A 103789-nucleotide genomic window follows, 5' to 3' on the forward strand; every position below is an offset into this window, starting at 1 on the left:
TCCTGCTGACAAACCTGCTTCCTGCTGACAAAGGTAATAGTGCCCACCTGCATAGGGCTTGGAAGTCTCTCTCTGCCTGATCTAAGGGAGACAAGGGAATAGGATCTAGGGCTGGAACAGAGAGGCCATGTCTGATTCTTCTAAAGTATGGATGAGATAGAATCCTCAAAGAGTCATAATCTTGACATGGAATTGCTGTATCCTAGAGGCAACAAATTTTACAAGAAATTTAAAAAGGAGTGACTAAAAGTGACATTCCCAAGCAACATTACAGAGGTTGAGTAAAATGGTATCATTGAGAATGCCCATTTACCCCAAGTATCAAACAGGTTTTGGAAGAAAGAGGCCCCGGTGTGTATATCAGAACAGAGGAAGCAGTGCCATATCTAACAAAAATGTAATGAGCTTACCTGCCACTTCAAGGGTCACCTAAGGCGTCTCTGGAGTGATGATCAGATGGCCAGTGGGGACAGTAGGAGGCCTAAGGCACTGTCAATTCTCAATGACCAGGACAGTGGCTACTCACTGCCCAAGGGATGAACTTACCCCACTCAGACAGGAGACTAAATTCCATGCTGGTCAAACAAGGGGGAGTGAAGGGGTCCCTTTGGATGTCAGAGATGATTAGGTTCTGACTCACTGGATTCCATCATCAAGTTTAGATCTCTTTGGTAAAGTACTAATTTTGTTCATTGATTTTATTTCTCTTCATTAAAGTGCCTATTTGTGTTTTCTTGCATGTCATTTATAGTTTTTTTTTAGAACTGCAATCTTGAATTCTCTGTCACTTAAATCACATATTTCCATTTCTTTGTTTATTTTCCAGAGATTTTTCATTTTCTTTTTGAGCTGACTCTTTACCTTGATAATTCATGGTATTTCATGGATTCCTTCTTTGTCTAGGCACCTGTGTATAAGTGGCACTTCTTTAGTAGATTTATAAGATCTTTCTATTGTTTTCCAGTAGATGACACTGAATCACAAATTTTTTAGCTCTCTTCCACTCCTCTGGATTTTCAGATCTCCACAGCATCATGGAAAAAAGGCCTGTATTCCCAGGGAAGGTGGGTGCCTCAGCTGTGATTTGGTCATTCCAAACCCCAAAAAACAACCTTTCAGAGGAATATGGTAGGTGATGGAGTCCTAAATCCTTGACATTTTGGTGCTGTCCCACCACAGTCAGATGCTGCTGGCAGCTTTAATGTGTGGGCATGGGGTAAGCTGGGGAACCTGGCTGCCTCCTTTGTTGCTTTGCCCTCCAAGCAACATTGCCCACTGGGCAATCACAGCATCCTCCCTATGGCTCCACTCAACCCTGAGATTAGTTGCAGAGTGTGCCCTTTGCTCAGGTAAAGTGTTTATGTAGTACCAGTTCTCAGGATTGCAGACAATGTGCCCTGCAACTTGTCATGTAAGGGAAGACAAGCTTTGGGATGTTAAGGGAAAGTGGCCAGGCTCCATGGCTTTGTTTGCCTGAAATGCCAGTTGCCAGACAACTGTGGCTGCACCTCTGTGCTTTGCTTCTGCCCAGGTCACTAGGCTAAGCCTCATCTCACATTATCCACACCTGCAGAAATACTTATTAAATCGCTTTGTTCCTCCCAGCTGAAGGGAATGCCATACACAATGATTCCTCCCTTATCTAGACTGCACCCTGCGGTTAGTTCCAGGCTATCGTATTACATTCATGTGTATTTTGAACTTTTCTCCCCAGTTTGCTCCCACTTGCTCACCTTTAGACTTTTAAATGTACAGATCTCTTAGACATCTTTGTGTGTTTAGCAGGGAACGCTTTGTTAAATTGTAGCTGTTCACATTGTTGAAACTTTAAGGGGATAGACCCAGGGGTTCTCTCACGCCACCATTCCTCTCATTGGGCATTGTCTAAGCCCACTATTTCTTCTACATTAATAAGTTGGCATTCTATACAGCATGGTTTATGAATTTTCATTTTTGTCATTATGTTGTTCAGTGGCTTTATGCAATCTGTTATGCTCATAACATTTTGATGCTCAGATTGTTCCATATTTGGCCCGTGGGACCTCCTTTTTACTAACACCTGACCCTTTTAACACTTCAATTATTTTTGAGCACTTCCCTACTTCCTGTGCCCACAAAATGTCCCAATGCCATTTGTGGTTTCTGTGCTCAACACTGCTATATTGAGCCCTGTTTCTTTGGATATGAGTGCTGGGAAGTCTCATTGCTAGTGGGATGTTATTTCTTCTATATCTTCTCAACTATGAAATACATATACGTGTGTGTGTGTGTGTGTGTGTGTATCACATTCTCACATATATTCTTTTTAAAATATTTTTTCTTTTTTTTAACATTTGTCTCCATTTTCCGTCCCCCCATCCCCTGTGTGTGTGTGTGTGTGTGTGTGTATTCATTTTTAAAAACCATGATTTTATGCAATCCAACATCACAGGGTTTATTGTAGCTTCCTTATTTCATATTGCAACTTTCTTCAACAATGTTAAACTTGGCTCCCATTATGTTTACTTATTCCTTTATATTTAATTCTTTGTTTCTAGAAGAGAAGTACTTTAAGAATTGCTAATCTATCTCACTGTGTAACTCAATTTTACTCATTGGAATTAATTATTTATTTATAGGGGTTTTTTTCCTCTCTTTTCTGCCCGAGGGAATGTGGTCGCATTCTCTTCAGAAGTTACTTATTTTCTACTGTTGTTTAAGTACAATTGTCTTCCTTTTTGCCCCAACCATTCCTCCCCCAACCCATACCACCCATCCCTGCCTACCTCCCTCGATCCTACCCTTCTTTGGCTTTGTCAATGGGTCCTTTATACATGTTTCTTGACTACCCTTCCCCTATTTTCTCCTTTCAGTGTGTTCTTTATTTCAATGTCTCTGGTTATATTTTGCTTCCTTGGTTTATTGATTAGGTTCCACTTATAGGTGATATGATATGGTATTTCTCTTTCACTGCCTGGCTTATCTTACGTAGCACAATGCTCTCCAGATCCATCCACATTGTCCTGAATGATAGGAGCTCCTTTTTTCTTTCTGCTGGGTTGTATTTCACTGTATAAATGTACCATAGTTTTTGATCCACTCATTTACTGACGGGCACTTTAGCTTCCAACATTTGGCCACTGTAAATTGTGCTACTATGAACATTGCAGTGCATAGGTTCTTCTGAGTTGGTGTCTCTGGATTCTAAGGGTATAATACCAGAAGTGGAATTACCAGGTCAAAAGTCAGTTCCACTTTTAGTTTACTGTGGAAATTCCATACTGTTTTCCACAGTGGCTGCAGTACTCTGCATTCCCACAAACAGTGTACTGGGGGTCCCTATTCTCCACAACCTCACCAGTACTTACTGTTTGTTGATTTGTTTATGATGGCCATACTGACTGCTTTGAAGTGGCATCTCAGTGTGATTTTACTTTGCATCTCTCTGATGGCTAATGATGCTGAGCACTCTTTCATATGTCTTTGGGCCCTCTGTATGTCCCTCTTGGAGAAATACCTGTTCAGGTCTTTTGCCCATTTTTTAATTTGGTTTTTTGTGTCCCTAGAATGGAGTTGTGTGAGATATCTATGTATTTTGGAGATCAAACCCTTGTGAGGTATCATTGGGAAATATATTTTCCCATACAGGTGTTTCTCCTTTAATTTTGCTGTTGTTTTCTTTAGCCATGCAGATTTTCATTTTGATGAGGTCCCAATTGTTTATTCTTTCCTTTATATGCCTTACCCTTAGGAACATATTGGTGAAAATACTGGTATGTGGAATATCTGAAATTTTCTGGCCTATGTTCTCCTCTAGGACTTTTATGGTGTCATGCCTTATATTTAAGCCTTTTATCCACCTTGAGTTTAGTTTTGTGTATGGTATAAGTTGGTGGTTGAGTTTCACTTTTTTTGCATGTAGCTGTCCAGATCTCCCAACATCATTTGTTGAAGAGGCTATTTTTACTCCATATTATGCTTCTTCTCGCTTTGTCAAATAGTAATTGACAATAGAGACTTGGGTTTATTTCTGGGCTCTCTATTCTATTCCATTGAGCTATGTGTCTGTTCTTATGCCATTACCAGACTGTTTTGATTATAATGGCCTTCTAATATAATTAGATGTCAGGTATTGTGATCCGTCTTACTTTGCTCTTCTTTCACAATTTGACGAGGCTATTCAGGAACATTTATGGTTCCATATACATTTTTGAAATGTTTTATATCTGTGTAAATATGTCATTGGTATATTAATAGGGAACACATTGAATTTATAAATTGCTTTGGGTAGTATGGACATTTTGATGATATTCATTCTTCCAATCAATGAACACGGTATATGCTTCCATTTATTGAAGCATATATGCTTCAGTGTTGTGTAGTTTCCTAAGAACAGGCTCTTACCTCTTAGGTTAGGTTTATTGCAAGGTAGTTGATTTTTATTGTTGTTATAGCAAATGGGATTTTCACCCTGATTTCTGCTTCTGGTATTTCTTTCTTGGTGTCCAAAAATGCCTTTGATATCTGAATATTGACTTTGTATCCCTCTATTTTGCCAAATTCACTTATTAGGTCAAGTAATTTTTTGAGGAGACTACAGGGTTTTCTATGTACACTATCATGTAATCTGCAAACAGTGACAGCTTTACTCCCTCCTTTCCAATTTGGATGCCTTTTATTTCTTTATTTTTTCCTGATTGCTGTGGCTAAAACTTCCACTACAATGTTGAATAGAAGTAGTGAATGCAGACTTCCTTTTCTTGTTCCTTAGTGGGGAAGCTTGTAGATTTTACATATTGAGTATGATGTTGGCTATAGGTTTCTTGTATATGGCCTTTATTATATTAAGGTATGCTCCCTCTACTCCCGCTTTGCTGTGTTTTTTGATAAATGGGTGCTGTAACTTACCCAGTGCTTTTTCCACATTTACCGATATGGTTGTGTGATTTTTGCCTTTTCTTTTTATGTGATGTGCTATGCTAATTGATTTACAAATATTTGCCATCCTTGCATCCCTGGGATGAATCCCACTTGATCATGGTGTAGGATTTTTAATGAATTGCTGAATGCAGTTTGCCTATATTTTGTTGAAGATTTTAGTGTCTATGTTCATCAGTGATATTGGCCTGTAGTTTTCTTTGTTGTGTCTTTATCTGCTTTTGGGATTAGGCAGCTGCTGGCTTCATTAAAAAGAGTTTGGGAGTCGTTCCTCTTCTTGGATTTTTTTGAATAGTTTGAGAAGGAGAGGCATTAGCCCTTCCTTAAATGTTTTGTAGAATTCTCCAGTGAAACTCTCTGGTCCAGGGCTTTTGCGTGCCTGGAGTCTTTTGATTACTACTTCAATTTCACCAGCTGTTATTGGAATCTTCAGGCTTTCTGCTTCTTCTTCATTCAGTGTTGGAAGGTTATGTTTTTCTAGAAATTTGTCCATTTCACCCAGGTTTTCAAACTTCATACCATGTAGTTGTTTGTAGTAATTACTTACAATCCTTTGTATTTAGGTGGTTATCAGTTGTAATCTCTCCGCTTTAGTTTCTGATTTTATGTGGGTCCCCCTTTTTTATCTTGATGAGTCTCCTTGAAGGCATATTGATTTTGTTTATCTTTTCAGAATCAGCTCCTGGATTTATTGATCCTTTGAATTGTGGTTTAGTCTCTATGTTGCTTAATTCTGCTCTGATCTTGATTTTCTTCCTTCTACTTGCTTTGGGCTTAGTTTGTTATTGTTTCTCCAGTTCTTGTAGGTGTAGGGTTAGGTTGTTCATTTGAAATGTTTCTTTTTCAGGTAGGCCTGTATAGCTATGAACTTGCCTCTCAGCACTGCCTTTGCTATATCCCATAAGTTTTGGACTGTTGTGTGTTCATTTTCATGTTTCCAGAAGCTTTTTGATTTCTTCTTTGATTTCATTATTAACCCATTCATTGTTTAGTAGCATGCTATTCAACTCCATGACTTTGACCATTTTTGATGTTTTTCCTTTAAGCTGGTTTCTAGTTTCAAGCCCTGGTGGTCTGAGAAAACACGATAAAATTTCAATTTTTTTGAATTTGGTGAGGCTTGTTTTGTGTCCTTTCATGTGGTCTATCTTTGAAAATATCCCATATGCATTGAAAAGAATGTGTATTTTGCCTCTTTGGGATGAAACATTATAGATATATATTAGTTAAGTCCATTTGATCAGGGCATTGTGCAATGAATGCCTCAATATCCTTGTTGATAAATTTTGTTTGGAACATTTATCCATTTTTGACAGTGGGGTATTAAAATCCCTTACTACAAATGTGTTGCTGTCTATATCTTTCTTGAAGTCCTCCAAGATTTTCCTTATATATTTGGGTGCTCCTGTGTTGTGCACATATATGTTTATAATGTTTATGTCTTCTTGATGGATTCTTCCTTTGAGTATTATTGTGTCCTTCTGTGTCTCTTTTTATGACTTTTGTTTTGAAGTCTATTTTGTCTTATATGACTATTGCTACCCCAATCTTTTTTCCTATCTATTTGTTTGGAATATTTTTTTTCCCCAACCCTCCACTTTCAGTCTGTGTAAGTCTTTTGTTCTGAGGTAGGTCTCTTGTAGGCAGCATATGTGTGGGTCATGTTTTCTAATGCATTCAACTACCCTATGTCTTTTGATTGGAGCATTTAATTCATTAACATTTGAGGTTATTATTGATAGGTACTTATTCATTTTTCTCCCTTTGTACCTATGTTCCTTTCTTTCTCACTCTTTTTCTTTCTGTTCTTAAAGCAGTCCCTTTAGCATATCTTGCAGTGTTGGTTTAGTGGAGGTGTATTCTTTCAGTGGTCTTTTGTCTGGGAAACTCCCTATTTTGTCTTCCATTTTAACTGAGAGCCTTGCTGGGTAGAACAGTGTTGGTTGCAGGTCTTTGCTTCATTACTCAGAATATTTCTTGCCATTTCTTCAGGCTTGTAGGGTTTCCACTGAGAAATCAGAGGAGCTCCCTTGTATGTTACTTCTTGTTTCTCCCTTGCTTCTTTTATATTCTGTCTTTAAGAGTTGGTATTTTAACTGTGATTTGTCTTGGAGTGGGCCTCTTTTGGTTGATCTTTTTTGTGATCCTCTGTGCTTCCTGAATGTGCGTAGTTTTTCCCCTCCAGGTTCGGGAAGTTTTCTATCATTATCAAACAGGGTTTATACCCTTCATCCTTTTCTTCTCCATCTGGTGTTCCTGTTTATGTTTCATGTTGTCTTGCAGCTCCCTTAAGCTATTTTAATTTTTTTTAGTCGTTTCTTGTCCAGCTGCTCTACCTGGGTATTTCTTTCTACCTTGTCTTCCAGCTCACTAATTCGGTCCTCTGCTCTATCCAGCCTGCTTGTAATTCCTCCTAGTGTTTTATTTTTTAAATTTCAGATATTGTATTCTTCATTTCTTCATGGTTCTTGTTTATAGCTTCTATTTCCTTTTTCATACTGTTGTAGTTCCCACTCAGTTCTTTGTAGTTCATTGAGTTCCTTGAGCATCCTTATAACAATTCTTTTGAATTCTATATCTGAGAGTTTGCTTGCCTCAATTTCATTTAGTTCTTTTACTGGGGATTCTTCCATTCCTTTCGATTGCGGGTTTTCTTTGTCTCTCCATATTAGGTGACTTTTTGTTTATTTCTGTGATTCCTAATGCTCCTCTGTGTCAGTTGTCTTTGTAGGGTGAAATTCTCTGGTAGGAGTTTGTGGGACTCAGTGGTGTGGTCTCGTTGAACTTGTCTGGATGCTCCAGGGTTGCCCTTTCTTCTGTTTGTGTGGGGTCTCTTGGGCTTTACCTGTTGGTGTCTCCTTTGTCAGTGGGTTCTCCCCTCCAGCAGGTTTACCAGTAGTCACAACTCCCACCCTGTCTTGTATATGATTGGGGCAGAGAAAAGGTGAAATTGAGTAGACAGTGGGGGAGTATTCTATGGTATTTAAAGTACTAACAAGTAGGGAACTGATAGATCTTTTGGAGAAGCAATAACCATGATATTTCACCCAACTAGCCACTTTTTGTAAAAGGTGAAAAAGAGATGACTTTTATTAGAAGTGAAAAAGAATGTGAGCTGACTTTAGGAAGCGGAGCATTTATGTGAGTTTAGATGGTGAGATATAGTGAGAGTAGGGATAGAATTTTGGCATAGTGTGTGAGAAAATAAAGTTAACCACAACAGTGATAAAGCTCATTGTTGTAAGATGGCGAAATGGATTAAGACTAGGGGAGGGTGCTGTGTTGGATCTGGAATAACAATAATGCAATAAGAAATATATACTCTGAATAAAAAGAATAAAAATAGTGTGTTATTGAAATACAAGTAAAAGAAAAATTAAAATGCAATATGAAAAAGAATAAAGAAAACAGTGAAAACAAACAAAAATAAATGGAAAGAAGAGAAATACAAAAATAACAAAAATAATAAAATCCAAGTTCTAAAGAATACTATAGTGAAATTTTTCTCAGCTGTTGGTGTTAGCCTTCTGACATCTTTCTAGATCTGTCTTTGGTATTCTCACAGTTCCAGGATTTATCGTCTTATACTTGCCGAAAAAATAAAAAATAAAACCCTGGTCCTGTGTTTAAACCTGTCAGGTGGATTCTGCTGATCATTCTGGGTGCTGCAGGCAGAGGGAGCTGGGCTGTTTTTTTGTTTGTTTGTTTGATTTTTTTCTTTTCCTGGGGTTCTGCAAGGATAGGGGCTCAGTCTGGGGCTCAGTATTCACAGGTGCCCAGTTTCCAGCCCACGCCCTCAGGGCACTGTGTGGCCCACACTGTCTACTGCGCATATGTGCCGGGCCAGTGTCTATAGTCCACCTCATTGTGGAACCCTTTGATTAATCTGTGAAAGGCGCTGAGTGGGAGCAAATTGCTCCCTTTGTCCTCCCTCTTTGTTGGTCTGGGAGCTACCCACATACAAAGTCCTTTCATGGCAGTTTAGTTCTCCTATTAAATCGTCACTGGGCTCTGCTACCTCTCTGAGTCCCTGTTGCACTGCTCCATTGATCAATCTGTGAGGCACCCCAATTTGGAGCAAATTGCCTCCCTACCACGCTTCGCTGTCCTGGCTGCTGTGCACAAGAGGTCCTTGCAAAACGGCTGAGAGCCTTTTTTTTCTGGTGAATTCCCCTCAATTGTGGCTGGCTGTTCCTAAAAAGCACCCAGCTTTTCACACAGCCCAACTCTCTGACCAGTCCAGAGACTATCTGGGTCACGGCCAGTCATGGCTCATCTCTTCTATCTCCTGATGTCACCTTGCTCCCCAATTTCTGTTACTGTTCCAGCTGAGGACCACAGTCCCAGCCAAGGTATGCTGCTAGCTGTGTCTCCTACTGCATCTTTATCCCCTCAGCAACTCCAAGCATCCAGGTCTCTCCTGGAATGGGTTTGTGACTTCTCTGCTCTGGGGCTTGGTGGAGCCACCAGGCTATAATCACTGACCCAGCTCTCCTCCAAAGCCCCCCTGCGCAGGGCCCAGGGACCTTCCCATCTCCTAAAAAATCTCCTTCCATCCACTTCAAAATGTCCCTTATAATCTTTGGCTTCCAAATCCTATCAGCTGGGATTCTGTTGGCTATTCACTCTGTTCTTCAGAAGATTGGCTAGGTGTCCCAGTTTAGTGCATGAGCAAGTGGGTTCAGCTCCCACCTACCTCATCACCATCTTCTCAGAAAATCAGGACTGTTATCCAAAAATTGCTTGGGTTAGTTTTTCCCTTTTACTGTGGGCAAAATATTTGTTTTTGCTTATATACCAATTAAGGGTCTCTCCCTTCTTTGTTATTTTTAACATATGAACCCTAGTGAGAAGTATACAAAAAGAATGAGAGATAAAGAGAGGGAGAGAAACATCAATGCATGAGAGAACATCCCTAACCTGGGACCTGAATTGAACTGGTGACCTTCCAGTTTGTGGGATGATGCTCAACCCATTGCATCACACCAGTTAGGGCTTAAATAGTGTCTTTTGATGAAAACATATTTTAAACTTAATATAGTAAAACACGATTTTTTCCCCATATGGTTAATGCTTTTTGTGTTCTGTTTAAGAAAATGTTGTTACTTTCAGGCTAGAAAGATAGTCTGTTTTCTACTAAAGCCTGTATCTTTATAATTAGATCACTAACTTATCTGGACTTTGAGTGTAAAGTGAGATAAGAGCCAAGATTCATTTATCAGTATGGATATGCAACTGACTCAGTGCTAAGTATTAAAAAGACCACCATTTCCCAAGAACACTGAAGAGGAACCTTTGTCATGAGTGTAATGACCACATATATATATAGGTCTATTGCAGGGCTCTTTATTTTGTTCCATTGGTCTGTCTGTTCATTCTTGCACCAATAACATACTTCCTTAATGACCAAAGTATAACTTACCACATTAACAAACTCAAGAAAAACATTATGTATCAATGTGCCAAATGGCACCTGACAATATTAAGCAGTCAATTCTGATTAAAAAATAAAAAAGGACAATGTAAACAACTGAGCCACACAAAGTCTATTTACTTCAAATCTAGAGCAAACATTACACTAAGTGATTTCCATTAAATTGGGGAAAACAATTAGATGCCTGTTATTATCTCTAACTCTAAATCTTGTTCTGGAAATTTTCTTAATTGTAATAAGATTATTAATAACTGCAAATATTCAGAAAAGAACAAAATTGTATTTATTTGCAATGGACATAACAGATTGCCTATAAAACCAAGTCTAATAAAAAATAAATTAAAAATATTATTGGGTAATAATGAACACTATGATTGTAACCATATTTTAAATGTTAATGACAATATCACCATAAATACAGATATAAGCCAGATCTGGGATAAGGTAAGCTTATCATTTATAATACTAGGTAAAGGATTACTATCTAAAATGTTTTTAAGAATTCCACAATTCTTATATGAATGTTCTTTTTAAAAAATGGGCAAAAGAAAACATGAAATAGCATATTACAGTGTTTACCAATAAACAGATTTAAAAAGATAATCAACTCACTATTAACCAGGAATATATTAAGGCACATGCCAGAAGTGAAGTTATAAGGAAATAATTTCGCCATATTTAAGGGGTTGTAAATTAGCACCACAGTGATATTCTCCACTTCTCTAGTAATAACTAATGAGGTTGCAAGTAAATAGAACCTGTGACTGAGCAATCCCACTTTTTGATAGAGAAACTTTGCTTATGTATAGCAACAAACATAAATATTTAGTAAGATATTTTTCAGTGAGAAATTGTCTATAACTAAAAATTACCAATAAAGGTCCTAAATACTTATGGTATACTTATCTAAATAATAGGTAGGGCTATAGTTTTTTATTCTATTGAAAGCACCATTAAAAAAAAAAAACTTATTCAAAGAATTAGCTGGTTGGACAGCATGTTGAGTTGCTTTCCACACCATAAAAAAAAAACAAAAACATACTCCTGTCATCAACCTGGTATCTCCATCTTTGAAGCCACCATTTTTGGTTGCAATAACATCTACCAAAGTAGAATCACATCTGCAATGGGTATTGCAAATGGGAGTTCTATACTGAAGTCTGAGATACATTGGGTTAGATAAAATGAAACATTTTTTATAGTCTTTTGATAAACATTTAATGTGAATTTTTTCCCCAAGAAATTAAGTATACAGAGATTCCATGCTTATTTGACCACAAAATCATTTTCAAGTACCATTAAATACTATTATTTTGTAGAACATTCAGAAATTTTGGGTTAATGTACTGTCTTCAGAAGACCTCTAACATAAAAATGTAACCATGGAGAAACACAATGACCTATTAGTAGAAGTTAATTTTATTATAGCGCTTATAATATTTTTTGGCATTACATTTTTGTGTAAACATTGTATATACTGTTTACAAATTTAAAAATTTGAAATCATGAATGGAAAATATGTATTATTCTAGATGGTGAATGATTCATTCAACTACATCTGTCCAACTTGCCCATTCCGAGCAAAATGGACTTGTAGGTGCAAGTCTTAATGTATGTTTGACAATAGGAACATTACAGAGGTTTCATTCAAAATGAAGTGTGTGGCAATACTCAAGTTTTATTTATGGAAAGTTTTTGAAGATTGAATGACCTTTTTATATCTATTGTGCATTCCTTTTTTAATGCTGATGAAGATAAGACAATAAGAAGAGAATCTATAAGATACTGGGGCTGGATTATGTTGCTTTTTCCAATATTGTTACATTGCTTATTAGAAAGCCTAAAATCTGGATTCCTAATTAAATTACAATAGATCAAGCCTTTGGATATTACTGGTAGATCATTTATGTTTTATAATCATTTTAATAGACTACTGAGTTTAATTTACTAAACTCTATTTGGAATGTTTACATGTATCTTAATTGACACTGGTCCAAATTTTGTTTTTTAGGGATTATTCTCATTGATTCAGATACTGCATTATAGAATGATCTGGCACAATTTTGTTAGTGGCTATCTTTCTTTGAAACATTTTACTCCTGCAAAACAATTGATTCTGGATTCAACAACCAAGATAACAACTACATTTAATTTTTTTTTCCCTTTGTTTATAGACCTGTTCAGGGTTTTTATAGTATCTTGAGTGATTTTTGATCATTTAGGTTTAAAACAATGATTATATTGTTTCTCATGATTTTGTGTGTCAGGGATTTGGGCAGGGGCTCACTTGGACAATCCTTCTGTTCTATATAGCATTAACTAAGGTCACTCAATGGCATTCTGCTGGTGATTGATCTGGAGGACCCAAAACTGTTTCACTCAACTATCTGGTGTCTAGATGGGCATGTCTGGAAGACTGCATACGTCTTCCTTTCTATGTAATCTCAGAACTTCTCTATGTGGTCTCTTCAGCAGACTTTTTTAACATAACATTTCAGGATTTGAACTTGAAAGAGTATCCCAAGAGAAGTAAAATATACCAGTAAAGTGTGGGTCCACAACTAGCACAGGAGTATTTCTACTATATCCTACTGATCAAAGTCAAAGTCTGCCCAGATTAAAGAGGAAAAAAATGTAAGTTCTATCTCTTCATGGGATGAATATTATTGAATTTGCAGCAATTTTACTCTGCCACAGAATTATATTACAATTTTATAAATGAATAAATTATAACACAGAGCAGTTAAGCATCTTGTTCAATATAACACAAGTAGAAGAGCAATGGGATAGAGATAAATGACTTTCCCACATTTGTTATATTAATAAGATTAGTTTTTGGAATGAATGTGAAATTTATCAGGTTTGAGTGATGGTAGAAGACAATAAATTGCCCCATTCCTTTAATTATATAAAACCTCTTATACTAAGTCAGTTGCATTTAGGAAGCATTAATTACTATTGCACATTCATAGAGTGCTCTACAAGACAGGACTGAAAAAGACTTTCTTATGGTTTTACATTATGAATTTTCAGATGATGGGTAAGGTGTGAATGTTGTCTAAAGGCCTTTTTACATTCCTTGCACTCATAGGGTTTCTCACCAGAATGAATTCTCAGATGTTGAATAAGGGATGAATTAAGTCTAAAGGCCTTCCTACATTCCTTACATTCAAAGGGTTTTTCACCAGTATGAATGCTCTGATGTAAAGTAAGTTTTTGGCGCAATCTAAAGGACTTCCCACATTCCTTGCATGTATAGGGTTTCTCACCAATATGAATACTCTGATGTTGTGTAAGTTGTGAGAGTAGCCTAAAGGCTTTCCCACATTCCTTACAATCATACGGTTTAACACCAATATGAATGCTCTGATGTGAAATAAGTTGTGAATAACGACTAAATGCCTTCCAACATTCTTTACATTCATAGGGTTTCTCACCAGTATGAATTCTGTGATGAAGAATAAGATGATAACCACGACTAAAGGTCTTTCCACATTCCTTACATTCATAGGGTTTCTCACCAGTATGAATTCTCTGGTGGAGTGTTAGTTGTTGTCGTACTCTGAAGGCTTTCCCACATTCCTTACATTCATAAGGTTTCTCACCAGTATGAAGTTTGTGATGTACTCTAAGGCCAGAGCCACACAAAAAAGCCTTCCCACATTCTTTACATTCATAGAGTTTGTCAGCAATATTAAGCTTCTGATGTCTAGTAAGATGTGCATACTGTCTAAAGGCCTTTCCACATTCTGTACACAAATAGGGTTTTTCACCTGTATGAATCCTCTGATGGAGAGTAAGTTGTCCACGTACTCTGAAGGCTTTCCCACATTCCTTACACTCATAAGGCTTCTCACCAATATGAATTTTCTGATGTACTCTAAGGTCTGGGCCACATATGAAAGATTCTCCACATTCCTTACATTCATAAAGTTTCTCAACAGAATGAAGTCTCTGATGTCGAGTAAGGTGGGCAGTCTGTCTAAAGGCCATCCCACATTCCTTACATTCATAGGGTTTTTCACCAGTATGAATTCTGTGATGAAAAGTAAGTTGTTGGCGTACTTTAAAAGCCTTCCCACATTCTTTACATTCATAGGGTTTCTCAACAAAATGAATTCTCTGATGTGGAGTAAGAGATGTGTGTTTTTGGTAAGAGGATATTTTTTGAGACGTAATTTTCACTTGACCAAGATATTCTACTTGTCCTTCAAATTTTCTTCTGGACTCCCAATTATTTCTTAAAATAAGGTTGTTAAGGCCATGGTTGTTAATTTTTTCCATTATCTTCCACTGGAATAAGTTTATTTCATTAATGTCATTTTCTAATGATAACCTCTTAGTCTTACACCTGGTCTCTGAATCTGAAAGAAAACAAGAGAGCAAATATGTAGTTCCTTTTTCTAAAAGTAGTAAAATTTCTAAAATAGAAATGAAAGATAAACAAAATAATGCCCAATGAATTTCTTGAATTATAAAATTTGAAGTAAAAAAGAAGCATAAGAAAAGAGCACAAAAAATAAGAGTTCATGTAAGAAACTAAGACTGAAGACTAAGTATAGGCATACCTCATTTTATTGTGCTTCATAGATATTTTGTTTTTTTCAAATTGAAGGTTTGTGGCAACCCTGCATTGAGCTAGTCTATCTGCACCATTTTTCCAAAAGTATTTGCTCATTTCATGTCTCTCTGTCAGATTATGGTAGTTCTTGCAGTATTTCAAGCTTTTCCATTAGTATTATATTTGTTTTGTTGACCTGTGATCAGTGATCTTTTGATGTTATCCTCCACCAGCAAAAAGATTATGGCATGCTAAATGCTCAGATGATGGTTTGCATAATTTTAGCAATAAAACAATTTTTAATTAAGGTATGAACACTGCTTTTTTATATATAATGTTATTGCACACTTAATAGACTATAGTATAGTGTACATATAACATAATATACTCTGAAACAGAAACAAGTGTGAATTTCTTTATTGTGATATTCACTTTATTGCAGTGGTCTGAAACCAAATCACCATATCTCTAAGATATACCTGTAAACATTTTAAATCAGTGGTTCTCAAATTGAGATGTGGATCTGAATCATCAGGGAACTTATTACAAATATTGAGGTTTAGATACCACCTAAATCTCTTGGATTGGATTCTACAGTCATGGGCAGTCCTATTTCAATATTAATACAGAAGTCTGATAATGAAAGAAAAATTCATACTTAACTGCTTTTCAATAATTTATCTGTATTTTTATAATAAAATCACTCACTGTGGTTAAAATGCCTCTGCTTATAACACATTATCTCAACATTGTCCTCTTTATTGCTACAAGAAGAGGCCTATTCAGATCACAGAACATGTCCCAGTTTACTTCCATCTCTTAGGACTTTTCAGTTTGCTCTATCTCTCACAAATCTCTGAATTGGGATTTTGCAGGGTTGGTTCTTTCTCATCTTGAATTTAGATTGACAGTCACTTTCTTTAAGGCTAGCTCTACTGACAGTAGTATCTAAATTTATGTTGTTTTTATATATTGTGTTGTTATATATGTGTATATAGCATACAAGGTCTGTCCAGAAATTATCCAGCCATGTAATATAAAAAATTTAGACATTTAGAGAAGATACAAGAAACACTGTACAGAGGACAGTGAGACTTCAGTCCCTTCAAAATAGGCACCTTGGAACCTCACACAGTTCTCCCAGTGCCTCTTCCACTGTTCGAAACACTGCAAAATCCTGCGTTGGAATCACCATCAGCTGCCTCATAGTATTTTCCTGAACCTCACTGACGTTCTGAAATCTCTCCCCTTTCAAAGGGAATTTTAGTTTTGGGAAGAGCCAGAAGTCAAGGGTGCCAAATCAGGACTGTAGTGAGGCTGAGTCACCTTGGGTGATTTGATGTTTCATAGAAAAACTCTGCATAAGATGTGATGCATGAGCAGGCATGCTGTTGTGATGAAGCTGCCAGTCACCAATTGCCCATAGCAGCAGCTGTTTTCATTGTATTGCATCTCTGAACTGACAAAGAACATTGAGGTAGTATTCCTTATTGTTTGGCCTAGAGGGGCATACTTGTGATGGGCACCACTTTCCCAATCAAAAAGCACAGTTAACATGGTCTTAATCTTGCAGCAGTGTTGCTGCACCTTCTTCAGGAATGGAGAACCAGGAAGGAGAACTTCCATTGGGATGACTGGGCCTTCATTTCAGGATCTTACCCATAGACCCACCATTCATCTCTGGTTATAACCTTCTTGAGGAAATTTGGTTCACTGGTAGCAGTTTGAATTAAGTTATTAGTAGCTGCAGCACAATGTCCCTTCTGCTCTGGTAGTAGAAGCTGCAGAACAAATTTTGCCAGGACATGTTTTGTGCCAAGATCGTGCATCAATCTCTCTGGCACAGTAGATTTTGGAATTGCCAGATCAGCTTCTATTTCTTGCACCATCAGTCATCGTTCTTTGTTGATTGCAGCACATACACAGTCAACATTCTCAGATGTTCCGCTTTCTGCAGGCCTTCCAGAATGTGGATCACTTTCAACAGATCCTCAACCATCTTTGAAGTGTTTCTGCCACACTTTTATTTGTGCAGCACTCATTACATTGTCCTGAAAGCTTTCTGAATCATCTAAATAGTTTCTGCAGAACAATGTTGAAGCTTAACACAAAATTTGATGCAGATTCATTCCTCTACTCAGTCATTTTGAATGCAATGGTTACATAGTACACATGCTCACTCAACAGTGACTACTGCCCCCACTGACTAGCAGAGTGAGGTCATCACTGTTCATGTATCTGCATTCCAGTCCACTCTCTTTGTCTGCCAGGTTACAATGATGTTGCAAAAACCATTCTCATTATGTTAACAATGGCTGGACTTTTTCCAGAAAGACTTCAAATACTGTGTTCATGGACACGAAGATCTAACATCATTGAAGTGTCCATACGACACAAAGCAATCTATAAAGTCAATGCATTTCCTAAGAGATACCAAAGATTGGTGTATTTCAAAAACTAGAACAAGTATTCCAAAGATTTATATGGAACCACCAAAATCCCAAATAGCCACAGCAATCTTCAGAAAGAAGAACAAAGTTGGAGGAATCACACTGCATGATAGCAAACGATACTACAAGACCATAGTAATCAAAACAACATGGTACCGACATAAATAGAGACATATAGATAATTGTAAAAGAATAGAAAGCCCAAAAATAAACTTACACCTTTATAATTAATTAATATTTTTAAAAGGAGGCAAGAACATACAGTGAGGTAAAGAAAGTAATAATCAGTTTTAAAAAAATTGTACAGATGTATGCCCAAAAAAATAAATAAATAAGACTACTTTCTTACACCATACACAAGAATAAACTCGAAATGGAATAAATACTTAAATGTAAGACCCTAAACCATAAAGATTATATCATTAAACATAGTCAGTAAAATCTCAAACATTACTCATAGCAATATTTTTTCTGATATATCTCCTTGGGCTATGGAAACAAAAGTAAAAATAAACAAATGGGACTATAAAAAACTAAAAGCTTTTGCACAGCAAAGAAAACCATCAACAAAATAAACAGACAGCCTACTGAGAGAATATATTCACCAATGATACATCTGATAAGGGGTTAATATCCAAAATTTTTGAAGAACTTATACAAGTCAACACCAAAGAAACAAACAATCCAATTTAAAAATGGGTAACAGAGCTGAATTCACACTTCTTCAAAAAAAAGACATACAGATCGCCAATAGACGTATGAGAAAATGTTCAATGTCACTAATCATCAGAGAAGTGCAAATTAAAACCAAAATGAGATATCATCTCACACCTGTCAGAATGGCTATCCTCAACAAATCAACAAAGAACATGTGCTGGGGGACCCAAGATGGAGGAGTAAGTGGAAGCTATGTCAAACTCCTCCCAGGGCCAAACTGGAATTACAACTAAATTAAACACAAATCATCCTGAATAATCAACTGAACACTAGCTAGATAGAAGCATTATAACCAAGGACATACAGAAGAAACCACTTCACCACAACAAGACTGGTAGAGAGTACAGAGGCATGAGGGGGCTGGGTTTGCTCCCACAGGAGACAGATGACATGCTGGAGGGATATTTCAGCAGCCAGGGTTGTTCCCTCTGAAAGTATGGGGTTGGAACCCCAAGCTGGCAGCATAGAGCACCAAAACCAGGAAAGGAATCTAAATAATATCTGGCTGTTAAAAGCAGCAAGGTTTAGGATGGCCAGGGAGAGACAGGGACACTAAGAATCTCTTAAAGGGCGAATGCACAAAATTTCATTTGCAGTCACTTATCCTGGGCTCTGGCAGAGGGAAGGCAGAGTGAACTAGACCTGTGTGGGGAGAGTCTGGGGTTGAGGGCCATGGGGATGGAGCTGAAGGATCAACAGCTAGGATCCTTGTGTTGAATCATTCCCCATACTGCAGAAGCCATCTTTCTCAGGCAGAGCACTCCCCTCCAAGCGGCATCAGCCTAAGGGGAAGCAATAACCCCAACTGTAGGACTACCTCTCACCCCACCCAGTGGAGCTTAACGCAGGCTACTGAGCACAGCTGCAAGTTATATCAGTGATTAAGATGAACAGCAAAGGCAGATCTCTGGGAGTTCTGAGACTTGAGCTAACCCTCCCATGGGTCAGGTACTGATAAAAGCTGGCCTTAGTGTGCAGCCTGGTTCTTTCTGTACACAGGCCCAGCACAGGGAACCACAACCTGTAGATCACTGATAGCTCCAAACAGGTTTCCCAGTGTCAGTCATAGGCAGGGACAACATTGGCTGGCACTAGAGTCTTCACAGATTTATCTAATACATAGAAACAAATACAAAGAATCAGCTAAAGTGGGAAGACAACCAAACAGGCCCCAAATGAAAGAACCAGCGAATTCACCAGAAGAACTAAATAAAATGAAGGCAAGCAATTTATCAGATAGAGAGTTTAGAGTAATGATTATAATGATACTCAACAGCATGAAAAGACAGAGAGAAATGATAAAAAGAACCAGTGAAAAATAAAGAATGTGTATCTGAAATAAATTAATATACTGGAAGAAATAAACAGTAGGTTAGATGAAGCAGAGGATCAAATGAGCAATTTTGAAGACAAGGTAGAAAAGAAAACCAAGCAGAGCAGCAAAAAGAAAAAAAAGTTTTAAAAGAATGAGGAGAGCTTAAGAAACCCTGGGACACCATGAAGCATAACAACATTCACATCATGGGAAGGCCAGAAGAGAAGAGAGTGAGCAAGGGATCGAGGACCTACTTGTACAAATAATGACCAAAAACTTCCCTAATCTGGTGAAGAAAAAAGACACACAAGTCCAGGAAGCACAGAGAAACCCAAACAAGATGGACCCAAAGAGGCCTGCACCAAGATACATAATCAAAATGGGAAAGCTTAGAGACAAGGAGAGAATCCTAAACACCACAAGAGAAATGCAGTTAGTTACCTAACAAGGGAGCTCCTATTAGACTGTCATCTGATTTCTCAAAGAAACATTTTAAGCCAGAAGGGACTGGCATGAAATATTCAAAGTGATGAAAAGCAAGGACCTACAACCAAGGTTACTTTGTCTAGCAAGGCTACCATTTAAAATTGAAGGGGAAATAGCGAGTTTCCCAGACAAGAAGAAGCTGAAGGAGTTTGTTAATATCAAACCAGTACTGCAACAAATGTTAAAGGGAGAAGAAAGAAGAGGAAGGAGGAGAAGGAGGAGAAGGAGGAGAAGGGAGAGGAGGGGGAGGAGGGGAAGGAGGGGGAGGAGGAGGAAGAATAAGAAGGAGGGGGAGGAGGAGGAAAAAGAAAGAGGGAGGGGGAGGGGAAGAAACAACAGAGGGAAATAGTTAAAAAATAAAATGGTGATAAATATATAACTATCAATAATTACCTTAAATGTAAATGACTTAAATTCTCCAGGCAAAGGACATAGGGTAGCTGAGTAGATAAGAAAATAAGACTGTCTCCAAGAGACCCTCCTCAGATCAAAAGGTACATGTTTATGTAAACATTTATGTACCTAACATAGGAGCACTTAAATATGTAAAGCAAATCTTGATGGACATACAGAAATACAGTCACAGTAGGGGATTTTAATGCCCTATTGACTCCAATGATAGATCTTTCAGACAAAAGCAACAAGGAGACAGCATTCTTAAACAACACACTAGATCAAATGGATTTAATTGATAGCGTCAGAGCATTTCACCCCAAAGTAGCAGAATATACATACTTTTCAAGTGCATGTGAAATGTTTTCTAGGATAGAACACATGTTAGGTCACAAAACAAGTCTTAATAAATTAAAGAAGACTGAAATCATATCAAGCATCTTCTCTGCCCACAATGTTATGAATCTAGAAATCAATTGGAAGAAGAAAACTGAAATATACATAAAGACATGGAAGTGTAATAATGTTATTCAACAATGAATAGGTCAACAACTGGAGCAAGTAAGAAATAAAAAAAATACCTGAAAACAAAAGAAATTGAAAACACAACCACCGAAAAGCTGTGGTATATAGGCATAAGACATTGAAAAATAATCTGAAGAAGACACAAATCAGTGAAGCATATACCGTGTTCATGCTTAGGAGGAATTAACGTGACTAAAATGTCCATGCTACCCAAAGCAATATATAGATTCAACACAATTCCTTTCAAGATTCCAATGACTTATTTCACAGAACTAGAACAAATATTCCAAAAATTTATATGGAACCACAAAAGTCCTCCATAACAACAGCATCCTCAAAAAGAAAAATAAAGTGGAAGGAATCACACTACCTAATATCAAACTGTACTATAAGGCCATAATAATTAAAACAGCATGGTACTGGCATAAAAATAGACACATAAATCATAGAACACAATAGCCAAGAAATACACTCACTTTTTTAGAGTCAATTAATATTTGACAAAGGAAACAAGCATGTACAATGGGCTAAAGAGAGTCCATTTACTCAATAATAGTGTTGGGGAAATTGTTGACAAAGACGTGCATAAAAATGAAACTAGACCACCTTCTAGCACAACACACAAGAAGAAAATTAAAATGGATCAAAGACTTAAATACTAGACCCCAAACCATAAATATCCTAGAAAAACACATAGGCAGTAAAATTTTGGACATTTGCTCACAGCAATATTTTATCTGATATTTTATCTCCTCAGGCAAGGGAAACAAAAGAAAAAATAAACAAATGGGTCTACATCAAATTAAGATGTTTTTGGGCAGGAAAGAAAACCATAAACAAAATAAAAAGACAATTCATGGAATGAGAAAATATATCACATATACATCTGATAAGAAGTTAATACCCAAAATTTATTAAAAAACTTACAAAACTCAAAACCAAAAAATATCCAATTAACAAATGGGCAAAGTACCTGAATAGACACTTCTCCAAAGAGGGCATCCAGGTGGCCAATAGACATATAAAAAGATGCTCAATGTCACTAATTACTAGAGCAATGCAAATAAAAATCACAATGAAATATCTCTCTCATCTATCAGAATGGCTATCATCAATAAATCAACAAAAAACAAGTGCTGTTGAGGATATGGAGAAAGGGGAACCCTTTTGCATTGTTGGTAGGAATGCAGACTGGTGCAGCCACTGTGGAAAGAAGCATGGAAATAACTTAAAAAATTAAAAATGGATCTGCTTTTGACCAGTGGTCTTGCTTCTGGGAGTATGTCCAAAAAACCCCAAAACACTAATTCAAAAGAACATAAGCGCCCTTAAGTACATTACAGCATTAATTATAATTGTCAAAGTATGGAAGCACCAAAAATGTCCATCAGTAGATGAGTAGATAAAACAATTATAGGACATTTACACAATAGAATAGTGCTCAGACATAAAAAAAGGAGAAAATTTTACCCTTTGCAACAGCATGGATGGACCTGGAGAACATTATGCTAAGTGAAATAAGCCAGTCAGAGAAAGACAAATATCATATGATTCACTAAACTAACAGGCAAAACAGAGATGGACTCATAGATAGAGAGCAGGAAGACAGCTGTAGGGGGTGGGGTAGGCAGTGGAGGATCAAGCAAAGTGGTAAAAGGACTCTAGGACATGGACAAGAGTGTGGCAATCATGTTGGGTGGGGGTTAAGGGGGGTAAATGGTAATGGAAAAATAATAAAACTTTATTTATATATATATATATTTTATTGATTGCGCTATTACAGTTGTCCAATTTCCTTTCTTCCCTTTATTCCCCTCCACCCTGCACCTGCATCCAACCAGCATTCCCCCTACTTAGTTCTTGTCCATGGGTCGTACATATAAGTTCTTTGACTTCTCCATTTCCTATACTATTCTCAACCTCCCCACCTATTTTATACCTATTATTTATGCTTCTAATTCCCTGTACCTCTTCCCCATTCTTACCCCTCCCTCACCACTCTGATCTCCATTTCTGTGATTCTGTTCCTATACTAGTTGTTTGCTTGGGTTGTTTTTGTTTTTCTTTAAGGTTCAATTGTTGATAGTTGTGAGTTTGTAGTCATTTTACTGTTCATAGTTTTTTATCTTCTTTTTCTTAGATAAGCCCCTTTAACGTTTCATATAATAAGGGTTTGGTAATGATAAACTCCTTTAACTTGACCTTACCTGTGAAGCACTTAATCTGCCCTTCCATTCTAAATGATAGTTTTGCTGGATAGAGTAATCTTGGATGTAGGTCCTTGCCTTTCATGATTTTGAATATTTCTTTCCAGCCCCTTCTTGCCTGGAAGGTTTCTTTTGAAATATCAGCTGATAGTCTTATGGGAACTCTTTTGTAGGTAACTGTCTTCTTTTCTCTTGCTGCTTTTAAGATTCTCTCATCTTTAATTTTGGGTAATGTAATTATGATGTGCCTTGGTGTGTGCTTCCTTGGGTCCAGCTTCTTTGGGACTCTCTGAGCTTCCAGGATATCCTGGAAGTCTACTTCCTTTGCCAGACTGTGGAAGTTCTCCTGCATTATTTTTTCAATAAGTTTTCAGTTTCTCGCTATTCCTCCTCTTCTGGCATCCCTATGATTTGGATGTTGGAATGTTTAAAGTTCTTCCAGAGTTTCCTAAGCCTCTTTTCATTTTTTTTTTTTTTTTGAATTCTTGTTTCTTCATTCAGTTCTGGTTGAACATTTATCTCTTCCATCGGCTCCAAGTCATTGATCTGAGTCCCAGTTTCCTTCCCTTTACTGTTGGTTCCCTATATATTTTGCATTATTTCACTTTGTATAGCCTTCTCTTCTTCCTCTATTTTGCTACTCAACCATTTCTGTAAGCATCCTGATGATCAGTGTTCTCAATTCTGCATCTGATAGGTTGGCTATCTCCTCGTTGCTTAGTTCTATTTTTGGAGCTTTCATCTGTTCTTTCATTTGGGTCATATTTATTTGTCTCAGTGCACCTGTTATCTTGGAAGGGGCAGAGCCTTAGGTATTCACCAGGGCATGGCACCCCAGATTGCTGTTTTGTGACACTGTATGTGGGGGAGGGGTCTGAGAGGGAACAATGCCACTTGCCTGGCTCTCAGAAGGCTTTCAGTCACTTCCCTCAACACCCACAAGCAAACTGGGCCCTTCTAGTGCTGATTCCCAGGTGGGTGGGTTTGTATAAGTTCTACTACTGTGTGGGTTTCCAAGAAACTCTCCTGTGAGCCTGGAAGTTTCTCCCACTGCTGCATCCTTCACAGGCTTTTACAGCCAGAGGTTTTGAGGCTTTCTTTTCTGGCATTGGAATCCTGAATTTTGTGGTCTGTCTTGCTCCCCAGTTATTCCTCCCAGTTTATCCACATGCAAATATGGGACTGCCCGGTCTGCCAGCCACCACCTTGCCCACCTGGTCCTCTAGCTGCTGCCTTGCCATACATCTCCTCTGCCCCAGCTGCCTGTCTCCGACCCTCTGACCAGCCTGGATGAATGTTTCTTCTTTAACTACTTGGCTGTCCAACTTCCATACAGTTTGATTTCCTGGTAGTTGTGGTTATTTTTTTTTTATATTTGTTGTCCTCTTAGTTGTGCAATGAGGCAAAGTGTAACTACCTATGCCTCCATCTTGGCCAGAAGTCAACAAATTTTTAAGTTAAAAAAAAAAAAGAACAAGAGCTTATGAGATGTGGAAAAAAGAGAATCATTGTGCACTGTTGGTAGGGATGTAGATTGGTGCAGCCACTGTGGAAAACAGTATGGAATTTCCTCAAAAATTTAAAAATAGAACTTACTTATGACACAACAATTCCACCTTTGGGAACATAACTGAAGAAGCCCAAAATACTAATTTAAAAGAACATATGCACTTCTATGTTCATTGCGGCACTGCTTACTATAGTCAAGATTTGGAATTAGCCCAAGTGCCCATCAGGAGATGAGTGGATAAGACAGATGTGGTAGGTATGTTTATGTGATAGAATACTACTCTGCCGGGAAAAAGAAAATCATACTTTTTGTGACAGCAGGGATGGGCCTGGAGAGTATTATGCTAAGAGAAATAAACCAGAGAAAGACAAATACCATATGATTTTACTTATATGTGGAATATAAATAACAAAATAAATAAAATAGGAACAGACTAATAGAGAAAACACACTGACAGCTGTCAGTGAGGTGGCAGGTTGGAGTTGGATAATAAAAGTAAAAATATTAGAGAATCAAGATGGTGGAGGAATGAGTGGAAGTCACATTGACCTCCTCCCGGAACCAACCTGGAATTACAACTAAATTGAGGAGACATCATCTGGAACAAACAACTGAACAATACCGAGAGAGGAGCCTTGTAACCTCAGAGACAGAAGAATCAGCTTTAGCGCAATCTAACTGGTAAGGAGTGCCGTACAGCCCTGAGAAGGCAGGAGGGGCACCCAATGGCGGCAGCACCACAAAGATATTGAAACGACCAGTAGGATCCCCCAGAGAAAAGCAGGGTCTAAACCAAAAGCAGCGACCTCTAGCCCACAACACAGAGCCCAATGGGTACACAGAAAACAGGCAGCTGCGAAAAGTGGCAGGGTTGCTCTGTGCCAGAGACAGGTGGCTGGAGACACAAAGACCTGTTGAAAGGGCCAAACACAAAAATATTTATTTGCAGCCACTTACCCTGGTCTCCGGGAAAGGTGGAGGCAGAGTGGGCTAGAGATGCCTGAGGAGAGAATGGGGAAGGAAGCTTTGGGGAGAGAACTGAGAGAGTAGCCAATGGGATCTCTGTGCTGACTCATCCCCATGCAGCAGCAGCCATCTTGCTCAGGCAGAGACCACTCTCCCTCTGTGGCACCAGCATCAAAGGACCCTATAGACCTGCCCCCAGGTGACGTTCGACCCCACCCTATGCTGTCTACGCTGCCTGATGAGGGCAGAGTAGCAACCACAGACAGTAGATCCCTGGCTAAAGGGGACGCAGAGAGGTCTGGAGACACTTGAGGAGTGACTGGGGATGGAGGAGGCTTTGGGGAGAGAATGGAGAGAGTAGTCGGAGGGATCCCAGTGCGGACTCTTCCTCTTTAAGGCAGCAACGTGAGAGGACCCCATAACCCTGCCCCCAGGAGGAACCCTGCCCCGCCCTGAGCTGTCTAAGGTGGCCTGCTGAGTGCAGAGTGAATAGATTAACAGCTGAAGGACAGAGCCACAGACAGTAGATTCCTGGAAGTCTCGAACACACTGCCTAAGGTCAGACAAGGTCAACATCTGACATCATCAGAGGCAGATCCAGAAAGCATAAACAGCGGTCTCCAACCATAGAAGTTCACGTCACAAAGTCAGGAAGTCAAGACAGATCAACTTAAGAATCAGAAGCAAAACAGAAGAGTCTCACAAATACTTGGAAGACAAAGAAATATGCCCCCCTCGAACGGTAAGGAAGAATCCCCACAAAGAGAACTAAATTAAATAGAGGCAAATAAACTATCAGATATTGAGTTCCAAACAACGGTTAAGGAAGCTCAATGAGCTCAGTGAGCTCAGAGAAAATTACCAAAAACTACAGGGAAACTATGAGGAACTTACTGCAAACTGTATCAGCATGAAAAAGGACATACAGACTATCAATAAGAGACAAGAGGAAATGGAGAATACAATTTCTGAATTGAAGAACACAGTAAAGGAATCAAAAGCAGGTTGGATGAAGCTGAGGACTGAATCAGCGAGGTGGATGACAAGGTAGAAAAAAGCTCCCAGGAAAAGCAAAAGAATGAAAAAAGACTCAAAAAGAATGAAGAGGCATTGAGGGAAATGCAAGACAACCTGAAACGTAATAATATCCGTGTAATAGGGATACCAGAAGAAGAAGAGGAGGAGGAGGAAGGGATAGAGAACCCGTTTGAAAAAGTAATGATGGAAAACTTCCCTAATTGGAGGAGAGAAAAAGTCACACAAGTCCAGGAAGCCCAGAAGGTCCCAATCAAGAGGAACCCAGTGAGGCCCACTCCAAGACACATCATCATTAAAATGGCAAATATCAAACAGAGAATCCTAAAGCAAGCAAGGGAGAAAGAGGTAGTAACATATAAGGGAACCCCAATATGGCTAGCATCTGACTTCTTCACAGAAACACTGCAAGCCAGAAGGGAATGGCAAGAAAGATTTCAAGTCATGAAAAGGAAAGGTCTGCAACCAAGACTGCTCTACGCAGCAAGGCTCTCAATGAAAATGGAAGGCGAAGTAAGGAGTTTCCCAGACAAAAGAAGGCTAAAAGAACACATCTCCACCAAACGAGCACTGCAAAATATGCTAGAGGGACTGCTTTAAGATGAAGAAAAAGTTTCTATGAACACTTAGTTCCTTACCCAGTTGCCAATACTTGATATTACCAATTTTTTTAATACTCATTAATCTGATTGTGACAATGATGTTATTTTAATTGTTCCTTTACTATTTGTTGAAACAAAACCTGTTTTAGTATATTCCTTGCCTATTTCTATTATTTTTTTAAAAAAAGCTCTAAATGACTTTTTGGTATTCTTTAGGCATTTATTGATTAAAGGTTTGTAGAACATTTTTCCTTAAGAACAAAAATTTTTTTAAAAACCTATTAACTATATTTTAGATGTGTTGCAAATACTTTTCTATTCTATTCCTTGTTCTTTAACTTTTTTTATATGTATGTTACTCTACTGTTAAATGTTTAATGTAGTCATAGTGTCAGTGTTTACTTTATAGCTTCTGGGTTTGATTATCTTACTGCAGGTCCTGAAAAATATTAGTTCTATTTTCTTCTAAAACGCCTTAGATTCTACATATTGATTTTTAACTCACCTGAATATTTCTTGTATAATGTGTGACATAGGGCTCTATGTTTGTTTTATTTCAAGGAATAGTGGTCCATGCACTTTATTTGTTGAGTAAGCCTCGTTTTACCCATTGATTTGAAATATCAACTTAATATGTTATATTGTTAGATATATACGTTTGTCTCTAGAATGCTCATTATATTTCATTGACCAACTTGATTATTTCTGTGATGGTGTCATGTTGGTTTAATTGCTGAGACTTTATAATGGATTTAAATTTTTTAAATATTTTATAATTTTGACATTTAAATAAATAAAATGAATCTGCATTTAAGAAAGAAAGAGAGAGAGAGAGATGGAACTCCTACCTTTTGCGACAACATGGATGGAAGTGGAGAATATTAAGGTAAGTGAAAGAAGCCAGTTGATGAAAGACAAATACCATATGATCTCACCTATAAGTGGACTCTATTCAACAAAATAAACTAACAAACAAAATAAACCACATGCACGGAAACATGGAGCAGACTGAAAGTGACCAGTGGGGATGGGGAAAGAGGACAATGGTGGAAAGAAGGGGAAGGGACTAGACAAAGAACATGTATGAATGACCCATGGACATGGACAACAGAGTGGGAATTGACTGTGGGAGCAGGGGTTCAGGGTAGGATGGGTGGAGGGGGGTAAAGGGGTAAAAATTGAGACAACTGTAATAGAATAAACATTATTTATAAATTAAAAAAATAAATTTTTTTTAAAAAGTAAAAATATTAAGCAAAAACAAAACACAACAAAACTCATATACAGAAACCAGTAAGGTGATTATAAGAGGAAAAGGGGTTGGGGGCAGGTAGAAGAGGGTAAAGTGGGGGATAAATGAGGACAGAATGAGTTATGACTTTGGATGGTGAACACACAATACAATATACAGATGAGTTATTATAGAACTGTACCCTTTAAATCTGGATACTTCATTAGCCATTGTCATCCCAATTAATTCAATAAAAATTAAAAAAATAGGAACAAAAAAGTGAATTTTAAAGGAAGTATAACTATTTCAGAGGACATAATTGCATAATTGGAAAACTTGAGGTTTAAATAATATAACTAGTAACAGAATTTAGGAAAGTAGTAAGATATAAAATGAAGATACAAAAATTAATAACCTCTATATATACATTGAACAATAAAATACAATGGAGAGAAAAAGATCCCTGATACAATAGTAATGAAAATAGTACACTTAAAATTTATACGTAACATTTGATAAAAATCCTGAAGGATTTGGCAACAGATTTTCCAAATTACACACCAGTTCATGAAAGAGAGACTACTCTGCACAAGGTAAGAATGGCCTACCAAGGGTGTTCATTTTGTGAAACTGAGCGAGTGTGGACTGAATGGCTAACAATAAAGCAATACTGTACTTAAAATGGTTGAGTATATTGAATCTCCAGATTATTTTCCTTAGGCCATTTAGCAACTACTATTGTCTGCCTCCAAACTAGGCAATAGACATGGGCATGAAACACAGGCCAGTGTCTGGGGACATAGCCACAGAAACAGGCCCGCTTGACAAAGCACTTCTGCCTCACAAGAGTTAGTCCAGTTTAACTTTTTTTCCTGAAAGCATCTAATTTAATTAAATAATGTGTAAACTCATGCGTAACTATGAGAAGAGAATGGTTCTATGAAAATGATTGAATACCGGAAAAACTGGTCATAAATAAACATTGTTAAAAATCAAGTGTGGGTGCCCATTTAGCTGCCATCACAACCTTGCTTGCTGTTCCTGTGCTCTTTCTCCTCACCTCCATTGCCTTCGGGACCCTGTGTCACTGCTTTCCCAGCACGATTCCCCACAAAAAGGGAGGTGATATGTAAAACACCCTTACTCATCAGAAGATTTGGAATCTCCGTGAAAATTGATATGGTTGGATTGACAAATGTTGGGAAATCTACCTTCTTTAATGTGTTAACCAATAGTCAGGCGTCAGAAGAAAACTTCCCATTCTGCGCTTTTGATCTTCATAACAGCAGAGTACCTGTCCCAGATAATAGGTTTGATTTTCTTTGCCAGTACCACAAATCAGCAAGCAAAATTTCTGCCTTTCTAAATGTGGTGGGTATTGCTGAGCTTGTTTCATATAAGTGGCTGTAATGGAATCTTTCATTTAACATGTGCTTTTGAAGGTGATATCACAGAATGTGTTGAAGGAAGTATAGATTCTATTTGAGATACAGAAACAAACAGGAAGAGTTTCAGCTTAAAGATGAGGAAATATTTGGACCAATTATAGATAAACTAGAAAAAGTGGCTCTGAGAGAAGGTGATAAAAAACTAAAATCTGAATATGACATAAGATGCAAAGTCAAATCCTGGGTTTAGAGCAAAAGAAACCTGTTCATTTCAATCATGATTGGAATGACAAAAAGACTGAAGTGCTGAATAAACACTTATTTCTGACTTCAAAGCCAACGGTCTACTTGGTTAATCTTTCTGAAAAACATTACATTAGAAAGAAAAACAAATGGCTGATAAGCAGTAAAGAGTAGGTAGACAAGTATATAACCCAGGTATATAAAAAGTTATTCCTTTTAGTGGGACCTCAAGTTGCAAGAATTGAGCACAGAGAAGAGACAGAGGTATCTGAAAGCAAACATGACAAAAAGTGCTTTGCAAAGATCATTAAAATTGGGTTTCAGCACTTCAACTAGAATACTTTTTCACTGCAGGCTTGAATGAAATGTGTGCATGGATCATCAGGAAAGGGACAAAGACTCCTCAAGCTGCAGTAAAGATTTATGCAGATTTTGAAAAAGGATTCATTATGGCTGAAGTAATAAAATACAAATATTTTAAAGAGGAAGGTTCTGAAAATGCAGTCCAGGCTGCTGAAAAGTACAGACATCAAGGCACAAATTATATTTGAAGACGGAGATATATACTTCAAATTTAATAAACCTCAGCAACCAAAGAATAGATAAATTTTAGTTATTACTCAGCTAAATGTACAATTTCCAAAGAGCATATGATATTTTAAAAATTAAATTTTCTGAAAACTGAAGGGATAAACAAAGTTGGGGAAGATGGGAATCTTCTACAAATATAAGAATTAATTATATTTGTTTTAAAATTAAAATACTATGCACCTCCAATGAAAAAAAGCTTTGCCTTTCACATGATTAAGACCCCACTCCAAATTGTAGAAGCTTTACAGGAAACATACTACTCTCATGATACTGCATTAATCTCCACAAGTATGCCAAGCCTGACACAACTGACAATGAATACAGTGTGGCTTCGTCCTTTTGAATCTACAAATAACTATGTTTTACAGTACTCCAGATGTCTACACTCAATAAAATATTTGACAAAAAAAAAGTGTGTGAGTGGCAATAGTAAAAGAGGGAGGAAAACAACAATCAAGTATTCTGCGCTCATATGGTTCTACTTCTAAAAAAATTAAAACTAGATATAAACTATGGATAATGTATGTGGTATAGATAAAAAAATACAAGTCAAATAGGCACACATTTTAATATTGAGTATAAATAATACTTTTATAGTAACTCATTTTTATGCATTAATAAGACCAAATACCAGTCCTAATTCTGTTGGATAAAAGAATTCCCATTCTATTAAAGACTGCTGATGAGAATACAGAAAAATAGAATCCCTTTCTTTAAAAAAAAAATTATTTTTATTTACTGATTTTTAGAGGAAGAGAAAGAAACAATGACCAGTTGCTCCACCCATCTATGCATTCAGTGGCTGATTCTTGTGTAAGCCCTGACCAGGGATAGAACCTACTACCTTGGCACATTGGGTTGATGCTCTAACCAACTGAACTACTCAGCCAAGGCTATATCCTTTCTTTAATCAGGTAAAAATACATAAATATGAAAAATCATAAATACAATTCCCCCTTTGCAATTAAATAAAAAATGTCATGTAAATCAGCTAGAGTTACTATTATTTAGCTTGACTGGGCTTTTTAAAAATTTTTATTTTTAAAGATTTTATTTATTTTTAGAGAAGGAAAGGGGGAGAGAGGGAGGGAGAGAAACATCAATGTGTGGTTGCCTCTCAAGCACCCCTTACTGGGGATCTGGCCTGCAGCCCAGGCATGTGCCCTGACTGGGAATCAAACAGGTAACCCTTTGGTTTGCAGTTTGGTGCTCAATCCGCTGAGCCATACCAGCCAGGGCTGACTGGGCATTTTTTTAAAACAGTCTTGTGGACAAAAAAATCTAACCAAAAGTAACCTCACAGGGCAATCTGATCATAAACTCCTAACTGGGCAGGTCATGTTGCATAGTCACACCTCATGCCTATAACTTTTAGTAAAAAGTTTTAAAGCAAGCCCTGTCCATTGCTCATCTTGTGCATCTAGGTTAACACACTATGGTAACTGAGAGACCAGATAGAAATTGCAGCTGCAGAGCTCCCTCCCCTTAGGAGTGACGGACCTTAACCACTGACAGCAGGAATCCCCAAACCACAGAAATAGAGGCAGAAAGAGGAGACTGCGTGGTGTCTGGCAGTGGGAACCAGTAGGAATCCAAGGTGCCTATGAGACTCAAGAGTGTGCATTTTCAGCATGGAGTGCTCCAGTTCTGGCAGCACCAGCCTGGAGAGTTCATGACATGAGCTCAGGCTGCAGGAGAGACCACACTGTCGCTTTCAGTTCCTGTGCAGATGCCTGCAATCTACACCCAGCAGTGTCTTTAAGGGGTCTTCTATTTGCTGCAGGGGACTTAACTAAGTGGATTAGGAAAGAGGACCGGTCTCCCCCTTCAAGAGCATACAAGCAGCGCCCTGCCCTCCAAAAGTCACTCCTGTGGCTGAGTTCAGAGGTACAGAGAAGCCAAGCAGACCTGGGAATTTTTGGCCCTTCCTGCAGTTTTTGCAGTGCTGCTTCACCATTCAGGTCCTCCATTACTGCAACCAGCTGCTTGAAGAGACTGGGAAACTGCACGAGGAGGGACACTGGGTTCCACCTAACTCGGTTTGGCAGTGAGCCAGGTGCCACACAGAGCTGAGAGCTTTGGATTGTGTTTCATGGGGAGACTACTGTCTGAGAGTTAGATGGACGAGGGCTGAACTGCTTGGATACTCCACAGGGAAGGCAAGCCCTGTGCCAGACCACACTACTCCTGGAAGGGGAAGGAGTGCTTTCCCCTCTCCTACAGCTTTGCAGACACTGCCCACAATGAGAAACTGTAGGTCAGCCCTGGCCAAGCACCAGATTCCTCTGGTGGGTACATTTCTGTGGGGGGAATGGAAGAGCAGCTCAGTATGGGGACTTTCAAAGTGTGAGATGCTCAGAAACTATTGCCTAGAACTGGGACAGAGAGTTTAACTTCCTCCTAATGTCTTAGAATGAAACACAAGGTTAGCCTCCTCCTGTAAGTTGGACCAGCATCAGTCCCAGTAGCAAACCCAGGAATTCAGGGCTGCTTGGCTTGCTCCTGTCAAGGGGTCAGTTGACTGTACCCATCCTGCAACAGGAGAAAGCCCCACTGAGGAAACAAGAACTGGAGTCTGGCAGAGAACAAATGGTTTGGCTTTGAGCAGGGGCAATTTTCTCCTCATTGAGAGCCCTATAGACTGCAAGACCCACAAGAAGGGAACCCACTAGCTCTATCTCAACTGGCCTGGGCTCATCCTAAAGTCTCTCCTAAAAAGGCTTGGGAGGAAGATTGGAAACCTCAGGAGGAGACAGGGTAGCTGAAAGGTGGTGGAGGACCTGAGGCTCATGTACAAAGCTGTCCTCAGGTCTAAGTAGGAATAAGCTGACTCTTACACAGACCTGACCCTCACATCCACACAGACATCCAATAGACATAGACACAAACAGTGAACAGTGTAGTAGCCATAGACAGGCAGCCCAAGGCCAGTTTCACATAACTTCTGGCAGCAACCTGTATCTGAACCCCATCCAAGTGGACCCAAAACTAACAAAACCAATTACAACTAGATTACAACTGGAATTTACAACTAAATTGTGGAGAAATCACCTGGAAAAAACAACTGAACCCATGGGAGACAGAAGCCTTATAACCTCAGACTGACAGAAGAATCACCTTTAGCACAACCTGACTGGTAAGGAATGGAGTGGAGACTTGAAAAGGTTGGCTGGGTGCCCACAGGCAGCAGCGCCAGAGGGATAGTTAAATGGCCATTTGGATCCCCCTGCGAAAAGCAGAGTCTAAACGATAAGCGGGGATCTCCAGCCTACAGCACCAGAGCCCAAAAAGTACACAGATAACAGTCAGATGCGAAAAGCAGCCAGGGTGCTCTCTGACAGAGATGGGCAGCTGAAGATGCAAAGAGTCACTTAAAGGGTCAACACATAAATTTTTATTTGCAGACACTTAACCTGGGCTCTGGCAAAGGCGGAGGCAGAATGGGCTAGAGACGCTTGAGGAAAGACTGAGGACAGAGGCTTAGGGGAGAGAACTGAGAGAGCAGCCACTGGGATCCCAGTGCTGAGTCATCCCCCATACAGTAGCAGCTGTCTTGCTCAGGCAGAGACCACTCACCTGAGCATAAGCATCCTGAGAGGAAATAGCCCTGCCCCTAAGAGGGACTCTGCTGTGGCCCTGTGGTGCTTAAGCCTGACTGCTGAGTACAGAGTGGCAAGCACAGATAGTAGATTCCTGACTAAGTGGGGGTGCACAGTAGGCTAGAGGCACTTGAGAGACTGGAGACAGAATCTTTCGAGAGAGAACTGAGAGAGCAGCCAGCCAGATCCCACTGCTGAGTCATCCCCCATATGGCAACAGCCATTTTGCTCAGGCAGATCTCTCCTCTGAGTGTCAGCAACCTGAGAGGAAACAAAAGCCCTGCCACAGGAGGGATTCTGCTTTGCCCTGTGGTGATTAAGCCTGGCTGAAAAGTGAAGAGTGACTAAATTAACAACGGAAGGAAACAGCCACAGACAGTAGATTCCTGGAAGTCTCCAACAGACTGTGTAAGGTCAGATGGGGCTATCATCTGACATCACCAGAGGTGGGTCCAGAAAGCAAAAATAGTAGTAACTTGTAGAGGCTACCAACATAAAGTCCACTGTGGTCTTCTCCATCATTTGCGATATTTTCCTTACTATATAGTTTTGTAACATTCATTTTGGGTCTATCAAGTTTGTGCATACTAAGTTATAAGATTTTATACTAATACTTTATTTCTTTTCTTTCTTATCATAGTATTAATCTCTTTAAAACCTTATTAATACTGGTTCATTTGCTATGATCAGTGGGATTGCAGGGGAAAGCTATTTTGTGGATGTGGGTTTCTTTCCTGAGCTGTGTGGTTTTCTTCTGGCAGCACTTACATGACAACAGACAAGACGTAGTGGGAAGAGTGACTCTCAGTCAACCAGCTGGAGGGAAGGACCCACCAAAGAATGACCAAACAATCAAAACCCAATTACTTCCAGAGAGCTAATACAAACAGCATAAAAGGCATCCAAAGAGCAGCAAGGTCAGGTGATCAAGGAGACTGTACCACTGAATCTCAGAGGTCTCCTACCATGGATGTTTACAACACAAAGTCAGAAAGTCAACACAGATCAAATTAAGAAGCAGAAGCAGAAAAGAGAGTCTCTCAAATAATGAGAGACAAAGAAACCCCCCCCCCCAATCAAAAGGAAAGGAGGAATTCCCAGAAAGAGAACTAAATGAAATAGAGGCAAGTAAACTATCAGATATTGAGTTCAAAACAATGGTTCTAAGGAAGCTCAATGAGCTCAGAGAGCCCAGACAGAATTACCAAAAATACAGGGCAACTATGAGGAACTTACTGTAAACTATATCACCACGAAAAAGGACATAGAAACTATCAATAAGACCCAAGAGGAAATAAAGAATACAATTTTTGAATAGGAGAATACATGAGAAGGAATCAAAAGCAGACTAGATCAAGCAGAGGATTGAATCAGTGAGCTGAAAGACAAGACAGAATAAAGCTCCCAGAAAGAGCAAGAAAATGAAAAAAAAAAAAAAGACTTAAAAAGAATGAAGAGTCATTAAGAGAAAATCAGGACAACCTGAACATAATAATAACCATATAATAGGGATACCAGAAGAAGAAAAGAAAGGTATAGAAAACCTGTTCCCAAAACTAATGATCGAAAACTTGCCTAATTTGAGGGCAGGAAAAGTCACACAAGTCCAGGAAGCACAGAGGTTCCATTCAAGTGGAACCCAAAGAGGACCACTCCCAGACACATCATAATTAAAATGGCAAATATCAAAGACAAATAGACAATTTTAAAGGAAGCAAGGGAGAAACATGTAGTAACATACAAGGCAGCCCCGATAGGCATAGCACCTGACTTCTTAAAAGAAACACTACAACCCAGAAGACAATGGCAAGAAATATTCCAAATGATGAAAAGAAAAGGCATGCAACCAAGACTACTTGACCCAGCAAGGCTCTCAATTAAAATGGAAGGAGAATTAAGAAGTTTCCCAGACAAAAGAAGGATGAAAGAATACATCTCCACCAAATCAGCATTGCAAGACATGCTAAAGGGACTGCTTTAAGAAGATGAAGAAAAGAAGTGAGGAAGAGAGAGTCAGAGGTAAAAAGGGGAAAAATGAATAACTACCTATAAATAATAACCTTTAATGTAAATGAATTAAATGCTCCCATTCAAAACACATATGGTAGCTGAATGGATAAGAAAACATGACCCACACATATGCTGTCTACAAGACACCTACCTCAGAAAAAAGGACCTACACAGATTGAAAGTAAAAGGATAGAAAAAATATTCCAAGCAAATGGACAGTAAAAAAAGATGGGGGTAGCAATACTTATATCAGACGAAATAGATTTCAAAACAAAGGCCATAAAAAGAGACCCAGAAGGACATTTCATAATACTCAAAGGTAGAATCCATCGAAAAGACATAAACATTGTAAACCTATATGCACCCAACACAGGAGCACACAAATATATATGGAAAATCTTGGAGGACTTCAAGAAAGATATAGACAGCAACACACTGATAGTAGGGGATTTTAACACCACACTGTCAAAATGGATAGATCTTCCAAATGAAACATCAACAAAGATATTGTGGAACTGAACAACAAATTAGATTAAATGGATTTAACTGATATATAAAGAACCTTTCATCCCAAAGAGGCAAAATACACATTCTTCTGAAATGCACATGGGTCATTTTCAAAGACAGATCCCATGATAGGACACAAAACAACTCTCAACAAATTCAAGAAAAGTAAAATCATAACAAGCATTTTCTCAGACCACGAAGGCTTGAAACTAGAAACCAACCTCAGAAAAAAACTAAAAAACATATAAACTCATAGAGGTAGAACAGTATGGTATTAAACAATGAATGGGTCAATAATGAGATCAAAGAAAACATCAAAAAGTTCCTGGAAACAAATGAATATGAACATACAACCATCCAAAACCTATGGGACACCGAGAAGGCAGTCCTGAGAGGTAAGTTCATAGAAATACAGGCCTACCTAAAAAAGATAGAAACATTTAAAACAAACCACCTAATCTTACATCTTCAAGAACTGGAGAAACAACAACAAACAAAGCCCAGAGTGAGTAGAAGGAAGGAAATAATCAAGATCAGAGCAAAATTGACTGACACAAAGACTAAAAGAACAATTAAAAGGATCAATAAATCCAGGAGCTGGTTCTTTGAAAAGATAAACAAAATCAACAAGTCTTTAAGCAAATTCATCAAGGAAAAAAGTGAGAGGACCCAATAAATAATATCAGAAATGAAAGAGGAGAAATTACAACTGATACCACAGCAATACTAAAGATTCTAAGAAATTACTATGAATAATTATATGCCAAGAAATTTGAAAATCTGGGTAAAATGGACAAATTTCTAGGAAAATATAACCTTCCAACACTGAATGAAGGATCAGAAAGCCTGAACAGACTGATAACAGCTGGGAAATTGAAACAGTAATCAAAAAACTCCGGGCACACAAAAGCCCTGGACCAGATAGTTTCACAGGAGAATTTTACAAAACATTTAAGGAGGAGCTAATTCCTGTCCCTCTGAGACTATTCCAAAAAATCCAAAAAGAGGGAAGAACTTCAAACTATTTTTCCAAAGCCAGACCCATCCTAGTCCCAAATCCAGATAAAAACACAACAAAGAAAGAAAACTACAGGTCAGTATTGCGATGAACATAGATGCCATATGTCAACAAAATATTGGCAAACTGCATCCGGCAATACATTAAAAAGATCATCCACCATGATCAAGTGGAATTCATCCTAGGGATGGAAGGATGGTTCAATATTCACAAATCAATAAACGTAATACATCACATAAATAAAAGGAAAGACAGAAATCACACAATCATATAAAAAGATGTGGAAAAAGCATTTGATAAGGTAAGTACCCATTTATGATTAAAAAAAAAAAACTTGGCCAACTAGAAGTAAAGGGAGCATACCTCAATATATTAAGACCATATATAAAAAACCTACAGCCAACATCTACTCAACAGGGAAAAACTAAAAAGCTTTCCCGCTAAAATCAGGAACAAGACAAGGATGTTGACTTTTACCACTTCTATTCAACATAGGACTGGAAGTCTTAGCCACAGTGATTAGACAAGAAAAAGAAATAAAAGGCATCTAAATGGAGAGGTATTAAAACTGTCACTGCTTGCGATGACATGATAGTGTACATAGAAAACTCTACAGACGCCACCAAAAAAACTACTCAACCTAATAAGTGAATTTGGCAAAACAGATACAAAGTAAATATTCAGATATTGAAGCCATATTTGTATACCAACAATGAAATATCAGAATCAGAAAACAGTAAAAAAATCTCATTTGCTAGAGCAACAAGAAAAATAAAGTATGTAGGAATAAACTTAACCAAGGAGGTAAAAGACCTGTACTCAGAAAATTACACAACATTGAAGAAAAAAATTAAGGAAGACACAAATAAATGGAAGCATATACTGTGTTCATGGATTGGAAGAATTAACATCATCAAAATGTCCATACCACACAAAGCAATTTATGGATTCAATGCAATCCCTATTAAAATACCAATGACACATTTCATAGATATAGAACAAACATTTTAAAAACTTATATGGAATCATAAACGATCCCGAATAGCTGTAGCAACTTTGAGGAAAAAAGAACAAAGTAGCAGGGATCACTATACCTGATATCAAACTATATTACGAAAACAGCATAAGAACCTACACATAGATCAGTAGAACAGAAGAGAGAGCCCAGAAATAAACCCATGTTTTCATGGTCAATTAATACTGGACAAAAGGGGCAGAAGCATAAAATTGAGTAAAAATAGCCTTTTCAACAAAAGGTATTGGGACATCTGGACAGCTTCATGCCAGAAAATGAGATTCGACCACCAACTTACACCATACACAAAAATAAACTCAAGATGGATAAAAGACTTAAGTATAAGTCATGACACCATAAAAGTCCTAGAAGAGAACATAGGCAGGAAACTCTCAGATATACCACACAGTAATATTTTCACCAGCATGTCCCCTAGAGCAAGGGATATAAAGAAAAGGATAAACAAATGGGACTTTATCAAAATAAGAGGCTTTTGCATGGCTAAAGAAAATATCAGGAAAATAAAAGGGAATCCAACCATATGGGATAATTATTTGCCAATGATACCTCAGACAAGGGTTTGATCTCCAAAATATATAAAGAACTAACATGACTCTACTCAGGAAGACAAACAATCCAATAGAAAAATGGACAAAGGACCTGAACAGACACAGCTCCAAGAGGACATACATAGGACCCAGAGACATATGAAAAGATGCTCAGCATCACTAGCCATCAGAGAAATGCAAATTAAAACACAATGAGATACCACTTCACAGTGGTCAGAATGGCCTTCATAAAATAAATCAGCAAACAAGTGTGGGTGAGGTTGTGGAGAAAAAGGAACCCTAGTATGCTATGGTGGGAATATAGACTGGTGCAGCCACTGTGGAAAGCAGTTTGGAATTTCCTCAAAAAGCTAAATACAAACTGCCTTTTGACCCAGTGATTCCACTGCTGGGATTAGATCCTAAGAATTAAAACACCAATTCAAAACAACCTATGCACCCCAATGTACAGAGCAGCACAATTTACAATAGCCAAGCATTGGAAGCAACCTAAGTGCCCATCAATAAATGAGTGGATCAAAATACTGTGGTACATTTACACAATGGAATACTATGGAGCAGAAAGAAAGAAGGAGCTCTTACCTTTAGCAACAGCATGAGTGGAAATGGAGAGCATTATGCTAAGCAAAATAAGCCAGCGGATGAAAGACAAATAAATACCATATGCTCTCACCTATAAGTGGAATCTAATCAACAAAAGAAACAAGCAGGATAAATATGACCAGCAACACTGAAAAAGAGAACAAACTAACAGTAACCAGAGGGGAGAGGGGAAGGGGTTAACAGGGAAAAGAAGGGGAAGTGTCAAGTCAAGAAACATGTATAAAGGACCAATGGGCAAAGCCAGAGTGGGGATGGACTGAGGGTAGGAGGTGTGCATGGGTGGGACAGGGGAAAGTGGTGACGGGAAAATGGACACAAATGTATTTGAACACTAAAAAAAATTTTTAAAAAGAAAAGAAATAAAGATTACAATATCTGAAATAAATAATTCACTTGAAGGAATCAACAGCAGGATAAGTAAGACAGAGGATCACATCAGCAAATTAGATAACAAGATAAAAAAATCCACCAATGAGAAAATTAAAAAGAAAAGAGACTTTAGACAAATGAGAAAAGTCTAAGGGACATTTGGGTTAACATCAAGGTTAACAACATCCACAGGAAATTAGAGTGAGGAAGGGATAGAGAACCTGTTTAAAGAATTAATGGCAGAAAACTTTATGAACCTGGAGAAGGAAAATGTCACAAGTTCAGGAAGCACAGAGAGTCCCAGGCAAGATGAACCCAAAGAGATCCAAACCAAGACACATCACTATTAAGATGTCAGAGTCAAGACAAAGAGAATCTTAAAGGCAGCAATAGAGACAGTTACCTACATGAGAGTCCCCATAAGGTTGTCAGCTGATTTTTCAACAGAAACACTTCAGCCAGAAGGGAATGGTAAGAAGTATTCAAAGTGCTGATAGCTAAGAACATGCACCCTAGCTACTGTGGCTCAATGGATTGAGTGCCGGCCTGTGAACCAAAGGGTCACCAGTTTGATTCCCAGTCAGGACAAATGCCTAGGTTGCAGGTCAGATCCATAGTAAGGGGCACATGACAGGCAACCACACATTGATGTTTCTTTCCCTCTCTTTCTCCCTCCCTTCCCCTCTCTCTAAAAATAAATGAATAAAATCTTTAAAAAAAAAAAAGAAAGAAAGCAAGCAAGCAAAGGACATTCAACTAAGAATACTATACCCAGCAAGGCTATCATTTATATTCAAAGGCCAAATAAAGAGCATTCCAGACCAAAAAAAAAAAAGAAGCTAAAATAAAGGAGTTCATTACCACCAAACCAGCATTGCGAGAAATATTACAGGGCCTTCTTTAAAAAGAAGACATATAGAGAAAAACAAAAGTACAATTAAAAAAATGGTAATAAATAAGTATCTATCTATTACAAACTTAAGTGTAGATAAAATGTCCCATCAAAATATATACAGGCCAAATGGATTAAAAAACAAACAAACAATATATATGCTCTTTAAAAAGACCCACCTCAGAACAAAAGACTTCAACAAGCTGAGAGTAAAGGTATGGAGGAAAATATTCCACACAAGGCCACTGTAATCAAAACAGCCTATTACTGGTATATGAACAGGCTATATATAAACTGGTATATAAGTGAATGCTACAGAGCAGAAAGACCAGAAATAAACCCATCCCTTTATGGCCAGTTGATATTTGACAAAGGAAGTAAGAGCATACAATGGAGCAAAGACAGTCTCTTCAATAAATGGTGTTGAAAAAGGAATCAAGCTGGCGGAGGAGTGAGTGGAAGTCACCCTGACCTTCTCCAAGAACAACCTGGAATTACAAGTAAATTGTAGAGAAATCACCTAGAACAAATAACTGAACAATAGTGAGAGAGGAACCTTTAACCTCGGACAGACAGAAGAATCATCTGCAACACAGTTTACCTGGTAAGGAGTGTGGTAGAGACTCGAGAAGGTGGAAATGGTGCACACGGGCGCATCACCAGACGGATATTGAAATGACCAGTTGGATCCCCTGAGAAGAGCGGGGTCTAAACCATAAGCAGGGATCTCCAGCCTACAGCACCAGAGCCCAAAAAGTAGACAGATAACAGACAGCGGCGAAAGCGGCAGGGTTGCTCTCTGACAGAAATGGGCAGCTGGAGATGCAAACCATCATTTAAAGGGCCAACGCTTTAAATTTTGTTTGCAGCCATCTACCCTGGGCTCTGGCAAAGGTGGAAGCAGAGTGGGCTAGAGACACCTGAGCAGAGACTGGGGAAGGAGGCTCTAGGGAGAGAACTGAGTAGCCAACAGGATCCCGGTGCTGACTCATGCCTCAGACAGCAGCAGCCATATTGCTCAGGCAGACCACTCCCCTGAGCAGCACCCGTAATGAGAGGACCCAAGAGCCCCGCCCTCAGGAGGCTCTGCCTAGGCCCCGTAGTGCTAAAACCTAATGGCTGAGTACAGGGTGACAGCCACAGAGAGTAAATCCCTGAATAAAGGGGCACAGAGTGGCCTAGAAACACTTGAGAGACTGGATATGGAGGCTCTGGGGAGAGAACAGAGAGAGCAGCCTGCAGGATCCTGGCGCTGACTCCTCCCCCACATGGCAGCAGCCATCTGTCTCAGGCGACTACTCCCCTGAGCAGCAGCAGCTTGAAAGGATCCCAAAACTCTGCTGCCAGGAGGGACTCTGACCCACCCTGGGGTGTCTCTAAGCCAGGCTGCTGGGTGCAGAGAAACTAGATTAACAGCTGAAGGAGCCAGCCACGAAGAGTAAATTCCTGGAAGTCTCAAACACACTGCCTAAGGTCAGACAGGGACAACATCTGACATCATCAGAGGCAGATCCAGAAAGAAAAAACACCGGTCTCCTACCATAAAAGTTCACATCACAAAGTGAGGAAATCAAGACAGATCAACTTAAGAATCAGAAGCAAAAAAGAAGTCTCACAAATAATGGGAAAACAAAGAAACAACCCCCTACTTGAAGGGAAAGAAGGAATTCCCACAAAGAGAACTAAATGAAATAGAGGTAAGTAAACTATCAGATACTGAGTTCCAAACAAGGGTTCTAAGGAAGCTCAATGAGCTCAGTAAGCGCAGAGAAAATTATCAAAAACTACAGGGAAACTGAGGAACTTACTGCAAACTGTATCAGCATGAAAAAGGACATAGAAACTCTCAATAAGAGACAACAGGAAATGAAGAATACAATTTCTGAATTGAAGAACACAGTAGAAGGAGTCAAAAGCAGGCTAGGTGAAGCTGAGGACCGAATCAGTGAGCTGGAGGAAAAGGTAGAAAAAAGCTCCCAGAAAGAGCAAGAAAATGAAAGACTCAAAAAGAATGAAGACGCATTGAGGGAAATGCAGGGCAACCTGAAAGGTTTAATAATATCCGTATAATAGGGATAACAGAAGGAGAAGAGGATGAGGAAGGGATAGAGAACCTGTTTGAAAAACTAATGATGGACAACTTCCCTAATTTGAGGGGAGAAAAAGTCACACAAGTCCAGGAATCACAGAGGGACCCATTCAAGAGGAACCCAATGAGGCCTGCTCTGAGACACATCATTATTAAAATGGCAAATATCAAAGACAAACAGAGAATCCTAAAGGAAGCAAGGGAGAAAGAGGTAGTAACATGTCAGGGAGCCCCGGTACAGCTAGCAGCTGACTTCTCATCAGAAACACTACAAGCCAGGAGCTAACGGCAAGAAATAATCCAAGTAATGAAAAACAAAGGCCTGCTCTACTCAGCAAGGCTCTGAATTCAAATGGAAGGCAAAATAAGGAGCTTTTCAGACAAAAGAAGAATAAAAGAATTTACCGCCACCAAACCAGCATTGCAAAATATGCTAAAGGGACTGCTTTAAGATGAAGAAAAAGAGTCTATGAATGCATTTACTTCCTTTCACAATTGCCAGTACCTGATATTACCAATATTTTTAATACTAATTAATCTGATTGTGACAATGATGTGTTATTTTAATTGTTCCTTTATTATTTGTTGAAACTAAACCTGTTTTTGTATATTTCTTGCCTATTTCTTTTTTTAGAAATAAAAAAAGCTCTAAATGACTTTTTGGTATTCTTTATTGATTTTTTTGACTACAAGTTTGTAGAATTTTTTCCCTTAAAAAAAAAAGACAACTTTTAACCCTTTTATAGATGTGATGTAAATACTTTCCTATTCTACTACTTGTCCTTTAACTTTTTTTCATATGTATTTTACTGTACAGTCTTAAATGTTTAATATAGTCATATTGTCAATATTTTACCTTATAACTTCTGGGTTTGAATATTTTACTTCAGGGTAAGAAAAATATTATTTTGTGTTTGCTCCAAAAACTGCTTAGATTGTACATATTGATTTTTAACTCACCTGAGTATTTCTTGTATAATGTGTGAAATAGGGCTCTATTTTTGCTTTCTTTTAAGTACTAGTGGTCCATGCACCTTATTTGTTGAATAAGCCTTACTTTCCCCATTGATTTGAAATACCAATTTAGTCATATATTACATTGTTAGACAGATATATATGTTTGTTTCTAGAATGCTCATTTTATTTCATTGATCTCCTTGATTATTTCTGTGTAGGTGTCATGATTGCTGAGACTTTATAATAGATTTAAATTTTATAATATTTTATAATGGATATTGACATTTAAAAAAAGAAAAGAAAAAAGGAACTCCTACCTTTTGTGACAACATGGATGGAAGTGGAGAATATTATGCTAAGTGAAATAAGCCAGTTGGTGAAAGACAAATACCATATGATCTCACCTATAAGAGGACTCTATTCAACAAAATAAACAAACAAACAAAATAAACCACAGGCATGGAAACATGGAGCAAACTGAAAGTGACCAGAGGGGATGGGGAAGGAGGATAATGGTTGAAAGAAGGAGAAGGAACAAAACAAAGAACATGTATGAATGACCCATGGATATGGACAACAGAGTAGGAATTGACTCTGGGAGAAGAGGGCAGGTTGGGATGGGTGGAGGAGGGCAAAGGGGGGAAAATTGAGACAACTGTAAACATGATTTAAAAATAAAAAATAAATAAAATAATAAAAAATTTTAAAAAATGAGGTTGCAAGAACTGGACTGGTACATGCTAAAATGAAACTAGACCACCAACTTACTCCATACACAACAATAATGCAAAATGGATAAAGACTTAAATGTAAATTACAAAACCATAAAATCCTAGAAGAAAACATAAGCAGTAAAATCTCAGATATGTCACATAGAAGTATTTTTGCTGAATTTTCTATTAGGGCAAGGAGAAAATAAACAAATGGGACTACAAAAAGTAAAAAAAGCTCCTGCACAGCTAAAGAAACCATCAGCAAGATGAAAAAAGAAACCAGCATGGGAGAACACATTCACCCATGATACATTTCATAAGAGTGTAATCTCCAAAAAATACAAAGAACTAACACAGGTCAACAGCAGTAAGACAAATAAGCCAATCACGATAAAAAATGGGCAAAGGACCTAAACAGACTCTTCTCCACAGAGTACATACAGATGACCAACAGACATATGAAAAAATGCTCAACATCACTAATTATCAGAGAGATGCAAATTAAAAACACAATGAAATATTACCTCACACCTCTCAGAATGGCTACCATCAATAAGTCAACAAACAAGTGTTGAAACAAGTGGCGAGGATGTGGAGAAAAGGGAACTCTAGTGCATTGTTGGTGGGAATGCAAACTGGCAGCCACTGTGAGAAACAGTATGGAATATCCTCAAAAAATTAAAAATGGAACTTCCTTTTGACCCAGCAGTCCCACTTCTGGGACTATATCCTAAGAATCCCAAAACACCAATACAAAAAATACATGCACCCCTACAATCAGTGGAGCATTATTTACAATAGCCATGACCTGGAAACAGCCTAAGTACCCATCAGGAGACAAGTGGATAAAAAAGCTGTGGCACATTTACACAATGGAATACTATGCAGCAGTAAACAAGAAGGAACTCTTACCTTTTGTGACAGCATGGATAGACCTGGAGAATAGTATGCTAAGTGAAATAAGCAAGTGAAAGACAAATACCACATGATCTCACTTATATGTGGAATCTAATGAACAAAACAAACTAATGAGTAAAATAGAAACAGAAGCATAGATACATGGAACATAGAGAGAGGTGTTAGAGGGGAGAGGGAGTACTGGATGAAAGATGCTGAAGGGATTAGCCAAAAAATAGATATGCATGACCCATGGACATGGACAACAATATGGGGATTAACTGAGGGCGGGGAGGGCAGGGAGGGCATGGGGCTGGGTGGAGGTGGGCAAAGGGAGAAAAAGGGGGAACAACTGTAATAGCATAAACCAATGAAAAAAGGTATGGGATACAGATTTGGTTTGAAGGTCTGCTATATGCATTCCAATTCTGGGGACAGTGTACAAAGATCTGAAAACAACAAAACCTGACATCCAAGCACGGTACTTCTGAGAACAAATTTTAATCAATCCTGTATAATACTACACCAAACAATCCTCACATTATAGTCATGATCATTTTTCTTATTTTGCTCAAAAAATAGCAACAATAGAATATGCTGTCCTCTTTCTACCACACTAATCTATCTATAGTCATAAGTACATTTATCCTCTCTTGTTTCCTGGATCCTCCATCTTTCATCCATCCCTTCCTCAAGGACACTGCTCTTACAATTATGCTATCCCTATTGTATCAATTTTTCCCACATACAGAGTCATTCCCATGAACACACAAACATGCTCTAAAATTTCCTATCATAAAATATATTACTTATGATCCATATTTCCTAGCTTCCCTTCATACATAATTCCTCCAAAGAGTTGTCTTACACTCATTCTTATCACGGCCTCATCTATACCTTTCTCTCATTAAGTTATTTCAGTCATGTTTTCACCCTGACTCCACTAAAATGACTCTTGACAAGGTCACCAACATTTTCCATCTTTTCAGAACCTGGGGTCAATACTTAGTCCTCATTCCATATTTCTCCCATTTTGAATCATTTTCTTTTGTTTGTATTTTATGTCAGTGGCTGTTCTTTCTCCATCTCCTTTGTTTCCCCCTCTTTCAAAAATCTAAATATTGGAGTGCCCCATAAATCAATCATCAAGACCGCTACTTAAGGTTATCTGCTTTCTTCCATTTGCATGCCTTCCTTAAACCTATGAATTTAAATTCCAGTTATAAAGACATCATTTGTACATCAGGCCATAAGCTCTCCTGAGCTCCAGGTGTACATATTCAACTGCCTATTCAACATCTCAAACTGGAAGAATAAGAGACATTTCAAACTTAAAATGTCCAAAACAGAAGCTCTTAATGTCTATCTTCCAACCTGTCCTTCCTTTCATCCTCACCCCGTAAACTGTGCTTCCATTCACCCAGCTGTTCAAGCTAATATCCTTATCTCTTCCTTTGATATCACTCTTTTCTAACTCTACTTATACTCCCATGAGGATGTTCTTTTTTTCTAAGTACCTTTATATGTATCTTGAATCTAACAATTCCTTTTTTTAATCATCTGTATATTGTGTTGTGTATTTACCACCCCAAGTCAAGTCTCCTTTCATTACCATCTCTAACAGCTCCTTTTAAAAAAATTTTTAATTTATTGATTTTAGAGAGCGAGAGGGAGAGAGAGAGAAACATCAATTTTTGTTATTCCACTTATTTATGCATCCATTGGTTCATTCTTGTGTGTGCCCTAACCAGGGAATGAACCCACATCCTTGGCATATCTGGACAACACTCCAACCAACTGAGCTACCTGGCCAGGATTTTTTATTTTTAATTTTTTCAAATTTATTAACAGCTTCTTACTACCTCCTATCATTGCCTTTCTTATCTGAGCTACCATTACTTCTAGTCTGAACAGTTGAAATTGCTTCTAAAATGATCCTTCCTGCTTTGTATTCAACCAAAGGGATCATTTTAGAACATAAACCAGACTATAGCTTCCAATTTCTCTTAATAATTATATTATCTGGCCCTCGCCTAACTCTGATCTCATCTCTTGATACTTTCCCTTCCCCTCCCCACTTCCCTTTGTACCCATAAAAGTTTTCTTGTTAGTCCTCAAACATGTAAAGCTAACTTCCTCCTTTGGCCTTTTCTATCTGCTTGGAATGTTTTTCCTTTAGAGTCACATAGCTTGAGTTTTACTTCATGTCTCTCCTCGTATGTTACCTCCTCAAAAAAACCTTTCCTCAGGTGTCCGCTTTTCTGGATACATGTTATACTTCAATAAACTTAATTAAAGGAAGAAAGCAGCCTAGAATCAAGATGGCGGAGGAGTGGAAGTCACACTGACCTCCTAGGACCAACCTGGAATTACAACTAAATTGTGGAGAAATCACTTGGAATAAACAACTGAACAATGGTGAGAGAGGAGCCTTGTAACCTCAGAGGCAGAAAAATCGGCTTTACCGCAATCTAACTGGTAAGGAGCGCAGTACAGACCTGAGAGGTCGGGCAGGGCGCCCATGGGTGGCAGCACCAGAAGAATATTGAAACGGCCAGTTGGATCCCCCAAAGAAGAGCGGGGTCTAAACCAAAAGCGGGGATCTCTAGCCCACAGCACCAGAGCCCACACAGTACACAGAAAACAGCCAGCTGCGAAAAGCAGCAGGGTTGCTCTCTGCCAGAGACAAGCGGCTGGAGACGCAAAGAACTGTTTAAAGAGCAAACGCATAAATTTTTATTTGCAGCCACTTATCCTGGTCTCCCGCAAAGGTGGGGGAGAGTGGGCTGGAGATGCCTGAGAGACTGGGGAAGGAGGCTTTGGGGAGAGAACCGAGAGAGTAGCTGGTGGGATCTCGGTGCTGACTTATCACCCATGCGGCAGCAGCCATCTTGCTCAGGAGGAGACCACACCCCCTGAGCCGCACCACCATCAAAGGACCCCATAGACCCGCCCCCAGGTGGGATTCCACCTTGCCCTGTGCTGTCTAAGCTGCCTGCTGAGTGCAGAGTGCAGCTCTCTCACAGACAGTAGATCCCTGGCTAAAGGTGACGCTGACAGGTCTGGCGACACTTGAGGGGAAAGTGGGGACGGAGGCTTTGGGGAGAGAACAGAGCAAGTAGCCGGCAGGATCCCAGCGCGGACTCCTCCCCTATATGGCAGCAGCGTGAGAGGACCCCATGTTCCCACCCCCAAGAGGGACTCTGCCCCGCCCTGAGCTGTCTAAGGTGGCCTGCTGAGTGCAGAGTGAATAGTTTAACAGCTGAAGGACAGAGCCACAGACAGTAGATTCCTGGAAGTCTCGAACACACTGCCTAAGGTCAGACAAGGTCAACATCTGACATCATCAGAGGCAGATCCAGAAAGTATAAACAGCGGTCTCCAACCATAGAAGTTCACACCACAAAGACAGGAAGTCAAGACAGATCAACTTAAGAAGCAGAAGTAAAAGAGAAGAGTCTCACAAATAATCGGAAGACAAAGAAATATGCCCCATTCTAAGGGAAAGGAGGAATCCCCAGAAAAAGAACTAAATGAAATGGAGGCAAGTAAACTATCAGATATTGAGTTCCAAACAATGGTTCTAAGGAAGCTCAATGAGCTCAGTAGCTCAGAGAGAATTACCAAAAACTACAGGGAAACTATGAGGAACTTACTGCAAACTGTATCAGCATGAAAAAGGACATAGAAACTCTCAATAAGAGACAAGAGGAAATGAAGAATACAATTTCTGAATTGAAGAACACAGTAAAGGAATCAAAAGCAGGCTCAACAACGCTGAGGACCAAATCAGTGAGCTGGAGGATAAGGCAGAACAAAGCTCCCAGAAAGAACAAGAAAATGAAAAAAGACTCAAAAAGAATGAAGAGGCACTTAGGGAAATGCAGGACAACCTGAAACGTAATAATATCTGCATAACAGGAATACCAGAAGGAGAAGAGGAGGAGGAGGAAGGGATAGAGAACCTGTCTGAAAAAGTCATGATGGAAAACTTCCCTAATTGGAGGAGAGAAAAAGTCACACAAGTCCAGGAAGCCCAGAAGGTCCCAATCAAGAGGAACCCAGTGAGGCCCACTCCAAGACACATCATCATTAAAATGGCAAATATCAAACAGAGAATCCTAAAGCAAGCAAGGGAGAAAGAGGTAGTAACATATAAGGGAACCCCAATATGGCTAGCATCTGACTTCTTCACAGAAACACTGCAAGCCAGAAGGGAATGGCAAGAAAGATTTCAAGTCATGAAAAGGAAAGGTCTGCAACCAAGACTGCTCTACGCAGCAAGGCTCTCAATGAAAATGGAAGGCGAAGTAAGGAGTTTCCCAGACAAAAGAAGGCTAAAAGAACACATCTCCACCAAACCAGCACTGCAAAATATGCTAGAGGGACTGCTTTAAGATGAAGAAAAAGTTTCTATGAATACCCAGTTCCTTTCCGAGTTGCCAATACTTGATATTACCAGTAGTTTTAATACTAATTAATCTGATTGTGACAATGATGTTATTTTAATTGTTCCTTTATTATTTGTTGAAACTAAACCTGTTTTAGTGTATTCCTTGCCTATTTCTATTATTTTTTTAAAAAAAGCTCTAAATGACTTTTTGGTATTCTTTATGCATTTATTGATTAAAGGTTTGTAAAACTTCTCCCCCCATAGGAAAAAAAAACCCTATTAACCATGTTTTAGATGTGTTGCAAATACTTTTCTATTCTATTCCTTGTCCTTTAACTTTTTTTATATGTATATTACTATATAGTTAAATGTTTAATATAGTCATAGTGTCAATATTTACTTTATAACTTCTGGGGTTGAATATTTTACTTCAGGTCATGAAAAATATTAGTTCTATTTTATTCTAAACTTCCTTAGATTCTACATATTGATTTTTAACTCACCTGAGTAGTTCTTGTATAATGTGTGAAATGGGCTCTATATTTGTTTTATTTCATGTAATCATGGTCCGTGCACCTTATTTGTTGAATAAGCCTGACATTACCCATTGATTTGAAATCTCAACTTAATCATATATTATATTGTCAGACAGATATATACGTCTGTCTCTAGAATGCTCATTATATTTCATTGATCTACTTACTTCTGTGCTGATATCATGTTGGTTTAATTGCTGAGACTTTAGAATGGTTTTAAATTTTTTAAATATTTTATAATTAACTTTGACATCTAAAAACATAAATAAAATCAATCTGCATTTAAGAAAGAAGAGAGAGAGAGAGAGAGAGAAATGGAACTCTAACCTTTTGCTACAACATGGATGGAACTGAAGAATATTAAGCTAGTGAAACAAGCCAGCTGATGGAGGACAAATACCATGTGATCTCACCTATAAGTGCACTCTGTTCAATAGAATAGACTAAGTAACAAAATAAACCACAGGCGTAGGAACATGGAGCAGACTGAAAGTGACCAGAGGGGATGGGGAAAGGGACTAGACAAAGAACATGTATGGATGACCCATGGACATGGACAACAGAGTGGGAATGGACTGTGGGAGCAGCGGGTGGGATGGGTGGAGGGGAGTATAGGGGTAAAAATTGAGACAACTGTAATAGAATAAACATGATTTATAAATAAAAAAAGGAAACAAAAAACAAAAAAGGAAGAAACAGAAGGAAAAAAATGAATTTTTTTCAAAGTGTCTATCTTTGAGTCAACAATTGTTATTTTGGCTAAAGATTTCCTAACTAAACTGATATTATCATAATCATTTGGAACTTCTGCACTTCATTACTTTTTTTTAGTATTAATAGTTGTAAATGTCATTTAATTACCTAAGTGTGAATAAGAAAATAAGTTAGGATTGGGAAAAAATGTTTTTCTTTCCTTTGGTAGAAAGTAAGCCAGAAGATGTATTATAAACAGTGTGGACACTTAAATGGCTCTGTTTTTACAAAAGGAGAACTTTTATCCTAAAATGAGACTCCTCAGCCAGCCAAAATAACAACACATATATGCCTGTATTAAAGGAATTTAAGGACATTTTTTAAAGAAGAGGTTCAAAGAGAGATGAAAATAGAGGTAGAAGCTATACCAAGGGATCATTCTACCTATAGTCTACCACATTCATGTTTCTTCCTGATGAGAAGGGGTATGTGTGTATGTATACCACATATATATGTACATGCATACATATATGAGGGGAGACCCCAAAAAACCCAGAATTTATTTATAAAAAATTGTGTATTTATTCTTACATGTTTAAACCTCATTCACCTTCAAAGTACTCTCCACTTGATGGAATACACCTATTGAGACTTTTTTCTGCTGCTCAAAACAGTTTTTGAACTCGTCGATTTTGATGCCTTTTAGTGAGTGCTTCTGCTGTTTTTTGTTTCACCTCTTCCACATTTGCAAAATGTTTCCCTTCGAGGTCTTTTTTTTTTTTACCCAGGAAAACAAAAAAAAAATGTCGCTCAGGGGTTGATTGGGTGAATAGGGAGGGTAGGGCATTGGGGTCATGCTGTTTTTGGTCAAAAACTGCTGAATGCTCAGCATGGTGTAGGCAGGTGCACTTATAAATCACTCATAACGAAATGGGCAAATGTATCGAGTCTTCAAAAAATTCACTGAAGCTGAAAGTAGCCTCTCACAACAATAACCCATCTAGGGTACAGATGGGTTCCTATAACACTCACCTAGCCAGGGGAAGCCTGTACTACAAGGGGCTCGCCCTCCAGAAGGTAATTCTGGTTTTTTGGGGTTCCCCCTCATATATGCACAAATAGGAATGATATACTGTGATCCTTGGACCTATCTTCTGGAGTGTTAACCTAAAAACAAAAGGCCAATTTAAGAAGCAACTAGCATTTATTTAAGATACAAAAGAATAGCTATTTTGGATGTATTGATTCAGGCAGAAACCCAAATAATATCCCCTTGAAGGCAAGGGATATTTATGAAAAGGGGAAGAGAAAAATTGTATCAATAGAAGGAAAGAATTTCTATTGGCACAGATAAGCTGAAACAGTCATGCTAAATATAAAGTACATCTTTAATTTTCAGCCATAGTGTCTGTTTCTTTGTTAGCTTTGCCAACAGTTGTTTGGAATACAAGGCTGCTGTAGGCCCAGTCCAAAGGTGACTTTGCCTAGCATTAACATTCCAAAGGTTTGAGGAATAAGATGTCCAAAGCAGCTCCTCTGGGATGGTAGCTTTGACACCATTTTGAAGTGGCTCCACTTATATTATTTTATGTAAGAGTAAATTCATATAAAACTTTAATTGCTGATAAAACATTAAACATATAGTATTGCAATGTCAAGCATATTCTTCTTTGTAGTATTTTATTTCCCATTTAAAAATTTATGTGAAAAGGTGAAAAACAAAAACCTCCCTCACCATAACTAAAAAAGGCCTTCCCATCCTATACCAGTCTCTATTCCCTCACTCTGCTTATTTTTCTTTTCCTTTTTTAAAATCCTTACTTCTGGATATGCTTAGATAGGAAACGAGAAAAAGAGAGACAAACATCAGTCTGTTGTCTCCCCATACATACCCAACTGGGGATCAAACCCACCACATTTTGGTGTATGGCATGATGCTCCAGCCAATTGGGTCACCAGGCCAGGGCTACTCTGCTTACTTTTCATAGCGCTCTCTTATTACCTGATATTGTATTTTCTATATATTTACAGTTACTATGTTTCTCTAATTACAAGATAAATTCCATAGAGAAAGGGGCTCTATTGGTTTTGTATTACTGGATCAATAGTGTCTAACAGAGTGCCCAGTTCAGAAGTTGGTTGGTCTGTCTACCTGTCTATCTATCTGCTTTTTTCAAAGTGGAGGAAAATTGGAGAGAACAATAACAAAAAAATGGAAAATAAGATAAAGAATTAGTTCTATTAGTGTCCCCTCTAAGATGTTAATTTGTTCCCCAGGTCTCAGATCTCTTCTCTTCAGGTCATGGACCTTTAAAAAGAGGACTTCCTAAACAACATCAAAAGGGTGTGCCTCTTCCCTAAGCAGTTGAGCAGTATCCTCTGGTGATGGCTTCCCTTGCTGCATTGGTTCTTACTCACCTGAATATAATCTTTCTTTCCCCACAACTTTCCAGGGCTCTTTTCCTTGTTCCAATAAGGAAATCACATCTGGTTTAGATATGAAGCATCCTAGTTAGAAGAAAAAAATGTAAGGTGACATAAAAATTAAAATGCAATTCAAAATTACTTTGATTTACTCTTGGTTAAATTTGACTGTAAGTGAAATGGTAATTGATAAAGACTTTAGAACAAAAAAGGACAAGATGGTTTAAAAATATACACAGTAAAGTTACATAATAAACAGAAGGAAAAGGTCTTATTTTAATTTATATTTCATACATGTACTTCTTGAGAGTCTATAGTAGTTGAGGGCACAGAATGCCTGGGTTCAAATCCTGCCTCTGCCACATCCCAGTTGGATGAGTTACCTGCGTTATTTTCCTCACCCCAAAAATAGGGATTATAATAATATCTATCTTACACAGTTGTGAAGGTTATATTAATTTATATCTATGTCTAAACATTGCTTACAATATATATACTAAGTGCTATCTGTATTTTATTAGCTATTATTTATTGTTATTGCTGTTTTGCTTAAGAGAAAAAAAAGAAACTTCCTGAGGCATTTATTGTTATTTCTTAGGATATTCCTAAAATATTAAATGCAAAGTTCTTGGATATTTAACTTTTAGTCATAAAAGTAGGTAAAAGTGAATCTGTTTAATACAAAACAATGTATTCTCTTGATTTGTAAAAAATTGATCCAACTTACCACTACAAAAATCTGTTCTTTTGATAGTCAGAGAAAAACCAAGAATCAAAGTGTAGCTATTTTCCTGAAACATATACCAACAAATAACAATATACTTATAGCAATCTAAGTTCAAACACAAAGTGAAACCTGATTTCTTTGACACTGATATGGCTATAAGTTACCCAGATTTCAGATCCAGCCCTTTCATGATTAAAAAAGGCCTGAAGCCACTTAAGGATAGGAAAGATGAAATGCTTAATGAAGGTGCTCACTTCCAAACAAGTAAAGCTCAAACCATTCCTTTGAGAACAGGGAGCAGAAATTTAGATAATTTCTTGAAAAATACTGCTGAAATTTTCAGAAAAGAAAGCTGATATTACAGGGAACAGAGTGTGACACTACAGACAAATAACCTTACCCAGTGAGACCAAGTTGCTATAGTTCTCCAACATCACATCTCTGTACAAGTCCCTCTGTTGCAAGTCCAGGTATTCCCACTCTTCCTGAGAGAAGACTATGGACACATCACTGAATATCACTGATCCCTGAAATGACAAACCATGTAAGACAATTAAAATTAAAGAAAATTTGTTTTAAGATGGAAGGAGGAAGGATGGAAGAAATACTGAAGGAAATGGACCAAGCAAGCAAACAGGCTTGAGCTGGAAGCCTATAACCTAATGAGTTAGAAAATGATTGTGCCAGAAGCAGCAGGTCTGTGTGTTCTTGAAGGATCCTGTTGCTACAGATACAGCTTCTTACATACTCTGGCATATCTTAACTATTCAAATATGTCTGCAAAAGAAAAAAACAATAGTTTTCCAATTAAATGAAACACTGTACATAAGCCTTCTGCCTGCTATATATCCCACTCATGAATTCTCAAGAATGTGAGTCATTCTACCTTTTCCCCTTAAGAACAGACTTTAAAAAAAAGAAAGTTCCCCTACAATATCTGTTAGGAAAGGATCTAAACACAATTAAATCACTTCTTCCAAGTTCATTGCTGACTGATTCTGATCATATCATAAGCATTTTGCCATTAATGAGATTCTTCAATAAACAAAATAAAATTGGTTGTATAATAGTCTGTGCAATGGATATATGAGACTAATTCTTCCCTACTTAAATATTTTTGGTCTATACAAAATATCCAATGTCCTCAATTCTGAGGGTCTACAACTATTTATGTATCTACATAATCTTACCTGCTATCATTTTCCATCCCTCATTGTATGCATTCTCTGTTCCTGAGTTAGAGGATCTTTTTTTTTTATTTTCTCCCCTTGTTCCCCTCCACCCCACTCCCTCAGGCAATCCCCCCATAATTGTTCACGTCCATGGGACATGCATGTAAGTTCTTTGGCTACTCCATTTCCTACACTGTACTTTACATCTACATGGCTATTCTGTAACTGCCTGTTTGCACTTCTTAATCACTTTACCTCTTCACCCATTCCCCCACACCCAATCTAGCAACCATCAAAATGCTCTCTATATTAATTCTGTCTCTGTTCTTCTTTGCTTAGTTTGTTTTTTAGATTCAATTATTCATAGATATGTATTTATTGCCATTTTATTGCTCATAGTTTTGATCTTCTTTTTCCTAAATAAGTCCCTTTAACATTTCATATAATAATGGTTTGGTGATGACGAACTCCTTTAGTTTTTTCTTGTCTGGAAAGCTCTTTATCTGCTCTTTGATTCTAAATGATATCTTTGCTGGGTAGAGCAATCTTGACTGTAGGTCTCTGCTTTTCATGACTTTGAATATATCTTGCCAATCCCTTCTAGCCTGCCAAGTTTCTTTTGAAAATTTAGCTGACAATCTTTTGGGAACTCCCCTGTAGATAACTAAACATCTTTTCTCTTGCTGCTTTTAAGAGTCTCTCTTTATCTTTAACCTTTGGCATTTTTAGTTATGATGCATCTTGAAGTGGGCCTCTTTGCATCCATCTTGTGTGGGATTTTCTGTCCTTCCTGGACTTGCATGTCTATTTCCTTCACCAAATTAGGGAATTTTTCTTTCATTATTTTTTCAAGTACTTTTCCAATTTCTTGCTCTTTTTCTTCTCCTTCTGGCACCCCTATGACGCAAATGTTTGAATGCTTGAAGTTATCCCAGAGGCCCCTTACAATATTTTCATTTCCTAGGACTCTTTTTTTCTTCCTGTTGTTCTGATTTCTTGTTTTTTTCCTTCCTTATGTTCCAAATCATAGATGTGATTCTCAGCTTCAACCACTCTCCTATTGTTTCCCTGTAAATAGTTCTTTATTTCAGTTAACGTGTCCTTCATTTCTGACCAGATCTTTTTTGTGCTGTTGAGGTCCTAAGTTCCTTGAGCATCCTTATACCGAGTGTTTTGAATTCTGCATCTGAAAGATTGCTTATCTCCATTTCATTTAGCTCTTTTTCTGGAGGTTTGATCTGTTCTTTCATTTGAGCCATGTTTCTTTGTCCTCATTTTGGCAGCTTCCCTGTGTTTGTTTCTATGTATTAGGTAGAGCTGCTTTGACTCCATGTCTTGGTAGTGTAACCTAATGTAGTGGATGTCCTGTAGGGTCCAGTGGCACAGCCTCCCCTATCACCCAAGCTGGGTACTATAGGTGTGCCTTTCATGTGGGCTAAGTATATCCTCCTCTTGCTCTTGAGCCTTGGTTGATGTTGGCAGATCAATGGAAGGGATTTACCCAGGCCAGTCTGCTACAAGGACTGGCCAGACCACTTACCACCAACTTCCACCCTCAGTGGAGGATCAGCTGTGCAGGGGCAGGGTGGTGGTGCTATGACATGGTCTGTAGCTGTCCACTGGGTGCACTGACCCTGGGGTTTCCCATGTGGTGCCGACCAAGGTAAGCCCCCTGTCTGAGGCTGCCCGAGGAAGTCACACCTGTCTTTTGCCCAGAGCCACCCTGCCTGAGCTATAGAGCAATCTGAGATGGCTGCTCCTTGTGCTGGGCTTGGAGATTCCCAGGAGAAGCCAAGTTGTGAATCTAGGCTGGCTGCTGCTAGTGGTGGGCCTGGGGCTCACTGAGGCCAACTGTTGCTTGTTAGAAAGGATTTAAGAAGTTGTGCGGCATGAGCCAAGACCAGACATTCATATAAAAAGTGGCTTGAGTGGGCCCATAAGTTGGATGGGGCAGAGTCTCTGGGGATCCCCAAGGTGGGTCAAACAGTGTTAGCCAGATTGGTGGAGTCTCAGATATAGCACCAACTTTCCAGCTCTGTGGCTCTTTGGGGAGAGGGTTTAGAAAAGGGACAATGGCCTCTGCTCACCTTGATGCTGGACACTTCAGTTTCTCCCTGTATGCCCCTGGTGCTTTTTAAGCTGCTACCCCAGTGCTGGAGCTCAGAGAGAGCAAGTCTGAGTAGGTAAGTTTGTGTGTGGGTTCTTTAATAAACTGCTTGAAGCATCAGCAGTTTCTTCCACCAACTCAATCCCCGTTGGTTTTGCAGCCAGAAGTTGTGGAGACTTATCTTCCAGGCACTGAAACCTTTGGCTGGGGGGCCTAGTGTAGGGCTGAGACCCCTCACTCCTGAGATATCCCTCCTGAATTGTTATCCACCACACATGAACATGTGACCAGCTCATTCCGCATTTGCACCCATCCTACCCATCTGGATGGATGTGGTTTCTTTAATTCTGTAGTTGTCAGACTTCCATTCAGCTTGATTTTTGTTTCTGAGTGATGGCTGTGTTATATTTTAGTTGTAATTTTGATGTGGTTGTGTGAAGAGGCGAGCCATGTCTGCCTATGCCAACATCTTGACTGGAAGTCCGAGGATCTTGATATAGATTATGGACACTGGTGACCCAGAATCACAAATATGTCTTTCTAGGTAAGTACATCCTGCTGAACTACAAATTGAATCCTATTCCTGCTATACAAATATTAGGGATTCCCAGAGAAGATTCCTGATCTCTGCATGTAAGACCCAACCACATTCCTACCCAGACCTAAATGCCTCACAAAGTATGAGATCTGACCATATACTGAGGCTAAGGCCAACCAATAGCAAATTTTATCTCATATACATGGAAAGCTCATGTATAGAAAAGTTCAGTTTTCCCATGAGTAGTCAAACATGCCCATCCTCTCAGCAACTCCCTAGATATGGTCAAACACCTCCCTCAAGGGACTTCACTTCCGCTCCATTACATCTCTTAGCAGGAGAATGACCACATATAGGTGATGCAGAATGTTTGCTCAATGAATACATGAACAGTGACTTGAAAAAAAGAGGACTCATATGATAGACATTGCACTATTTAGCATCATCCCTCACTAGACTTAGAGGAACTGGGAGAAGGTTCTTAGGTAGAAAGCTTCTGGATAAGGAAATGTTCATAGGACCTTAACATAACAGTATATCCAGAAAAGAAAAAAATAAGTAACTTACATGGGCCATAGTTTAGAAATTCAAGAACTGGTCAGTACCCCTTGGGGTTTACTTGCCTGAAGAAACAGAGTTCACAGAAGTCAGACCTAGGAAGAGGAAAAGGAGGCCATGAGATCAGATAAGCCTCAGAACTCTCTAAATGACTCAAGTTACTATGTCCTTTCCCCTTTAACTTCCCCGCCACAAACACACATCACAAGGATTTGAGGGAGTCTCAACAAATCTGATCTCTACATATAAATGCCAAGGCTGATAAGTGGTCACATCCTCTAAAGCAGAATCTCTTTCAAAGCCTGGCAGGCCTGCTTCACTTCACTTCATACAAACTGAAATTCTTAAGAACCAACCCTGGCAATCATTACCACTGTTAAACTGCTGTGCTTGCAGCCCTGCATGCCTGCTGCCAGAGCATCAACTTCCTGAACCTTCTGGATTCCTCACTATTTTTGATCAGAATCATTCACATCACTTTCCTGCATGACTTCATTGCCTTTCTCTTTCAACATAGGTAAAAGAGACATGGATTTATACTCCCAGCAGGTAGATAATAACATGTCTATTTATCAAGAACTTTCATGTGATTTGTTCTTTATATGCATTAGCTACCCTCAGGATTGCTATGCAGTATAACTATCCTATCTATGCAGCAGATCAGAAAATCCACACTAAAAGAAGTGAAATCATTTGTAGAAATTCAGTTAATAAGTAGCAAAACTGAATTTGAAATCCTTATTTTTCTAACCACAAAAATCAGCTCTCATTCAAACAGTAGCTCTTGTTTCTGAAACCTAGAATCTCTAGTTCCAATGAGAGAAACATGAGCATGCATGACTAAGTAAAAAGTACAAATACATCACATCACCAAAAGATATTAAATCTCACTTTAAGAGTATTGATGCTCATATTGCCAAGTTTATGGGGAAGTGAACATTCTAACCTGCAAAGGATGTAAATTTCAAAGTATGTACAAGAAATATTCTTGCAAGACTTTCTGACTCAGAAATTCTACCTTAAGGATTAAAGAAAATAATTGTATATGTATACAAGGATGTAAAACTGTGCTGACAGACATTATTCATAATGGAAAAAAGCTGGAAAGAACCTAGATGTCGTTCAGTAGAAAACAGATTAAATTATAAAGCATCCATAGGGTGAAAAAAATTGCCACTTAGAAATGATGATGTAGATCTTTTATTGGAAAGACAGAAGTACGTTTACTACTTGTTGCTGAGTGAAGAATGCTGTTAACAGTTGTGGATAGTGGCACCTTGCATGGCAGGACACACATGTATATGCATTATAATCACTAAATGCTAAGTTTAGAAAATATTCAAGATATGTAGTCTTTAGAAAATAAAATAAAATGGACATCATGACTACATTTGTAAAGTGCATATATATTAGCATTAAGAGGCACTATCAGGCATCAACAGATAAGAACAATCTGCAAATATTGCTTATTTCCACATTGTAATCTTTTTATTAATTAATTTTAGAGAGAAAGAGAAGGAGGGGAGAGAGAGAGAGAGAAAGAAGTATCAATTTGTCACTCCATCTGTTTATGCATTCATTGGTTGATTCTTGTGTGTGCCCTGACCAGGGATTAAACCCGCAGCCTTTGTGCTTAAGGATGATGCTCTAACAATCGGAGCTACCCAGCCAGGGCCTCCACACTGTAATCTTAATTTTATTTTTGCTTACGTTATTTTTTACATGGCCATACATGCTCTTAAAATATATTTTTAAAATTTTGCAAATAAGAAGTTTTTTTTCAAATAGGTGAAAAAACTCACTTTTTAAAAGTCCCTTGAACTTGGAAAGAAAAAAGCTGCTTTGTTTTTATTTCAGCTGCCAATATGTGAACCAGCTAATAATTCTGAAGTCTGTTCATGTATGTTGGAGTTTTGCCTTTTAAAGAATGTTTGAACATCCCCAACTAATGCCTTATGTCACTGCTGTTGCCTCTCACAACTGCCTGATCTTGCTTCTGAACCATTAATTTTAACCATGAAACCTTCCAAAGAGCTGCTGAATCTTGTTCTGTTGGTCTCACTTTGCATCAACATTATGAGAAGAAAAACTGTGAGACATAAAGCTTATTATTTAAAATCCGTTTACCTCCAAAGAAATCCCATGAGTTTGGTTTTTTGGTTTTGAGTGGTTTTTATTTTGGTAGAGAATTTTTTTTTTTTAATTTTCCAATTAGATTTGACATTCAATATTATTTTACATTATTTCAGGTGTACAGCATAATGGTTAGACATTATATAATTTAAGAAGTTGTCCCCCCCAATAAGTATAGTACCCACCTGACACCATAAATAGTTATTACATTATTGACTATATTCCCTGTGCTGTACTTTACATCCCATGATTATTTCGTGACTGCCAATTTGTACTTCTTAATCCCTTCATCTTTTTCACCCAGACCACAACATAGGTTTTGTATTATTTGATCACAGTCTGATAGTATATGCTAAAATCAGATGATATCTCCTCAGTAACTCCCATGCCATGCTATCTGACATTTTTTAATTTGTTTTTGTTTTTGTTTTGTTTTGTTCTGTTTTCCCAAGAAACGAGTACCTTTATTGATGCTTGTTCAAATCCCTCAAGTCCTACAGGCTTCTTGGTCTCACTTCCTGTAGGGAAGGAAGCTCAGACAAGGCAAAACAGGTTGTAGACAGTGTCCCCCGAGCATAGCGCCACGATCACTCAGTACAGGATGCTGGTGGTTCCGTACACCCTTCAAATGCACCAAGAGGTCACCGTCCTTCTGGAAGAGTTTCTGTTTATCAGCCACTGGATTCTCCAAGCAGTTCCAGGCAACTGAGCTGACAGAACAAATCAGTGCCTAGGAAACCCACAGGGGCTTGAACTAAAGTCACTTCCCTTTCCCCTAACTTCTTCAATGATTTTTATCAGACTTATCTTAGTCTTATTCCTATAGAGGTTTTATCCACCTTGATAAATACTTAGTCAGCAACTTGAAGATAGTAACTATGTCATTTTAGTCACTGTATTTACCCCAAGTACTGGCACAGGACCTGGTATACTATATGTTATACATATCTGATAATTCAACCTACAAATTCCATCTCTAGGAATTTATCCTTAGGCTATATTTGTAAAAGTACACAGCCATATGTAAGGAAGTTCATCAAAGAATAATTTATCACCAAAAGTCAGAATACCTAATACAGGCAACAAATCTAAATAAAGTTCCTCTATATGATGGCATATTATATAATATTAATAATGATGATACTGGTTCATATTAAAGAAAAATATCCAGAATAAATTGCCAAGTATGACGGACAGACTAAAACTATGCACAATGCTGGGAGGTGGTTGACTCTCATATATGAAGAACACAGGCTTTGTTGTCAGGATCCAGGACATGAATCTAAACTCTGACAATTACCAAATAGGATTTTGGACATTTACTTAATTTTCAAAGCCTCTGTTTCCACCTAGATAAACTATGGGAAGAATAATAAGAGTACCTATCTTACAAAGATGTTGTGAATGCTAAGTAATATAATAGATATAAAATGCATACAGCCCTGGCCGGGTACATCAGTTGCTTAGAGTATTGTCCTGATATGCCAAGGTTGCAAGTTCGATCCCTGGTCAAGACACATTCAAAAATCAACCACTGAAAGAAACAAAAACAAACAAACAAAAAAAGAAATCAACCACTGAATACATAAATAAATGAAAGAACAAATCAATGTTTCTCTTCTCTCTTCTCTCCCCCTTCCTCTCTGTCTAAAATCAATAAATAAAAAAAAAAATTTAATGAAAAAGTAAAAATAAATTACATATAATACTTAAAATGGCTTATTATAAGTATTTAATAAAATAAAAAACATTACACGACCCTTATTCTATGTATTAAAGAAAATTACCTTTAATAATTTATTTAAATGTTTAAAAAAACTTTTGTAAGTTATCTTTAACAACTTTGTTTAGTAATTTTAATACTAGGATACCTATCTCTTTTTCCTTATAGTAAACATGTTGAGATTTTTTTTTTTAAAGACTGTATTTATTTATTTTTAGACAGAGGAGAAGGGAGGGAGGACGATAGGGAGAAAAGCATCATTGTGTGGTTGCCTCTCACATGCTCCCTACTGAGGACCTGGCCCACAACCCAGGCATGTGCCTTGACTGGGAATTGAACCAGCAACCCTTTCGTTAGCAAGCCGGTGCTCAATCCACTGAGCCACGCCAGACAGGGGAACTTATTAAGATTTTTAAGACTGCTCTTTTTTAAAACAACATCAGTTGCTTAGAACCAGACTTGGAATATAATTTTTCTTAATTAATAATATTAGCAAAAAAAATGCACAAAAATCAAGAAACAGAGCAAGGTCCCCCTTGCTCTCCATCCCTAGCAGCTCCAAGGGACACCATTTGGCACCATTAAATTCAAGAAATTTGATTGGATAAGGTGTCATGCTAAATACAAAACTGTTTGACCAAGTTCTGTGTAACATGTCTGAACATTTATCATTACTACATCTCTTCTCCTGTCATTATAAATCTGTACTTAGAAATAACCTTGAACCACTAAGAAACTCTAAATCTAAAGGGATATGTTACTTGAGAATCTGTTGCCCTAAGGTGTAAATTCTTGAAAGACTTTTCAAATTAGAGGGGAACCACTGCTCTTCCTTTTACTCTTTACAGGTATAAAAATATAATAAATTCTATGACTGCACTGGATTTCTTTTTCTAGGTGTTGGACAGTCTTTACCTCCTTAAATAATCACTTTTTGTGATTCTATTTTGCAAAGTAAACATTTACACAAGTGCACAGAAAAAATATTTGGAAAAACAAATCTCAAAATAGTAATATTAACTTTGGATGGTGGGGCTATGAGTAATTCTTTGTAAATTCTTAGGTCTCTGCATTTTTCTTTCTAAAATAAACCTGCATTAATTTTATCATCAGAAACAAACATTAAACTATTTCCATACCAATAAAATAAAAAACAGAGGTGGGGAGAAAGGGTACCTTCCAGCTGTGCCTATAGCCTGTGACATGAATGGAGTGTGACTTATTTAATAATTTCCTATGGTTAAATACTAATTTATATAAGATTATTTCAAAGAATATTCTCAGATATTATTAGTCTTGGATCTATTATTAGGCCAGTGGATCTGAATCATTCTGGGTCATGCTTGATGACCTCATTAAATTATAGACTTCTTCCCAGAAAAATGGCACATTTACAAATATATACAACAATTGTACATACAATTTCAAGGAGTTTCTGGTTCCCTGAAAACCCCAAACAGATATAAATTACCTATGGTTAAGAATTCCTGTTCTAAACGATTTGAGCACCTCATTTTTTAAACTAGGAAATATCCAACACAACTGGCTTGATATTTTCATATTTCCTGATCCACTGGAACAAATGGGGAATTGCCCCAAATCATCACATAACAACAAATAGCTAATGTTTATTAAGTACTTAGGAATAAGTATCAGTCACTAAGAGCTTTACACAGAGTTATAAAAAGAAATAATGGGAATTATCTGCCAAATGAATGTGTGCAGATAGGCACTAGGGAGGGGTCCTAGGTATCAATTCAAAAGTCATTTACGCAACTGTTGCCATGCCCTAAAATATAAAAATGCATTTCACAGAACACGAACAAATACCCACTAGCCTTGATCTTGACTTTTAAATGGGCAATAGAAATTCATTCCTCCTCCGCCTCAGAGCCCTTTCCTAAGAATTTGATAGGACTGAGGAAGTAGGGAACCTTAAGACAACCGGCTTTTCTCGCAACCCCGGCCCAGCCTGGCTAAAGCAGGGCACATCACAACCACACCTATACCACCAGCCACCGTCCGCACAAATCTAGAGTGAATTAAGAGGGCGAGTACAAATAACCCTTAGAGAAAGGCCAAGCCACGGATGTGCGGGACTGGAAATTTCACAGCAATTGCGTGCAGGGAACTCCGTGGTGAGACCAGCAGCTGGACCCCTGGGAGCTGTAAGTGTGAGTACGTGTGGGTCCGCAGGCACCCGAGGATGAAGTGTAGTGGAATTACGCCCAGGGCCAGCCTAGGGGTCACGTTCAGTTCCAACATTCTTATCCCAAGATCGGGTCTTTGTGCGGGAAATCTTTTCACTGGCGCTCAGGTATTTGACTTGGGGGGGCAATTTCTTCGCGGCTGGGCTCGTGCGGCTATAAGGTAGAGATTCACCTATGACGCTGAGGGCCGTAGTCACAGAGACCACTTCCGTCACACAAGAAGCTCTGAACCCAATTCCGTGACACAAACACCAGCACCCACTAATCACGGCCTCACAATCTCACAAAGTGCCGATGTCACACCTGTCCCCGCCACCCGCCCCCAGTTACACCACCGCGGTTCTCGCGCACATTCGAACCTGCAGTGCGGAGCTTCCAACGTTCTGCGGTGCTGCGGCGCCTTTCCCTTCAACATCCTCCGGCCGCAACGCCTTTTCTACGGAAGGCCGGAACCAACCCTCCGTGCCAGGACTGCTCAGCGGGGGATCCGAACCCGTCACACATCGATGCCCAGTAGAAGCTAGGGCGCCACAACCCTAGGGGCCTAATGGGCCTCACGCACGGTTTGCTGGGAGCTTCGGCTGAACACACTAAATGCGCAGGCGTTGCCAGCCTCAGGGGGTGGAGCATTAGTCCCGCCCCCGGTAGAGTGAGCCAGATAATCCTGTGGCGCCCCAGGGAAGGCGGGGATGCAACATTTCCGTCCAAAGCAGGGGGCGGTTTTGAGAGATTTGTTTTCATCTGCAGGCCGCGGGTGTGAGTCCCTCAGTGTGTGCCTGAGAAACAGAGCACCTGATTGTGTGCCGAGTATGTGTGCCTCTGGTATGTTCTTGTGGAACTGTAACAGGTGGCTGTCTGGATCACTGATGTGACCCAGAGCCTCGCTCTCCACAACACTGAAATAGAGTAAAGAATATTGCACCTAGAAGTATAAACGTTACTGAAGGATTTGGTGGAAAAACTGATTTTTCTGGATAATTATGTATTTATTTTACATTTAAGCTCAAGTGTATCGTGGAGAACAATGTGTAACTTTAAAAATTTGTTTTCAATGGGAATTCCTGCTGTGGAATAGTTGATTTTCTTCTGCCCCAAATTCCCATAAGTGGGATTTCCTTCCTTCTTAGCATTGAGGGGATTTTGTGGGGAAGATTTAAGAAGTCCTAGACTAAGAGAAAAAAAAAAATCTTCACATAAAAAAGAAGGAATATAGCCATGAAACCTGAAAAGTCAGTGTTCAAGCTGCCTGTCACTACCAGAACCAAAAAAAAAAAAAAAAAAAAAAAAAGAGAGAGAGAGACAGAGATTGCATCTTTATGGGTGCTTTATTCAGATGGTCAGCAATCTGAGAAGATGGTGGATTATGTACCCAGCAGCCTGTATTACATTTCCTTTCAAGCCAGCCTAAGGAAAAAGTGTAGGTAAGGGATTTGGAATTCAAGGGGAAAAAAGTGTAGGTTAAGGGATATGGAATTCAGAATATGTTAATCAGATAAAAGCTGCAGTCGGGCAATTTCCCTAATATCCTTTTATCTGCTGACCAGCGATTTTCTATCTGGGTCCTGTGTCCCGCATCCTGAGTGATTTTCTTTATCTGTGTCCTGAGTGGGGGACTGTCTCTCCCCAGAACGCAATGGCTCAGACAGCTCTGAAACCATCTTGAAGTTTATGGTCTCTTCTGGAGCACACGGGTTGACTTGTGGTCTCCTGCAGTCAGGTGGGCTATACCTTCAGTTCCTGAAACAATAGCTTTTTACATGCATTAACTACTAGGCTTATTAAATATTAGCTAAAACTAAAATTTTCCAACTCTTGAGTTCCCCCACAGCTAGAGCAGACAATGCAGGATTAAAGGAGTCAAATATCTTGGGTTTCAGATCAGGCACTCTTTTCTTCATTGTAAAGGAGGGCAAGAAACTTGTTTAAGGCTCAAAGCATGAGTTCATGCTAACACTACTGGGTTTTATTCTTACCTTTTCTTTTTTTAAAAAAGGTTTTATTTATTTTTTTAGAGAGAGAAAATCAGTGTGTGGTTGCCTCTTGAGAGCCCCCCACTAAAAACCTGGACTACAACCCAGGCATGTGCCCTGACTGGGAATAGAATCCATGACCCTTTGGTTTGCAGTCTGGCACTCAATCCACTGAGCCACACCAGCAGGGACAGAATTTCTAGAGAAAAAAATTGCTAAAGAGACAGAAAAATAAAAGAAAAGGTAAGAGCCCTGGCTGATGTGGCCCAGTGGATTGAGCGCCAGCCTGTGAAACAAATCCAACTCTTCAATTCAACAAAAGAAATCCTGGTTCTTTATAATATTAACATTTATTTATTTGCATTAGCCTAGATTTACTATAAAATAGTTTAAAACTGCATTGACAATATTACTACTAACAATAATGCTAGTAAATAGCAATTTTGATTGTAGTTCTAAACCAGGGTTGACACGTACAACCTACAGGCCAGATCTGTCCCACCATCTGTTGGTGGGTTTACTAGTGAGTAAAAAATGATGTCTCTATTTTTAAGTGGTTAAAAAAATCAAAAGAAGGATATTTTGTGAGGTGTGAAAACCATGCATTTCAAATTTCAGTGTCTATAAATAAAGTTTTATTGGAATATAGCCATGCTCATTTATGTATTGTCTATGGCTGCATTTTAGTTACAAGGGCAGAATTGAGCAGTTAGTAGATTGAAAGGCCTGTGGAGCCTAAAATACAGTTGATTCTCATTATTCACAGTTGTTGTATTTTATGAAGTTATTGCAGACACTGAGTTAGAAACCATTGCTCCAATGGGAAATACTGGGTTAGTTTCCTGAAAGTGTCTGGTCACAACATTTTCATCATTCAATACTTACCCTTGTTCTATGTGTTTCTATTTACAGATACTTTTTATAGATTGTTGATATCTTTAACACTGAACTCATGACCAACAGCACTATAACTCATGCCTGAATGAGGTTTATCTGACACATGTTTTCTCTGTGAGGCACATCATAGCCTTCTTGTGTTTAAGAACACTAGACATCACTTTAGCACTATACTTGGGGACATTTTAAACAGCAAAATCACCAATAAAAGGCACAAAAATGAGAAAACGTGGTACTAAATAGGCTGAGCAAAAAAGACACTTGTTTACAGTATGAGAACCTAAATAAAACAGAGAGTTGCCTTGAGTTCAGCTGAGACCATGTGTGTCAGGGGATTCATTTTGCAACCCTCTTCACATGTCCATGAATGACCACAAAAGTGCTGTGAGTTTGACTTTGAGATTACAAATAAATTTTAGCAAGTGGGTAAGTTTGTAAATATGGAATCCACAAATGATGAGGGTTGACTCTATTTACTACCTGGTGCTTTACAGAAAATGTTTGCCAGCTGCTGTTATAGTGTAGAGATCCCTTTTAATTATACAGTTAGAGTGTTTAAAAACTACTTGAAATAATTCTTTACACTGTGCCGTCAATAATATCTGGAATTGATTATAACCCATTAAATAAATAAAAATGCAAAGCAAGAAAAAATGGAGTAAAAAAAAGAAAGCTCTTCTTTATAGAATGCCAGCTACTAAGTTTGATTTTACATGGCTTGTGAACTCTGCTTCAAATATGCTTATTATATTTGGTTTTGATGAGGCCTTTGCACAGTATAGTGTTTTCCTTTAAATTCAAGTTTATTTTTATTGTGTCCTTTCATGCCAGCTATCACCTGTGGTTCAATAAGAGTGACATAGAATTAATATACCTTCATGGCATGAAGGATAGCCATTGGTGCAATAGTATAGCATAATTTATTAAGCAATACTGAGTTTTCCTTTGAAGTCAGTCTCGATCTGATTTCTTCCATTCTCCATGTTTGACTTGCCTGCTTGTGACCAGCTCTTCAGCTTCTTTCCAGATTCTTGACAGAATGCCACTCTCATTAGTGGAAAAAAAAGGTGCCCAGGGGATAACTTTTCCAAATCTGGGCTATCACTGGGAAAATGAGTTCTAATTATGGAAGCAGGGCCTGTAGCTTGTGTGCACCCACAAGTACATTACTTACTGGGGTGCTGGCTCATGTTTATGTGGTTGCTGAGCCCCTGTTCAGAGAGTAAAGGTGCTACTGCATTGGTTTTTCCTTAAATGTACATTCCCTGGACCAAAACTCGTATTTGCTTATTAAGGGGTTCTGCCCCCAATTCCCATATATGTTTGTTCGGGGGCAGTTCTCCACACCAACAAGCAATTCTCAGACACTGGCTGAGTATCCTACAATTTGACTCAATCCTAACACTACCTCTGGAGATAGTGTCAAATCCCACACACACACCTCACATGCCAGTTGCTGTGCTTCTAACAAACCAGCTATAGATTGGAGGTTCCAACAACCCCCATCTTGGGTTTGATTAATTTGCTAGAGTACCTCAAAGAATTCAGAAACATTTCTTAAAAAGAAATAACAGGCCCCAAATAAAGTCACTTGTACTAAGCTCACATCACCAAACCACAAGACCTAACCTAATTGCAGTGTTAAGAAATAAATTCTGAGATGTTCTAAATTAAAATTACAGTGACTAGAAAGTGAGAGAAGAGTTAGCCTGTTAATAGCTACAGGCCAGCTCTGACAAAAGAGTGCTCATACTGCTTAGTGTATGTTGGAATTTTAAAATTAATTTCTAGTGGCTATTTCTGGGATTACCTAAAAAGAGAGAATAGCCAAGTGTCATGGAATCCCAGGAGCCCCTACTTGTTGTTTACACATGTGCTTTGCAGACTCTGCTGGACCTATCTTAGAATTAGCCCTTCTTACCCTTCTCCATCCCCTTTGTCTATAGCTAATGTAAATTTTTCAGAATGGTTTACATCTTTCCCCCACTCTACTTGATGTATAAAAACACTTGCAAAACTCTGGGATGATGGACATATTTGTCTCTTCTAGCTAGCTAGGCTGCTGATGGTTTACACTTCATGTCCTAAACCAGTATTCTTTTTTTTTTTTTTGCTAGCAATGGCCTAATGAACCCTTTCTTTTAAAAGGATTTTCAGCTGTGGAAGTTTATATCTTTGTTTAATATGTTCAACTTTGCCCAGGAATGTAATTTTAAACAGAGCATCTAGAATTTTCTGGTCAACACCAGTAAGATAATCTGCCTAAACAGAACTTTTTGACGCACAAAGGGAGGTGACCCGAAATAATTTTTTTCATTTATGACTTCCTTGTCACACACACCCCACCACCACCACCACCCTGTTTTAAAAACTTTCCATTTGTACAGCTCCTTGGAGCTTCTTTCTATTTGCTAGACTTGATGCTGCAGTAACTCATGAATCATTGAATAAAGCCAATTTGATCTCCAAATTTGCTCAGTCAAAATCTTGTTATTTAACACATTTTACTTACTGGATTATTGGTTTATTATAAAAGGATAACACTCAGGAACAGCCACATGGAAGAGCTATATAGGGAAAGGACATGGAGCTTCCATGCCCTCTCCAAGTATACGACTCTCTCTGAATGTCCACATATTCACCAACCCAGAAGCCCTCAGACCCTTGTCCTTTCAGGTTTTCATGGAGGTTTCATGACATAGACATGGTTGATCACATCAGTAGCCATTAGCAACTGAATGAACCTCCAGCTCCTCCCTCATCCCTAAAGATCAGGCAGGTGGGGCAGAAAGTGCCAAACTTCTAATCACATGGCTGATTTTCCTAGCAACCAGCCCCCATCCTTAGGTGTTCCAAAAGTCACCTCATTAAGATAGCAAGAGAAACCTTGATTATTCTCATCACAGGAAATTCTAAGGGTTTTATGAGCTCTGTGTCTGAAACAGTATGGGAGACAAAATATAAATTTTGTATTATAAATCACAATATCACACTCTCCATCATTATTACTACCATGAGCAGGTAGGCTTCTGAGTGTGAAGTGCTCTTCAGGAGTGCTAGGTCAAAGCATTCTCTTAGTTACATCAAAGCCTATGAGAAATTACAAATGTATTTATTTGTATCTCTACAATGTATTTATGTATTACTTAATACAATGAAAGAAAGCAATATAAACCAGTTGAACATAGCAATGTAAAAAAGGATATGAATAGGCAATGAATAAAAGAAAAATGTATTGTTAATAAATGTACACACTTAGAAGAAATATCTTAAAAGTGTCAGTTAAAATAAATTCTTTCAAATTAGGCAGACAAATTTTTAAAAGATGAAGAACACCAGGGTAGGAATGTGTCAAATGTTAAAAAAAAACAGAAGTAAAACCAATGAATTAGTTAAGTACTAATTAGTAAAGGTTTACTGTGTACACATCTAAAACAGTTTGCAAACCAGGAGTACCCAAATCAAAACATAGAATGAGTCTCAATGGTATATTGTTATAAAGATGACATAGGGGCAAGATGGTGATGAAGTAGGAGAGTTTATCTCACACTATCTCGCAGAACCAAGCTGAAAATAAAAATACAGAGGAGAACATCCACACAAAATAAACTACTGAGGACTACCTGAGGAGGAGATACTTAACCAAGAATGGGCCAAAACCACCTTATGACTGGTGGAAGTGCAGGGATGAAAAAGGGCCAGGACTGCTTTCACAAGCTGAAGCCAGGACCAACTTCACAAGCAGAGGCCAACGAAACCGCACAGCTGAGGAGCTTCCCTCAAACAGGAGTGAGGCCTGGACCTCAGACTGGGCTCCCAAGCGCAGAACACCAGTTTTGGGATCACTTGCCCCTATAGCACACAGCAGTGAAAGGCCACTGCTTTCCAAAATCACCACAGGGTTTTTTGGCCTGCTGGAGAAAGATGGAGCCTGCTGGAGACACAGCCACTTTTTTGTTTCCTTTCTTTTGTACTAAAGGGCCAACACATAGGTTTCACATTCCTAACCATTCATCATCTTTGGCCCAGGCAAAGGGAGGGCTGCATCGTCTGCAGTTGTGGGAGGCTTGTGGGAGAGACCTGGGGGAGCAGCTGCTGGGTTCCAAGTGCTGGGATTTAACTCCATACTGCAGCAGCCATTTTTTTCTTGAGAAAAGCAAGCATGTGCCAAGGGAAAAATAATAACTCCATCCTGTGGGACAACCACTTGCTCCAGCCTCTGAAATCCTCCTAACCCCATCCTCTGGAATCCTGCTCGCCACAGCCTTTGGAATCTTGCTTGCCCCAACCTCCGTCTTATCCCCTGCTCAAGAGACAGCAACATAGGCAAACTCAATGGTGGTAGAGACTGGCTTTAAAGGACAGCCATTCCATACACTTTCCCAGGAACCAGACCAGCACTTCCACCTTACCCAAGAGCCTAAGAATGGCATCAGACTCAAAATCTGGGCTCTGGAAGCTTCAACTACTAGGGAATAGTAAATCTCTGCTACTAGGGAAGCTTACTAGGGGCATTACCCTGTTGAGTTAAGGGAAATAATTTAGGACATACTCAGACATGTGACCATACCCACCATCTTCCCTGAAGTCTGAACAGTACCTCCCACAGGAAAGACAGGGGTCCCATCCTTCTGATTCTACCAGAAGCAATCACAGAAACAGAGTATCAGCAGTTAGACTAAGACTAACGGCAGGACTACAGGCAGAGGAAGGTGGAGGTGGTACGTGTGGTGCTTTTTGTCATTAGTTGACCCACCCATGTGCCAGCAATGCAGAACAGCAAGGATGGCCCCAGATGCTTCAGGCCTAAAGGAGACAGTCACAAAGTGTGGATTACTTGTAGCTTTGAACAGACAGCCTAGAGCAAGAAGGGCAAAGCATCTGACATTGGCTTACACTAGCTTCAGAACACCAGAGTTGTTTCCGGAAGGAGAAGCCAGCAGGCAAGCACTAAACCCTGCTGAGACAAAGTTCACTGTGTCCTTTTCAATACTTGTCTCTTATTTTTGTCTCTTGCATAGTTTTTAACATTTTTTAGTTTTCCTCAGTTTTGTTCCTATTTTTTCACTATTTTTTATTTCAAATCACATATTTTACTCTTAGCTTTTCTTACTCCATTTTGCCTTCTTCCTTTCTTTTTTATTCATTTTAAATTTTATTTTTCTCTTCATCTTCTTTCTATTCCTTATGCTTATTTTCTCTTCCCTCTCAAAATCACTTTTCTTTCCTTTAGCCATCTATATTATTTTTTCTTTCGTATATTATTCTCATCCTCTTTCCATCTTTATGAATTTTGCTCATTTGTTGTTGATATTGCTGTTTATGTTGGGGATATTTTTGCTGGTGTGGATTTTGTTCTCAGTGTTGTTTGTTTTGTACTGTCAGCACCTGTACAACAGCATACAAGATGTGGAGGGGATGGAGACTCTCAGTCAATCAGCCAGAGGAGAGAAACCACCAGGAAATTAGACAAAAACAACAATCAAAACCTAAGTACAACAGGAGAGCTCACATAAACTGCATAAAGGGCAACCAGCTCAGGAGATCAAGGAGACTGCACCACTGAGTCCCACAGGACTTGTACCATAGAAGCCCACCCCATGAAAACAGGGAGTCAAAGCAGACCAATATAATACATAGAAATAAACAAAAAGAGTCACCCAAAATGGGGAGACAAAGAAAAAATGACCCAAATGAAAGGAAAGGAGGAATCCTTAGAACAGGAGCCAAATAAAATTTAGCCAAGAAATTTATTAGACATAGAATTCAAAGTAATGGTTACAAAGATTCTCAAGGAACCCAGTGAGAACTACAAGGAACTTTTGGTTACCTACAAGGAACTTTGTGGGAACTACATCAAAATGAAAAAGAACAAATAAACTATGAACAAGAATGGGGTGGAGATGAAGAATGCAATATCTGAAATTAAGAATACACTAGAAGGACTTAAAAGGAGCTAGATGAAATAGAGTATTGAATCAGTGAGATGGAAGACAGGGTAGGAAAAAACACCAAATCAAATAACTAAACAAAAAAAGACTATAAAAGAACAGTATAAAAGGATAGTTTTTTAGCAAGCTTTGGTACAACATGAAATGTAACGATATCTGCATCATAGGGATACCAGAGGAGGAGAAAGGAGCAAAGGATAGAAAATATGCTAGAAGAAGTATAGACTGAAAACATCTCTAACCTGGTGAAGAAGAAAGTCACGCGAGTTCAGGAGACACCGAAAGTCCCAATCAAGATGAATCCAAGACACCTACACCAGGACACATCACAATCAAAATGGCAAAGTTTAAAACCAAAGAGAGAATCTTAAAGGCAGCAAGAAAGAAACAGCTAGTAACATGGAAGGGAACTCTGATAAAGCTAAGCTGATTTCTCAACAGAAACCCTACAAACCAGAAGAGACTGGCACAAAATATCCAAGTGATGAAAAGCGAGGACCCACAACACAGACTACTCTATCCAGGGAAGCTCTCATTTAAAATGGAAGGTGAAATAAAGAGCATCAAGAGCAAAAAGGGAAGGTGCTAAATGGGTATATTTTCACACAACCAGCTTTGAAAAGAATGCTAAACAGACTGGTTTAAGAAGAAGGAGTAATACAGGGAGAGAGGAACAAAATTACAAAGAGAAAAATGGCAATAAATACCTATCAATAACCTTAAATGTAAATGGATTAAATGCTCCAATCAAAAGATGAAGGGGAGCTCAATGGATAAGGAACATCACCTGCATATATGGTGTCTACAACAGACCCACCTCAGAACAAAAGATACACACAGGCTGAAAGTGAAGAGATGGAAAATAATATTCCATGCATGTGGACATAAAGAAAAGTTGGGCTAGCAATATTTATATCAGACAAAATAGACTTCTAAACAAAGGCCATTATAAGCGACAAAAAAAAAAATCACTCATAACATTTAAGGAAGTATTCCAACAAGAGGATATAACCCTTGTAAATATGTGTGCACCCAATATATGAGTACCTAAAGATACAAAGAGAATCCTGGAGGACTTCAAGAAAGAAATTGACAGCAAAACAGTCATTGTAGGGGATTTTAACACCCTACTGTCAACAATGGACAGACCTTCCAAACAGAAATCCACAAGGATATTGCATCACTAAATTATACTATAAATCAAATGGACATAATTGATATTTCAGAATATTTACTCTAAAAGAAGCAAAATATATATTCTTTCCTAAAGCACGTGGATCATGTTCAAAGGCAGACCCCATGGTAGGACACAGAACAAGACTTCACAAACTCAAGAATATTAAAATCACAATGGCTTGGAACTAGAAACTAACATTAAGAGAAAAACTCAAAAACATTAACATACATGGAGGCTGAATAACATGTTGTTAAATAATGAATGGGTTAACAATGAGATCAAGGGAAAAAATAAAAAGTACCTGGAAACAAATGAAAATGAACACAACAACCTAAAAGCTATGAGACATACTGAAGGCAGTCCTGAGAGGAAAATTCATACCAATACAGGCCTACATAAAGAAGACAGAAAAAATCACAAATAAACAACTTAAACCTATATCTAAGGAATTAGAGGAACAACAACAAATAAAGCTGATTATAGGTAGAAGGAAGGAAATGATATCGGAGCAGAATTAAATGACAGAGACTAAAAAAACAATTAAAAATATCCATGAATACAGAAGCTGGTTCATCGAAAAGTTAAACAAAATAGAAAAACCTTTAACCAGGCTCATCAAGAAAAAAAGAGAGAGGAACCAAGTAAATAAAATCAGAAATGAAAGAGGAGAAGTAACAACTGATAACAATAGAAATACAAAAGATTGTAAGAAATTATTACGAACAATAATATGCCAATAACATACAATTTTCAAAAACAGAATCAGGAAGGACCAGAAAACCTAAATAGACTAATAACAACTAGCTACATTGAAGCAGTAATCAAAAAACTCCTGACACACAAAATCCCTGGACCAGATGGTTTCACAGGCAAATTTTACCAAACATTCAAAGAACTAACACCTATTCTTCTCAAACTATTCCCAAAAAATTTAAGAAGAGAAAAGATTCCCAAACTCTTTTTACAAGGCTAGTATTATCTTAATTCCAAAACCAAAACCCTAATGTTAATAGCACTGCTATTAACATTGGCCAAGCTAGAATACAATAGCAAACTACAATAGCCAAGTGCTAGAAACAGCCTAAGTGCCCATCAGTAAATGAGTGGATCAAAAACCTGTGGTACATTTACACTATGGAATACTACATAGCAGAAAGAAAGAATAAACTCCTATCCTTAATGACAGCATGGATTAAATGGGAGAATATTATGCTAAGTGAAATAAGCCAAGTGGTGAAAGACAAATTTCATATGATCTCACTTATAAGTAGAGTCTAATCAACAAAACAAACAGGCGAGCAAAATAGAACAAAAGACATGGAAATAAAGAACAAACAGACAGTAACCAGAAGGCAGAAGAGAGGGGAGTATTAGGGGAAAGAAGGGGAAGGGTCAAGTCTAGGAACATGTATAAAGACCCAAGGACAAAGACAATGAGATGGTGGATTGAATTTGGATGGTGGGGGGTAGGTAAGGCAGGGGAGAGTATTAAGGAGGAAATGGGGACAACTGTAATTGAACAACAGTAAAATAAAAAATGAAACAGAAACTAAGAGAAAAATCCCATTTACTATAGCAACAACAACAACAAAATAGTAAAGTACCTAAGAATAAAACTATCCACGGAGATAAAATACCTATACTCCAAAAACTATAGAACACTAAAGAAAGAAACTGAAGAAGGTACAAATAAATGAAAACATATGCCATGTTAATGGGTTGGAAGAATTAACATCATTAAAATGTCCATGCTATCAAAAGGAATCTATAGATTCAACACAATTCCTATAAAAACACCAATGGAATATTTCACAGATCTAGAACAAATATTCCAAAAATTGATATGGAACAAGAAAAGACACTGAACAGCCTCAGCAATCTTGAGGAAGAAGAACAAAGTTGGAGGGATCACAATACCTAATATCAAACTATACTACAAGGTCACTATAACCAAAACAGTTTGGTACTGGCATAAGAACAGACACATAGATTAATGGAACAGAATAGAGAGCCCAGAAATAAATCCATGTCTCTATGGTGAATTAATATTTGATAAAGGAGGCATGAGCATGAAACAGAGTAAAAATAATCTCTACAATAAATGGTGTTGGGAGAACTGGACTGGTACATGCCAAAAAAAAAAAAAAAAAAGAAACTAGACCACCAGCTTACACCATATACCAGAATAAAATAAAAATGGATAAAAGACTTAAATATAAGTAGAAGTACCATAAAAGTCCTAGTGGAAAACACAGGCAGTAAAATTTCAATATCCAAAGCAGCATTATTTTTGCTGATATCTCTCCTAGGGCAAGGGAAATAAAGGGAAAAAAATAAACAAATGGGACTGCATCAAATTTAAAAATTGTACTGATAAAGAAATGGTCATCTAAATAAAAAAGAAACTGACCATATGGGAGAACATATTTGTCAATGATACATTGGACAAGGGTTTAATCTCCAAAATAAATGAAGAACTTACATGATCAACATCAGAAAGACAAGGAATCCAATTTTTAAAATAGGCAAAGGGGATCTGGCCAACATGGAGGCATAGGTAGATATATTTCATTTCCTCGTACAACCAAAAGAAGGACAACAACCAATTTAGAAACAAAAAATAACCACAACTATCATAAAATTGAACTGTATGGAAGTATAATGCCAAGGTGTTAAAGAAGAAATATTCATCTAGACTGGTAGGATGGGTGGAGACCAGCAGCCAGGGTGAAGAGGACACGCAGCAAGGTAGTGCCTGGAGGGCCAGGAGGTCCCATACTAGTCTGCGGATTAACTAGGAGGAACAAAGAGGGAAGGAGACAGACCTCGCAACCCAGGATTTAAAAACCAGTGGGGGTTGGGTAGCAGGAGAAACACCTAGTTCCACAGCAGAGTCCATAGGAGGGACCCACAGGGCCCTAGAACATACACAAACACACCAATCCAGGAATCAGAACCAGAAGGGCCCAATTTGCTTGTGAGTAGCAGGGATAGTGAAAGAAAGAGGGGTGAGAGCCAAGCAAGCATCATTGTTCCCTCACTGACCCCTCCCCCAACACACACACAGCATCACAACACAGCAAAGTGGGTGGCCCCACCCTGGTGAATATATAAGGCTCTGCCTCTTACAACCTAACAGGTGCACTGAGACAAATAAATATGGCCCAAATGAAAGAACAGATAAAAACTCCAGAAAAAAGACTAAGTGACAAGGAGAGAGCCAACTCATCAGATGCAGAGTTCAAAAACATGGTAATCAGGATTGCCACGGAAATGGTTGAGTATGGTAGCAAAATAGAGGAAGAAGTGAAGATTATACAAAGTGAATGAAAAATATACAGAGAACAAACAGTAAAGGGAAGGAAACCAGGACTCAAATCAACCATTTAGAACAGAAGGAAGAAATAAACGTTCAACTAGAACAGAGTGAAGAAACAAGAATTCAAAAAAAGAGGAGAGGCTTAGGAACCTCTGGGACAATTTTAAACATTCCAACAATGAATCGTAGGGGTGCCAGAAGGAGACGAGGAAGAGCAAGAAATTGAAAACTTATTTGAAAAAATAATGAAGGAGAATTTACTCAATCTGGCAAAGGAAATAGACTTCCAGGAAGTCCAGGATGCTCAGAGTCCCAAAGAAGTTGGACCCAAGGAGGAACACAACAAGGCACATCATAATTACATTACCCAAGATTAAAGACAAGGAGAGAATCTTAAAAGCAGCAAGAGAAAAGACAGTTACCTACAAAGGAGTTCCCATAAGACTATCAGTTGATTTCTCAAAAGAAACCTTGCAGGCAAGAAGGGGTTGGCAAGAAGTATTCAAAGTCATAAAAGGCAAGGACTTACATCCAAGATTAGTCTACCCAGCAAAGCTATCATTTAGAATGGAAGGGCAGATAAAGTATTTCCCAAATAAGGCAGACTTAAAGGAGTGCATCATCTCCAAGGCAGTATTATATGAAATGTTAAAGGGACTTTTCTAAGAAAAAATAAGCTCAAAACTATGAACAGTAAAATGACAACAAACTCACAACTATCAAAAACTTAATGAGAAAACAAAAAACAAAAACAAACTAAGCAAACAACTAGAGCAGGAACAGAACCACAGAAATGAAGATCACAGGGAGGGTTATCAGTGAGGAAAGGGAGTACAGAGAATGGGGGAAAAGGTACAGGAAATAAGAAGCATAATTGGTAGGCACAAAATAGTCAGGAGGAGGATAGGAATGGTATAGGACATGGAGAAGCCAAAGAACTTATATGCACAACCTATGGACATGAACTAAGTGGTTGGGAATTCTGGAAGGAGGGCTGAAGGGTAGAGGGGAATGAATGAGAGAAAAAAATGGGACAACTGTAATAGCATAATCAACAAAATATACTAAAAAAGTGGGCAAAGGACTTGCATAGGTACTTTTTCAAGAAGGACATAGAGATGACCTATAGAAATATGAAAATATGGTCAATTCAGTAGCCATCAGAGAATCACAAATTAAACCCACAGTGGGATACCATGTCACATCTGCCAAATGGTTGTCATTAATAAATCAACAAACAAATGCTGGCAGGGATGTGAAGAAAAGAGAACCCTTGTGAACTGTTGGTGGGAATGCAGACTGGTGCAACCACTGTAGAAAACATTATGGAATTTACTCAAAAATTAAAAATGGAACTACCTTTGACCCAGCAATCCCACTGCTGGGAATATACCCTAAGAATCCCTAATCACCAATTCAAAAGAATTTACTCACCCTGCATTCATAGCAATGCTATTTATAATAGCTGAGAGCTAGAAACAGCCTAAGTGTACATCAGTAGATGAGTGATCAAAAAACTGTGGTACATTTACGCAATGGAATTCTATGCAGCAGAAAGAAAAAAGGAACTCCTACCTTTTACAACAGCACGCATGGAACTGGAGAAGATTATGTTAAGTGAGATAAGGCATTCAGTGAAAGACAATACCATATGATCTTACTTATAAGAGGATTTAATGAACAAAATAAACTAACAAGCAAAATAGAACCAGAGATATGGAAACATGGAACAGACTGTGAGTGGCCAGGGTGGATGGGGCACAGTGATAATAGTGGAAAGTGGAAAAAGAGACTAGTCCAAGGACAATGTATGATTGCACGTGGACATGGACAATGGTGTGGGGACTGTCTGCGGGAGTGGTGGGTAGGCTGGGTGGAGGAGAGCAAAGGGGGAAAAATTGGAATAACTCTAATTGAATAACAATAAAAAAATAAAAACAAAGTTTTATTGTTTTTTTTTAAATAGCCGGCATTTATTTATTTATTTAGATTGTATTTATTTTTTAGAGAGATGGTAAGGGAGGGAGAAAGAGGAAGAGAAACATTTATGTACAAGAGAAGTATCAAGCAGTTGCTCCTCACACACCCCAAACCTGGGACCTGGCCCATAACCCTGTACCCTTAACCCATGTACCCTGACTTGGAATCAGACCAGTGACCTTTCAGTTCATAGGCTGTCACTCAACCCACTGAGCCACACTAGCCAGAGCTCAGTCCTTTTTAAGTGTGAGGCTTGTCTTATAACCTAGCTTAGGTTATCCTGGAGAAGGTTCATTGTGTACTTGGGGAACATATAGGGAGATTATGTGTTCCAGAATTGGGTTTATTTTTTCCTTCTATTTTTAAAATGCAGATTTATTTTATTTACTTATTTCTTTAAATGTCAAGATCCATTATAAAATATTTAAAAATTTAAATCCATTGTAAAGTCTCAGCAGTTAAAACAACATGACAGCAGCACTGAAATAATCAAGTAGATCAATGAAATAAAATGAACATTCTAGAAACAAACATATATTCTGTCTAACAATGTAATATATGATTAAATTGATATTTCAAATCAATGGATAAAATAAGGCTTATTAAACAAATAAGGTGGATGGACCACTATTCCTTGAAATAAAACAAATATAGAGCCCTATTTCACACATTATACAACAAATATTCAGGTGAGTTAAAAATCAATATGAAAAATCTGGGTGTGCGTGGGCCAGCATGCCGAATACAACGCAGCCAGCAGAAATAGTGAATCCCTGGCCAAAGGGGACACAGAGGTGCCTAGAGACTCTTGAGGAGAAACTGGAGATGGAGGCGTTAGGGAAGGAACTGGAAGAGTAGCCAGGGAGTGCTGGAGCTAACTCCTTCCCCATTCCTTAGTCTTCATTTTGTGCAAGCAGACCACACCCCAAAGAGGCAGCAGCAGGAAAGGAAAAAATAGCCCTTCTCTCAGGACAGTTTGGCCCACACAGGAGTTGTGCGCTGGCCGTGGTACTGAATGCAGAGCTGCCTGCAGAGATAGTAGATGCTGGGCTAAAGGGGACACAAAGCTGCCAAGAAACTCTTGAGGACACACTGGAGGTGGAGGTCTAGGGAGAAAACTAAGGGAGTAGCCGGAGGGCGGGGGGAATCCCCCTGCTGACTCATTCCCCAGTCCATGTTCCCCATCTTGCTAAGGTGGACCACTCCCTTGAGTGACAGCAGCCTATAAGGAAACGATAGTCCCGCCATCAGGAGGCACTGCCTTGCCCTATGGTTCCTAAGCCTGACAGCTGACAGCAGAGTGACCAGATTGACAATTGAAGGAGGCAGACACAGATAGTAGATTCCTGGAAGGCTCAAACAAATGGCCCAAGGTCAGAGAAGCTCAACAGCTGATATAATCAGAGGCAGACCCAGAAAGAAAAGGAAAGAAAAAATAAATAAATGAAAAGACCTGCCTACTGCCATAGAAGTTTAATGTAGTCAGGAAACCTAGACAGATCAATTGAAGCAGAAGCAAGAAAAAAAACAAAAAAAAAAAAAGGGAAAAGATTCTCACAAATAATGGGAAGGAAAATAAATATCCCTCAAAAGAGGGGAAAGGAGGAATCCCCGTAGAGAGAGTTAAATGACATAAAGGCAAGGGAACTATCAGATATTGAATTCAAAACAATGGCTCTAAGGAAGCTCAATGAGCTCAGCCAGCTCAAAGAGAACTATGACAAACTACAGAGAAACTATCAGGATCTTACAGCAAACTGTATCAGTCTGGAACAGGACATAGAAACTATCATGAAGACACAAGAGGATATGAAGAATTCCATTTCTGAATTGAAGAACAGAGTAGAAGGAATCAAAAGCAGGCTAGATGAAGCACAGGATCGAATCAGTGAGATGGAGGATAAGGTAGAAAAAAGTTCCCAGAAAGAACAAGAAATGGAAAAAAGACTCAAAAAGAATGAAGAGGCATTTAGGGAAATGAAGGACAACCTGAAATGCAATAATACCCGCATAATAGGGATACCAGAAGGAGAAGAGGAGGAGCAAGGGATAGAGAACCTCGTCAAAAAAGGAATGATGAAAAATTTCCCCAATTTGACGAGAGAAAGGGTCTCATGGATCCAGGAGGCACAGAGGGCCCCACTCAAGAGGGACCCAAGGAGGTCCACTCTAAGACACATCATCATTAAGATGGCAACTATCAAAGACAAAGAGAGAATCCTCAAAGCAGCAAGGGAGAGAGAGTAACATACAAGGGGGCCCCGATAGGGCTAGCAGCTGACTTCTCAACAGAAACACTAAAAGCCAGAAGGGAATAGCAAGAAATATTCCAAGTCATGAAAAGCAAGGGCCTACAAACAAGGCTGCTCTACCCAGCAAGGCTCTCAATTAAAACAGAAGGAGAAATAAGGAGTTTCCCAGACAAAAGAAGGCTAAAAGAATACATCTCCACCAAACCAGCACTACAAGATATGCTAAAGGGAGTGGTTTAAGAAGATGAAGGAAAAGAGTGAAAAGAGAAGAACACAGGTACAAAGGGAAAAAAATGAATAGGTTTCTGTCAATAATAACTCTCAATGTAAATGGACTAAATGCCCCAATCAAAAGACACAGGATAGTTGAATGGATAAGAAAACATGTGTAGGCACACATGTTCTGCCTACAAGAGACCCACCTCAGAACAAAAGACCTACACAGACTGAAAGTAAAGGGATGGAAAAAAATATTCCAAGCAATAAATAAATAAATAAATACAGGGGTAGCAATCCTTATATCAGACAAAATAGATTTCAAAACAAAGGCCATAAAAACAGACCCAGAGGGACACTTTATAATACTTAAAGGAAGAATCCATTAGAAGACATAAACAGCATAAACTTATATGCACCCAACACAGGAGCACCCAAATATATAAGGAAAATCTTGGACGACTTCAAGAAAGATATAGACAGCAACACACTGATAGTAGGGGATTTTAACACCCCACTGTCAAAAATGGACAGATCTTCTGAGCAAAATATCAATAAGGATATTGTGGAGCTGAATGACTCATTAAATCAAATGGATTTAACTGACATATACAGAACCTTACATCCCAAAGAAGCAAAATACACATATTTTTCAAATGCACATGGCACTTTTTCAAATTAGACCACGTGATAGGACACAAAGCAAGCCTTAACAAACTCAGGAAAAATGAAATAATAACAAGCATTTTCTCGGACCACAAGGGCTTGAAATTGGAAATCAACCTCAAGGCGAAACCTCAAAAACTTGCAAACTCATGGAGACTGAACAGCACACTATTAAACAGTTAATGGGTCAATAATGAGATCAAAGAAGAAATCAAAAAGTTTCTAGAAACAAATGAAAATGAACAGACAACAGTCCAAAACCTATGGGACACAGCAAAGGCAGTCCTGAGAGGGAAGTTCATAGCAATACAGGCTTACCTAAAAAAGATAGAAACATTTCAAATAAAAGACCTAACACTACAACTTCAAGAACTGGAGAAACAACAACAAACAAAGCCCAGAGCAAGTAGAAGGAAGGAAATAATCAAGATCAGAGCAGAACTGAATGACATAGAGACAAAAAGAACAATTCAAAGGGTCGACCAATCCAGGAGCTGGTTCTTTGAAAAGATAAATAAAATCGACAAGCCTTTAAGCAGATTCATCAAGAAAAAAAGGGACAGGACCCAAATAAATAATATCAGAAATGAAAGAGGAGAAATAACAACTGATACCACAGAAACACGAAGGATTATAAGAAACTTCTGTGAACAATTATATGCCAAGAAATTTGAAAACTATGAAATGGACAAATTTCTAGAAAAGTATAATCTTCCAACACTGACGTAAGAAGAAGCAGAAGGTTTGAACAAACCGATAACAGCTGGGGAAATTGAAGCAGTAATCGAGAAACTTCTGGCACACAAAAGCCCTGGGTCAGACGGTTTCACAGGAGAATTTTACAAAACATTTAAAGAAGAGCTAACCCCTGACCTTCTCAGACTATTCCAAAAAAATCCAAGAGAAAGGAAGACTCCCAGACTCTTTTGATGAGGCCAGCATCACCCTAATCCCAAAACCAGATAAAGACCCTACAAAGAAAGAAAGCCACAGGCCAATATCGCTGATGAACATAGACGCTAATATCCTCAACAAAATATTGGCAAACCGCATCCAGCAATACATTAAAAGATCGTCCACCATGATCAAGTGGGATTCATCCAGGGATGCAAGGATGGTTCAATATGCGCAAATCAATAAACATAATACATCACTTAAACAAAAGGAAGGACAAAAACCACACGATCATCTCGATAGACGCAGAAAAAGCATTCGATATGGTACAGCACGCATTTGTGATCAAAACACTCAGCAAAATGGGAATAAATGGGGCATTCCTCAACGTAATAAAGGCCATATATGAAAAACCTACAGCCAACATCATACTCAACGGGCAAAAACTAAAAGCTTTCCCACTAAGATCGGGAACATGACAAGGATGTCTGCTTTCACCACTTCTATTCAACATAGTATTGGAAGTCCTAGCCACAGCGGTCAGAGAGGAAAAAGAAATAAAAGGCATCCAAATTGGAAAGGAGGAAGTAAAACTATCATTGTTTGCAGATGACATGATAGCGTACATAGAAAACCCTGTACACGCCACCAAAAACTCCTCAACCTAATAAGTGAATTTGGCAAAACAGCGGGATACAAAGTCAATATTCAGAAATCAAAGGCATTTTTGTACACCAGCAATGAAACAGAAGAAGAATAAATCAGGGGAAAAAAAAACCCTTTCAATATAGGAACAAGAAAAATAAAGTACCTAGGAATAAATTTAACCAAGGAGGTAAAAGACATGTATGCAGAAAACTATACAACATTGAAGAAAGAAATTAAGGAAGACACAGATAAATGGAAGCATAAACCATGCTCATGGATTGGAAGAATTAATATCATCGAAATGTCAATACTACCCAAAGCAATTTATAGGTTCAATGCAATCCCTATTAAGATACCAATGATGTATTTCCCAGAAAGAGAACAGACATTTCAAAAATTTATATGGAACCATAAATGACCCCGAATAGCCGCAGCAAATTTGAGGAAGAAAAACAAAGTAGGAGGGATCACAATACTGGACGTCAAACTATACTGCAAAGCCACTATACTCAAAACAATTCTGTACTGTCACAAGAACAGACCCATAGACCAGTGGAACAGAATAGAAAGCCCAGAGCTAACCCCAGATGTATATGGGTAACTAATATTTGACAATGGGGGCAGAAGCATAGAATTGAGTAATAATAGCCTTTCAACAAATGATGTTGGGAAACCTGGACAGCTACATGCAAAAAATTGAAATTTGATCATCAGCCTACACCATACACAAAAACAAACTCAAGATGGATAAATGACTTAATATGAGTTGCAACATCATAAAAGTCCTAGAGGAGAACTTTGGCGGGTAACTCAGATATCCCACGCAGCAATTTCTTCACTGATATGTCTCCTAAAGCAAGGGACATAAAGGAAAGAGTAAACAAGTGGGACCTCATCAAAATTAGAAGCTTCTGCACGGCTAAAGAAAACATCAGCCAAATGAAAAGGGAGCCAACCCTATGGGAAAATACATTGGCTAATGATACATCAGATAGAGGTTTGATCTTCAAAATATATAAAGATCTCACTCGACTCCACTCCAAGATGTCAAGTCATCCAATCGAAAAATGGGCAAAGGGCCTGGGCAGACGCCTTTCCAAAAAAGAGATACAGAGATCCCAGAGACATTTGAAAGGATGCTCGGTATCACTAGGCATCAGAGAAATGCAAATTGAAACCACAATGAGATACCACTTCACACGGGTCAGAATGGCCATCATAAACAGATCAATAAACAACAGGTGCTGGTGAGGCTGTGGAGAAAAGGGAACCCTAGTCCACTGTTGGTGGGAATGCAGACTGGTGCAGCCATTGTGGAAAACAGTGTGTAATTTCCTCAAAAAGCTAAAAATTGAATCACCTTTTGATCCAGTGATTCCCCTGCTGGGACTGTACCCTGAGAATCCCAAAACGCCAATTCAAAAGAACCTATGCACTCCAATGTTCATAGCAGCACAATTTACAACAGCCAAGTGTTAGAAGCTACCTAAATGCCCATCAGTAGAAGACTGGATCAAAAAATTATGGTACATTTACACAACGGAATAGTATGCAGCAGAAAGAAAAAAAGAACTACTATACTTTGCGACAGCATGGATGGAACTCGAGAGCATTATGCTAAGCAAAATAAGCCAGGGGATGAAGACAAATACCATATAAATGGAACCGAACCAGCAAAACAAAGATGCAAGGAAAATAAGACCAAGCACACTGACAGAAAAAGAAACTAACAGAGACAAGAGGGAAGGAGGGAGGGGTGGGCGGGGAAAAAGGAAGGGAAGGGGCAAGTCAAGGAACATATAGCAAGGACTCATGGACAAAGCCAAAGTGGGGAAGGATTGAGAGAGGGAGAACGGGAAGAGGGACAGGAGAAAGTCATGGGGAGAAGGGAGAGATAAATGTATTTGGAAAAATAAATTAATTTTTAAAAATCAAAAAAAAAAAGCACATGATCATTTCATAGAGGCTGTAAAATCAGTTGATAAAATCCACCACCCATTTATGGATAAAATATTCAACAAAGTGGAATTAGAGGGGACATGCCTCAATATAATAAGGTCATGTATAAAAAACCTACTGCCAACATCAAACTCAAGGGGTGAACACCAAAAGCTTTTATATTTTGAGATCAAGAAAAACAAGGGTGTCTGCTTTCACCACTCTTATTCAATAAAGTGCCGGAATTTCTAGCCGCGGCAATCAGATAAGAAGAAATAAAAGGTGTACAAATTGGAAAGGAGGAAGTAAAGATGTAAGTATTTGCAACAATGTGGTAGTTGCAAATGTCTATTCTATATGTGGTAGACATATAGAATATATGTCTATTCTATATGTGGTAGACACATAGAATAAGGACAGATATATAGAAAATCCTATAGGCTCCACCAAAAAACTACTGGACCTAATAAGTGAATTTGGCAAAGTAGTGGGATACAAAGTCAATATTCAGAAATCAATGGTATTTAGGTACACCAAAAATGAAATATATGAAACAAAAACTAAGAAAAAATACCATTTACTATAACAACAACAACAAAATTAAGTACATAGGAATAAATCTAACCAAAGAGGCAAAATATCTGTACTCTAAACGGTATAAAACACTAAAGAAAGAAATTGTGGAAGATACAAATAAATGGAAAAATATACCATGTTCATGGATCAAGAATTAACATCATTAAAATGTCCATACTATCCAAAGCAATTTACAGATTCAATGCAATTCCTATAAAAATGCAAATGGAATGTTCACAGATATAGAAGAAATATTCCAAAAATTGATATGTAACCAAAAAAGACTCTGAACAGTCTCAGCAATCTTTAGAAGAACAATATCTGATATGAAACTATACTTTAAGGCCACTGTAATCAAAACAGTCTGGCATAAGGACAGACACATAGATTAACAGAACAAAATAGAGAGCCCAGAAATAAACCCGTGTCTCTGTGATCAATTAATATTTGACAAAGGTGGCAGAAGCATACAATGGAGTAAAAATAGTCTCTCCAATAAATGGTGTTGGGTGAACTGGACTTGTATGTGCAAGAAAATGAAACTAGAACACCAGCTTACACCATACACCAGAATAAACTCAAAAGATATAAAAGACTTATATATAAGTTATGATACTATAAAAATCCTAGCAGAAAACTTAGGCAGTAAAATTTCAGATACCTCACATAGCAATATTTTTGCTGACAATATCTTCTAGCACAAGGGAAATAAAGGAGAAAATAAACAAATGGGACTACATCAAATTAAAATGCTTTTACACAGCTAAAGAAACCATCTTTTAAATCAAGGTAAAAATCTTTTGCACAGCTAAAGAAAACATCAGCAAAATGAAAATGGGACCAACTATATGAGAAAATATGTTTGACAATGATACCTCAGACGAGGGTTTGATCTCCAAAATTTATAAAGAGCTCACCGTTCACCACACCAGGAAGACAAACAATCCAATTAAAAAATGGGCAAAGGACCTTAACAGACACTTTTCCAAGGAGGACATGCAGAGGGCCCAGAGACATATGAAAGGATGGTAGCCATCAGAGAGATGCAACTTAAAACCACAATGAGGTGCCATTTCACATCAGTGAGAATGGCTATCATTAGTAAATCAACAAACAACAAGTGCTGGCATGGTTGTAGAGAAAAGGGAAACCTAGTACATTGTTGGTGGGAATGTAGACTGGTGCAGCCACTGTGGAAAACAGTATAGAAGTTCCTCAAAAAATTAAAGTTGGAACTGCCTTTTGATCCAGCAATCCTATTGCTGGGACTATACCATAAAGATTGTGAATCACCAATTCAAAAGAACCTGTGCACCCCAATGTTCATAGTAGCATTATTTACAATAGCCAAGTGCCCATCAGTAAATGAATAGATCAAAAAACTGTGGTACATTTACACATGGAATACTACACAGAAGAAATAAAGAAGGAACTCATATCCTTTGTGACAGCATGGATGGAACTGGAGAGCATTATGCTAAGTTAAATAAGCCAGGTGCTCAGAGACAAATACCATATGATGGCACCTATTAGTGGAACCTAATCAACAAAACAAACAAGTGAGCAAAATAGAACCAAAGATATGGAAATAAAGAACAAACTGACAGTAACCAGAGAGGAAGGGGGAGGAGGATAACTGGGAAAAGACAGAGAAGGGTTAAATCAATGAACATGTATAAAGGACCCAAGGACAAAGACAATGGGGGGGAGGATTTAATATGGCGGGATGGGTATGGCGGGTGAGAGTAATAGGGGAAAAGTGGGGACAACTGTAATTGAATAATAAAAAAAAAGAAAGAAAAGGGAACTGACCATATGTGAAAACATATTTGACAATAATACATCAAACAAGGGTTTAATCTCCAAAATATATAAAGAACCCAAATGATTCAACATGAGAAAGACAAACAATCCAATTAAAAAATGGGCAAAGGACATAAATAGACACTTCTCCAAGGAGGACAATCAGATGGCCCATAGATAATATGAAAAAATGCTCAACATCACTAGATACCAGGAAGATGCAAATTAAAACCACAATGAGAAAATCACACCTTCCAAAATGGCTATCATTAATAAATCAACAAACAACAAGTGCCGGAGAGGACGTGGAGAAAAAGGAACCCTAGTGAATGTTGCAGTCACTTTTTAAAAAAGATGGAATTTTGTCAAAAAATTAAAATTGGAACTACCTTTTGGCCCAGCAAATCCACTGCTTGGAATATACCCTAAGGAATATCCTAGAATATGTCCTGGGAATGTACTCTAAAAAGCAATGTACATATTTTAATTAAAGATAGTGTTTTGTTTTGTTTTTTTAAAAAAAGAGCTCTATAATAAATCTGAGTAGTCCAGTGACATAGAGTAACCTCACAGGATGACAGAATGATAAATTCCTAACTTGTAAGATCATACTGAGTAGTCAAACCTTAGGCATATAACTTTTTTTAGCAAAAGGTTTATCTTTGCCTTAAGCAAGTCCTGTCCATTGTTTCTGTGCATCTAGGTTTGAAATACCTTTATCAGAAGTGTAACCACCCTCAACAGAGCAACTGATTTTGTTAATGATCCTGTACTCCAGTCATTAAGATTTCTCAGCCTTGTTTTGTCCCATATTCAAGTAATCTTCCTTATATTCCCTCCTAATTCCAAATGCATAAAAGAAAATATAAACTCATTCTTGGAAGCATTTTTTTTCTCAGTCTATTGAGACCTTGCTTCCAGATCTGCCCTCTGTTTGCCTCAAAGAAACTGTAATAAACTCTTGGGAAAATCTACAGGTTTGGATGCTTGTACATCAACAATATTTAATTGCTAAGAAATGCTGGTGGTCTGCCCAAGCAAGGTGAATGCTGCCATAGCTGTTCCCCTCAGTTCTCTCCCCAAAGCCTTCTTCCCCACTCTCTCCCCAGGTGTCTCTAGCCCACTCTGTCCCTGCCTTTGCTGGAGCCCAGGAGTGAAGAAAATAGACATACAAGTCCAGGAAACACAGAGAGTTCCAAACAAGATGGACACAAAGAGGCCCACACCAAGACACATCATAATCAAAATGCCAAAGATTAAAGATAAAGAGAAAATCTTAAAAGCAGCAAGAGAAAAGCAGGTTGCTACCTATGAGGGAGTTCCTATAAGACTGTCAGCTGATTTCTCAAAAGAAATCGCAGGCTAGAAGGAATTGGCAAGGGATATTCAAAATGATGAAAAGCAAGGACCTACAACTGAGATTACTCTATCCAGCAAAGCTATCATTTAGAATCAAAGGGCAGACAAACAGCTTCCCAGACAAGGAAAAGATAAAGGAGTTCACCCTCACCAAACCATTAGTATATGAAATGTTAAAGGTACCTATTTCAGAAAAAAATGAAGATCACAACTATGAACAATAAAATGGCAATAGGTACATATCTATCAAAAATTGAACCTGAAAAAAAAATAAGCAAACAAGCAGAACGGAAACAGAATCATAGATGTGGAGAATGGTTTGATGGCCCCCAGATGGGAGGGAGATTGGAGGAATAGGTGAAAATGTGAAAAGATTAACAAGCAAAAATTAGTAGTTACAGAATAGTCATGGATGTGAAGTACAGCATAGTAAATGGAGTAGCTAATAAACTTACACATGACCCATGGACATGATCAAATGTGTGGAGATTGCCTGAGGGAGTGGTGGTTGCAGCGTGGACTGGGCAAAAAGGAAAAATTGGGACAACCATAATAGCATAATCAATAAACTATAATTTAAAAAATTAATCTTGGTAGCCACAAGTGTGGATTTCCAACTTTGTTTTTCTTCAAGATTGCCTTGGCTATTACTGACTCTTTGTTCTTCATAAAAATATTTCAGAATCAGCCTTTCAATTTCCACAAACTAAATGTGATAAGGTTTTGACTGAAATCACATAAAATAGAACAATCCGAGGCAGAATTGCCTTCCATTCATCAGCATCATGTTATAGGTTTCCATTTAATTTAGCTATCCTTTAACTTCATTCTGTGAAATTTTAGACTGGTCAAATAGAAATCTGGCATATTTTTTGTTGAAATCCCTGTATATTTTATATGTTTAATGTAATACATATGCTTTTTGAATTTTTATTTTATAATTTTAGTATATAAATATAATTGATTTTTGTACTGAATTTTTTTCCAGTGAGAGAATAAAATTTATTAATTGATGCTAAAAAAAATTCTAACCAATATCTATGCCTTCAGTGAATTGTAATCTGCTAGTGGAAGGTCTTGCCTTGATGTGATGGCTGCTGACTAATCAGGGTAGTGTTTGCAGAAGGAAGGGGTAACCATGGCAATTTCTTAAAATAAGACAACAATGAACTTTGCCTTATTGATTTACTCTTCCTTTCATGAATAATTTCTCTGGAGAATGTGATGCTGTCTGACAGCATTGTACCCACGTTAGAACTTCCTTCAAGAATTGAAATCAGTTATTTCAAACCCTGCTGCTGCTTTATCAACAATGTTTATGTGACATTCTAAATTCTTGTCATTTAAAAAATTCACCAAAAGTAGACTTAACTTTGTCAACATAAGAAATGTTCAAACTTGTAGAGAATTTCTGTGAGTTTATTTGAGCCAAACTGAGAATTGCTGGGAACCAAAATCTCAACAGATTGAGAAAATGCTCCAGAGAATGGCAGTTTTGCATCTTATTTTATACATTTCATTCAAAGGATGAAGCATAAGGACAGGTAAATGAAATTAACTGATGATAGATTAGGGAGGTGGAGAAACACATACTTCTTTTACATTGATGGGTACAGGATAGTTAACAATAAAATATACAGCATACAGAGATGGCGTTCAGGGAACAACATAACAATAAGGGATTCTATGGTCTTGTGCTGTGATGGGAGATTATACTCTGAGGGCCCTTGAAATAAGGGATTATTCAGACATCCCAAAATTCTGTTATCTTGGATACAAAAAGGACAATAGGCTCAGTTAAGGTAAAGACAGACCTTTGTCAAGGAAGATATCAGCCTAGGACATGACTGCCCGTCTCGACTTGCTTTTAGTTAAGAAGTTTGCATTTCAGACTGTCCTATGTGGTTACTTTAGATCTCTGAGTTTGTAAAGGCCATGCAGGCCTCTCCTGAGCCTGTCAGGTTTAGTATGTGCCTCCCTTTTTGTCCACAATCTCAAGAAACCACTTTCTTTGCTCATCCGTAAGAAGCATCTCCTCATTCATTGAAGTTTTATTATGTGATTGCAGCAATTCAATCACATCTTCAGGCTTCATTCAAATTCTAGTTCTTTTTTTTTTCCTTCAGAGAATAGTATAACAACCATTTCCGAAGACCCCATGTGAACTATGGAGAGCCTGAGGCCAGCCTAGTCCATGGTCAAACCCATATCCACTGACCCAGAGCCAAGGGGACTCAGGCCTTTTTGCAGGGGCGTCCAGCCTGGGCTGCAGGCAGAGCAGACACAGCACAAAATACATGCAGTCACCGTGTGTTGTGGGTGATGAGGTGAGCTTGTCTCCACATCTCGCGAGTTGTGTTCCAGCACAACTGGTTCCACACTGCTTGTCCTCTATTCAGCACATGCCACAGTGAGCTGGAGCACAGAAACCCACAAGCCTGTTTGGATATAATGCCTTGGCAGGGACCCATAAACTTGTGCAGGTGGTGACCGTTCAGATTCTTACCCTTTAAGTGGATGATCCCTCTGTGGCCTCTGCGCACATCTACATGGACCCTGCACCAGTATCTTTATGGAGACATCAATCTTAGCAAAAAGAGGTCTCCAGCCTCAGGCTCCTTACCCTCTAACTCCACAACATCGAAGTTCTGACCCAGAAAAGCCTCAGAGAAGAAGAATTTATACTGGTATGAGCAGAAGTCTTGGGGAGAAGACAAGCTGAGGATTTCTGCTATAGTTACCTGGGATGTAAAACTCATCCAGTTTCAGAGGAAGCATGATCCTCCTGACACTTTGATTTATAATTTCTAGCCTCCAGATTTCCAGTCTGGCTATCCGTCTGTTGGACACCCATGAGGCTACTGGTGCCTCTTGGAAGGAGTGTCACCATCTTATCCATTCTGAGCCTGTGCCTAGTTCTAGTTCTTTTGCTATGTCCACATCTGCAGTTACTTCCTCCACTGAAGTCTTAAACTCCTCAAAGTTATCCATGAAGGCTGGAATTAATGTTTTACAAACTCCTGTTAATATTGATATTTCGACCTCTTCTCATGAATCAAGAATGTTCTTAGTGGCATCTAGGGTAGTGAATCCTTTCCAGATAGTATTAAGTTTGCTTGACATAGGGTTGCCACATACCTTCAATTTGTAAAATATGCAGTATTTACAAATTGATAAAATGAGGTATGTCTGTTTTAGAATTTTCAGTCACCTCATATCAATCTTGGGACAAAGTTCATTTTGTTAATGATTATAACAAAAAAAATGACCTATAGCAGGTTAGTCTTGTAAAATAAGCTAAACCAAGCTCTGCTTATATGACTGAAGTGGTTTTGTCTGCTCAGGGAATGTTCAAGGTTGGTCTCCATTTGTTTATTCCCCAACACATAAAAGTAGAAAACAATCATGCTCATGAGGGCTATTTAGTAATATGCATCAACTTTTAGAAGTTATCTTAAGGAAATAGCATGAAAAATGCACAAAAATATGTTTAAATGCTTGTTCCTCACAGCATTGTTTATAGTATTTAAAGTAGTACATGATCAGAGAAGTAGTTAAATTCTGGGGCTCCTTATGTATGCTATTAATCAGACAAGATATACCAAGTATAGCCTGGTATAGACTGGTCTGGAAATGAGTGATATATAATTATATATTATTTCAGATTAAATTAGATTGTGTAAATCACTTAGATCAGTATGAGGTTTAGTATGTTCTCAAGGAAAAATTTACTTCCTATATATCCACAATAAAGGAAAAATAATAGAGATCAAAGATGGTGGTGATGTAGGTGAGAGCTGAGCCCACTTGCTCATGCACCCAACTGGGACACCTAGCCAATCTTCTGAAGAACAGAGTGGAACAGCCAACAGAGTCCCAGCTGACATGAAGTTTGGAAGCCAAAGTGTGCAGGGGACACTTAAAATGGGTAGTAAGGAGATTTTGTAGGCCAACAGGAAGGTCCCCAGCGACTGCCATGGGAGCACTAGAGGAGAGCTGGGTCTGTGATTGCAACCAATCTGCTCCCTCCCCTCCCAGAGCAAGAAGTCCCAGACCAGTGCCAAGAGTGACCTGGATATCTAAAGTCAATGTAGGGATAAAAAGCCAGTAAGTGACACAATGCCGGCACACACACTGGCTGGGGCAGAAGTCACTGGCTGGGACAGTACCAGAGAAATTGGGGAGCCGGGTGACACCTGGAACTGGAAGAGATGGACAGATAGACTCTGGGCTGGTCAGAGAGTTGGACTGTGTGGAAAACTGGAGTGGCAGCTCCACTCAAGGGGACTTTTCTCAAAAGTAGAACTTAGCTCCTGTGCAGGGCCCTGGTGCATGCAGGGACCTCACACATGCATTGCCTGGCCAGTGAAGAGGGAGCAGTATAGGCCAAATTTGCTCCTACTCAGGGCACCTAACAGATTGGTCAAAGTGAGCAGCAGGGCTCTGAGAGGCAGAAGCACCCATAGAGACTTTTTTCAGTAGGGGAACTGAGCCCCCTTGCAGGCCATTTGCAGTGGCCTGGCCAACAAAGAGGGAAGGGGGGGTGTGATTTTCTCCCACTCAATGCACCTCACAGACTGATCAAAGGGGTACAAAACTAGGTGGATTATTGGCACTGGCCTGGTGCAAATGCACAGAGTGAACACTGCAGACCACACAGTACTCTGAAAGCGTGTGCTGGAAACTAGACACTTCTGAGTATTGTAGCCCAGACTGAGCCAAAATCCCTGCTGAACCACAGGGAAGGGGGAAAAAAATGGAACGCAGGCTCCTACCTACAGGATACAGAGCAGACCTGCAAAACCAACTTGTCAGGTTTAAAATCAGCAGAAGGCTTCCACCACCACCCACCCAGGGTAAAAAATAAGACCTAGAATTGTGAGAAAATCAGAGATGGATCCAGAGAGAAGTCAGAAGGCAAACACTAACAGCTGAGACAAACTTCACTTTGCTATCCTTCAGAATGCGCATTTTCTTTATTTCCCTTCTTTGCATTTATTTATTTTGCTTTGTTTGTTTTTATTGTTTGATTTGTTTTTTAATTCTCCCTTTCACATTGCATTTTAATTTTTATTCTTTCAATTTACTTTTATTCCAAATAATTCACCAGTCTTGGTCTTTTACTTTTTATTTTTTTAATTCAGATTATATATTACCTATCATACTATTGTTATTCCAAATCACATACAGCCCCCTTCCCTGCTCTTAATCCATTTTTTATATCTTCCTGAGCTTTATTACTGTTGTAGTTAACTTTATATTCTCTCACACTATGCCAAGTTTTTATCCCTTACTCTCACTATTTCTCCTCCATCTAATCTCGCATAAGCGCTCTTCTTTCTTAAGTCAGGTCACATTCTTCTTCTCCTGTAATAAGAATCTTATTTCTTTTCCACCTTTTATAAACAGAGACTAGTTGGGTGGAAAATTACAGTTATTGCTGTACTTATCCAAAGGAACTCCTATTTGTTCACTACTTGTTTGTACTTTAAATCTACTAAAATACTCACTCTTCAGCTGTATTACTCCATTTTGCCTGATGTTGACAGGAATTTTATTTCATTGTTTTCTCTCATCCCCCCCACCCACTCTCAACCTGGGTTTTACTCCTTACTCTTATTATGTTGTTTCCCCCATCCTTTCAAAAGCATTTCTCTTAACTGTAGACATGTCACATTCATTTTAGTTATCTACAATATTCTTATTCCCATTCCACCTTTGTTAAACTTCATTCAGCTGACCTTGCTATTGACCCTATTGTGGTTTTTCTGCAATTTTGCTCCTGTTGGGCCAATATCTTCTCAATTTTACCTCAAGCCTCTTAGTATACTCTTCCCTTTTCTTGCCCCATTGTTCCCATCACCCTTTTGTGTCTTACTTACATTGTAAATTTTGCTCTCTCCTTTTCTTCACCTTGGTTCTATCCCAACTCTTATCAATTCTCCTCCCTCTTACCACACAACAACATTCTCCATTCTTTTAGTCATCCCATATTCCCTTTGACATGTTTCATAATATCCACAATCACTCTTCACCTTTATTACTCTTAGTCCAATTGTGGTGAGACTGCTGATGTGGTAATGGAGTTCTTTTTGCTGGCATAGATTTGGTTGTCTGGTAGAACTTCTTTGTTAACCAACACCTATACAACAGCATACAAGAGAAGGTGGGAGTTGTGAATACCAGTAAACCCACTAGAGGGGAGAACCCACCAACAAAAGAGCAACCAACAAGTAAATCCCACAAACAACAAGAGAGCCTACACAAATGGAGAAAAGGGCAATCTTACAGCACCCAGACAAGGAGATCAGGCTCCATACCACTGAGTCCCACAGAACTCCTACCACAGAATTTTACCCTTTGAAGACAGCTGGCAAAACAGAGCATCTGGAATTGCAGAAACAAACAAAAAGAGTCACCTAAAGTGGGGACACAAAGAAAGAAACTGAAATAAAAAAGAATGGGAGATTCCCCAATAAAAGAGCTCAATGAAATGGAGGCAAGCAAACTATCAGATATAGAAGTCAAAACACTGGTTATAAGAATGCTCGAGGACCTCACTGACAACTACAAGGGAATGAGTGGGAACTACAACAATATGAAAAACAAAATAGAAACTATAAACAAGAACCAAGAAGAAATGAAGAATACAATTTCTGATATTAAAAAAAAATACAACAGAAGGAATTACAAGCAGGCTGGATGAAGCAGAGGACCAAATTACTGAGCTGGAAGACAAGGTAGAAAGAAATACCCATGTAGAACAGAAGCATGAAAAGACACACAAAAAACATATGAGGATAGCTTAAGGGAATTTCAGGTAAACATAAATCGCAACAACGTTCATATCATAGGAATACCAGAAGGAGAAGAAGAGGAGCAAGGTATAGAAACCCTGTTTGAAAATATAATGACTGAAAATTCCCAAACCAGGAGAGGGAAAAAGCCATGCAAGTTCAGGAAGCGCAGAGGATCTAAACTAGATGAACCCAAAGAAGCCCAGTTCAAGACACATCATAATTAAAAAGGCAAAACTGAAAGATGAAGAGAGAATCTTAAAGGCAGCAAGTGAGAAACAAGAAGTAACATACATGGGAGTTCCAATAAGCTAGCAATTGATTTCTCAACAGAAACACTTACAAGGCAGAGTGGAATGGCAAGAAATATTCAAAGTAATGAAAAGCAAAAGCCTGCAACCAAGACTGCTCTACGCAGCAAGGCTCTCAATTAAAATGGAAGGCGAAATAAGGAGTTTCCCAGACAAAAGAAGGCTAAAAGAATACACCTCCATCAAACCAGCATTGCAAAATATGCTAAAGGGACTGCTTTAAGATGAAGAAAAAGAGACTATGAAGGCACTCTTCCTTTCACAATCACCAATAATTTATATTACCAATATTTTTAATATGTATTAATCTGATTGTGACAATGATGTTATTTTAATTGTTCCTTTATTATATGTTGGAACTTAACCTGTTTTTGTATATTACTTGCCTATTTCTATTATTTTAAAAAAGCTTTAAATAACTTTTTGGTATTCTTTATCCATTTTTTTTACTAAAGTTTGTAAAATTTTTCCCCTAAAAAGACTCTAACTTTTAACCCTTTTATGGATGCATTGCAAATACTCTCCTATTCTATTACTTGTTATATATATATATATATATATATAACAAGTTTGTAAAATTTTTCCCCTAAAAAGACTCTAACTTTTAACCCTTTTATGGATGCATTGCAAATACTCTCCTATTCTATTACTTGTTATATATATATATATATATATATATATATTTATATATATATATAACAATGTAATCTTAAATGTTTAATATAGTCATATTGTCAATAATTTATTATATAGCCTCTGGGTTTGAATAGTTTACTACAGGGTAAGAAAAATATTAGTTTGTATTTTCTCCTAAAACTCCTTAGATTTTTCATATTGATTTTTATTTTTTATTTTTTTTTTGCATCAGTGGGTACATGAATCGGAGGCTCTGTGTGAATTGCAAATGGAGCATCTGGGCCTGCAGGCCTTGTAGGTCTGCTAGGACCCTGGTCACTCAGAATAACATTGCTCTTAATATGGTTACTCCATTCTTTCTCTTTTTTTTTTGCATTTTAATATTTTTTTCTTTTTAATTTATTTTTTTCAAATACATTTGTCTCTGCCTTCCCACCACCACATTCCCCTGCCTCCCTCCCCCATCTCCCTCCTTCAATCCTTCCCCACTTTGGTTTTCTCCATGAGTCCTTGCTATATGTTCATTGACTTTACCCTTCCCTTCCTTTTCTCCACCCACCCCTCCCTCCTTCCCCCTTGATTCTGTTGATGTCCTTTTTTCTTTCAGTGTTGTCAGTCTTATTTTCCTTGCATCTTTGTTTTGTTGGTGAGGTTCCACTTATAGGTGAGATAATATGGTATTTGTCTTTCGCCCCCTGGTTTATTTCATTTAGCATAATGCTCTCTAGTTCTATCCATGCTGTCACAAAGTGTAGTAGTTCTTTTTTTTCTTTCTGCTGCGTACTATTCCGTTGTGTAAATGTACCATAATTTTTTGATCCAATCATCCACTGATGGACATTTAGGTTGCTTCCAACATTTGACTATTGTAAATTATGCTACTATGAACATTGGGGTGCATAGGTCCTTTAATTGGTGTTTTGGTATTCTTAGGGTACAGTCCCAGCAGGGGAATCACTGGATGAAAGGCGGTTCCATTTTTAGCTTTTTGAGGAAATTACACACTGTTTTCCACAATGGCTACACCATCTGCATTCCCACCAACAGTGTACTAGGGTTCCCTTTTCTCCACAGCCTCACCAGCACCTGTTGTTTGTTGATCTGTTTATGATGGCCATTCTGACCCGTGTGAAGTGGTATCTCATTGTGGTTTCAATTTGCATTTCTCTGATGCCTAGTGATACCGAGCATCCTTTCAAATGTCTCTGGGATCTCTGTATCTCTTTTTTGGAAAGGCGTCTGCCCAGGCCCTTTGCCCATTTTTCGATTGGATGACTTGACATCTTGGAGTGGAGTCGAGTGAGATCTTTATATATTTTGAAGATCAAACCTCTATCTGATGTATCATTAGCCAATGTATTTTCCCATAGGGTTGGCTCCCTTTTCATTTGGCTGATGTTTTCTTTAGCCGTGCAGAAGCTTCTAATTTTGATGAGGTCCCACTTGTTTACTCTTTCCTTTATGTCCCTTGCTTTAGGAGACATATCAGTGAAGAAATTGCTGCGTGGGATATCTGAGTTACCCGCCAAAGTTCTCCTCTAGGACTTTTATGATGTTGCAACTCATATTAAGTCATTTATCCATCTTGAGTTTGTTTTTGTGTATGGTGTAGGCTGATGATCAAATTTCAATTTTTTGCATGTAGCTGTCCAGGTTTCCCAACATCATTTGTTGAAAGGCTATTATTACTCAATTCTATGCTTCTGCCCCCATTGTCAAATATTAGTTACCCATATACATCTGGGGTTAGCTCTGGGCTTTCTATTCTGTTCCACTGGTCTATGGGTCTGTTCTTGTGACAGTACAGAATTGTTTTGAGTATAGTGGCTTTGCAGTATAGTTTGACGTCCAGTATTGTGATCCCTCCTACTTTGTTTTTCTTCCTCAAATTTGCTGCGGCTATTCGGGGTCATTTATGGTTCCATATAAATTTTTGAAATGTCTGTTCTCTTTCTGGGAAATACATCATTGGTATCTTAATAGGGATTGCATTGAACCTATAAATTGCTTTGGGTAGTATTGACATTTCGATGATATTAATTCTTCCAATCCATGAGCATGGTTTATGCTTCCATTTATCTGTGTCTTCCTTAATTTCTTTCTTCAATGTTGTATAGTTTTCTGCATACATGTCTTTTACCTCCTTGGTTAAATTTATTCCTAGGTACTTTATTTTTCTTGTTCCTATATTGAAAGGGTTTTTTTTTCCCCTGATTTATTCTTCTTCTGTTTCATTGCTGGTGTACAAAAATGCCTTTGATTTCTGAATATTGACTTTGTATCCCGCTGTTTTGCCAAATTCACTTATTAGGTTGAGGAGTTTTTTGGTGGCGTGTACAGGGTTTTCTATGTACGCTATCATGTCATCTGCAAACAATGATAGTTTTACTTCCTCCTTTCCAATTTGGATGCCTTTTATTTCTTTTTCCTCTCTGACCGCTGTGGCTAGGACTTCCAATACTATGTTGAATAGAAGTGGTGAAAGCAGACATCCTTGTCATGTTCCCGATCTTAGTGGGAAAGCTTTTAGTTTTTGCCCGTTGAGTATGATGTTGGCTGTAGGTTTTTCATATATGGCCTTTATTACGTTGAGGAATGCCCCATTTATTCCCATTTTGCTGAGTGTTTTGATCACAAATGCGTGCTGTACCATATCGAATGCTTTTTCTGCGTCTATCGAGATGATCGTGTGGTTTTTGTCCTTCCTTTTGTTTAAGTGATGTATTATGTTTATTGATTTGCGCATATTGAACCATCCTTGCATCCCTGGATGAATCCCACTTGATCATGGTGGACGATCTTTTAATGTATTGCTGGATGCGGTTTGCCAATATTTTGTTGAGGATATTAGCGTCTATGTTCATCAGCGATATTGGCCTGTGGCTTTCTTTCTTTGTAGGGTCTTTATCTGGTTTTGGGATTAGGGTGATGCTGGCCTCATCAAAAGAGTCTGGGAGTCTTCCTTTCTCTTGGATTTTTTTGGAATAGTCTGAGAAGGTCAGGGGTTAGCTCTTCTTTAAATGTTTTGTAAAATTCTCCTGTGAAACCGTCTGACCCAGGGCTTTTGTGTGCCAGAAGTTTCTCGATTACTGCTTCAATTTCCCCAGCTGTTATCGGTTTGTTCAAACCTTCTGCTTCTTCTTACGTCAGTGTTGGAAGATTATACTTTTCTAGAAATTTGTCCATTTCATAGTTTTCAAATTTCTTGGCATATAATTGTTCACAGAAGTTTCTTATAATCCTTCGTGTTTCTGTGGTATCAGTTGTTATTTCTCCTCTTTCATTTCTGATATTATTTATTTGGGTCCTGTCCCTTTTTTTCTTGATGAATCTGCTTAAAGGCTTGTCGATTTTATTTATCTTTTCAAAGAACCAGCTCCTGGATTGGTCGACCCTTTGAATTGTTCTTTTTGTCTCTATGTCATTCAGTTCTGCTCTGATCTTGATTATTTCCTTCCTTCTACTTGCTCTGGGCTTTGTTTGTTGTTGTTTCTCCAGTTCTTGAAGTTGTAGTGTTAGGTCTTTTATTTGAAATGTTTCTATCTTTTTTAGGTAAGCCTGTATTGCTATGAACTTCCCTCTCAGGACTGCCTTTGCTGTGTCCCATAGGTTTTGGACTGTTGTCTGTTCATTTTCATTTGTTTCTAGAAACTTTTTGATTTCTTCTTTGATCTCATTATTGACCCATTAACTGTTTAATAGTGTGCTGTTCAGTCTCCATGAGTTTGCAAGTTTTTGAGGTTTCGCCTTGAGGTTGATTTCCAATTTCAAGCCCTTGTGGTCCGAGAAAATGCTTGTTATTATTTCATTTTTCCTGAGTTTGTTAAGGCTTGCTTTGTGTCCTATCACGTGGTCTAATTTGAAAAAGTGCCATGTGCATTTGAAAAATATGTGTATTTTGCTTCTTTGGGATGTAAGGTTCTGTATATGTCAGTTAAATCCATTTGATTTAATGAGTCATTCAGCTCCACAATATCCTTATTGATATTTTGCTCAGAAGATCTGTCCATTTTTGACAGAGGGGTGTTAAAATCCCCTACTATCAGTGTGTTGCTGTCTATATCTTTCTTGAAGTCGTCCAAGATTTTCCTTATATATTTGGGTGCTCCTGTGTTGGGTGCATATAAGTTTATGCTGTTTATGTCTTCTAATGGATTCTTCCTTTAAGTATTATAAAGTGTCCCTCTGGGTCTGTTTTTATGGCCTTTGTTTTGAAATCTATTTTGTCTGATATAAGGATTGCTACCCCTGTATTTATTTATTTATTTATTGCTTGGAATATTTTTTTCCATCCCTTTACTTTCAGTCTGTGTAGGTCTTTTGTTCTGAGGTGGGTCTCTTGTAGGCAGAACATGTGTGCCTACACATGTTTTCTTATCCATTCAACTATCCTGTGTCTTTTGATTGGGGCATTTAGTCCATTTACATTGAGAGTTATTATTGACAGAAACCTATTCATTTTTTTCCCTTTGTACCTGTGTTCTTCTCTTTTCACTCTTTTCCTTCATCTTCTTAAACCACTCCCTTTAGCATATCTTGCAGTGCTGGTTTGGTGGAGATGTATTCTTTTAGCCTTCTTTTGTCTGGGAAACTCCTTATTTCTCCTTCTGTTTTAATTGAGAGCCTTGCTGGGTAGAGCAGCCTTGTTTGTAGGCCCTTGCTTTTCATGACTTGGAATATTTCTTGCTATTCCCTTCTGGCTTTTAGTGTTTCTGTTGAGAAGTCAGCTGCTAGCCCTATCGGGGCCCCCTTGTATGTTACTCTCTCTCCCTTGCTGCTTTGAGGATTCTCTCTTTGTCTTTGATAGTTGCCATCTTAATGATGATGTGTCTTAGAGTGGACCTCCTTGGGTCCCTCTTGAGTGGGGCCCTCTGTGCCTCCTGGATCCATGAGACCCTTTCTCTCGTCAAATTGGGGAAATTTTTCATCATTCCTTTTTTGACGAGGTTCTCTATCCCTTGCTCCTCCTCTTCTCCTTCTGGTATCCCTATTATGCGGGTATTATTGCATTTCAGGTTGTCCTTCATTTCCCTAAATGCCTCTTCATTCTTTTTGAGTCTTTTTTCCATTTCTTGTTCTTTCTGGGAACTTTTTTCTACCTTATCCTCCATCTCACTGATTCGATCCTGTGCTTCATCTAGCCTGCTTTTGATTCCTTCTACTCTGTTCTTCAATTCAGAAATGGAATTCTTCATATCCTCTTGTGTCTTCATGATAGTTTCTATGTCCTGTTCCAGACTGATACAGTTTGCTGTAAGATCCTGATAGTTTCTCTGTAGTTTGTCATAGTTCTCTTTGAGCTGGCTGAGCTCATTGAGCTTCCTTAGAGCCATTGTTTTGAATTCAATATCTGATAGTTTCCTTGCCTCTATTTCA

At 38.4% G+C, this 103789-nt stretch overlaps 1 protein-coding gene and 1 pseudogene across 3 annotated transcripts; one reads left to right on the forward strand and one right to left on the reverse strand.

Annotated features, from left to right (window-relative positions):
* Positions 1–11549: 11549 nt before the first annotated feature.
* ZFP82 (ZFP82 zinc finger protein) lies at positions 11550–65579 on the reverse strand. Of its 3 annotated transcripts, XM_054589080.1 has the most exons (6): positions 65383–65579; positions 61553–61608; positions 58967–59052; positions 54983–55109; positions 53850–53939; positions 11550–14715 (listed from the first exon to the last, which is right to left on the reverse strand). In XM_054589080.1, the coding sequence occupies exons 3-6, from the start codon at positions 58973–58975 to the stop codon at positions 13358–13360; spliced, it is 1584 nt and encodes a 527-aa protein (XP_054445055.1). In that variant the 5' UTR covers positions 58976–59052; positions 61553–61608; positions 65383–65579; the 3' UTR covers positions 11550–13357. The 3 variants fall into 3 exon arrangements, with proteins under 3 accessions (XP_054445055.1, XP_054445056.1, XP_054445054.1); XM_054589081.1 differs by lacking the exon at positions 61553–61608; XM_054589079.1 differs by lacking the exon at positions 65383–65579 and having other exon boundaries at positions 61553–61754.
* Positions 29116–30586, forward strand: LOC129083006 (obg-like ATPase 1; annotated as a pseudogene).
* Positions 65580–103789: the final 38210 nt, after the last annotated feature.

This window comes from Pteronotus mesoamericanus, unplaced genomic scaffold (genome assembly GCF_021234165.1).
Source record: "Pteronotus mesoamericanus isolate MK-2021 breed Mesoamerican mustached bat unplaced genomic scaffold, CSHL_Meso_final scaffold_165, whole genome shotgun sequence".
In the NCBI taxonomy this organism is placed as follows: domain Eukaryota; kingdom Metazoa; phylum Chordata; class Mammalia; order Chiroptera; family Mormoopidae; genus Pteronotus; species Pteronotus mesoamericanus.

Excerpts from the sequence above, each read along its gene's own strand:
- ZFP82 (XM_054589081.1), bottom strand. Across the intron at positions 53,940-54,982 it reads TAGCAACTTGGTCTCACTGG|GATGCTTCATATCTAAACCA; the intron begins GTAAGGTTATTT and ends TCTTCTAACTAG. Across the intron at positions 14,716-53,849 it reads GAAAGAAAGATTATATTCAG|ATTCAGAGACCAGGTGTAAG; the intron begins GTGAGTAAGAAC and ends GTTTTCTTTCAG.